Raw genomic sequence first — 144,179 nt, forward strand, 5'->3', positions numbered from 1 at the left:
AGTCTAAGCAGTTCCTGGGTACAGCCCTCCTTTCAGGCCACTGGAAACATCTCAAGGGAGACAATAAGACCAAGAAAATCAGAAGCCTTTCTTTTCCTCTTCTCCGCATGCATTTTGACCCAGTGCCAGTTGCTAAGTGTACACACTTTTGGCACGGCCAATCACTTTGATATGCTTTTCCCGGGTTTCAAAACTGGAAGCTAAAACAAAGAACTTGTGACTTCACAGGGAGCAAAGGTGTCCAGGAATTCATGAGGTAGCTCGTCTTTACATTTTCCACCAAGGGATAGGCCTCCACTGTGGAATGAGATCACCTTGACAACAGCTTCCGAGAGAGCAGATTTGAGGCCTGTGGGCATTTGCTGGGCTGGTCCTCAAGTCTTTACAGCTACTCTTTGCAGGTAAAGCAGAGGACAACTCCTGTTAGCAAAAACTGACACTCCAGGCTTTTGTTTACTTTGGCATCTTTGCCTCAGTTTGGAAAAGTATTACTCGATTCAAACTGGTTTTTCAAAAGCATTTGGGTTTCTGTAAAGATATTTCTCAATGAATGAAGTCAGACAGGAAAAACCAAAATAATCAATGGTTTTCCTTAGAGTTTATTGGAACAAATGGGATGCATCTAAATCAAACCTTTTTACTTACTAGACCCTAACTACCATGGTAATGCAGTTATTCCTTCAAAGATTACATGATCCAGATTCAAATGTTAAGGCATAAATGATATGTGATGAGGAGGAGTTTGAATATTAGCCATGTCCCAAGTATCTTTTGTCACTTCTCTGAAGTAATGTGACATTTCCATCCTTGTCTCCCCATCGGAATAAGACAGACTTCAAGCAGAGTGATGACTTTTGGATCATGTATGTCTCTGGATATTTGCCAAGAATTTGAAATGTAAGAAATAAAACTCTTCTTCCGTTTTTGATGGAATAGGACGGATGCCAAGAAAGTTACAGCATAAGTCACAGGCCACCCTGCTGGTGCACCAGTGACATCATTGTTGGAGCTGAGTTTGAAAACCTCACAGGATCTCAGTGATCACTCTCACTGATTCCTCAGTCAACCTAATTATTTTCTTCCCACTCTCTGCCACTTTGTGAAAAGGGAGGGCATTGCCTAGCTTCATGGAAAGATGTAACAACAGTTCTCCATAGACAGAGGGTGGAAGAAAGGGAAAAGACCATCCCTGATTCTCTGTCCCTGATCTTCTCTTCCCATGCTGCAGGTGAACAAGATCAAATAGAGGTGCCAGCTGGTTCAGGCTGAGATTTCTTGGTTGCACCCTCTGACGTAATGCATCAGAACTCAGGCCTGGCACACACATCTGCACATTCAATACTAATGTTCATTTTCTTAATTGGCCTAGAGCTTCTAGGGACAGGACTGAATCAAATGCCCCAAGAGACCCTTTTGAAATGCAATTTATTAGAATTTATTGGCAATTTACTAAGTTTTCTTACAGTATTATAAATCCCAGTAGTCTTGAGCACAGTAGATCATTCTTTTTTCTGGAAGAAGGGTGCATGGGAATTATGTCTAAAGAGTGGTGAAATTGAGTACAATGTCACATGATGCTAATATGAAGCATAATCAAAAGGTAATAATTGTGTTTCTAGAATTAGGTCTCAAAGAGCACAAAAGGGAAAATCAAAGGCCCAGAGAAAAATCTTCCCAAATTAAGCTGGGCAATGGTGGAGCCCACTTTTAATGCCAGCTCTCAGGAGGCAGAGGCAAGCAAATCTCTGAGTTTGAAGTCAGCCTGGCCTACAAAGTAAGTTCCAGGATAGCCAGGAATACACAAAGAAACCCTGTCTCAGAAAACCAAACCAAACAAACAGCAACAAAAAAGCTTCCCAAATTAAAATTAATGTCTTTTTTTTTACTTTTTTGATTCTGTGGTATTATGGTGTATGAGTGGGTGAATTCGCTCATGCGTGCATATAGAGGCCAAAGGAGGACATCAGATGTCTTCTTTTATCAGTCTCTACTCTATATTTTGAGACAGGGTCTCTCACTGACCCAGAAGCTCAAGTTTTCAGCATGAATTGCTGTCAGTGAGTTACTGCGAAGAACCACCCACCAGTGCTGGACTGATCAACACACACAGCTACGCTTAGCTTTTAAGTAGGTGCTGGGATCTGAACTCAAGTCCTCTTGCTCTTCCAGTAAACATTCTTTTACTATAGCAGTGGATTCAACCCTCCTAATGCTGTGACATTTTAATACAATTCTTCATGTTGCGGTGACCCCCAACCATAAAATTATTTTGTTGCTACTTCCTCACTGGAATTTTGCTACTATTTTGAATTGCAGTGTAAATATCTAATATGCAGCATATCTGATATGTAACTCCAAAACCTCTGCACTAGACCATCTTCCCCATTTTCTCCTAGAATTCAGATAAATCATCACTACCCTTTAATGATAATAAAATAATTTCCTTATACATAGAAAGCATCCATTGAAGAGAGCCCACCATGCCTTTCCTGCAAAGCAAAATGCTATAAAATACTTACAGTACCGACAGCCCTGGGGGGACTATGGAAGCATCCTACATTTCCTCTAGACATCAGGGGACTAAGTGCTTCACCAGCAGTGTACAAATTAGATCCCACACAGAAGACTCAGTTTTGTTGATGGTCAGATGTCTAGTGAAGGGTAGAAGTAGTATGTGCTTTAGCCACTAGAGGTTCCTGTGTCCATCGGGCTTCATTTTCAAGGAGGAAGCTTCAGTTCAATAATAGAAGGAAGAGGATTCTAGAGCACCTTCTCCAACCAGAAAGGTACACGAAGTAACCCAAGCATAAAACTGGCATAAAAGAGCCGAGACCATGAGCCAACATGGCTAGAGTGGGGATTTCATGGGAGAGATAATTCTTTTTTTTTTCCCCTGAACTCTTTTTTTGTAATGTTTTTATTTAAATTAGAAACATGACTACTTCACATGTCAATCCCAGCTCCCTCTCTCACTCTTCCTCCCTTGTGCCTCCACCAGACCCCCAGACCCCCACCCAATCCCCACATCATTCCCCAGGGAGGTGGTACTCCTGAGTTCTGTCATGTCCATACTGAGTTATCCCATCTCTTCAACTGTTACTTTAGCTACCAAATGGTTTTTTCTAATATTTGTTTTCTGATTTCATTTCTGGTTTTACTAACTAAGCTCTCGTCTTAATTACTATTTTTTTTTGAGCTAGAGTATTAAGCAGTAGAGGCTAGCTTTGAACTTGCTATCCTTAACCACCTAGCCTCCTGTCTGTACCGGGAGAGGTAATTCTTAAAGGCCATGTGCATAACTTGTGTAATTCAAAGTCTCCATCAACTTTCCCAATATCTAAAAGATAGCACAATAACTAATCCTTTTTTCTTCTTGGAGTACACTTAACCATGGGAATTTTTGCTCAGTGATAATGAAAACAATTATTAACATTTATCAGGCACTGGAAGCTTTGCTGCACATATTATATCAATATCAAACACAGAGTCTCACAGTCATTTCATGAGTTAAGTGCTATGATTAACTCTAGCAGACCTTAGGGTGAGGAACTTGGGCAAGGTGCTTCAACTCTGTAACCCTTAAGTTTATACAGCTTGGAAGTGGGGGACTATTGCTTAAGCCCAGGAAATCTGGCCCCACAGCTGGACTGCTTAACTGTTCAGCACCATGCCTTCTCAAAATTTTGCATTCTGAATACTTGTGTAATTTGGCCTGACCCATTATACCCATTAATATTGCCTCATAAACTCAATTACTGTGCCAGTGTTTCTCATTCTTTTTTCTTTTGAGAGGAAGAAGGAAAATGTAAGGTTAGAACAGCCCCCTGTTCCATTTCCCAGTGAATGACTTTATTATCATGTCAGCCAAGATCAAAATCCCCGTTTCAAAAAACGTCCCCACCACCCACATTACCTTCATTGCTAATATTTATAACATGTGCTGAAAGGGTTTAGAACTCAGCTTCATTGTTCCAACAAAAATTCAAATTCTTCCAAATTGGCTAAGAGGTCGTGTTCATGAGATCCATTCCTCAGATGTAGGCCTCTCGCCAGTGTGTCTGACAAGAGTCTCAAAATCTGAATGCTATCAGAGCATCTTTTGACTGACTAGGAAGAGCTCCAAGTGTCAAATGGACTCCTGCAATGTGTATCCAAAACATATAATTCCCTCACATCTGTGTGTAAGAATTTAACCAAATGATCTTTACAAAGAGAAATAGCCAACTAAGCCAAGATCTATTCTTATTCCTCTGTGGAAGTTATCAACCTCAACATAATTCAGAGGAGTTCAAACCACGTGCCTTCAGAAATATTTAGCAATAATTCTTTAGCACTAATATTTACCTGTATTAAAATGAAACCCAAATTTTTTGGTTTTGCTTAAAATGATGACTGAATTTTTCCAACTTTTCTATTTTTCAAAGATGTTTCCATGAGGATAAAAAACAAGCCAGAGTCTGAGAGGATTAATCAATGATCAGTCACTGTGATACCATAAGAAGCAGTAATCAATTAGTAGTGTGCTTTTCTGCTCTTATTTCTCTAAGCAGCCCCAAGGATAACATCAAAGAGGGTTCTGTTTCAGGCATAAAGAGCCCTTCATCTTCTCATCAATCCCTCAGTGTCTAGATGTGCAGGAAATATGGATGAACGACCTCTGCCCAGTCCTCCAAAAACATACACAAGAAGCAAGCTTCCTACCAATATCCTCAGTAGATAGTTTCATTTTAACAGCCTTCTGGGTAATATTTACTTACTCCCATGTGTTCTTCCACTGAATGTATTTGTATATGTAAATATATACATATACACACACATATATATCCTCACATTTACAATAAATTACCCTACACATCAAATATTTTCCACTTTAATTTTAGAGGAAGACACACTGTCCTTTTAGAAAAATAGACAGAAAGGAAGTAGACATAGGATGCTATGCATCAAAAATAATCACTAAAATAATAAAGATAAAACCAAGTATACTGTCTGCCTAACCAGTGCATTATAGTTTAAAATGTTTTCTTCCGTATTTATAGTCTTATAAAACATTTCCTATTTGCCTTCAGCTTGTATTGTCTTCTACTTTCATTCATACTTTAACCTGATAAATGTATCATAACCTCATGCTAAGGAATATATGATTGGGCTGCACATCCAGCCAGACCCGAGGATGTGATAAACTACTCAGTCTCATAGTACACAAGTGTTTCAGCATTTACAAATCCTATACAGGGTTTTTACCTTCTATCTTTTGAGTCCTCATCCCAAAAGCCAAAGAAGAATCCAAATAGAATGGCTATAGTCCGTAGTCCAACAGAGTATAAATATATAGGCATGCTTCATGTATTAAAGTAATGACCCACTTTCTACATTCTCCACGGAGCATGATAGCTAGATCATCCACTGCAGTAGGGTCAGTGGCCTCCTAGGCAGTGGAGATGTTACCAGACACGGATTGAGGTACCCACGGGCTCAGCATAGGTACCATAATCAGCAGCAACAGACATGGAGGCCAGGCCATGATCCTCAGTGTCAAGATCAGAAGCAAACATCCATTCAGAGCAGAGACGTCAGAGGGAGAACAGCCAGTGTGGCGTGGGAGTCAGATGGAATGGTTTCTACATCCTTCACTCTAAACAGCTTCTAGGAAAATTATGTCTGAAAAATATGAAGGCACTAGGATTGTCACACAATGGGTGAGGATGTACCCCAAATATTGCATTGAAATTGTAATACTGGTTTAGTTTCATAACACCAGACTGGTAGTAACATGAAAATACAGAGTCCTTTGCTTTAGTTATCTGTTGCTACGTAACAAGCCACCCTACCCTAAATGATTTAAAATAGGCTTTTTCCTATCTTATGGTTCTCTGGCTCTGGACTCAGCTAGGTGGTATTTCTACTCCATGTTTACTTGCCCACCCCAGTGCTGGGATCAAACTAGACCTCTTTGCGGTAGGTTTTCTCATTGGACTATGTGTTCAGCTGACTTCTGCCCCACTTAAGAATGAAACAGTGGTCAGCAGGATGCTCAAGACGGTCCATTTCATGTCTAACTGCTTAGTTCTGCTAACTGAACAAATAAGGTCTGAACACAGTCTCCTTTAGCCCAACTCAAGATTAACCTAAGAATGGGCACAAGAGCAGTCTCCTGAATTCCTGTAATTACAGCAATCACAGGTTCAGTCAAAGGTCATGGAAGAGTAAAACAAAAACAGAAGAATGGAGAAATTATATTTGTGATCAACTTTAACCTGTAGGACCTTTAGACTGTCTTCACGAGGAAAGAAAATGCCAAAAGAGAACTAAATTAGTACAAGTAATTGGGGCAGATGAGAGGGGGCAGGGTGGGATGGTTATTTGGGACAGGATAGAATAAAGCAGGGTAAAATGGATCTGCAAAGGGCTAGCCAGTCAGACGAGTCTAGCTGTGGTTGTACCTCAGACTGCTTTGTCCTAAAACTATACTTTTCAGACTCACTTTAAAGCTCTCTATAGCATATATATGTATAGTAACATCTGTTTCTTTAATTAAACAAGAAATACATTTGTGTGTTGTGTGCATGTCTGAGAGCACATTTGAAAGTGTTTGTGTTTATGCATGTGTGTATGTGTGCATGAATGTGTGTATACATGCACATGTGTATGCATGTTCATGTTTGTATGTACACGTATATGTATGCATGTGTATATGTATCCGTGTGCATCAGCATGCATGCACACACATGTATTGCGTGATGGAACACATGTGGAGGTCAGCTCCTTCTACCATGTGGGTCCTGGGAATTGAACTCAGGTAATCAGGGTTGTCTGAAGTGCTTTTGCTCTCAGAGCCATCTCACAACCCCCTTCTCAATGTCTTTACATTAGGGTGCTAAGTGGAAAACACCAACTTCTGCACAGAAAACCACTATCCTCTTTATCTGTTTCATTTTGCACTTGGCATTTATATTCCCAACCAACTTGGGTAGGAAAATCTGAGAAAGCTCTTAAGGTCATTGACTTCTCCTTGAGGGGTTTTCAAAATCTACATTCCCAAAGTGTAATGACTCTTTTTCTGTCCCACCAGCCAGCTCCCAAATAATGACTTGGAAAGTTCTTATTAATTATGAAAGCTTGGCCTTAGCTTAGGCTTACTTTTAACTAGCTCTCATAATTTAAATTAACCCATTTCTTTAATCTATGTTCTCTCATATACACAGTCTGCTTCTTCTGTGTCTCCTGGCATCTGTCAAGCACCTTGACTCATCATCTCCTACTTCCTCCCTCTACCTGGAAGTCACGCCTATACCTCCTGCTTAGCTATCGGCCATTAAACCAATCTCAGCAAAACTTCCTCACACAGTATAAAAATGTCCCACAACACCATAGGATGACCCAGTTTCTGTGAAAATATGAATCAGTGTCTTTGGTGTGTGCATGTGTGTGTACTATGTGTATGTGTGTGTGCATGCATGTGTGCATGTGTGTGTATGTGTGTGTGTGTGCACGCACACGCATGTATACAAACACAGAGAGAAAGCACTCCAAGCGATTCATATCTTTACCATTTTGATGGGAACCACACTTTTTTTAAAAAAATGGTTATTGTTTAAAAGTTAATGTAGTTTTGTTTTTAAATCTCCAAGACATTCTCAAGTATAAGACTAATACATGTAGGAAGTAATTTTCCTCATAACAGATTGATTCACCCAGGTGCCCAGGTTACCTGTCTAACAGCCATGTGAGTAAATGTCAATATAACCCATTCCAAATGCTATGCCATTGCTGTAATCTCCTTTAAGCAGTGTGGGGATAATTGTGATAGGAAACAGAGGCACAAAGCCAGCTGTTATGTGACTCAGTCTAGGCTAGGTCGCTCACTTCTCTCCAGAGTCTAGGCTGTTTAGAACAGTTGTGCAGGACCAAATTGCCATGCTGTAGGGACCGCATGCAGGCATGAACTGTCCACTAACCGCATCCCTATGCTCAATATGCAGAGTCCTGGCTCATAGTGCTGCCGAATCCAGGCACCCAGGGAGTATATAAAAGCCAGTAGGCGGGCACCAGGCCAGCACTGTGCTTGCCAGCAGAAAAGGAGAGCTCAAGAGAAGCAAATCCCATCTGATAGAATGTCTGGCCTGCTGGGATGAGAGCCAGGTTGAGTGCGGATGTTGAGCTGTCAACAGCAGCATGCTTCCTGGGGGCGAATGTGACCACCATCTTTCAGTGCCTCAGTTTCCCCCAGGCAAAACAATAACTGAATCCTAGGTTACTCATAAGGCTGATGTAAGGATAAGTGAGATATCTTCCCAGAAATGTTTTGAGGAGATTGTCTGAGAACTATATAAATAGGGTGTATCAGAAATGCCTTCCACCCAGGATAACTGGTGGGGTTCAAAGCCCCCTCCCATTCATTTGAAGGGTAAGACACTAAAGGCAGCCTGTTTAAGATACAGACATGCCCCAATTCTAAACACTGGGCTACCTTGGATGCTGACATTTTAAGACAAAACAGTACAAAGCATCATCATCAGCAACTACACAATAATAATTCTTCCTGCTTCTCAGAAGCTGGCCTCACTAAGAAAGCTGTTCCCTGTAACTGTCAGACAGCAGGCAGCGAAGTTTCTTCCTCGGCTGACAGCCATTTCTACAAAGCCATGTGTTTTTTTCAGAGTAGCCTATGGTGACACAGCAACCCAGACATATGGTGTCATTATTCAGCCGACACAAATTTGACACTTAAGGGAATTTATTATATTTTGCTTTGCTCCTGGTGCCTGAGAGACTCTGCCACTGTCTCTTCATAGAGCTTGTCACAGATGTTGATGTATTTTCCTCCTCCACAGCCAGGTTTTACTGCGGAAACTGATACAACTTCACGATAGAATTTCTAGATGAATTATTCACGCATTGCACGCTTTCTGCACACCGGGGCCTGGAGAAATCCACACGATTCCATCAACAGTCTTTCTACTCCTCTTTCACCGAGCATTCTCTCCTGCTTTTAACTGTTTCTTTTATTGCCTTTGTAATCATAATGTTTGGTATAAAGTATTTCATAGTTGATGGCTTTGTTAAAATATGTCCACAATATTTCACATCAATGTACAGAAACACTATGGAGGCAGTGAGGTGAAACTGATCTATTCCAACAGGAATAAACCATATGGGCCCAATTCTCATCAGCTCAACTTTTGCTCACTTAAAAAAAAAGTAAAAACCTGAAGTCGATCCGACTTGCAATGATTTATAGAGCAATTCCTGAGATATCACAATGTTTGTTGTTTTAGACAGAAGAGGTCTTTCTTAATGCTAATACCATGTGTGGAGATGGGTTTTTAATTGAAAAGAATTTTCAACATGATGGAAAAGAGTTGGATGAACTCATCACTAGCTTCGGAGGAAAGATTAATGTAACAAAAACACATCAAGCTGCTTTAATACCTGGAAAAGCTGGAAGGAAACCTTGAATGACATTACGGGCTATGTTATATGGGAGCGAATAACCTTAACGGGACACAGTAAGCCCACTGAAGAATTAAGAACCATAATTACAGTTTTTAAAGCATACTGCCCTGCTGACCTTTAAGATTTAAGACTTTGCCTTGGGGTCATTTCATTTGTTTTGTTTTCTTTCATCATTTTTTAAACTCCCAACTGAAATAATTTTTTGACATCATTCAGTTAAATCCAAGTGTCCGAAAAGGTCAGCTCTTCCCTCCCTGTCTGTCTTATTTATAACTTAATGACATGCTGCAGGACGCGTTTTTAAATCAGAAAGTTTCTTTAGAACTCACTCTCCACTCACACAACACTGACACCCTGACTTGTTCCTGCAACAGATGGCAAAAGAGTTACACAGATGCACAAAGAAAGATGAAATTCTAGCTAATGATTATTATTATTTGAGCGCATCCAGGCTAAGTGCAGTGGACTTCATTTACGAAGCTTTGAGGCCCATCCATGCATAACTACCCCATTTGTTGTCTAGGGTCCCGGTGTCTTCCCAGTCTCAAAGAACATCCGGCCACATGTAGCTACCAGTGCTTGCATGCCCAACTTCTAATTGTTCTTATTCTGCTTTCCCCTTTCTTGAAATGCATTTCCTCTTCAAATCTTGTGGTATTTCTCTGTCCTAGTTCAAGCTCCACCGTGTTTATCGAGATGTTCGTGAAATCTAACCTATCTCACCTTCCAGCCTCAGAAATGCCCATGCAATTCTGCTCTTGATCTCCCTCTGCTTAAGACTCTCTGGTAGTTTTTAGTACATTATGAATAGACTTTTATTTAGAGTTACCTGAGATAGGTAGGTAACAGACAAATAATAGGTTGATGGATAGGTGGTGAGTGGAGAGGTTAGTCTTACACTGACATTTAAAAGTATCAGCTTATTGAATCTCCATAATAGTTCTATTAGCTCTAGTAGTTCTAATAGTTCTAGCATTTCAATAGTTCTAGTAGTTCTAGTAGTTTCTAATAGTTCCATTAGTTCTGGTAGCTCTTATTTTCCCCGTTTCATAAGTAAAGCACAGAGAAGTTAAAATATTTGTTCAAGGTCACCAAGAGAATAATGGAGCCATGATTTTAACCTAACCTTTGCTCAACCAGTGTAACATGTGACCACATCTTAGCATAAGTAGCACCTATGTGATACTTTCTGTTTTAAAGTATTTTAAATGTATTCCTGATTTGGCCAAACCTTTCAGTAAGATGCTGGTTACCCAAAACTGAATTTGATTTTGTCATATTTCAATATAAGAGACCCTCTTTATGCTGACTACTTAGTATGCCTACATGTTTCCACCTTTTGTAATTGCTGTATTTCCTTGCCCAGTCTCCTGTTCCTTATCTTTTACATTCATTTATCAAAGCATATGAATCATAACATTTAGCAATGCAACACATAAATTTCTTGAATACTGTGACACAGCTCCTCAAGAAAAGCTTTTTATCTGCTTCATATCAATCCCCTCCCTCTTTGCCCTCTCAATATATGTGGAAACAGAAGCCAATCCTAATGGAATATTTTTCTCTGAATTTGTCAAATGCAAATGGGCTAGGCATTGTTGATATATTTATTGCCTGTATATTGCATATGCTTATTGTAATTATTGTGGATAGTTTTTTTCTTATATTAGTTATAATCTTTTTGTATTAGACCAAAAAAGGGGGAATTGTGGTGATTTTTCTTTTATGATCTAATAAAGTTTGCCTGAAGATCAGAATGCAGAGCTAGCCACACTAGTTAGTCATAGGGGCCAAGCAGTTGTGGCACATACCTTTAATCCCAGTGCTCAGGAGACAGATGGATCTCTGTGAATTCAAGGTCACCCTAGACTACATGAGAGTGAATCAGACTAAAAGAGAAACAGAGCTCACACCTTTAATGCCAGCAATAAGAAGGTGGAGATAGGAATGACATGGCTGGGTGGAGAGAGGAATATAAGGCAGGAGTACACAGGAAAGCATTGCAATCTAGGTAGTCTGAAGAGCAGTGCCGTCGGAGATGCAATCAGAGGGCATGATCGCCCCTTCAGTCTGAGCACTGGTAGAGGTAAGAACTCTCTAGTGGCTGGTTGCTTTGCTTTTCTGGTCTCCAACTTTCATCCCAATATCTATCTCTGTGTTTTCATTATTTGTGCTACATAATTGTCTATACTTTCTTCCCCAAATCTCCTCAAACTCCTATTTTTTTCTGCAGCTGGTTTTCACAGGTGTAACTGTGAAGCTGTGTCAACAGTGTTCTCACGACAATTAAGAGGTGGCTTGCCTCTCCATGATTATCACCCCCTTCTCACAGAACTGCCTCTCCCCATGTCACAAGACTACAAGATCCTCAGAAGCAGATGCCTCCAAATCTTTCCTTGTGTTATAGTTCAGTCAGTCTGACCTACACTAGAGTCATCTGGGAAGAGGGGATTTCAACAGAATTGCTTCTTAAGATTGGGCTGTAGGCATGTCTATAAAGTATTTTCTTGATTAATGAGTCATATGGAGAGGGCCCTGTGGATAGTGCCACCCCTGATCAGGTTATCCTGCGTGGTATTTGAAAGCAAGCTGAGCAAGCCAGTTAAGTAGTGTTCCTCCATGATCGACACCAGTTTCTGGATGGTAATCTCTATGCCAAATTAGCCCATTCCGATTCAAGTTTCATTTGATCAGAATGTTTTACCACAGCAACAAAAAAAGCAAATTCTTATGGCACCACCACTAGATTTTTTTTCTTTCACCCATCTATTCATTCACTTATTCATTCTGGATAGTCTCTTAATGCTACCTAGGCTGATGTTGTACCACTGGGCTCAAGCCATCTTCCTGCCTCAGTCACCTAAGTAACGCAAACTACGGACTCATGCCAGCAACAGGAATTTTTAATACATTAATATACAGTCTCATTCTGCTTCTTTCTTACTGGTTGAATCTGTTAGTTTTATTTTCAAACATTATTGTAATTCGGCAAATACAGACCTTGCTTCTCCTTTCCTTGCGTTTTTCATCAAACCAAGTACAATACAACACTGTACAATCAATTCTCCACTAAATGCTGTGTAAATGGGTGAGTTATTAAAATTACCTCAGGAAATGAAGACCTGTGGCCTGAATTGCCAAGTGTTAAAAATGTCACCACTCAAAAATATATAGTCAACCACACATTAAAAAGCACTAAGAATAACTCAATATTTCTTGTATGGAACGGTTGCGTTTTCTTCTGAGGACCCATATGTTAAAGTCTCTCTCTGCATTTCCCATGTGAGCACTTAAACCCAGGGCTCACAGTGTACCTGGCTTCAAACCAAACACATTAGTTATTTTGGAACTGTAGAATTAATAGTCATTCTCCCACTTGCAGATCTACCTCAAATAAAATTATATTTCATTTGGATTAAGGGTTATAACTTATAAACTCAAGTTTAGAGAGCTGCACCGACTTACCTCAGAAGCATGCCTCCTACTGCTGTGCGTCCAGAGTTCCGGCGAGATCAAGACCTGCTCATACTCAATGAAGAAACCCTCAACTTGCTACACAGAAACCAGGATTACATGGTGATAATACAACTCTGAGGCCAAAGGCCAAAGCCATAAACAGATTCCAGAAAACATTTCAGTAATTCAAAGGTGAAAGTGAAACTCCAGTACAGAGGCACAATATACAAATATCAAATGTGTCCAACTGTTAAACAATGGAGTGTTGTAAGTTAGTTTTAGAAAAAACCAAGTCTATCTTACTATTTCTACTACTAAGAAATATGCCTATTATTAACCAATATATCCATTTCTATTTTTAATTTTAATGTGTATAAAATATAATATGTATGATGTGTGTTTGTGTGTGTGTGTTTGTGTGTAGGTAAACATGTACATGTGTGCATGTGTAGGTAGAGGCTGGAGGTCAATGTCATGTGTTTTACTTTCTCTCTCTCTCCTCAGCTTACTTTTTTGACACAGATTCTGTCACTGAACCTGGAGCCTACTGATTCTGCTAGGCTGGCTAATCTGTGAGCTTGGGAGATCTGTCTAGCTCTGCCTTCCAGGACTAGAGTCACAGATACATGTTGTCATACTTGGCTTTTAGGGGAGGGCTCTGAATTCACATTCTTCTAGCCTATTATCTTAAGAAAAAAAAAGATAGATAAGAAACCACATTTCTGGTGCATATAGACTATAGTATGAAATACCATTCATCAGTAAAGAAAAATGAAATCATGGAATTTTCACGTAAGTAGATGGAACCAGAAAAGACCACACTGAGTAAGATAACCCAAATCCAGAAAGATGGATGTCTCATATTCTCTTCCATCTCTGGTTCCTAGCTCCAAATCTTCAGATATAAGTGTAGTCCTTGCCCTGAATTAAAAAAAAGTCTCTTTGTAATAGCCAGAGACCATTACAGAAAACCACAACTGACAAAAGGCAAAGTTGTGGAACCCAGTTCCAAATGATGCATTCACAACACAACTTGTGCACCTAAGGCTCAGGGATCACTTCAGAAGAAAGGATAGAAAGATTGTAACAGTCGGAGGACCAGGGAGTTAGCTAGAAGTATCAGAGAAGTTACACACATGACATTTTTCACAAACATAGCTGCCTAAACACAGCCTGAACAATGACAACATTAATAGGCAGGATAGCATGGAGGCAGCTCATGAGACTCTAGCACTGAACAGAGAAGTGCAGGTAACGAAGCAACACTAAGAGAAGAAAAAATAGTCTAACCCATCCCTGCAAAAGAGAGGCCATGGAATTAAAATAAAATGAAGTGGGGTTATGTGGAAGGGTTTAAAAAGTGAAAATTATAATTAAAGAAATAGAAAACATTTTAATTTTAAAAAGAAACCACATTTCAGGGGCTAAGTGATGCTCAACCCAAGCAATATGACATTACAATGAATTGAAAAACCATTGTCTGGGAAACAAGCCTGCTGGCCGGGAAGGAGAGAGAAAAGAAATAGTTTTCAAGCGGTTTTATTTCTTAAAATGGGCACAGAAAGAAAAGTCAGAGAGCACCAGGTCCCTGACATAGCAGCTGTAGATTAGAATCAAATAGGCTAGGACCTGCTTCTCCATCAGGAAGAGCATGACTAGCTCATCTCTGTCCATCATTTCCATCAGAGTGCATCTGAGAGTCTCAACTCCTTTTCAGAGCAGAAGAGGCCATGGAGATAGGACTAAGCATTATGCTAGCTTGTGGCCAGGTTAAAGGCCTGTGTTTGATGTCTATGGCTCCCACTGCAAAAGTTGTCTCATATTTTATTGGAATTTGAGTTGATGGCTTTTAAGTGACTCTACACTAGGGTAAAGTTTGTTTGACAATTTAAATACATGTTTCCATAGTCAAATGAGTAGATTTTCATATAGGAATGACTGTCATTAAAAACAAACAAAATGCTGTGGGACCCAGCCAGTTGCATACTGATTATGGGTAGTTATCCAACCGAGAGAAGGCCCCTGCCCTCCAAGTGCCCCCCAGACCCATAGGCAACACAAACAAACCAGTTTAAAATGAGAGATCAGTGTTTTCAATTAGCTTCCTAAAGTTATAAGCCTAGAAATGCTTATTAGAAATACTGTCCTTGGGCCTAGACAGTGCAGGGAGGCAAGATAACTTCACTTATTGAATTTGGTTACTCTGGGGCTCAAATAGAATGAAGGTGGATGAGGAGGTTTCAGGCATACACTTTAGGGGTTGGGTGGTGAGCTCTGGTTAACTAGTTGTAACTATGAGATGCAATACAAAAACAGCCCAATGCTGCCATGTCTTATATCAAGACACTACAGAGAGTAAAATGAAAATGCCTTTATCTTCCCAGTCTGTAATTTCATCATGCAGCAAACTTCACGCATGTGCCATCCACATCACAAGACAGGCCAGTATTTGCTTACATGCCAGGATCTCTTGTTTTTCCAAAGACAAGCATGAATTGCCTTCTGTTCTAAGAAAACTGCCTTTCCCTCAGTCTTTCCTATTGGCATGATTGCACAAGAAAGAGAACTCTGCACAATTCTTTTAAGGTTCCTCTACTTGCCTGTACATAGACAAAAACAGCATCAGGAACAATGTAATTACCCCAATAGAGCAAGAGAGAAAACTTCATATCCCTTGGTATTGGTTGGAAATTTCATTTAGTCTCACTTTATAACCAAACAGACCTCAGGTTTGAGGTCATGGTCTTCCGCAGCAAACCAAGATTTTACAGCTTTTATAGACTTTTAGGTATGAGGAGAAGTCAAAGGAATGGACTGAAACTTGAAAGTGCACAAAACCAGGGAACCAGACTGACCGTTCAGTAGCAGGGCTGTTGGTCAAAGGATCCTATCCACAAGATCCAGACAAGCACTTCAGGGAATTTCTGCCCATGTTGCTCAGCTTTTCATTATAAATCATCATTAAAGTTAACACTAGTAACCACACAACAGAGTCTATACTAGGCTGTTTTGAGATTTCCTTAGCCAAAACTCTGCACTTTGATCTTAGGCAGACTTTATAGGCAAGGGCAGAAAGTATCCATAATCCTCTCTCAAATATCACAAGAATTATCTCTAGGCAACATACTAAAATTCTTCTACCCTGAAACCTCTTGAGTCAGGGCCCCACAGTTCAAATCCTCCATGCTCCTACTAGTGTGGCCCATTAAGCTGTGCTTAAATCACTCCACTGCTTTCCTAAACCCAAGTACCAAAGTCCAAACTCCTCCAAACAAAAGAGATTGGCCTATAACAGCAACACCCCAATCTTCGATACCAATTTTTGTCTTAGTTAGGGTTTCAATTGCTATGAAGAGACCCCATGACCGCAACAAATTTTATTAAGAAAAAATATTTAATTTGTGTGGCTTACAGTTTCAGAGGCTTAGTCCTTTATCATAGCAAGAAACATAGTGATGTTCAGGCAACCATGCACTAGAGAATGAGCTGAGAATTCTACATATTGATCTTCAGACAACAGGAAGTAAGCTGTGACACTGGGCATAGTTTGAGCATAGGCGAACTCAAAGACACACTTCCTCTAACAAGGCCACACCTACTTCAATAAGGCTATACTTCCTAATAGTTCCACTCCCATTGGGGGCCATTTTCTTTCAAAGCACTACAGCATATAAATATATATATATATATGTATGTATGCATGTATATATATATATAATTTTATATTGTGTCAAGTTGACAATTAGAACCAACCATCCCAGATACTACCAGAGTTGTTTGGACTGATACATTTCCCAAAGTTTTGTGCATAAACAGCTTGGTTCACAATCTATCAATGTTCAAAGCCAGGGCTTTCAGGAAGTGACTGGACTCATAAAGGGTCTGATTTTTTTTAATATGTGTCCATAATTGGATGGACTGTGGTTGGGGATATGGCTAGCGATGTAGCTCTTATGTGGCGAGCATAAGACCCTCAGGTGAATCACCAGAGCCAGAAAAGAAAAAGAACATAGCTGAGTTGACAATTAAGAAGTGGTGGAAACCAAAGCAGGTGAAGACCAGGCTGTGATGATATATTATTTAAGATTTATGAAAGTTTGCCTGGATTCAGAAAGCAAAGTCAGCCACAAACCGTAGAAGCCAGGCACACTCCTTTAATCCCAGGAGCCACAAGCTAGGAGGGGGTGGTACCCATCTTTAATCCTAGGACTCAGGATTAAGAGGTAGATGGATCTCTGTGGGACCAAGGCCATGCAGATCTACACAAGAGTGATGCAGTCCTAAAGAGAAACAGCTCATACAAAAATGATCCCTGTACCCGGGATCACACTCCTTTAATCCCAGCATTAGGGAGGCAGATAAGACAGGAGCAAGGTCTCAGTATCAGGCATTCATTCTCCAGTCACATTGAGGACAGGAAGACATTGAAGTCTCAGGATTCGCCAGCCATGCTGCGATGTTACTGTCTGGGGTTTGGTGGAACGAGGGTCGCCTTTCAGATTGAGGTAGAAATAAGAGCTAGTAACAAGATGCTTTGCTTCTCTGATCTTCAGCTTGAAGCTTGAACCCCAATATCAGTCTCTGAGTCTTTTATTTTTCATGCAACACTGGGCGAAGGAAGTAGGTCCAGTGGTGTGCCCTTGAGGAATTTAACTTGTCCCATGTGAGCCATCAGTCTCTTCCACACTTTCTCTACGTAACATTCTGTGTCACCACAGGTCACAGCAATGAAGTCAGCCAACCAGGAACAGAAACCGTGAGCCAAAATAAACATTTGTGCCTTTAAGCTGTTTTCCTTAAGTATTTTTGTCATAGCAATGGACAAATGACTGAAAAGGGCTTACAGAAAACAAACAGGGGCCATGCACACACAGAGAATCTCTAGTCCTCCTCCTGCCAGGCTTTTGTTAGTGAGCGATTTGTCTGCCTTGCAATGACTCACTCCTTCTCTGGGGGCTTCGTGAGCTTCTTTCAAACAGCTCAGATCTCAGAGGGTATATAACGTGTGTTCACACTGAGGCCCTTGCTATTGTCGAAAGACAGAAATTTATAACTCACAGTTTCTTCATAAAGTACTTTAACATGAAACCCAGTGTTTAGAAATGGATGAGTACTTTGTCTCGTAAAAATACCATTTGCTTTTCCTTCTCACCTCTAAACAGGATACATTTGTCAACATATAACCCTAAATGTGCCTGTTTCTAGTCTCTTCATTCTTTTACCCAAACTAAAATGTTGATTTGACTTGATAGTCAATGTCCAATAAACACATTAATCTATAAATTTTCAGACTACAGATCTTTTTTTTTAATTTTCCATCCCCTATAGACAAAGCTTTCTTTTATCAGTTGATAGAATGTACAGGGTACATGAATTTGCAATAATAAGACAATTGTGGAGAAAAGTTACTCATGCCATTATTTTTTAATTTTCACTTCGAGGATAATTCATGTCCTAAAGCTTTTATTTGTATTACCCTGGAATACACAGAAGGGATGATGTCAGACTCTTCTCTTAGTGAGAGTATATGGTAATACATTCCAAAAAGTCTTGTTAAACTGTTTGCTTCAGAATTAGCCATTCAAAGCATTAACTCTGATAATACACTGGGCTACACACAAAAAACAAGAGAGAACTCCCAGAAGAGTGAAAGATGTCTCTATTAACAGCTATAGTTGGTCTCTGGAAGGGATGACTCACTCGTTTCTCTTGGGTAATTTGTTCTTCATCGTATTCCAGTGAGTTTCCCAGTTGTCTCTAATCTTTCCCCACACCTACTACACCTTTCAGAACAGTCCTTATCTCAAGGGTTATTTTGTGCTTCTTCTGCTAGACAGAAAGCAGCTGAATGATCTCAACAGCTGACAAACTATCTGACCAAAGCAAACGCAGATCAGCATAGAAACCACTCCAGAGAGCAACAGCTCCTTTGAGTAGGTTAAAGATGCTTTCTGTCACCCTCAGTACATTTGGAACAGATTATAAGATATATACATATATATATATATATATATATATTATGCAATACAGATTTCAAATAAACCCTGTAGTCATAAGCATACTCTCCATCACAGCTCTACCAGCATTTTCCAATTTGACTCACTCCCAATGAGTTTTTCCATGAGTCCATGAATTTTGATGAATTCTTTCAACTTGAATTTTGCAGTTTTTCTTCTCACATACACTAATATCCCTGGAATCAGATAGCTAAAATCTTGTTTAACCTCAAGTCATTTTGAAGCAATTATGTCTTTTAAGTCTTCACAAGTCCATTTTGCTGTCAAAAGATAACATTTTGGCAGCAAATGTCAAAATCAATGTCATGTATAAACTTCGTATTTTTATAGATCTGTATATATTAAAGAAAAATGAGAAATTAAGGGACTTTTGGCACCCATAAAAAGATGCTTAATAATGAGATACCCAGACAGAGAAACAAGGAAAAATTAATCTTCAAAAATAATCTTGAATGTGAAGTTAGCAGGGAGTTGAACCCAGATTACAACCATATCTGTGGGGTTCATGTCTGCCTGCTTCATAGAGGTACCTCCTAGTGGCCACTTACGTCCCTCCAGCTAGATTTCTGTGTGGTGTTAGTACCCCCAATTGGACTATGGCTTGACCATGGATCCTAGGATCTGCTGGACACAGAGCATCATTTGTATTAGCAAAATGTCCACCACACCAGGCAATCATGACCCAATTCTGTGATCCCTTCTTTCACTGTATGCTCTGCTCCCCACTGCCCACTGCTCCCAAGACAGTGGTATCAGAACCAAATGTTCATCCTTCATTGCCTGTTTTCTCCTCAAACACTTGCAGGGAGAGATCTTAGGTACCTGTACCCCTAACCACGCCCTTTTGGGTCTGCTCACAGGTAGGTAGAAGGTGGGGGGAATAAGAGCTGAGGGGAAAGACACACACTCTCTCTTAGGATTCCAGTTGGGTCTCGGAGAGCAGTGCAGTGCTGACCTCAGGTTCTCAGCTTCTCACGTAAGTGACTTCTTCCTAAATAAATATCATATGACATCACTACCCTGTGTAGCTTAATATTCCTCAATGTACACTGAATAGGTAGAATGACATCAGAATTAGTCTGCTTGCTTCTTTGCATTTGGGGAACATTATATTATTCGTATGCCTTATAGGGATCTTCAAGTGTGCCTATGAAAAGGATCACTGACCAACACTGAGTCATCTCTAATAAGTCACACATTTTAAGTCAAAACATACCTTCTAAACAAGTGGTTCTCAACCTGTGGTGCATGACCCCTTGGGGGCGGTCTAATAACCTGATTACAAGGGTCCCATGACAGATATCCTGCATATCAGTTATCTACACTAAGATTTGTAACAGTGGCAAAACTTACAGTTATGAAGAAAATAATTTTGTGGTTGTGGGGTCACCACAACATGAGGAACTGTATTAAAGGGTCACAGCATTAGGAAGGTTAAGAACCACTGCTCAACACCAAAACATAGTCTGTCTGTTACTACTTCTTTCTTAAGATGTGAAAATTAAAATTTACTCTCTAGAAAATTCCCTAAGCACAGGCTAACACTTGGTCTCCTTTTTCTTCATTTCCTCAAGGCAAAATAATTATAAACAGGACTGTATGAAATCCTATGTGCCTGGAAAGTTGAGTCTTTTTGCTATCCGCTTGTTCTGAAGCATTCCTTTGAGAAAAGCAAGTTGTTCTCTTGACACAAGCAACACCAGACCTCCCTTTTTATTCCACACACACTACAGCATTACATTGTCACTGAATATGGCTTTGGACCACCATGTAGGCAAGTCATTTAAAGAGTTTTTAGCATATCCTGTGACTGATGAGGAGTCAAACTTCATATATCAAGCAGTATTGAAAATAGAGCTATTTGTAGTTGACATGTATCAAGAGATTTTTCTGTGTTCATACCATTTGACCAAGTAATCTCACTTTGGGGAACCTGTCCTAGAGAAATAACAGAAAAAACTTTAAGCAGACAGTAACCCAACCACCCAACTGTGCCCGAATTAAGGAATGGCTAATAAACTATTCACTTGAAAGAGTAGTTTATAGCCCTTGAAATATAGTTATGAAAACTTTATATCATGAAATATTTTCCTCATGGTGAGAGAAGTGAAAACAAAAATTATGGGTACAAGTTTGTCACTTTTAAATAAAAATAAGGAACTCTGCAGAACAAGAAAAATAATGGAACAAAACATGAGAACTCACAGAGAAAATACTTTGGAGACTGGTCTTAAATGAGTTGTAGACTCAACCAAAAAAGGAAAGAACTAAAAATAACCTAGTTTAGCCCAAGGAACCCTAGCAAGACCTTCAGTTTTTCACACTCTTTTGTGTTAGACAGCACTCAGTGAATATTTGTTTACAATGGAGACACAGGTGTTCCTCATTAGCCCACATGTAGCATACAAAATTGCTGGTATTTTACCATTCTGACCAATAGAAAGAGCAATTTCATATGGTTCAAGTAGAGTCAACAAGACTCTCCTGCTTCATGTCACACAAGATCAGGATGAAAACACTCCCCTCATTACTTCCGGCAGCCACCCCTTTTCCCCTCATGTCCTCTCTCTCTATTCCCAGTGGCCAAATAACCATCCTGAAGAAAATCCTACTGGATGCTTGGCACTTTATTCTAAGATGATGAAATAAAAATGAGGCCCTCCACTGACTTTCCCACTTTGCTGTCATCACATAAGCATCTTATGGGCCTTATGTAAGAATGTTTGAGGCAGATTCCTTCTTTACATATCATTAATGGCACCTTGGGATGGGACCTGAGAAACCCGCTTTCCTATGCCTGCCACCTAGTGAGAAAACCACCAGAAGACTTTTTAATTTATTTTTTCATTGTACATACCAACCCCAGTTCTCCCTCCTTCTTCTTCTCCCATCCCCCACCTCCTTCCCACCTCCATCCACTCCTCAGAGGAGGTAAGGCCTCCCTTGGAGGATCAACAAAGTCTGGCACACCAAGCTGAGGCAGAACCAAGAACCCCCCTATATCAAGGCCAAGCAAGGTATCCTACCACAGGGAATGGGCTCCAAAAAAGCCAGTTCATGTACCTGGGATAGGTCCTAGTGCCACTGCCAGCCCCACTGCCAACAGATGAAGCCACATAACTGTCACCCATATTCAGAGGGTCTAGTTCAGTCCCACACAGATTCCCCAGGTAGAGTCCATGAGCTCCCACAAGTAGATGCAATGATCCATCAGAAGATTTAAAAGATTCAGAAGGATTTTTCAACCAGAAACAACTGAGATTCCCTTTCAACGCCCTGATGCCACAAATCATGGTCTCCCAAAATATCTTCTTTCGTGAATGCAGAGAACACAGAATTAAAACTCCTGCCTTGCAAAAAGAGTGCTTTTGTTTTTTATTTCTATTCTTCATCATGTTCTCTTTCCCTGTCTATAGGCAACTAAGCATCATGGGTAGTGATTCTAATAGTGACTGTTGGCTTAAAATTACTCTGCTATTCTTCTTTTCTTTTATTTCGGCTTCGATGAGCATATACTACTGTGTCTAGTCACCCTTTTTAAGTTGTAAAGATAATTTATGTATTTTAAATATTATCTCTAAATTATCTGTACAACATTCATTTTCAAATAATACCTTTAGATAAGTAATGCCCTTTAACTACAGCTGTAAGTATACGATAGGTAAAATAAATGCACAGCACTGTCCAGTTACTTATGGGATGCCTCAGCCCTTTCAGAATTTCAGAGCTCAGTTAATTTTCAGTGGGTTCTTAAAATTATGGCAACTTGCTAAAGTTAGAGTCATCTGAGAGGAAGGATCTTCAATTGAGGAAATGCTCTGTAAGATCAAACTGTAGACAAGTCTATAGGACATTCTCTTAATTAGTGATTGATGGAAGAGAAACTAGTCCATTGTGCATTGTGCTAACCCTTGGTTGGTAGTCCTGGGGGCTATTGGAAAACAGACTGAGCAAGTCATGGGTGAGCAAGTCAGTGAGCAGCATTCCCTGGTGATCTCTGCATCAGCTCCTGCCTCCAGGTTCCTGCCCTGTTTGAGTTATTGCCCTGACTTCATTAGAAGTTGAACTGTGATGTGGAAGTGTAAGCAAAACAAGCCTTTTCCTTCACAAGTTGTTTTTGGTGATGATGCTTCATCGCACCAATAGAAACCCTAACCAGGACAATGGGGAGCATATCTCATTCATTTTCCTTGTGTGTGTGTGTGTGTGTGTGTGTGTGTGTGTGTGTGTGTGTGTGTGTGTGACCACATGGTACTGGATTGAGGCCAACAGAGGACACTGTATCCCTAGAGCTGGAAAGTGAGCTCAGGTCCTGTAGAAGAACAGCAAAGGGACATGAGCCATCTGACTGGCCCCATCTTTTACTTTTTCAAATGAGATAATTCCTCATGAGGATTACTGAAATAAAGCAAAGGAAATTTTCTTTAGTTTTATGGCACAGTTCTACAACCAAAGGATGAGGAACACAGATGAAACAATTAAGAAATGAGTCCATTTTGCCTCAGGGTAATTGCTCGGCAATAATCTAATGATATATTCTGTTCTGCCTATTGCTTCATTGGCAAAGTGGATTTGTAAATTGCTTCTGTCTAATGACATTTTGCTAGTGAATGTGACTAAAAACAAATTGTAACTGCTCATATGCAAGAAAGGGGAAGAAAAACATAACCCTGTGCTGAACACACCTGCTTTCAGTATCTATTTAAGAAAGCCAATATAAATCTTTGTGCATGAAAATATACTTAATTTTTGTTTTTCTAAGACAGATGTATGCTGTAACATAATTTACCCATCAGAAGAAACAAACTTTTCAATGTTTGTTTCAACTGTTCCCAGCAACTTATTTTATTCTTTTGTGATCCCAATGGCATTGCTCAGATTAAGATAAAAGACAAAAGGAAAATTACACAAATCAAGTTAAAATTATTGTAATTATCTGAAGTCTTGCTATTGTAAAGTCATAGTGTGTTCTAATTCCATATTTCTTAACCTCATAAGTCATTTTGGACCAACCAAGTCATCTAGATCTTACCTGGTGTTGTTTGGGAAGTTAATCAAGTTGAATGAGTCAATTTTTAGAACAGTGATTAGATATCTAAGTTTTTTATTATTTTAAGGTTTTTTATTTGTTTACATGCATGAATGTTTTGACTGCATGTATGTATTCACAACATCCCCATGCCTGGTGCCTACAGGAAGGTGAAAGAGAAAGGTATCAGATTCTCTGGAAGTGAATCTAGAGATTGTTGTGAGCACCCAAGTTCTCTCAAAGAGCAGCAAGTGCTCTTAACTGCTGAACCGTCTCTCCAACCCTAGATATATAGTACTGTCACTCATTCGGTATTATTATGTTTTATCTAGTAAGGTGACATTTTTTCTTTTTTAATTAATGTATTTTATTTTTACATATCAATCCCAGTTCTCCCTCCCTCCCCTCATCCTGCTCCCCACATCTTCCAGTCACCCCATGCACCATCCATTCCTCAGAGAGGGTGTGGCCTCCCATGTGGAGTGAACAGTCTGTCCCATCGCCACTATGAGGCCTAACCAAGGACCTCCCCCCTGTGTCAAGGCTGAGCAGGTATCTCTCCATGGGAAATGGGCTCTAAAAAGCCACTTTGTGTACCAGGGATACATCCTGATCCCACTGCCAGTGTCCTCATAAACTGCCCAATCCACCCACTGCAGGTTCTGCAGATGTTAGTCTGGGGTCCGTGAGCTCTCACTAGCCCAGGTCAGTTGTTTCTGTGGGCTTCCCCATCACAGCTTTCACCCTTTTGTCATATTGTCTCTCCTCCCTCCCTTGGACTGGACTCCAGGAGCTTGACTAGTGCTTGCTTGTAGATCTCTGCATCTGCTTCCATCTGTTACTGAATGAAGGTATGACAATTATGGTAGTCCCCAATCTGATTACAGGGGAAGGCCAGTTCAGTCCCCCTCTCCACTATTGCTTAGGATTTTATCTGGAGTGATTCTTGTGTATGCCTGGGAATTTTCCTAGTGCCAGGTTTCTCAATAATCCAAAATGGTTCTCTCTATCAAGATATTTCTTTCCTTGCTCTCCCTGTCTGTTCTTCCCCCAGCTTAACCTTCCTGTTCCCTCGTGTTCATCTTCCCATTTCCCTTCCCTATTCCTCTCTCCCCTTCCAACTTTACCATCCCTCCCATGCTCCCAATTTACTCAGGAGATCCTGTCTGGTTTCCTTTCCTAGGCATATCTATGTATGTTTCTCTTAGAGTCCTCTTTGTTACCTAGCTTCTCTAGTATTACAGACAATAGTCTAGTTATCCTTTGCTTTATGCCTAGTATCTACTTATGAGTGAGTACATACCATATTAGTCTTTATGAGTCTGGGTTACCTCACTCAGGGTGGCTTTTTCTAGTTCTATCCATTGACTGCAAATTTCAAGATGCCGTTGTTTTTTACAGCTGAGTAACACTCCATTGTGTCAATGTACCACATTTTTAAAATCTATTCTCCAGCTGAGTGATATCTAGGTTATTTCCAAGTTCTGGATATTGCAAATAATACTGCTATGAACATAGCTGAGCAATTGTTATTTTGGTATGAGTGTGCATCCTTTGGGTATATGCTCAAAAGTGGTATTAATAGATCTTGAGGGAGACTGATTACTGATTTTCTGAGAAGCTACTATACTGATTTCCAAAATAGCTGTACAAGCTTGCACTCCCACCAGCAATGGAGGAGTGTTCCCCTTAATCCACATCCTCTCTAGCATAGGCTGTCTTCAGTGTTTTTGAACTTAGTCATTCTGACAGGTGTAAGATGGTATCCTAGAATTGTTTTGATTTGCATTTCTCTGATGTCTAAGGATTTTGAGTAATTCCTTCAATGTCTTTCAGCCATATGAGTTTATTCTTCTGAGAATTATGTTTAGATCTGTATCCCATTTTTTAATTTGATTATTTGGTCTTTTAATGTCCAGTTTCTTGAGTTCTTTGTATATTTGGAGATATGCCCTTTGTCAAATGTGAGGTTGGTGAAGATATTTTCCTTTCTATAGACTGCCATTTTGTTTTGTTGACCATTTCCTTTGCCTTACAAAAGCTATTCAGCTTCAGGAGGTCCCATGTATTAATTGTTGCTCTCAGTGTCTGTGCTACAGGTGTTATAGTTAGGAAGTGGTCTCCTGTGCAAATACATTCAGGCTACTTCACACTTTTATATTGAGGTCTTTAATTCATTTGGACTTGAGTTTTATGCATAGTGATAGATATGGATCTATTTTCATTCTTGTACATGTCAACCTCCAGTTATGCCAGCACCATTTGCTGAAGATGTTTTCTTTTTCACATTGTATAATTTTAGTTTCTTTGTCAAAAATCAGGTGTTCATATGTAAGGGTCTTTGATTTGATTCCATTGGTCCACTTATCTGGTTTTATGCCAATACCAACCTGTTTTCTTACTACAGCTCTATAATAGAGCTTGAAGTCAGGGATGCTGTTGCCTCCTGAAGCTAGTTTATTATACAAGGTTGTTCTGAGTACCCTGGGATTTTTGTTTTACTATATGAAGTTGAGTATTGCACTTTTGAGGTCTGTGAAGAATTGTGCTGCAGTTTTGGTTGGGATTGCATTGAATCTGTATATTGCTTTTGGTAAAATTACCCTTTTTTACTATGTTAATCCTACCTACCCAAGAGGGGTAGGAGATCTTTCCATTTTCTGATATCTTCTTTAATTTTGTTCTTCAAAGACTTAAAGTTTTTTTCATACAGGACTTTCACTTATTTGGTTAAAGTTACCCCAAGATATTTTAAGTTATTTGTGGCTATTGTGAAGGGTAATGTTTCCTTGATTTCTTTTTCAGCCCTTTTATCATCTGTATATAGGGGGCCTACTGATATTTTGAGTTAATCTTGTATCCTGCCACATTAATGAAGGTGTTTATCAGTTGTAGGAGTTCCCTGGTAGAATTTTTTGGGTCACTTATATAAACTATCATATCATCAGCAAATAGCAAAAGTTTGACTTCTTCCTTTCCAACTTGTATCCCCTTGATCTCCTTTTGTTTTCTTATTGCTCTATCTAAAACTTCTACTACTATATTGAATAGATATGGAAAAGAGGACAGCCTTGTCTTGTCCCTGATTTTAGTGGAATAGCTTTGAGCTTCTCTCCATTTAGTTTGATGTTGGCCTGTTGTATATTGCCTTTATTATGTTTAGGTATGTTCCTTTTATCACTGATTTTTTTCTATGATCTTTATCACGAAAGGGTGTTGGATTTTGTTGAATGCTTTTTCAGCATCTAATGAGATGATTATATGGTTTTTTCTTTCAAATTTTATGTGGCAGATTACATTGACAGATTTCCATATGTTGAACCATCCCTGCATTACTGGCATGAAGCCTACTTGGTCATGGTGGATGATATTTCTGATATGTTTTTGATTCACTGTGTCAGTATTTTATTGAGTATTTTTGCATCAATGCTTTTGAGGGAGGTTTGTGTGTAGTTCTCTATTTTTGTTGTATCTTTGTGTGGTTTTTGGTATTTGGGTAACTGTAGCCTCATAAAAAGAGTTTGGCAATGTTCCTTCTGTTTCTATTATGTGGAACAATTTGAGGAGTATTGGTATTAGTTCTTCTTTGAAGTTTTGGTAGAATTCTGTGCTAAAACTATCCAGTCCTGGGCCTCTTTAGTTGGGAGACTTTTGATAACTGTTTCTATTTCATTTGGGGTTATAGGCCTATTTAATTTGTTTATCTGGTCTTGATCTAATTTTGGTATGTAGTAATTATTGTAATTTTAAAAAAGCAGTGTGCAAAAGAAATATGCCTTGCCACGGAGTTTGGGTAAAGGGTTTTTTATTGGGGGAAATGAGTGGGAAAGGGGACAAGAGGGGAGACCAGCCTCTGAGGACAGGAGCAGCAGGTATGGGAGGAGATGAAGGGAGTGAGTGAGAGATGAAGGGAGGGAGGGTGAGAGGCAGGGAGGGAGAGAGGGAGGGAAGGAGGGAGACAGGGAGACAGGCAGAGAAACAGAGATATGGGAGGGAAGATGGGAGGTAGACAGGGCTCTTTTAAAAGGGAACTTAGTGAATATGCAGAGTGAGTACTCCTAGCTGAGGGCATATCCTGTCAGAACACTAAGGACAGGCCAATACAGATGTCTGAATACTAATAGTACTTATCCAGACAACTGTCCATTTCTTTTAAATTTTCAAATTTTTGTGGAGTACAGGTTTTTTATGTATAACATAATGATTCTCTGAATTTCCTCAGTGTCTATTGTTATGTCCCCCTTTCATTTCTGATTTTGTTAATTTGTATATTTCCTCTCTCCTTTTTGGTTAGTTTGTATAAATGTTTGTCTATGTTGTTGATTTTCTCCAGGACCAACTCTTTGTCTCATTGATTCTTTGTATTGTTCTCTTTGTTTCTATTTTTATTGATTTCAGCCTCAATTTGATTATTTCCAGTTGTCTACTCAGCCTGGGTGAGTTTGCTTCTTTTTATTCTAGAGCTTTCAGTTTCTCTTAATTTGCTAGCATGGGATTTCTCTAGCTTCTTCATGTAGGCATGTAGTGCTATAAACCTTCCTCTTATCACTGATTTCATTGTGTCTCGTAAGTTTAGGTGTGATGTACTGTCATTTTCACTGAATTTTAGGAAGACTTTAATTTCTTTCTTTATTTCTTCCTTGACACAGTGGTGATTCAGTTGGACACTGTTCAATTTCCATGAGTTTATGAGCTCTCTGCAACTAGTGTTGTTGCTGAATTTTAAGCCATGGTGATTCAATACAATACAGGGAGTTATTTCAATTTTCTTGTATCTATTGGGGTTTACTTTGTTGCCAAGTATATAGTCAATTTTAGAGAAGGTTCCATGGGGTGCTGAGAAGAAGGTATATTCTTGTGTCTGAGTGGAATGTTCTATAGATGTTTGTTAGGCCCATTTGAGTCATAACATCTGTTAGTTTCTCTATTTCTTTGGTAAGTTTCTGTCTGGGAGACCTGTCAGTGGTGAGAGTAGGGCGTTGAAGTCTCCCAATATTAGTGTGTTGGGCTTGATATGTGATTTAAGCCTTAGTAATATTTCTTTTACAAATGTGGGGCATAGTGTCTGCATAAAGCTCATCCAGGACCTTCTAGCTTTCATTGTTTCCATTGAGAAGTCAGGTGTAATTCTGATAGGTCTGCCTTTATATGTGACCTGGCATTTTTCCTTTGCTTTGCAGCTCTTAATATTCCTTCTTTATTCTGTATGTCTAGAGTTTTGATTACTATGTGACAAGAGGATTTTTTTTTTGGTCCAGACTTTTCAGTGTTCTATAAGCTTCTTGTACTTTCACAGTTATGTCTCTGTTTTTTAGGTTGGGAAAGTTTTCTTCTGTGATTTTGTTGATTATCTTTTCTGTGCCTTTGAACTAGTCTTCTTCTGTTGCTGCTTCTTCTTCTTCTCCTCCTCTTCCTCCACTTCCTCCTCCTCCTTCTTCTATCCCTATTACTCTTAGGTTCAATCTTTTCATGGTGTCCCAGATCTCCTGGATATTATGTGTTAAGAATTTGTCAGATTTAACATTCTCTTCAGTTGTGTCTTCAACACCTGAGATTCTCTCTTCCTTGTATTATGTTGCTTATGCTTGAATCTGTAGTTCTGATAGTTTACCCAGATTTTCCCTTTCCATAATTTGCTCACTTTGTATTGTTTTTATTTCCTCTACTTCAGCTTTCAAGTCTTAAACCATTTCCTTCACATGTTTGATTGGTTTTTCTTGGTATTCTTTAAAGGAATTGTTGATTTCTTCCAGTTTTTTTTCTTTTCCTCCATTTCCTTAAGGGCCTCGATCATCTTCATAAATTTATTTTTAGGTCATTTTCTTCTGCTTCATCTGCACTGGGATGTTCAAACCTTGCTGTTGTAGAACCACTATTGGTGGTGCCATTGTTGTCTGCCCATCTCTTCCTCAAATCAGTACAGGTGGAGCCTGTGTTTCCATGGGTCTCTCTTACTCCAGCTGGTACAGTTGGGGCCTGTAGCTCTGTTGATTGCTCCCTCACATTCAGGCAGGAGAGAGCTTCTGGTGGTTGGTTGCTCCTCCAGGTGCAGGTGAGGCTGAGATTCTGCTGGCCAGTGATGAGGCAGGATATGTCTTATAGAGAATGGAGCTGGATACTGGCTGGAGCATGGCTGCCCTTTCCCAGAGGAACTTCCTAAGACAGCTCAGGAAGCCACTGCTGGTGATGCTTCCAGGTTGCTTGCCACTCCCCCGGATGATGGCGTCTGGGGTTCTCCCAGGTAGTTCCCCTGGGCCAGGTCGCTTGCCGCTAGTAAGAGGAGATTTAGGGAAAAGCTTGAATCAAGAGTTGTTTCTCAAAAAATAGTGTCTGTGTGTTACCAGGATGGACCTCTGGGTCTCCAAATAAATCACACCTGTTTTGTTAGATATTATTGAGTTTGAATCTGTTTCTTGACATGTTTGTGTTTCAATTTCTTAATCACTATAATGAAAACTATAACAAAACCAAACAAATTTTAAGTTGACTTTTGATAAAGTTATAGTAATTATACTTTCATTTTCTGGGTATTATCTATGCATAGGAATTTTAAAACTCCAAAAGATATGATGATAACATCAGAAGTTAGAATAAATTTTGAAAAAGTCACCTTCTGAAATTGACACACAGACAAAAAGACAAAACAATTTATGAGGCAATTTTCACACCTGTGTTCCTTCATGACCAGTGGAAGCTGGTTTACAGAAAAATGGACCTCCACCTAGCAGTGTGAGAAAATTTTAACTTAGAAAATTGATCTGATGGATAGCAAAAGAAAAAAGTAATATATTTATGGTATTATCCAGGGAAATGAAAATCCCAATTTTGAACACTAGTGACAGCAAGAAAAATAAATTTAGGTTACATTAGTGTTCATTGAACATCTGTGCATCATCCATTGTGATAGAATCTTTATATGTTAACCTATTGACTTCCTTAAAACTCTCTATAAAAAGTGTTAACCCAGTTTTACAGAAGAGGATTATAAAAATCTGGGGACTATATAGGGTCACTCACTGGCATCTGCCGTCTTCTAGATCCCAAATTGCAAGTTTCTGTTTTTTTTTAATGAGGATTGGTCAGTAAAAGAAGAAAAGATAAATTACCCTAGATAATCCATCTCCCTATGCTATTAGTTTGTGCTTATAAACAATTTGTCTTTCACTTTTGGGTCAATTACAAATGAAACTGTATATACACACATGTACACATGGACATACATACACACCTTCACACATTCACACACACAAATATTCACTGGCTCACACATATGCGCATCTCTATTTTTCTCCTTTTAGCTTCTATTGTTTTATGTTGTGTACCTATACTCATTATATAGTAAATGTTTTAACTAAATAAGTTATATTTAAAACCTCAATTATAATGTGTGTATGATAGTCCAAAATGAGCAAGTGTTCATCCTACTGCTGTGAAAGCAATGAACACGAACACACAGCCACAGTGTCATAAAGGAGAAAAGGCCGTACTCTCTTCACTCATTCCTAGCTAACAAAGGCAGACTAACGAGAGAATGTCATACAGATGTATTACAATTTTAACTGACAGGAACCTTCACAAATGAAGATCCAGTAGCAAAGCAGAGAATGATATAAACATCTACAGTTTCAGGCTGAGTATGATGGGGCAGGATCTAGGTAACAAATATGGCAGGTCTGTCTGATGAGTCTTCAAAGACAAGGGTCCTCCATGAGGAGGGCATATCCCCTCAGAAGGAGTCTTGTGACAATACTAGAGGAAAGATGCAGAACCATTTCCTGACCTGCTTCCGCAAGAGTGCCTTTTCTGTTTCCCAAATGCCAAGCTTCTGTGCCTTGAGGCAGCATGTTCTGACAAGCAATTGGTTTAATATTCAGATCTCTGAGCTATGTCTACAAGTGACTTTCTGTGCTTTTCTGAGATCACATTGTGTCTCTGTTCAGCTTCCTGTCAGTGTGGCAGCCTCAAAGAAATTATATTCTTCTATGACAAGTCAGGAGGACTCCCATTACTAGGGTTACATCAAACAAGAGAAACTGGATTTTCTTCTTGTGACTTAGCCTCAGAAAGTGCTATCACATGATACTGTAGTACTTTGAGACTGCCAGGTTGGGAGAAGGCCTGCATGACACTTCTACTGTGACCTCAAGAAATTATGGAAACACAAAGCTGTCTGCAGAAGTCAGCAGAGAGCTTGAGACTACTGAGCCTCCTATTTCAAAGTTTATTGATATTCTCTTCAAAGGATGCACTTGTGGCTTATAAATCAATCCTATGCACTTAATTAATATAAGTTAGCTCTTCAAGGTCCACACTAGTGTGTCAACTTTGACAGAGTCTTGTTAGATTATTCTTGGCATGCAACAAGAATTGTACATTTCTTATCTCTGTATCAACACCATTTACAACACTGTATTATTCAGTGTGAAGATTTGAAAGAAAATAGACCCCAAAGGTTGTGGCATTATTGGGTGGTATGGCCTTGTTGGAGAAAGTATGTCACTGTGGAGTTGGACTTTGAGCTCTCCTTTGCTCAAGTTATACCCAGTGATACAGTTCACTTCCTGTTGCCTGCAAGCCAAGATGTAGGACACTCAGCTACTTCTTCAGCACCATGTTTGCCACCATGTCATACCATGAGTGGACTAAACCTCTGAGAATGTAAGCTACCCCAAACAAAATTTTTCCTTTGTAAGAGTTACCATGATCATGGTGCCTCTTCATGCCAACAGAAACTCACTGATTCTACCTCCAAGTATTTATGTGACAAATGAAATAATTGAAAAAAGAGTTGCTCAACAGAAAGGAAATGTTTGAAATATACTATATAATATTGTTTAACAAAATCTAGTGCTACTAGGTTCAAGTTAGCCAAGATTGAATACTGAATAAAACAGAAGTGCCTGCCATGTTCACCCAGTTAGAAATATGTACGGTTTGATGGTTATTGCTGCAATGATAAACTATTCTTCAATCTTGTGGTTTAAAATAGCAAGTCATTTTATATGCTTAAAGACTGTGAGGAAATTTGTGCATAGCAAAACCATCTCGTCACTTCTCAATAATACCTGGGGCCTCTGCTGGAAAGACATCACAGCTGGAGACTCAAATCACTTGAAGCTCCTTCACTCATGCCTGGGTTTAGGCTGAATGACTAGGGACTGAACTCCAGGATGCTACAAGTGGCCTTGCTTTTGTTGCCTTTTCAGAGAGCATATGACATGAGTAGACTTGGCTTCCTCTAAGCTCTGCAGCCTCAGGGTACTTAATTCAGTGACTCAGGAATACTGTTGACACCAGTGTCCTTCAAATAAGAGAAACATCTCCTCTTTTAATGATGGGTTTAGAAGATATCACTCAATGCACTCTAGGAGTGCAAGTATTATAAGCCTAAATAGCCAAATGCAAGGAGAGAGAAACTTAACTCTCTTCTCCGGACTTGGGAAATAGCCAGCAAACATTTAGAAGACATCTTGAAACATAAACTAAACTCTATTACATTTTTACGCAGATTGGAAAAGAAAATTATCATTACAGACAACTAAAGAATGTTGAGAATGGGAGAAATATTCTTCCCCAGGGAAGAGCACACCAACTGGTTATCCAGTACCAAATGGTCAACCCTGAAAATATACACATACAAGAAACATTATACAGACTGAGCAGATTATATTTAAGATTACATATTTATGCACATACATACATATATAAACTATTTATGAAAAAAGAGGCCATGAGTTCAAAAAAGGAAGAGGAATAAATGGGAGGCTTTGGAGGGTAGAAAGGGAAGGAAGAAATGATATAATTTTATAATAATCTCAAAAAAACGTTTTAAAAAGAAAAAATCTGCCAATTTCATCTTAAAATTATCTTCTCTGGAATACATTTTAGGATATACACCACTAAACAGCAATATAAAAATAACTTTATAAATACCTAACCCAAGAGAACTTGCTATGGCCGAGCATTACGCATTGTCTGATTGAGTTTCTTCTCAGTTCTGAACACAAGTATACCAGAAATAAAATACTGTAGTCTTTTGCCCAGGTTTTCATAGCTGTGATGTTTCAGAATTGTAATAAATTACTAATGGAAGTAGAATGGTCTTCCTACTAATAACGGTATTCAGTAATGTCTCATATAGCCATACTTATGATATTTGTTAGTCATGGAAGTTTTTAAAATATTGACTATGTTTCTATTTATCATGTGTGCTGGGAGTTGAGAGGGAGCCACCACATATGTGTGAAGGTCAAAGGATAACTTGGGTCACATCAGGTTTGGTGACAAGCACATTTACAAACTAAGACACCTCACCAGACTCCAGCCACAGAATCTCAGGTCAAATTCAATTTTACTCCAATTGATGAAATCTTTATTTGTGGAAGAAAGAGTGAGAGCCGTTATAGAATGTTTTAATTCTGAAAACGATCAATTACTGGGTAAACAGAATGCATGGAAACCTTTGAACATCAACCGGCAGATTCTATACATGAAATCTAACTAAACTAACATTTAATATACATCTAGCATGTGTAGTAGTTCATCCCCATTTTAGAACTTACAACTTAGCTTGTGAGGGCCAGATATTCAGGAGGATCCATATAAAGACCCTTCACTCCTTTTTTTTTAAAGACAGCATCTCACTATATACCTTTCTATGTGTCCTGGCACTCACAGAGATCCACATCCCAAGAGCTAGGATTATGAAAGAATTATAGATGTTCAAAGAGAGTGACGAGTGCTTTGCCAGCACATCCAGAGGAGTGAGTTCCACCAGAATGTCACATTTGGCCTCTACAATTTCTTTTTACTGTTTTATGAAATTGATTATATTCAGTTTTTGTGTTTTGGTAAATAAAAGTTGAAGACATATCTACTCTAAAAATGACGTGATAATTTTAGAATACCTTTGTTCTCTAGTTAACATATTTTGTAAACAGTTTTCTATGAATAAGTAAGACTGAAGTACCATTTAGATCCCAGAGAAGGCCTGAGACACAGAATGAGGTTTTTTTAAAAATATACCTTCTATATTGTAATATACTTCTGAGAAAACCAGGAGAAAAATCTGAGAGTTTTATTATCTTAGTAAAACCCTTTCTGAATGCAATTGACAATCTGAAAATTCCCCTCACATCTACTCTCTTCAAAATATTTTCAAGGATCCGTCTACATAAAAATGCCTAAATTGTTTGTTCCTTTTACTTTTATCTAACACTTCACAATTATAAGGAATAGCAAACATGCCAAAGTAACAGAATATTTCGCATTATGAGCAAGACTTTTACATTTCCCAGCTCTTGGAACCCAAGGCCAACTCTCTCATCACGGCTCCTGGACCGGTAAGTGCCCATCATTCCTGCCACAGGAAAGCTGTCTGAGATCCTGGAGACCAACGGGAAGAGAAAAGACCTGGAGGGAAGGGTTACACAAGAGGCCTTGTCTGTACAGCCAGAAGAATATTGGCTAATGGAAACCAGCAGGGCCATGTTTGCCTAGAAACAGGCTGGCTCTTCAAAGCTATCATAAATCCTTCACATTTTTCTCTCCTTCCTCCCCCACATACACATCTTCAGAGCATGCCCTAAGACTGCATACTGAAAGAGCTCAACTCCACTCCATGACTACTTAGATGCATAGTATTAAACACATTAAAAGCCCGGTTTCTTAGTCTTCTTCATATTGGTATTATGTGTGCAGGGTATGAAGTGCTGCTTCAATGAAATACACAGCATGAAGTGATTAATTCAAGTCAACTAACATATCCATTGCCCTATTTTTTTAATCATGGTTTCACGATGAGATATTTGAAATTTGTTCTTGGATACCTATGTATACAACACATTATTGTGAGCTTTGTCACTCGGATGTGCAATGGATTTCAAAATGTTCTGCCCCTATCTAAGCAAAAGTTCTGGACTTTTCACCAGCAACTGCTTGTCTCTTGTCTGCCCCTCTCCTCCAAAAGCCACAAGTCTATTTACTCTCTGATCTATGTACTTAGCTGTTTCAAATTTACGTATGAATTAGATAATGCATGTGCACCCTAATAACACACTATCCAAAGAAGAAACAAAGTCAGGGGCATCACACTCTCCTAGATGTGAATCTTAAAAAACTGCAGAGCTGGTTCTGTCCATCCCCGAAACCCAAAGCTGTCTGAGGAAGCTCTCCATACAAGAACTGCCCAGGTGGGAGCCTCTAAGTGGTGTGTAGGAGAAACCTTTCATTTTGCTTAGTTGGTTGGTGGTTTTGGTTTTGTTGAGGAGCAATCTCACTATTCATGTGGCTCCAGCTGGCTTTAGACTTGGCTTGTAGCAATCCTCTGCTCCAAATTCCTGAGTACTGGAATCACAAGCATGGACCAGTCAACCTAACAAGATCTTATGGAATAATTACAATGTCAATCATTCAAGAAATAAGAAAATAAAGCAAATACAATAAAAGTAGAGAATGTTGATGGATGATCATAGCTATAGCCCTTTGTGAATATCTTAAAATAATAACATACTCAGTTTTACCCGTCAATTCTACTGGCACTATAGCTGAGAAGTAGTTATTGATTTTTTTTTTAGTTTTAGCAAAATGAAACAGGTGATATTTAATCACTCTGACATATGATAATGATTTAGTAACCTTAAGCCTTGAATATAAAATGAATCATTTTAAGCTAATAGTTAAGTTAGTTTAAAAGAATTAAACAGTCCCATTAAAAAACAATGCTTGCTCTTAAATATTTTGTTGTTGTTGTTCTTGCAAGATCCAACAATCATAGTTTTGAGTGGCTCTTCTACGGTAATTTTTTTGGGCATTTTCATTTTAGCGGTAAGAAATCACAGAGTACCTCTAAATTTCATTGATTGACATAGCATAGAGGAAGCAGCTTTATAATAATTAAATTAGTACTGCCAGGGGAGAGACAGTTCACACTTACAATAATAAATATCTTTTTATTTTTATAGCCTCAATTACTGGTGAAGCAGGTTGACTGAAATATTGCTTGGATGATTGTTTATTTGGTACATAGAAAAAGGTAATTTTTTGCGTATGCACAAACCCTTCTAATACACTTGGCTATCCAGGTTTCTTCCTCATGCCAAAAATACATTATCCCCATATTTCTGTACCACAGGACACATCATGAATACTTTCGTCTGACATTGGTCACACTAGCAGTGTCTTTCCTGCTGCCTCTCCCTTGAAATGAAAACTCCTGAAAAAAAGAAAGAAGCCCAATTTATCATTGTGTCTCTTGCCTAATATTTGACACATAAACAGTGTTCTATAATTTTGGGTGAAAGGTTTCAATGAAAACTGAACAATAAGCAGACTAGTTCCAGGCATTTTGAGAACTTGTTTGATGGTTCAGGCAAGGAGCCTAACTGCTTGTATCCCCTTGACAGTACAGCAGAAGATTGTTCCTCCTCTGTGGGGGAAAGGTCACCTTCTTCAAAACAGAATGCAGCTTGGGGAGGGATGACAAAGAGCAATCAGGAAGGAAGGGGACACTGCCCAGACAGTCATAACAGCCCAGTCCTGGCAGAAGATGTCACAGCCAAAATAACTAAAGGAGTCAGAAAACAATGTTTAATGCTTTTTAGTCCAAATGATAACCATTAGAAGAGATGATATAATGGAATTATCATAGTGTGCTGATTCTGAATTGTGTGTATGTATTCATGTATGTGTACATGTGATGGGTGTTTAAATTGTGAGGGTGCACCTGTTTGGAGGTGTGGAGAACAGTCGTCAATCTTGGTGTCATCCTTAGGTATCTTTTGTCTTGTTTTCTTTGAAGACAAGGCCTCTCACCAACATGGAATTCACCAATTTGGCTAGACTGGTTGGCCAGAAAACCCAGTGATCTGCAGACCTGGGATTACACATGCAAGCTACCATGTCTTTAAAAAAATGTGGACAAACTCCGATCTTCATGCTTGTTCAACAAGGACATCACTGTCATATGCTCTGCCACCAACGGCTCATTTTGTTTTTTTTTTTTTCCATTCAAGAATTTCTCCATTCCAGAAAGGTCTTCCTCTTGAAACATGGCTGGCAAGTTAAGAAGCCGGACACTGTGAGAACTACATCCTGTGGCACAGAAGTTTTCTTCCTGCGGTGACTTGAGCTGTCTAGGATCGGAGCCTTGGCTTCCCTAGCATAATGTTTTCAGCCAGTTCACCAAGCTCAACCTGCATCTCAATTTTGAAATCTGAAAAACTGTTCCCTTCTCAACTCGCTGGGCACAATTGACAAGAATTTTTAAATGTAACAGTCATTTTCACCACTCTGATGATTCAACTAGTGTCAATAACAAGAACTCTAGTCCAGACTTGATTGAATTTATTTACTGAATGCCAGAACATGGCTAGCATTCAATAAATAAATATGCCCTCCAAACTGATCACCGATGCTAAATTCCTAAGCACATTCAATAAAAATAGTAGCCTGCCTGGCCATCAAAACAGCAGCAAGTAGAAGCAATGGCAGTATTTTATACGGCTCTGCCAGTTAAGAACCAGGTGTTGGAAGCTTTAACTGTTACTATATATACGGCTCAGGACAGACTTTATATATGCTTCCCTGAAGGTAAAGTACTCAGCCCCAAGCCCACTTTATAGCCCTTTCTGCTTTCACCTTAATGGATAACATCCGTCCACAAATTTGTAACATCAGCGAATTCAAAGAATGGCTGGTGAGAATTCCACTCCTATTTGAAGGTTAAGACATTTTCAACTTCGTTTCAGAGTGTGCTTAATCTAAAAGTTAATCATCCTCAACCTTAAAGATTTAACAAAAACAGAAGACTAGCTCTGAGACCAACCGGTGTTCCCCTGAAGACTCTGGGGAAAGGAAAGGGGTTGATCTCTTTATTGAATCCAGCACAGGCAGGCTGGATTCTTCCTGCCGGATGGTACAAGCCTGTGCTAGCACATGGGGAGGAAAGGTCTCCTGGTGGCAGCAGGGGGTTGGGGGGTGGAATAAAGCAGATAATCCAGAACTTTTGATTTTCTTAGTTGGTAGAGATCAATCCTTTCGGGAAACACTGGAACTAGATTTCTTTTGTATTTCATCCAATGCCCTCCTTGCTCCTTTGTGCCCTGATGGTGAAATGTTTCCAAGGGTTGCACTGAAATTCTCCAGACCTCAAGTCTTTCAGCAGACTGAATCCTCCCTTGTCTGCCTCTATCTCTAAATACTTATTGACAGTACCTGGAGGAAAACACAAAAGAAAAAGGGAGAGACGGGTGAATAAGTGAAGAGGAGGAAAGGAAGAAAGGGGAGGGGAAAAGGTACTTCTCACTTGGATTATATATTTAAAAAATCATGTTCTCACTTTTAGAAAGCTGGTGCAAAGGACAAGCACTGTGTAAGCTCATCAGAAGCCCCAGGTGGGAGGGAGCTGTCAATCACAGATCTGAATGACAGCCGTATCTGTCCCTAAACCTTCTGCACATAATCTCAAGTGTGCATGTTTTAGTTGGAAAACATGATCTGAACTGTAAGAAGATATTTCCCAAAAGGAAATTTTAGAGTTAACTTTTCCCAGTCTAAATGTTCTTCATAAAAGTTAATTTACTTCTTTGCCAATATCTCCAGCATATTGCTCTGTTCCCATTCTAGTGTCTAGCAAACACTTCCCCATCCTTGCTGATTGCAGCTAATATTTTTACACCATCATAGATTATTCATTATTCAACCATTGTGCACACCTACCTACTACATGCCAGGAGCTGAGAAGTCAGTCTACACATGTGTCAGTGCTGCCCTCATTGGCATCATTTCCTGTTAAGCTATGATTGGGCTTTCATCACTATTTATCACCAGCATTATTCCACATAGCTTTTTTTTATGTCTCTGGAGACCCTACAGATTCTCCATTGAGCAGCTATTTCAAAACTTACTGAGTCTTGCCGAAAGCTCTCCTCTTCACACAATAATAGTGCAGCGAGCCTAAGCCTGCATTATCCCGCGCTGTCTTCTTAGAAGTTGTTTCCAACATGTGCTCATATTTGGGCATCAGCCTTTTCCAGCGCTTTTCCTTTCTTGGAAATCTTATAGAGGACATCTTCCACCGTGTCCCAGAACACTGTGGCTTCTACCTGTCTATACTTGCTCTTTTTGGTAGCAGCCCTCGCTCTTCTCTCTCCACCCCACTCTCTGCAACCTCTCTAATGTCTAACCTTTCCTTTTGGAATACAGAAAGTGAGCCAAGAAGACTAGGTTTGCTAAGTGTAAGTTGTCCATTCATATCACAAAAAAGTACCAGAGGTGAAAAGCTGATCATGAACTCTATTTTAAAAACAGAGTGTTTACAAAAGCTGCATGTGAAAATTTCAAACCTGAAATCCTATTTATTCCATACATCCTATAGCACGGCCATCCATCTGTCCAACCCAAGGCAAACTGTGCTGTATGTGCTAGCTAGTTTTATGTCAACTTGACAAGAGCTAGAGTCATCTGAGAAGAGATGGCTCCATCCCTGGGCTGGTGGTCCTGGGCTCTATAAGAAAGCAGACTCAGCAAGTCATGGAAAGCAAGTCAGTAAACCATACTCCTTCATGGTCTCTGCATCAGTTCCTGCCTCCAGGTTCCTGCCCCGACTTCCTAGAAAGATGTACTACAAATTATAAGATGAAATAAAGCCTTTTCTCCACAAGTTGCTTTTGGTCATGGAGTTTTATCACAGCAATGGAAATCTTATGCATAGCACCAGAGAAAGACTTTAAAAATAAAATTAAAGCCAACTGCGATGATGGGGGTGGATATGGGAGGATCAGGAGTTCAAGTTCTGCCTCACATGAAAATTTAAGAATAATAAGTAAGCATAAAATAAAGGGGAAAAAAGAAAATCAAGTGGTTCTATTAATGATATGACAAAAACCATGAGCAAAAGACATGAAGCCGACTCAGTTCCAAGTAACACCGCTACCAAGTCAAGACAGAAACCTGAAGATCTGGAACGGCCCCTTGCTAACCCCACCTTGGCACGCCAGTTTCCCTGGAAAGTATCACCTGAGCCTGTTCTTTTGGCAATAGAAGGCAACCTAGGGGCTTCAGTGATATCAACTCAATCAGCAAACTAAATCAACAACACTCAGAACTGAAACTGCCTTTTGCATTACTAAACCTCTGTCCCTACCTTTCACCCCACAGAGCTCTCAAACCCCCCATCCCAGCCTGCCTCTTTTGGCCAAAACCTTCTCAAGAATGACCCCTTTAACTAATCCCAGCTACACCCACTAAATTCCAACAACGGACAGAAAAGTTCCACAAGTGTCATAGGTTCTCTGAACTTGCCAGAAATTCTAAGTGTTACTGTTAGAGATACATCTAGATAGTCACTTAAAATGTGCGCATATATGAATGATACCCTCCACACAATATTTATTGCTTTTGCATATTGTACTGGAACCAGAAAAGACATACCTACTTCCTAATATTAATTCTTCTTGCTTATTATCCCTGCTCTCCGGCCTCTGCCTCACAAGAAATGTCAAAATACTTCACAAAAAATGATCAAAAGCATATGCATAAAACTGACAGTTTGCTTGAACACTTGTGAGTAAAGTTATTCTGATGCTGTGCAAGCCAAAGAATACATCTACAAAATGTAGCTATTAAAAAAGTGCACAACTCTTACAGAATTACCCTCTGAAAACACCCATTCAAACTGGAATTTCATATTTAGTATATCCAAGCTTGCATTAACTTTTGCATCTCGTCAAGCCAATGGTTGTATGGCCAGAAAACAGAGCAAGCAACCAATGAATGCAAGCAAATTTAATTGTACCTCAACTTCCTTTAAATTCCCCATTTCATTGTTAATGCCATTAAGAAATTTATGAAGACTGTTGGAATTGACCTCAATAAATCACTGGAGGTCTAACTAATTGAAATATGTGACTGGGGTATCATATCTGTAATGTATTTGACTCAAGAAGAGTAGCTGTGTTTTGTATCAAACAGGATTTGGCAGTGCACACAGGCTTTACAAATCTCTGGTGTCAGGCCTGTGCAAAACCACCATTTCTTTGGAGCAGAATTGAAGAACATGGGCAATAAGAAAGAGTAGGGCCAGATGTTCCGCTTAAACCAGGTGTGGCAATTGACCGCCTTCAGGCTGAGGACTTTTCCAGAATACAGGAAGCAGCACCTGTAGAAGATTACACACAGCTCTAAATGCTCCAGAAAGCCGATGGCCTTTGGTCTAATCTCCAAATTGCAGTGGCTTAAACAGATCTCAGGTGGGACTGGCCAAACCTACAGACTCCATCTGCTGCTGCCTGGACAGAATGAAAAGGTCCACCAAAGCCCAAGGTGCAGTTTGAAATCTTTAAATGAGAACTATCAGTCACCTATATAATGAAATCAAAGTCAAGAGCACTAAGTTCATTGAAAATTGCCAATTTAACCTAGTCAAATTACTATGATAACCAAAAATATTTTTAATGTACTTCCTATAACAATTCAATATCAAAATCAAGAATTGGATTGCTAAACTAAACATAGCTGATTCTGTGATGTTGTCCGTGATAGGTCATAGGGGCGTCACAGACTTTGGCTGTAAACTGGTTTGGTGTGTGTAAATGACTTTTGGCTGCCTTATTAAAGGGAAATTCTTCCAGTAAAAATACACAGGACCCCTTTTTATATAGTAAACAGATGTCAGTCTTTCATTGTAAAGTACTTTTGATTCAGTAGATGTCAAATATGACTTTAGCAGACAGTTCCTGTCTACAAAGAATAGTTCACATTTGTAAGATGAAATAGTGACTCAAAAGTTGTGAGGGTTTTGGGGGGGGTTCTTTGCTTTAACTTAAACAGCTAATGAGGCACCATTAAAATAAATAGCTTTGAAAGTCTAGCCTTAGCACTTTAATTTAAAAATCATTTCGATGCCTTCAAATTTCTCTGATGAATGATTTTGTAATGATAAAAACTCTGAAGTTAACAGTGTTTATCCAACTCAGACACCCATCCAGAAAGTCTGTTGTGCTTTCTCAGTTGGTTGAGTTCTCACCATAGCTCCAGGCTGGAAGTGCTGAGTGATGGAAACCACAGTCACACAGAGAACCAAATCAGGGAAGTTTCTTCAAGGAACGTTGGTTTTCTGTGGCCAAAAGAACATGCGAGATCCACAAAGGAATGTGTTCCTCTGTGTCCTGAAGTCTTACCTTTAGATGATATTTGATAGGAAGAAACCCTGCTAATAGAAAATCAGAAGCTGTCTCCAGGAACTCTGTGACTCAGGAGCTAGGATTATAATACCAGGTACGTCCAATGACTCAAAATCATCTTTGTAGCATATTTCCCCTAAAAGCAATGCACTGTAAAGCCCTCATGTCCTTCTGGATACTTTATTTATTTATCTATTTATTTATTTATTTATTTATTTATTTATTTAAGATGTCATGCATCTGAGGCTGGCCTAGAAGGCTGCTCTTGAACTCCTAATCCCCTTGCTCCCACCTACCAAGTGTTGAGACTTGTAATCTTGTATGTACCATCACACTTGGATTATGCCATGCCAAGGATTGAAACCCAGGCTGCCTTATGATAGGCAAGCATTCTACCAATTGAGCTCCATCGCCAGCCCTCTCCCAACCTTTAAATGCCTCGCCTTTTTTTTTAATATACCAGCCTTTGGTCAGTGCAGAAGTCATATGGGATTGCATTTTCCCCATTGTTTTAAGTGACTGACTCCCATATCAGAGTAAGCAGCAGAGTGCCAGCCAGAGGAAAGACCTTCATTAGCTGGCAAATGATGGGTCCAGTCTCAACCATCTAAACCATGGTGAAGTTGGAATTAAGCCATTCTATGTCATAGAAACTGAAAGTAGAATATGTTGCATCAACTTTTTCCTAGGGAGACATGAAAAAAATCTGCTCCCCCTACCAAAGACAGACTGAATGATTCCACCAAAGTCCAACTTGGTGAGCCAGTGAGTTTACTGGGTTTACTTACAGTGCATGGGTGATCCCAAAATGCCACAGTGCCAAACTTCACCCCTTTCCTGCAGTTGCATAGATGGAGTGCTCCCTTTTCGGTCACCTGCACACTACGTGTCCTCTAGCACTCCACAAGACTACAGGGCCACCACGTGCAGCTTGGACACAATTACATACAGCTGAGAAGGAGGTGTAAGGAGGAGTGGCTAGAATGTCAGGTGAAGGTCTGTAATCCTCCCAGCTGGTCTTCTATATGGAATGTTAACGGACCCAATCTTGAGTTGTTCAAACAGCCACAATTGCTCTGATGAAGATGATAATGACTGTTATGCTCGGGGAGGGGGCAGCTTTCTCCAATGGATGTTTTTAAAGGTTTGAAATTTCTTACATTTGAAGAGTATAATCTCTTTTAACTGAACCCTATTTAGGGAGTAAGAGAATCGTATATTGCAGGGGCTCCCTCAAAAGGCCCGTATCTTCATACCCAATACCTCAAAGTTTAACTTAATTTAGAAAAAGGGTTTTGAGGTATGCAGTTGAATTAAAGACTGCAGGATGAGATCATCCTGGAATAGAGGGGTATGGAACAGAAATCCAATGAGAAGTGTCCTTACGAAAAATACAGGGGAGAACTCAGAGACAGATCATATGAAGATAAAGGCAATATTTGGAAGGATACAGCCAGGACCATGGAGTACCTGGAGTCAGCAAACGCTGCAAGAGGTAAGAAATAATTCTCCCTAAGAGCCTCTGGGAAAGGGCGGTGCTGCCATCACCTTGCTTTCAACCTTCTGACTCCAGACCTGTAACAATGTATTTTCATTGCTTTAAAGCAACCTGTCCACAGTTTGTTGTGATCTGTTATATTAGCCCAGAAAATTAATGCACTGTTATGATCATGTCCACATTTTAAACCATGAACTAAATTAAATACTTTGTAAGTTAATTCAGCCAGGAAGATATTTAGGCTTCCTTTGGGGAAAGTTCTAGATGGACCCCAAGATTTTATATATATATGAATGAAGTTACAGAATGAGCCTTAGTGCAGTTCTCAGCAAAGCTTTGCTGCCAGGAAAAAGATTGTGTGGAGGCTTACAACGGTGATCCATCTCCAGCCCTAGAAACCAATGTGCAACTGGTTCTGACTAATGACAGGCGAATTACTTGGTACTTTACTACACACAGGCATCATGCTCCTACAAATTATAAAAACCATCTAAGTCCTATCTCTTTAATTAAGAGATGACTGAATTTAGATAGTACATTCAAATCTTTCACAGATGCAGACCTTGTTATGACCTTGTGGTGGTTTGAATGAGAATGTCCCCAGCAGGCTCATACATACGAATGCTTGGTCACCAGGGAGTAGACTGTTTGAAAGGATTACAATGATTAGGAGGTATAGCCTTGTTGGAGTAGCTGTGGCCTTGTTGGATGAAGTGTGCTACTGGTATGGTGGTTTGAATGATGGCCCCCCAAGGGCTCATATATTTGAATGCCCAGTCACCAACGGCACTGAGACGATTCAAAGGTCTGACCTTGTTGGAGAAAGTGCATCCCTGGTGGTGGGCTTTGTGGTTTCAAACATGCATGCCAAACCCAGTGTCTCACCCGTCTCAGCCTACAGATCAGGACATAGTGCTTAGCTATGTCTCTAGCACCACCATGTTTGGCTGACATCATGTTCCCTGCCATGATGATAAGGGACTAAACTTCTGAAATTGTAAGCAAGCCCCCAATCAAATGCTTTCTTTTGTAAGAGCTGCCTTGGTCATCATTTCTTTTTGAAGCAGTACAACAGTGCCTAAGACATTGGAGGTGGCACTTGAGGTTTCACAAAGTCATGCCAGGCCCAGGGTTGTTTTCTCTCTCTCAGCCTGGAGATCAGGGTGTAATTCTAAACTACTGCTCCTGTGCCATGTGTGCTGCCATGATGAAAATGTACCAAACCTCTGAAACTGTAAGCAAATCCCCAATTAAATGCTTTAAGATTTGTCTTGATCATGGTGTCTCCTCACAGCAATAGAACAGTGACCAAGATAGAAGTTGGTACCAGACAGTAGTTTTTGGAGAAATAAGAAATATGGAATATGGAAGACATTGAGATTTCATAATAGAAAAGAAGTTGGATACTTTAAGTAAGGGTGTAATCAGCCATACTAGTAGAAGCATGGAGCATAGTGGTGCTAAAAAAAAGAATATAAATTATGACAGTCCAGCTCAAGAAGTTTCAGGTGGGAAGAATAGTAATAAGGGGCCAGGAAATCACTCTAGTGCTATTTGGCAAAGAATGCAGCTGTTTTTTGCCCCTGACATAAAAATATGCCTGAATTGAAGTGTTTTGTATTAATAACATTGGCGGAGGAGATTTCAAGACAGCCTAGTATGGAATCTATGGTGTGGTTATTAGCCACTGAGGTGTCAGAGGTCTGCCTTCATAAGAGAATCCATTGTACAAAGCTCTGATGGTGAAGCCTGGATTACCTTGGAGACCCCAAGATGTTGGCGATGCCAGAGTCACGAGCCACCTCCCTAGGAAAACTACATGCAAGGTATGAACCCAAACCAAGACAGAGGAGTGGGTTACAGTCAACAAAGCTGGAAGGAGCTGGAGATCTGAAGAGCACTTTGGCATCAGACATGGAGACAAGAGTTTGGAGTTTTCCCAACTGATTTTCAGTTTTGCTTTGATCCAGTATTTCCTCACTATACTCCCTTTCCTCCCTTTTGGAATGTATATTCTGTATCACTGTATATAGGAAGTATCTGATCTGCTTTTTTATTTTGGTCTTACAGTGGTCACAGTTGAGAGATTGCCTTGAGTCTCAGAAGAGCTTTGTGTTTTTAAGCAGTGTCGAGAGTGAAAGACTATGGGGACTTTTGAAGTTGCACTAAATGCAAATTGTATCATGATATGTCTACAAGCCTATGGGGGCCAGAGAGTGGAATGTGGTGATTTCAATTAGAATGACACCCATAGAGTGGAACTCTTTGAAAAGAACACAATGATTAGGAGGTGTGACCTTGTTGGAATAGGGGTGCCCTTTTTGGAGAAACTGTGTCACAAGGGTGGGCCTTGAGGTTTCAAAAGCCCATACCAGGACCAACATTGCTCTTTCTCAGTCTGAGGAGATCAGGATGTAGCTCTCAGCTACTGCTCTGGCACCATGCAGGCCACCATGCTTCCCACTGTCGCGCAAGTTCTAATAGGTCTTGATAATAAAACCTGGAGTCAGATACAGGGAGAAATGTAGAGAGATCAGAGAGACAAAGGAGCAAATCCACAACCACTTTACCTACTCAACTTCCAGCCGAAAAGAGACTAAGCCCCTGTCTCCTCCCACCTTATCACTTCCTGTCTGTCTGTTTGTACAGACCTCTAGGCTCTATCATTAACTAGTGGCTACCTCTGCCCTCTGATCTTCAGGCAAGCTTTATTTGTTAGAGTATAAATAAGATATTATCACATCCTACCATTATGTAAATGGACTAAACTTCTGAAGCTATAAGCGAGCCCCATTCACATACTTTCTTTTGTAAGTATTGCCTTGATCATGGATGGAGTCTCTTCACCATGATAGAACAGAGATTAAGACAGGAATCTTGACCTGGACCATCAGAATGCACAAGAGACTCTGACATCATTGAAGCAGTGATTTTTAATTGACAATTCACATTGTTTTACCAACAAATTGCAAAGTGTAGACTTTTAGAGAATAAAAAAATATCCGATATAGTTTAAAACATTCATGCAGTCAAGGTAATCCAGACATTCGGCCACCAATTAGATTGGACTGTCCTTTTTGAAGGCTCTCTTATGATCCACTCCTGCCTAGCAGCAATCTCTCTAGCTCTTTTATAGACTAGAACAAGTATGGAACAAAGTAGTAGGAGATCTGAAACTCTCCTTCAGTCTCCTAGCAATCCCTAAGATCTTCTGTGTTATAGGGTGTGTGATCTGAATAAAAATGGCCCCCGTAGGTCCACAGAGAGTGGCACTATCAGGGGATGCAGCCTTTGTTGGCATAGGAGTGGCCTTGTTGGAGGAAGTGCATCACTGGGGGATGGGCTTTGAGGTCTCAAAAAGTTCAAGCCTGCCTAGTGACTCAAAATTTACTTCTGCTGCCTGTGGATCAAGATGTAGAGTTCTTATCTCCCTCTCCAGCACTATGTCTGCCTGCATGCTGCCATGCTTCCTGACATGACAATAATTGGCTAAGCCTCAGCAAATGTAAGCTAGTTCCAATTTATAAGAGTTGCCATGATTATGATGTCTCTCCACAGCAGTAGAAACCCTAACTAAGACACAGGGTTACCTGAGAACCCCGTATCACATTACCTCTTCGTCTAGCCTCTTTCAAATATGTTCAGCTCACAAGTGGAGACAGGATGCATGTCACCTGGGTTTTAAAGGACCCTGATATAAGCCTCACAAAATATCTTGGTGTCCCTTTGTGGGGATTACCTCCTTTACAGTCCAAAGACAGAACTTTATTCATCCTGCCTCCTCCATTCTTTTATATGTTCTTTCTATACAGATGGATGTCACCTCTACCTTGTTTCCTGACCTGGATCAGCAGGTCATTCTTCAGTGACAGAGTCCTAAGGGGGATGACCAGCAGACGAGAAGATAAGATAGGACAGTTGGAATCAGACAATATTGCATAAGCTATATCTTATGCCAAGCAAGTTCATGATGAAGTACAGTTCATATAGTATTTGGGAACTGGGGGTTCAGGGTTAGTAGAAAACTAACATACAAAGTCAACAGGAAGCTAATCAAGCAGTGTTGCACAAAGGAAAGAAATAATATCTCAAGAGCATCACACTAATTGGTACTAATAATGTTAACCCTTTAGGATTGGATGAATGAGATTCTCAGCATCCAAAGCCACATATGCCCCAAGGTTCCGTCCCCAGGCCATAACTGGTTCTGTCAAGCCTATTCCTGGTTTTAGAGATGTTTTCCATACATCTCTATATATCAGGGCCTCAGGGAAAACCTTGGGTCAACCTAACTTCCACAGTTATATTTTTCTGATTATTCGCAGTTCCAAAGGAGACTATGGAGTTGAGTAGAAGAAATCTATTTTTTTTGTCATTTCATGGGCTGGGGAGTCCATCATCAAGGTACTAGCATCTGGAGACAGCCACTCTGCTTCATCATTCTTAGTGGAAGGGCAAAAACAGAGTGAAGAGTGGGAGCAAGTCAAACTACACATTTTATATTTCATCAACCAACTTTATAAAAACCCACGGTGTTATTGATTCGTTCATTCATAAAGCTAGAGTTCTGATGGCCTAGTTATCTCTTTCAAAAAGTTCATCCCCTTTATTGCATGTACTGTAATTTCAGAAAAAAATGAATAACAATGATGAAAACCACAGCATATACAGTATTTGACCTTGTTGTCAAATGAGGAACAGATAGGTATGTGAAGTGCTTAGGTTTTCGTACATACAAGGGCAAGGGAGGAAATAAAACCAAACAAAAAACAATAGATAACAGCAGAGAAAAACCAGATGGGAAAGAGTCATTTAATACTACTGTAGAATATTGACACACTATATATTGTGGAGTACGTGGGGGCTCTGAGATAGGATATAACTGCGCCTATTGATGATCACTTACACAGATGTTTTGAAAACCCATCTTCTCCCATCTTCTTCCTTAGGGTGCTTCTGTCCTTCCTCAACAGCAAAGACCAGATATTTCTACCAGATTCTTCAAGCTGAGCACACAATTCTTATCAGCAGGGTCAGTCATATGCTACCCCATAGCCTTCTGGTTCCACAAAGGCAAAGCTGTCCACCTACTCAATTTCTGAGGCTCCTTCATGAGAGAGACATACTCTGATAAAAGAGTCATACCATCTTCAGACAAGACATATAACGCATAGCAGCTCCAAGTTGGCACCAGTTAGTAGAGCTTGCATAGAATCTAAGCACTACATGCCTAACGAACACTCTATAGAGTTTGTTGTAGTGTTGTCTTCTACCTGCTTTATGGCAATATTCTGGAAGATGACTTTCAAGACCTGGCTTCCTCTGGAGCATTTCTCAGGAAAGATTGAAGAACAAATCCTCAGAAGCAAGCATACTGTAGATAGAACTGGGGTATTCTGGTATTGGTTTATCACCGTTGCCCATGATGAAATGATTTTGTGACCATAGACTGTTATTATCCCCAAAAGGTTAGGGAAATCCTGCTGAGGATGAGTAGCAATTTCTATAATTGCAACCAGGATTTGTGATTCTATGTTTGACCACCAATGTACTTTCCATCCTTGGTAAAAGAATTCTCTGCATTCCTCCTTGGCAAAGTCATCAGAATTTTTGGTTCAAACTGCATTGATCATATTTACTTCTTCCTGATCAATTTATTTCTTGATTTCTCTTTATTTCTAAAATCGTCCATACCTGAAGGAATCTTTGTTCTTCCCAATCTTGTTTCTCTTACTCTTTCCCTTCATTTTTCCTCCTCCCTTGTGTCACCATCACTAATTTCTTTCTTCCCCCAATACAGGGTATATTAGTTACTTTCTATTGCTTTGATCAAACACCATGGCAAGGTCCACTTGTACTTGGGCCTATGGTTTCAGGGGATCAGAGCCTATCGCCATCATGACTAAGTGGCGTGGCAGCAGGCAGGCATGATGGTTGAAGCAGGAAGCTCAAAGCAGGCATCTTGAATTGCAAACATGTAACAGAGAGAGAAAGCGGGAAATAGTGGAGGCCTTTCCATCTTAGAGCCTACTCCCGGTGACATACTTCATCCATCAAGACTGGACCACATAAACCTCCCCAAACAGCACCACCAACTGGAGAACAAATGTTCAAACATCTGAGGCCATTGGGGCATTTCTTATTCAAACCACCACACAGGGTGATGGCATAGACTGTGAACTACAAGTGAGTCTTCACACTTTGACCTGCCCGTCTCTCAGCATGAACACAGAGGGTCACTTCAGTCCTTCAGCCTATTCGCTAGAAAAACTCCAGCAGAAGAGTCCCAGGCAATCTGTTCATCATCACCAGCATGGTGCCTAGGGGACCCAACAATTTCCCTGTCACTTGGGGTCAGAATAAACACCAACATTAAATTCTGCAATCCAGATGCTGTCTACACCTGCCTGAATAATCTCCACACATGCTTTAACATCAGATTTGGTAGTAATTCCCAAGAGCTCTAGAAAGCCACCTTTGGTCACAACAAGGCCTGTGTGTACTAAAGTCGGAGTACATTTCTGAGGGTTAGAGATCATGTCCATCTTCACCTCGTCACTGCCGTCCAGTCTGCCCAGCTTCCATTGTAAGTCCTGTTGAACACATGAGAGGCATGAAAAAAATAAACTCTCAAGGTTTCCCACACTGAGGTATTGATAAGAAATGTCCACTCAGCAATTTCCTCATCTTCACAATGCAGGTCCTCAATCGTTCCTAAGGAGAAAACCGCAAGTGCCAGAGAGGAGACTGAGCCCGAACTGTGTCTGACCCACACTCAGCACCAGGACTGCCGAGTCCCCAAGTCCCACTAAAGACTCAACCTCTCTAGCCTAGATCTAATAATGCATGTACATAATTGTAACCCCTGAACACAGGAAGTGGAGGCAGGTGTATCAAAGCAGGACCACAATTTTACAGAACAAACAAACAAACAAACCTGCTCACTGCATTTTCACTTCCTCACTTTTTAAACGACCAGCAGGAGTTCCATGGAAAGGGCTCAGACTTCTATGTTCCCTCCCGCCCTCTTGTTGTAGAACCCAGTACCATGTTACAGTTCTCTATCCGTCTGTTTAAGCAGAGAGTGTTATTAGAGACAAGCAGTTAGAATAAACCTAGCTTGCATTGAGGAGAGATGGAGTTCCAGTATCAGGAACATAGTAATACTGGGTAATGACCATCTTTTTCTCTCACTGAGTTTTCTAGCATTCTGAATGTTAGCTAACAGAGGTCTAACCAGGTACATTGGTTGCTGTTCACTTGTGGAAAAAGCAATTCTGTGGAGGAATGGCTTGCTTGATCTCACAGTTGAGGCTGCACCCCATGAGGCTCAGAAAAGCATGGTGGCAGTTGGTCACACTAAGACTGTGGTAAGGATGCAGAGAGAGATGAAGGTTCATCTGGGCATGCTTGCTTGCTTTCTGGGCATGGTTGCTTGGTTTCCCTCTTTTATTCAGTCTTGACTCCAGCCCAGAGAACAACAGCCACTTTCATGGGGGAATCTTTCCACTTCAGTTGAACCCAGCTGGAAAGTTCTCCAGAATATTCCAGAAACTTTAGTCCTAAGTGGCTCTAGCATCAACTATCACACCAGCTAAGCCTTACTTTTATCTCTTTGAATTTAGGAAAAATACCTTAAAGGGGAAATAGTGAGAAATAAATACAAAAAATACCTACCGAGTACTCAGCTCAAAGTCTGGCACTTGGAAGAGCCAGGAGGATACTTACGGGATATTATCTAAAGACCTGAGAAGACCTCTGTCTGGTATCACAGTAAGCCTGAGATCACAGATACACGTACAGTGTTTGAGACTATGGTCCATCTAGCCGACACTGGCACGAGTTAACAAGAGCTCAGAGTCACACTTGTAAAACAGAACAGAAGCAGTGCCTTTCCCTGGAATACAACACACACACACACACACACACACACACACACACACACACACACACACACACTCCCGCACAGCCCCAATCTTTCCTGAGAACCTATCCCAGCTAGGCATGGCTGAATAACTTTTTTTCTCTACCACATTTCTGCTGCATTACTTCCCTCCATTTGTCTCCAATACCATCATGCATTTCTATTCATTCCTTTATCTTTGTTTCTTTCTCAGATGTGACTTTAACTTGGCTTGGATATTCCATGTGTCATTGCTAGTTAAGAGTGGTTTTATTTTCTTTAGATAATAAAAACAAAAAGAGTGTATGGCAGTGTAACACCTTCTTCCAAACAGAAGCCACAAGCCACATCTCCTATGAAGTTCTGACCAAAAGCCTTCAAAATACATATTTTTAAAAAATATATATACTGCTACCTAGGTTTGAGACTCATATTTTTTGTGTTTAGTGAACAACTGAGTAGCTGAATATGTGATCTAGTTGTTACCAACTTTCTCACCTAGTGGGGGAAGTCCTTCTGTGAATATGTTTGTCTTATTTGTTGATAAATAAAGCACTATTGGCCAATAAGGAAGCAAGATAGGTGGACTAGGAGTCGAGGAGGATTCTGGGAAATGCAGTAAAGAGTGGAGAGTCACCATTTGATCCCAGAAAGAGAGAACGCATCAGGATGGCGTCCTCGGGAAGATAAGTCATTATAGAAATATATATATTAGTAGTAATGGGTTAATACTTAAGACAGAACTAGCCAATAAGAAGCCCTGGACATTGGCCTGTGACAGCATTGCAAATAATAGAGTTTCTGTGTGTTATTTGGGGTTGATGCGGCTCTGGGACCAGGCTAAGAATGCTCGTCACACTCACCTATGTGGCAAGTTACATATTTTTAAAGCCCTTGATGAAACAAGCTGACCACATGGATTTTATATTTCTGTTTCTCAGCTTTGAGTTTCAACCAAGGATAGCTCATAAGTAGAGCAACTGCAAAGCATTGCAAAGAGTGTGCTTCAATATCTAATACCAGAAGAAAAAATATGCACAGAGATTCAGTTAAAGGCAAAAGAAAAAATGTAAGTCACAAAATCTCTCTTAGAGTGGACACCAAGTTCACCTCTTCCCTGGTGACATTACTCTTTCCATCTAAGCAGTTAAACTCCAACACAGCACCGTGTGATATACTCAGTTCTGGTTTCATTTGAACTCTCAAAAGCATAATCGGGATGGGAGAATGGAGTGAATGAGAGTTTCCCTGCTCCGCGCTGACTGTTTCATCTTTTTATGATTAGACTAATAATAAACTTGGAAAGTGTTTGAACTTATCAGAGCAAATCAAGGCTGAAGCTGGCTGGTGTCTAGCTGCAGCTGTGTGTTTATATGCACTGTCAGACGCCCATGTTTGCAGGGGAAATGGCGGTGCAAAAATCATGTTCCTGCTCTGGGGAATGAGAGTCACATAAACTGTCTCCTATAAATATAATATTTTTGCTCCTCTAAGTGGATCAGACGAGAGAGAAGGAGAAAGGGCCTCTCCATGGCAAGGAGCTTTGATCATTTTGATCAAACACAGACCACCTATCGGCCCTCCAAGTGCCACCATGCCTCACGAGAGTTTTCAATACTGTGTCATAATAGCTACCAGTCATTGTCGTTGAGATAAAAAAGGGGTTGTAATTAAACATATGATTGGGCCCAGACATTTTAATCATGCCATCTATCTATGCTGTAGAACGGGCCTGCTGTTTTTCCAGCAGCCCTCTGGAACCGCCCTGGGACGACAATTTGCATGCTAACTGAATTCGTGGTCTGAGTGGATTCACCAGGACATCTGTTGCTGATTGTTTTGCTCCTCTGCCTTTCAGACTCAAATATGAAAATACAGAAAGTAAAAGGCAAATTATGGAGCCCCAGGCAAAAGTGCAGACTGATTGGGTTTTCTTTCTCTCCCCATCTCCCTGGAGGAGCATATTATAGAAACTAAAAGCACCCCCACTTCGCAGTCCCTTTGGCCTTACAATAAAATCGGGGCCCACGAGATGACACCGATTCCCAGATGCTTCCTGTTTTAATCCTATTCTCATTGGCCTTGAAGGACACCTCCAGTCCCACCCCAGAAACTTCCAGACACAGGAAAGGAAGAAAGGGGAAGACCTGCTCTGACTGATGATGCTGACTTGGGAAGACACCAGACCCTAAAGATCCCCAGTTCACATGGAAGTTGAGGGAGCCGCCTAACAAATGTTCCTCCCAACCCCAGGAAAGCTCAGGGGAGTGAGAACCTTGAAACACTAAGGACAAGTGTCGGAGAAGCATCATTACAGATGCAGCTTCCTCAAATAGGTTATGCATGAACTGTCTGGAGGTGGGATTGCCTGTCCACAATGGATTAGGCTCCCTCTTCCTTATCACAGACTGTAACTTGTACGGGGTACCATCAAGACTATTTTCACCTACATTATTTCTTGCGATCCTCTGTCCTAAAAGTTCTGGAATTTTCTTACCTTCACCTTAGAAATGCATCCGTAGCCCAGAAAGATGAACAACTCGTAGCAGTTGCTCAGCCAGCAGCCACAGGCCAGGTCTTCACTCTCCAGTGCCTGATGCTCCTGGCTGTCACAGGGCTGTCCACCCTGTCTCCAACTCACGTGGGATGCATCATCCCTTTCTTTCTTCTATCACACACAAAGTATGTAACATTGAGGAAGCCGGATCCGTTTTGCCTTGTTTATCTTAGCAGAATAACAGAAAAATATTTACTTCAGTTTTTAAAATGGTCCTAGTTGAGTCATTCAAAATTTACTTGAGGCGAGTATGATGAAAAACCACATTTTAAGTTCTTCCCTAAACCTCCATAAATTCAGGACACCAGAACAATGTAGCTTTCTGCCACTGTATATTTTGTCATCCTACATAATGGGTGTGATATGACCCAAGCACTATGGAATCTATAATCACGGACATGTAGAAAGAATTGACTGCTATGAAATAAATAAGATGCTACAGGGAGGTGGCTATTTTATTCTGGAAGGGCTCTCTAGGCAAAATTCTCTGTGTTCTGCAAAAGCTGGCGGGAACTGAGCATTCCAGTTGAGAAATTCATCATTATAGGCCCTGTAACCAAGACTTGGGAATCCTGCATCCACTCATCACCAGTTACCACCAATGTATGAATCCCTCCATCAAAGCAGGATTTGCAGAGATGTCCCATGTGTCTGAGCATCCCTTTTACCACAAAATCATGGAACAGTTGATGTGGAGCAGAGATCCCTTGTCAGGTTTAGAGCTCACAACGAGGACTGGCTGGCTTTCCCTATCACTTTCACCCTGACGTCCTTGATTCCCAGACAACTGAATCGAACATGTTCTTGCTGTAAAGCCAGCTGCTGTTCTAGATTTCCTTGAAGCCCCGAAAAGTAACTCAGCTAGTATGCAAAGTCAGATTCTCTGATATCTAGGTAGAATTGTCTCCTTGACCACCACAGTCACCAGTCATCTGCCTACCACCACAACATCTCTCTAGGCACTTCATCTGCAAAAGACCTGAACTCCTGGAATCTCCTCATAAATTCCAACTCTCTAGTGTGTATTAGCTATTCTCAGCCATTAACTCTTGCCTAAGAGTAGTCTTTGTGATCACTGTTTGGCCAGAAGGGCTGAAAATTCTTTTGTCAACAACATAGCCATCTCATACTCTTGAGTATCCTAAACAGCCCATTTCAAGTCAAGTCATATAACCAACAACCCAAAGTCACCAAATACTCCAGAAAGTTAAAAATAGCATTTCTTTTGTGAGAGATGACTGGATAAAATCCTATAGATAAAGACTCAATCCTTCTGTACATGAGTAACAATGCCATCTTGATGGCTACAAGAGAAAACACACCACAGAGGTGATGGCAGAAGCTTGCTCCCATGGCAGGCTCTCCCAGAGGAGAGATATTGAGCGCTGGCACTCATAGAGGTAGTTTCCCTTGCCATGTTGACTTTCTCCCTAGTCAAAAATACATCATACATTTTGATGTTTGTTTTCAATTAGGAACAGAGGAATGTGTCATGTCTATTTGGAGTTTCCTAGATTTTCCATATCTAGACATAGGTGAGAGCTATGTCTACAGTTGATTAAGTCATAGCCATGACACTTGCCTTCACAACTAAGTAGCTCTGTCTTTTCATTTCACAAATAAACTGATAATTTAGAGTAAAATTTCTTTTAAAAAACCATGTCATAGTAATTCCAAATCAGAGCTCCCCACAACCCAGACACAACCCTTCCCGCCCTTGGTGACCATTCACAACCTGTTGCCCGAGGAACCTGCTACTGTCAAAACTCTGCCAAACGCAGCTTCTAGTCTAACTTGGATCAAGCTTTACCACTCTCTGTGAGACCCAAGGTGGGACCTGGAGCAGACTTAGAAACTGTCCTTTTACAGGCAGAGAACAACACAGGGCACGATTGTCCCATAAGACCATATTTATCTCTGCCAACATCTTCCAAGGAATTCCACAAAGGTCTGCGTCCCTGTGATGTCAAGGCTTCTGTCTTTGCCTACTCATCTTGTTTATCTGTTGTAATCATCATTGGGTTTGAAAAGTCAAACACTGCTAGCCCAATTTCGAATATGCACCTTTCCTATGTTCACCCTCCTGCAAGACCCTGGTCCTTTCTGCATTGTTAGATTCACATACATTCATGATATACTTCCTTCTCCTCATCTGTGAGCCACACCTGTGGACCAGTCATATTTCAACACCTATTCCTCACAAGGAGCATGCTCACTAAGTGTCTGTATGACTTCATAATGCCAGTATTTGCTTATAAGTTTCATTTCTGAGGAAGTACCTCATGAAAATACCAGAGACCCCATGAGCTAGCCAGCACATCAAGGCTAGGGGTCCTCAAATGCAAACTGCATACTTTATATATAAAGTGGATAATCTTGTACCCCTTCCTTAACTATAACTCTTCATTTTAGACAGCAAAGAGATATGTGTTCATTCATTTGACCAGTATTTATCCAGTGCTTAATATCCAGGCATTCGGCATTGGGGATACAACTAAGAATTACTGTCCAAAGCCCAACATAGAAAATGACCAACAGCCTTTATGGCCACACCCTGACTGAACAGTAGCTCATGGTAAGATAGGCCTTATGTCTCATTCTGCTTTGTTTCTATTGCCATGATGAATCGATGACCAAACCAACTTGGGTTGGGTGGGAGGTGATTCAGATTTCTTGAGCTGCCCATAGGATGCAAATAGAGACGGGGCCTATGAAGAGGCACTTTCTGGAATCCAGTCCTTCTCAAGCTGCCCTTTCTAGCTTAAATTTGAGTAAATAAAAGGTTACCCTGCAGGTTTTAACTAGACTTCTATGTCCTTATCACAAAAGCTATTTCATCCATTTGTCACTTCCAGAGGAGCCCTCGTCTTGTTCAGTGAGCCACTTACTACAAGGCTCCTATGGCCTAAGACGTGTGTCTCCACAGAGATTGGTGGTAAGAGCCGCTGAGCACTTCTGAAAACTACCAATGCCTCTCTACTCCACCCAGTTGAATTCCATCAGAAAGCTCTAGCAATTACTGTTTTTCTCTACAGTATGACACTGTTTGCTCCAAATTATTTAGCAGTGATAAATAATTTCATTTCTAGGTTCCACTCTAAGGGAATAAAGGTTTTTATTTTGTCTCTCTAGAGATGATAAACAATTGTCTAAAGAGAATTTCTAATTCGATGAGTAACAGCCTGTAATGTTGAAGGTTGAAGTAATTCTTTTCTCCTCAAGATAAAAGTAACAAAACATAAGGGAGAAATTCATTCACTTTAGCCTTTAGCAAGTCCTTACTGTTTCATTTGGATGTTCTTTTAAGAGTTTATAATCCATGCTGGCCCTGAAATCACAGCAATCCTCCAAGTGTTGGGATTACAGGTATGTGTCCCTTCACCTAGCTTCAGAATTCAGTGCTCTGATGGAAACTGCAATGTCCATTAGCAGCTACCAGTATAAGCCATGTTTGCTTGTTGCTGTCTAGCAAATGACATGGGGAAATTTTTTAAACCATTTTTTTGGTAAGTTACAGAACTGCTTACTAAAAGGGAAGAAGTTTGGAATTTGAAACTGGCCACCCTGTCACTAAATTAATTTGACAGCTTCTATGGTCTGAATTTGTAAATGACACAAACCAGCTACTACAAGAGGAAGAGTGCCTGATTCTTGTTACTTTGTGGTTTCTGTGTTTCAGTGACAAAGACCCATTTCAAACAGTGACTGCTACTCCAGTATGGCACATTAAGGGAATTTTTTTTTCTGCCATGAAGAACAGATCAAAAGGATGCCCTGTAGCCATGGCTGTCCTTTATTTCTGCTGCTATAGTTATTAATCTGTTGGGTAGAGTACCAGCATTGTACTTTTTTCTAGGCTCATGATTCTATTACTATTTTTTTTAATCTTTGCTGTCTAAAACATCAGCAGTAAAGCTAGACAGAATCAGCCACTTTGGTCATGATAAAATCTTTGACTTAAGAGTGACATAGAGGGCTCAGGTGTGGTGAGTTCAAAAACACACTCAGCTGCATCATGTGTGCATGAGCTAGAACAAACCACTAACGACTTCCCCGTAGACCGTGGGTACCTAATGAGATCAAAGAAAGATGGCTGTCAGAGAAGGTAAGACTTTAAAGTGAACAACAGCAAAATCCTTTTCTCACTCTGCTGCCCACCAGTCCCACGATCCATCCTCTCAGAATCCGACTGGTACACTGACATTCTTCATTTTCATATATACTCACTACCCTTTAGGAGTTTTTCATGAAAAATAACAAAAATGAATATCATAAAATGTAAAGAAAAAGCTTAACCAACAGCTGTGTTCATAATAGTAGTAACCATGACCACTATTGTGCCTGGTGGTAGCCATCTCACACCCCGCATAAATGATGCTGTCTAGGCATGGATTACCCTATTGCTCCAAATGGCTGTGTAGGACTCTGCTGGGGTGCTTGGATTATTTGTTGTTGTTGTCTGGTTCAATGGGTTATGTTGGAGGGGGGGCTGACATTGTTTGTTTGTTTGTTTTTTGAGATGAGGCCTTATGCATCCGGGCTGACCTTAAACTTCTGATCTTCCTGCCTCAGCCCCTGAGTGCTGGGCTTCCAGGTGTGAACAGTCAGCCTCAGAGGCAACACCCCTTCCACGTGTCAGTGTCTGGTCTTCTCTTGTCTCTGACATGAGCACAAACTGCCATGAAGCCCATGGGTCTGCACTTAGCCAAACCCTTAGGCAATTCTTTTACTGAAAATGTAGAAACCACAGAACCAAAAATGAACCCAAAGTCCTTCACATTACCTCCAGTCCCTTCTGGAACACTTGGGTCTGGCTGCTGACTCTGCCTCTTGGGAGCTAAACACTGGTGCGCCTCTTATGCTCCATGAAAAGTTTTCAGGTTCTACTTAAACAGAAAGATAGGAGTGGTCAGCGTGAAAGAATACCCACGCAGGGCATCCCTGTGCCGCTTGGGACAGCCCAACTCACAACCACTCCAGGAAGAGCATCCTCCAAAGAGAGTGCTGGTGCCCAAGGTTCATGCATGTGCCCTAATTGAGACATGCTTCAAGGAAAAATTGGATAATTAGAAAGCATGTATTCCATAAACTTTGAGGAGTTACAAAGAACTAGGAAACATACAGGGTGCTAAAAGGCTGTGGACAGCACTGTTCCTTGTTGCTAACTGTGAGAAATGGACTCTTTGGAAGTCTGGGTAACATTCAGTGCCTGTGAGGTGAAATTGCATCACAGATTTGGCAACCATCATTTACTCTTTCTGGTCTGTCCTTCTTTCCATATTCCTCTCTGCTCCTGGGAGCCATTCTTTTACCATCATTTTAACTCCCTTCAAAATATCCTGTTAGAGACAGATGGATCAATGAGAAGGAATCGAAGACCCCATAGTAGCCCACACACCTGGGAACACCTAATTTTTGACAAAGAAGCTAAAAATATAAAATGGACAAAGAAAACATATTCAACAAATGGTTCTGGTATAACTGGCTGTCAACATGTAAAAGAATGCAGATAGATCCATATCTATCACCATGGACTCAAGTCCAAAAGGATCAAAGACCTCAATATAAACCCATCCACACTGAACCTCATAGAAGAGAAAGTAGGAAATACATTTGAATTCATAGGCACAGGGAACAACTTCTAATAAAACACCAGTAGCACAGACATTAAGAGCAACAGTTAATAAATGGGACCTCCTGAAACTAAGAAGCTTCTGTAAAGCAAAGGACATGGTCAACAAGACAAAGCAGCTCCCTACAGGATGGGAAAAGATCTTTATCAATCTCACATCTGTCAGAGGGCTGATCTCCAAAATATACAGAGAACTCAAGAAAGTACACACCAAACTACCGAATAATCCAATTTTAAAAATGGAGCACAGGCCTAAAAAGAGAATTCTCAACAGTATGGTTTCAAATAACAGAAAGATACTTAAGGAAATGCTCAGCATCCTTAGTCATCAGGGAAATACAAATCAAAACCACTCTGAGATTCCATCTTATACCAATCAGATCAAAATAGCTAAGATCCAAAATGCCAAGGGCAGCTTATGCTGAAGAGGATGTGGAGAAAAGGGAATATTCTTCCACTGCTGGTGGGGGTACAAACTTGTACAGCCACTGTGGAAATCATTACGGTGATTTCTCAGAAAATTAGGGATCAACCTACCTCAAGACCCTGCAATACCACTGTTAGGCATATACCCAAAGGAGGCACATTCACACCACAAGGACATTTGCTCAACTGTGTTCATAGCAACATTATTTGTAATAGCCAGATCTTAGAAACAACCTAAATGCCCCTCAACTGAAGAATGGATAAAGAAATATGGTATATTTACACAATTGAGCACTACTCAGTGGGAAGAAACAATGACATCCCAAAATGTGCAGGCAAATAGACAGAACTAGAAAAACCATCCTGAGTCAGGTAGCCCAAACCAGAAACACAAATACAGTATGTACTGACTCATAAGTAGATACCAGATATAAAGTAAAAGATACCCAGCCTACAATCCACAACCCCAGAGAAGCTAGGATCCTCTTCCAGAAACAAATGAAAGCAGATGCAGAAATCCCCAACTAACCAATGGACCAAGCTCCTGGTGTACAATCAAAGTGAGGGAGGAGTGATAATATGAACAAAGGAGTCAAAACCAAGATAGGGAAACCTTCAGAATCAGCTGACCCGACTAGTGAGAGACTCTGGTCTGACAAATGGGGAACCTGCATAAGACCAAACTAGACTCCCTTAATATAGGTGACAATGGTGTGACTGGGACAATATATGAGGCCACTGGCAGTGGGACCAAGATCTAAAGCTAATGAACAAACTGACTTAGTGGAGCCCATTCTATATGGAGAGATACCTTGCTCAGCCTAGACATATGGGTGTCGGGGTGGAGAGGTTCCTTGGTCCTGCCCGAAAGAGATGATGGGACAGACTTAGTAGACTTCCTAGGGGAGCCCTTACCCTCTCTGAGGAGCAGACAGGAAGTGGGGAGGGTGGGAGAGTGTGGGGAGCAGGAGAAGAGGAGGGAGGGGGAACTGGGATTGGAATGTAAAAAAATAAATGAATAAATTTTTTAAATATCCTGTTAGAATTGATGCAAAAATACTCAACAAAATATTGTCAAATCGAATTCAAGAACACATCGGAAAAATCATCCGCCATGATCAAGTAGGCTTCATCCCAGGGATGCAGGGATGGTTCAATGTAATCTACCATATAAATAAACTGTGTAAAGAGAAGCCTTTTTCTTTGAGAGAAGCCTTGCCGCCAGCCTGGTTCTAGAGCCGCATCAGTCCCAAATAAACACACAGGAGGCTATATTAATTATGAAGCTGTTGGCCTTGCTTGTTTCTTACTGGCTAGATCTGACTTAAGTAATTACCCCATAATTGTTAATCTAAGTATTTCTCTTACCCGAGAATAGTTCCGGGCTTCCTACCCCATGGCGTTACATCTTGACTCCCTTGTGTTTCTCCTTCCCAGAGTTCTCTTGGATTCCTAGTCCCACCTATCTAGATTCCTATTGGCTAGCAGTGCTTTATTGACAAATGCACAGGACTTCCCCCCAACAAAACTGAAAAGGAAAAACCACATGTTCATGTCACTAGATGCTGAATAAGCCTTTGACAAAATCCAACACCCCTTAAGGATAAAAGTCTTGGTGAAATCAGGAATAACAGGAACATGCCTAAACATAATAAAAAACAATATACAGCAAACCAACGGCCAACATCAAACTAAATGGAAAGAAACTCAACGTGATTCCCCTAAAACAGGAACAAGGCAAGGCTGTCCACTTTCTCCATAGCTTTTCAATATTGTACTCGAAGGTCTAGCTAGAGCAATAAGACAACAAAAGGAGATCAAGGGGATACAAATTGGAAGGGGAGAAGTTAAACATTCACTATTTGCAGACAATATGATAGTTTACATACGTGTACTGAAAAACTCTACCAGGGAACTCCTACAGCTGATAAACACCTTCAGCAAAGTGACAGGATACAAGATTAACTCAAAAAATTCAGTAGCCTTACTGTATATAAACAATTAATGGGCTGAGAAAGAAATCAAAGAAACATCACCCTTTACAATAGCCACAACAACATAAAATATCTTGGGGTAAAGAAGGGCCTCAGTTTCCTGGGGAATGGTGTGGGGATTTGGTGGGAGGCTGGGGGATTGGAGGAACAAGGGAGGAGGGGTGGGAGAGGGAGCTGGGATTGACATGTAAAGCATGCGTGTTTCTAATTAAAAAAAAACATATACTGAGTAAAAAAAGAAAAAAATAAAAATAATAATAAATGACCCCTCAAAAAATATCTTGGAATAACACTAACCAAACAAGTAAAAGACCTGTGTAGCAAGAACTTTGAGTCTTTAAAGAAAGAAATTAAAGAAGATACCAGAAAACGGAAAGATCTCCCATGCTCTTAGATAGGTATGATCCACATAGTAAAAATGACAATCTTGCCAAAAGTAATCTACAGATTCAATGCAATCCCCATCAAAATCCCAACATGATTCTTCACAGACCTGGAAAGAACAATAATCAACTTTATATGGAAAAACAAAAAACTCAGCATAGTGAAAACAATCCTGTACAATAAAGGAACTTCTGGAGGTATCACTATCCCTGACATCAAGCTCTATTTATAGAGCTAAATCCAGAAAACAGCTTGGTATTGGCACAAAAACAGACAGTTAGACCAATGGAATCAAATTGAAAACACTAATATTATCCCATACACCTACGAACACCTGATTTTTTACAAAGACGCTAAAAGTTATACAATGGAAAAAAGAAAGCATCTTCAACACATGGTGGTGGCATAATTGGATGCTGGCATGTAGAAGACTGCAGATAGATCCATGTCTATCGCCTTGCACAAAACTTAAGTCCAAATGGATCAAAGGCCTCATCATAAATCCAGCCACACTGAACCTCTTAAAAGAGAAAGTGGGAGGTACCTTTGAATGAATTGGTATAGGTGACTGCTTTCTGAACATAACACCAGTAGCACAGACACTGAGATTGACAATTAATAAATAGGACATCTTGAAACTGAGAAGCTTCTTTAAGGCAAAGGACACAGTCAACAAGAGAAAAAGGCAGCCTACAGAATGGGAAATGATATTCACCAACCACTCATCTGACAGAGAGCTGATTTCCAAAATATACAAAGAAACATCAAATAATTCAATTAAAAAAGTAGAGTACAGAACTAAATAGAGAGTTCTCAATAGAGGAATCTAAAATGGCTGAAAGACACTTAAGAAAGTGCTCAACATCCTTAGCCATCAGGGAAATGCAAAACAAAACAACTCTGAGATACCATCTTACTCCTGTCAGAATGGCTAAAATCAAAAACACCAATGACAAAAAGAAATAGGAATGAACAGGAAAAAAAAACCACCAATGACAGTCTATGCTATAGAGGATGTAGAGAAAGACGAACATTTCTCCATTGCTGGTGGGAGTGCCAACTTGTATGACCACTCTGGAAAGCAGTATGGCAGTTTCTCAGGAGACATTTCTGCTCCTCCCTTTGTCTATTGGACTGTGGAGACAACGGATCTGCTCAAAACTCTCACTCAGGGAGAAGAAAAGCATGGGAGGCAAATGCCAGTCATGCAAGGAGATTTCATGTATTTCTGACAACTTCCTAGAGCACCTTCCAGGAAAGACTGGAACGCAGACAATGACTCTGGTCAGGACCACACGTTGACCAGGATTGCTTAGCCGTGAATACCCTTCAACTCTTAATTACGTTTCCTGTTGCTAAGATGAAATTGTCCTTGCAAAAACATCTTACAGGAAAGGGGGTTTGTTTTGGCTTACAGTTCAGGGATATACCACCATGGAGAAGTCACAGCAGCCAGTGTGTGAAACTAGACTCATGGAATTCAGTCAGGAAGCAATAAAAAATGAGTGTTTGTGCTCTGCTCATGTTCTCCTCTTTATAGGGTCTAGGATCCCAGCCCAAGGAATGATGCTACCTACAGGAGGGAGTCTTCCAATCTTGCATAACCTAATCAAGACAATCTCCCACAGATAGGCTCAGAGGTGTATCTCCAAGGCAATTGTAAATCTTATCAAGTTGACCATTGAGATTAACATAATTTCTAGGGGTGGACAGCCAAAGCCAGGATTTTAAGATTGGCAGGGCCCTGACCTTAACAACTGGAAAAACACTGTGATGGCAAGGTCACACATTAAGGTCAAGTGGAAGGTCTCTTCCTTTTCTTCTTGTTTTAAGTCTCCTAGCATCCTCTGCAAACCAGAAGTCAGCTCAGAAAACAAAGACCTAATTTGCATAAGCCCTTCCTCAGAGTGGACAAGGGCTGAGAAGCAATGTCAAACCAGAGACCGGAAGGAAATGGAGGTGTAGATTAAAGAGCAATGCTTACTGGGAGCCAAAGGGAACATGAGAGTGCTCACCCATGAGGGACAAGGGACAGCTAAGCCTGTCTAAGAATCTGAAGACTGACACCTCTCCTGTCTCCTGAAGCACGAAATTATCTTCATTCGTGAAGGTGAGAGGTTTAAACAGAATGGTTGGAGGGAATCTGAAAGTGACTTGATCAACACAGAGAGAGAACAGGCACACAGTTACAGGCCTGAAAGTTAAAGAGCATTTGCTGGGCACAGCAGCAAAACACAAAATCTCCTTAGGAATTTTTTGCGGCAGCGGTACTTGAAAGTCTGGGATTGGAGCATAGCAGGCTGAGGGTCGAAGGCAGTGGCTCCCAACCTTCTTCTTGTTGTGGTGACCCCAACCACAAAATTATTTTTGTTTCTACTTCATAACTGTAACTTTGCTACTGTTATGAATCGTAATGTAAATATCTGATCTGAGACCCCTATGGAAGGGTTGTTCAATCCCCAAGGGGTCATGACCCACAGGTGGAGAAACAATAGTCTAAGGCATCTATCTGTCCACCTCCTGTGGGAGGCTTGGATAAGGACACTGTAAATACAGAGCACATAGTGGATTGGGAAATGGGCAGGGGAGGGTTGAGAAGTGAGCAGCTAACCAAGACATCCAAACACAAAGATACACTCACACAGAGAGGGAGACCCACCACAGGGCTACAGCTCTATCTGTTCAAAAACAGCGCCTCCAGTGTTGGCAGAAGTGGTTTTAGGAGACGCATTAAGCTCTAAAGGGGATTCAACACCACATGGAACTACAGCCTGCTCAGAACTTCAGGACTCATGTGAGCCTGTTGAAGAGTTCCGGAGTCTTGTTGCAGGAAACACAAGTCTCACCCCCAATTTCCTTCACTTACTAAAACCAAGAAGCCTGGTTTCCAAAGCCTGGCCCTGAGTTGTTCTTTCAGATCACACTTTGTAATACACTATCAGATACTGTCTGTAAACAGTCTGTAATTTCCCATTTCATGGAAGAAGTTCATTTCCTTCTCATCCTTTGTTGTCTTAATAAAGCTGAACTATAACCCCCATGATATTTTATAAAACTATCCAGATCAGATGGGTTCAAACTAATAGCTGTGGACCAGAATCTGGTGACAGATGCTACCCCAGACACACTGCTGCCCACATCACCTGCTGCCTTCTTGGGCCCTGGCCACTCTGGAGGGTGCCCACACGCAGCAGCTCTGTCTTTCCAGAGACAGTAAACTTTTCTTTAAGTTTTTCAAAATTGCTTGATTTTCAGGAAACCAAAATTGGCAGCAGCAACAGAAACGAACAAAAACAAAACAAAAAGCAGGAAAAAAAGCCCTTGAGAAAGATTACTAATCAGCTTGTTATATCTCCTGCCTAAAGAAATTTTGGCAGAGATCAGTATGAACTTATAGAAGGTGGGAAGGCCTGTTGTTACGGTGTGAAATTAGACAAACACCAAAGGCCATTTTAAAATTACCAAAAGTAATTTTACTTCAGCTGAATAATCCAGGAAGAAAGGCCCATCTCTACCTGCTCTGAAAATAAACCCAGAAAGTGACTCCAAGTTTCTTTCTTAATTCCCAAGATGACATCACTCCCTGCTCTAAAAACCCTTCCTGGTTTTTCAGTCACTGGATTTTTCTCAGAGATGCAAATATACTCTGTTTCTGTGGATCGTAGGCAAGCCTAATTTCATTCCAAAGGTATAAATGCTTTTGTGTGTGTACGGCTGCATAAAAATAAATGCATTTCAGCTGTACATTTAACATTTCAGCTGACCTATCGGTACATGCCCAACAGTGGTATTGCAGGGTCTTGACGTAGGTTGATCCCTAATTTTCTTAGAAATCACTAGATTGATTTCCACAGTGGCTGTACAAGTTTGCACCCCCACCAGCAGTGGAGAAATGTTCCCTTTCTCCACATCCTCTCCAGCATAAGATGTCATTGGTGTTTTTTATCTTAGCCATTCTGATCTGATCGGTGTAAGATGAAATCATGGAATCTCAGAATGGTTTTGATTTGCATTTCCCTGATGACTAAGGATGTTGAGCATTTCCTTAAGTGTTTTTTCTGCCATTTGAGATTGTACTGTTGAGAATTCTCTATTTAGACCTGTGCCCCATTTTTTAATTGGATTAGTTGGTAGTTTGATGTCTACTTTCTTGAGTTCTTGGTATGTTTTGGAGATCAGCCCTCTGTCAGATGTGGGGTTGGTGAAGATCTTTTCCCATTCACTTTCCATCCCTGAGCATCTGCCCTCTGCCCTTGAAACTGGCCCCCAAACAAATTTTAAGAGAAAAAGGGGGGATCTCACCATGGAAGCTGTAGTGTGGCATGGTGAGGCACAGTAAACTCTCTTGTTCATACAGCTTTACTTGGGAGTGTTCATCACAGCCATTGGTCTGGCTCCAGGCCTCTGGTTCCTGCTACACTATCGATGCTGGGATCTCACTGGAAATCCTCCTGGTTATCCTGCTGTTGTCCTGTGTTGTGGGGATCCCACAGCTTTGGGTCTGCAGGACAGGTCGCTTCATGTGCTCCAGCAGATCACAGATGGGGGATGTTGGGGTGGGCCAACTCATAACCCTGCTTCTGGACCTGGGTGGTTACAAGGGTTGGTACCCCAGTCTGTTCTCCCTTGTCCTCAGCAGAGGGTGAGCTCTCTTGCATTGACCTGGTGAGTTCACTCCTAGCAGCGATGAGCAGGGGACATGTCCAGCCGGCTTGCCTTCGTGTCCTCAGGGTCAGATTGCCCACACCTACACCTTCGGGTTCAGCCCTACTGTGTTGTCCAGGCATGGCATGTGGGCCACTCTCCCAAGAGCCCCAGCAGATGAGGGGCAGGGCCAGCTCTCCTGCTCTTATGACCTCAGGGCCAGCCCCCCCCCACCTGCCTGAGGCATTGATAGGCTTAGAGGGCAGGGGACACCTTTCTCCTGCCCATGCTCCGACGTGACAGGTGGGTGCTGGGGACACAACGTGGGATCGGCTCTATTGTGCTGCCCAGGAGGCGCGCAGGGCCTGCTCTCCTGAGTGGTGCAGCTGGAGGCAGGCAGGGGCAGCACTCCCACCCTTCTGACCTCAGGGGCAGCTCTCTCACTGGACTCAAGCATTGATGCTGGAGGGCATCTCTCCCCCAGTCACATCACCGCCAAATGGAAGATGAGGGGCGGGGCCTGGTTTCCCAGGCTCACTTTCCAGGGTTAGCTTACCTGTACCTTTGTCAACAAGGTCAGCTCTGTTGTGCACAGGGCTCTCTGTACGGAGTATTGCAGCTGGCAAAGGGGTCAGCTCTCTATCGCTAAGAAAGAAAATTTAATGGGTTTTAGGGTAGTGTTGTTGTTTACAAGATCACTTACATTTTAAGGTTGCAGAGTCACAGCCATTGGATACAAGGCTGACCACAAAGCAGACACAGAGGCTCAATTGGTAACAAAACAGACAATAAACAACCAAAGAACAGGAGCCGGGTGTGGAGGGCTGCAATGCGCATCTGTAACAGTTACCCCTGTCCACCCGGGGCGTCTTTTCTGCACTCAGCCCAGGAGCTGCCAGTTGCTGGGCTGGGACACCAGCACCTCCGAGCCTGCGGTGCCGATGTCCTTCAACCCCGAGAAAAACGAACTTGCTCAATTGAGCAAAATGCTTTCGATTTTGTTGCTTATTAACTGGTGGGTATTTTCGTTTGTTTGTTTGTTTGTTTAACATGCATGGTAGAATTTCACATTTTTCCCAGGTGTTCTAGTGAGGAACAATGTTCTGAAAGAACAGGCCTTAAAAAAAGGGAGTTTATTGAGAGCCTGTGCACATCCCCTACCTTGTACCCAGGGTTCAGCACCAAAGGGCGTCATAGCAGATGGGCTGTTACTAATGGGTTTACTCTATACTCACTGTCTGAAAAGAGGCTATGTAGGTGAAATGTTTTTTAAATGTCCAGAGCACAGCAAGCTGCTAGTTTTCTATACCTCACCTGTTACCCATACTCCTCTGCTGTTAATCAGCTTCCGCTTGTCCCGTACATACCAACTCTCCCCACCAGGTTTCAGTTCTTGAACGCTTAGAGTCACAGAGAGAAAAGGTCATCACTGTGAGCCAGCCTCACACACAGGACACTGCGAGCCAGCCTCATACACAGGATGCCTCTTGCCCTGGACCAGTCAAGAAAGCAAGCATGGATATTTTTTCCACCCTCGGGTATATGGGATTTTCAGCATTTTATGATAGGATCCACAGAAGTGCCCGAAGCACCATTTCATTACAATGCTATTAATTCCTAACATCACTATTTTCTTCAAATTGTTTTCCTGTTGATTGTTTAACACATGTCCACTTGCTCACAAACTTTGAAACTGGATAAGCAATGACCAATGACTCTCTAATCCAGCAGTTCTCAGTTTGTGGGTCATGACCTCTCTAGGGGTGGAATGAACCTTTCACAAAGATCACATATCAGATATCCTTTATATTAGATATTTATATTGCAATTCATAACAGTAGCAAAAAAGCTCTAACATTTCAGTTTCTAACCTAGCTGTGCACTATGCTTCCATATTAACAGGATCATAAAATTAACATTGTTTAATAGTTTCCATTACTATAACCTTTCTTCCATATTTGGTCATGCTGTCTAGTGCTGCTTTCAACTAAGAGGCTTGTTTTTAAAGCACTGAAATTCTTACAAGATTCATTCTTGGTATTGCTTCCAATTCTCCAACACTTTGAAAATAATGAATGGGAAGAGGGGAGAAGGGGAGAGGGGAAAGGTGACATTCCTTGATGACAGAGCTGTCCTCAGAAGTTCCAGTCATTGATCAGGCAACTTACAGGACTAGTTCAGTCTTGTTTGCACTAGCGAGAATGAGATGTGCTCCAAAGCTCACGTAGGAGCAGCAGATCCACCTGCCCGCCCACTCAGAGCCCTGTGAACCCCCTCATTTTGTTATGCCTGAGGTGAGTGGTCCCCAGCAGCTCTAACAAACCGGGGAAGACTCCCCATGAAGTGTCTCTGAGACCAGACAAACATCCCAAGAGAAATATTGAAGAAACCTTGTCCTTTAACTGGAGGACAGTTGGCATGAGAATAAAGAGAGCAGTTAGTTCCCTGTGAAGAGAATAAGGGAGCTCTACTCAGCTGTTAAGGAAAATGAAGACATATCATCTGGGGGAGGGGAATGGGTGGACCTGGAGATCATCCTGTTAAACAAAGAAGCCAGACTCAAAAAGACAAATATCGCAGTCTTCATTCATGAGCTGAATCAAATTGTTTTCAAACTAAATGAAGGTAAAAGAAGACGGTAAGTGAAAAGGCAGGAAATAGTAGTGGTCAGGGCAAGAGAAGTGGGTGTGAGGGTGACTACTGTCAAGGTACATAGTGTCCATGTGCAGAAATATCTTAATTAAATACATTACACTAACAAAATTTCCTAAAAAGTAAAGGAATTTGTGATGAATTTTGTAAGGCATCCCTCCAAAGTTCCTTGACCCAAGCTTGAAATAAACTAGCTCAAGTTCCTGAAGACAGAGGGATGTAAGAAATTTTGAAAAGTTGGTTACTCTCTGGGAATTCTAATGACTTTAGTAATAATAATAGAAATAAGGAAGCCCTAAATACATTTCAGTACATCTACTTACTGTATATACCATTTAACATTGTATTATATAATAATATTGTACATAGTATACTGAGTTAGATACACTTGTTGTGTGTAATAAAGACTTAGACTGACCTTTGTCCTTGGTTCCTGGGTGATAACCTCTAATTCGGAACTTTGTCAACTAGTAGGGGTTTTTGCCCCTTCTTAAGTTGGGCTCTCAGACATACCTGAGGTTTTCTCAATGTGATGGTTCAGAAGTGGGCCTGCCCATGCCACAAAGACCAGCTGCATCTATGTGACAGAACCCTAATAGACACTCTGACACAGCTCAGTAAGTTCTTGAGTGGTAGTGCACCTGGTGAGTCAGGAGGGTGATGAACACAGGAGACGCTGAAATGTCATTATGTAGGCCCTGTCCTTGTTGGCTGTTTGTCCACTTGACATGAGCTGGAGTCACCTGAGAAGACAGATGGTAAACTCAGACTCAACTGAGAAAATTCCTCCATCAGATTCCCTATAGACAAGCTTGTGGGGCATTTTTTTATTATGATTGATTTAGGATGGCCCACCCACTGTGGGTGGCACCACCCCTGAACAGGAGGTCCTAGATGCTATAGAAAGAAGACTGAGCAAGCCATGGGGGCAAGTCGGGAAATCACGTTCCTCCATGCTTCAGTTCCTGCCTCTGGTTTCTTGCCTTGCTTGAGTTCCTGCCTTGGCTTCTCTCCATGATGAACTCTGATCAGATGGGAAAGCCAAATGAACCCTTTTCTTGCCAAATTGCTTTTAGTCATGGTGTCTGTATTACAGCAAGAGAAACCAAACAAAAAGAGACACCCCGCCACCTGACAAGACCACATCTGTGTACATCACTAGACCAAGTGAAATCTATATTCACTAAAATCGTAATAAGTATAGGACTCTTCTGAGTTCTTTGAGTCCTTAAAGAAATAATAAAACATGACAGGATGGTGTAAGCCCCAATTGTAAGCTATAGCCAGATTTTTAGAAGTCCAGCTTGCCTAAAAATCACCAAATTTAAGCCTAATCTCTGAAGTTCCCACAATCTAACCTAACCTCTGATCTTTGGTCTATCATTGTTTCCACTGATATCTCAATTTTCAGATCTATTTGCTGCCTCAAACATAGGCAGCTCTAAAGGAGAGAAGGGCTCAGAAATATAGAGTTCTGTGTCTTTAACTGATAGACCCTGAACTCATTCTGTGTGGCCAGAGAACTGCACTTATTCTTTCAAAACAAGAGTTCCCTTGACCTGCATTAAAAGACACTCCCAGCAAGCCAAGGAACTAGAATCTGCTAGGACAGCATATCAACCATGCCGAAATATTCTTATGGTCCCATATTAAATATAATTTTATTTGGGAAAAATCAAAAGGTTTTCTATAGTTATATTTTTTGAAATTTATCATTGAATGAGTCATTTATAATTGATTAGTTCTATATCTTCTGAGCCAGCATGTGACTGCCTGACAAAGGTATTCACTTTTTTTTTTAGAAACTGAAAAAAAAATCTAACCTACACATTTGGTTTCAAATGAAGCTACCATGGTTCTAAATTTAGCAATTAATAACATTGACAAGATGTTCCACCTTCTAGATTTTTCATTGAGTTCATCAATAGTTTCAGTTTTGGAGTTTTGTTTTCTCATTTTAGTGTTATTTTTTTGTCAGCTATCAACTGTTGTGCAGGCCCTGTGTCTTTAGTGAGGCCCACATTGTACTGCCCGTGACTAAGGGCTTGGCTAGCTCTACCTGCCATCCTGATGGGGTGGTTAAGACTGAGGACAAGAAGTCAACACTAGCATACTTATTATTACCTTACACCTTGGTTCTCAATACCTGCTCTTCATTTCTCCACTTCCTCTTCAAACAAAGAACTGTTCATAGAGTCCACCATCTTTCCTCATCTTTGTTTTCGTGACTGTTTTCAAGAACAACTTGGAGGTTAATCAGGCTAAGAGAGAAGGGCATGGCTTCAAAGGAAGAAAAATTATGTTTCTCAGGATAGTGAAGAACAGAGATGGCCAGGTACCATGGCATATGACAAATGCCCCATGGGCCTTGACCCACAAGGCAGCAGAAATGCTTGCCCTGGAGGCAGCAGATCACTGGGGACATTAGAACAGTAGTAAACTGAAAATTTGCAACCCAGTCCTTTCTCTAGGCAGATCCATATCCACCATTCAGATTCACACACACACACACACACACACACACACACACACACACACACACACACGGGAAAACATCCCCACCAAAGACCATGCTTGAATTCAGTCCCCAGTATAACCATGACAAGAGGTGACAGGAACTTTAAGAGTATTAGGTTGTTGCCAGGAATTAGTGTCCTTTTCATGGGACTGAATGTGTCAATGCAGGATCAGGTTGTTATAGTGTAACCCCTCCCGTTTTGTCTCCTCCACATGTTCCCATTTGCTCTACTTTTCTGCTGTTGTGACCCTCACTAGATGGAGCCATCCTGGGACGTCTGGCTTCCAGAACCGTGAGCCAAATAAATTTATTTTATTGGTTATCCTTTCCCATTTATTCTGTTAGAGTGCCAGAAAAATCAACTATTATACCAGGCGAGGAGGAGAACTATTCCAGAATGGGGGAGGGGGTTCCTAATTTATTGAGTCCAGAGCAAATAATCAGCCAAGTTCAAGCCACTGAATTTCTCACTATGGGTCAGAACTCTCTTTCTCTGCGATCTAGATTTCACAGACTGTGTGTGTGTGTGTGTGTGTGTGTGTGTGTAGAGAGAGAGAGAGAGAGAGAGAGAGAGAGAGAGAGAGAGAGAGAGAGAGAGAGAGTTGTTCTGCCTGATTCATCAGGTTATAATAGTCTCAACTTCATGTTTAAGAATTTAACCCAAGGCGGTTGGTGGCACATGCCTTTAATTCCAGCGCTTGGGAGGCAAAAGCATACAGATCTCTGTGAGGCCAGTCTGGTCTACAGAGAGAGTTCCAGGACAGCCTCCAAAACAATACAGAGAAACTGTCTTGAAAAGCAAGAAAACAAAAAAAAAAAAAAAAAGAATTTAACCCAAAAATTGACCGTGACTCTCAAATGGAAGGGCATTAGAGGCCAAATAGGTGATCACCAGCATCCTTATGTGACACAATCATAATTATGACAACAAAGTGAAAACAGTTTTCAGAATATGTTCTTTTCTAAATAAAACGTGTACAAGTTTAGTGCCACGGTTGCCTATAAAGGTTCCATTTAAACTTTACTCCTAATGACTTCAGGTCATCTAGTCCTTTCTGGCTGTGAGCCTAGCCTTTAATGGCTGAGCCATCTCTCCAGCCCAGAAAAGCCTAGTCTATTTTAAACACGGCCACAGAAAGATAGGAAAGGGGGAAAGGTGAATTGGGACCATGGTTTTCCACAGGTTCAGTGGACTTGCACAGGCAATGGCTACCTGGTCCTGTTCCCAGTGCTTGGTCCTCTAGGGAGAAGGGCTCTCAGCTCCCCTTTTAATGTGTCTGCAGCACTTGGCTGGTCTGAACCTAACCCATATGGTTCCAGCCTGAGTCTTCTAATGAGTTCGTCCTGAAGAGAGAAAATCATTTTGATCCACACTTGGTAAACTTTCCTCTTTAATCAGCATGGCTGCTTTTATTGCACAGCTTGACTTTTTCGGGTCTGTCACTCTTGCTATCACACTGTAAAAAAATCTAAAAACCTTTCAAGTGGATATAAACGACTAGCTTTATTTTCTAAGCACTGACTTTATGCTTTTGCACTTAGCTAATTTCTGTTTTAGAAGCCTAATTTTACGAGTTTATCTTACACATTTTCACCACTTAACTCTTCTTACCGGGCACTGAAATTCTGGCATGCCAAAGGAAAATGAACGCAAGAAACCAATGCTCGACACCAAAAGCAAGTGCCATGGTGAAACTACTCATAAAGCCTGTGTTTCCATGTTTCCAGTCTTGAGCCCTGGTTATTCAAACATGAGGAGTGCAATGAGACTCACCCTCCCACAGTGGTGCTGTGCAGAGTCCAGATTCTTTGTTAAGGCAGGAAGAGGGGAGGTTTAGGAATACAGAAGTAGGAACCCCTGAAGTGCCCCCCTAGCTACCAGCACAGATGACTTAAAAAGAAAGTCTCGCTGCTTTTCTACATAGGGGTATTGCAGGCTGCAGCCTAATAGTCACCAATAAGTTCCAAAGGATGTGCCCTTTCATGATTTACAGGTGTCCTGGTTAGGTAAATTTTTTTGTTTTCATTTTTCTTTCTTGGCCAACTTGATACACCTGGGGACCAAGACTCGCCTCCATCAGACTGGCCTGTAGACACACGAAGCATTTTCTCAGCTGTCAATTGACGCAGAAGGGCTCAGCCCAAATACCTCTGAACAGGTAGGCCTGGGCTATAAAAGGAAGATGGCTGAACATGAGCCTGGCGGCAAGTCAGTAAGATGCATTCATTCCTCCATGGTTTCAGCTTCAAACTCCAGCCCCGAGTTCCTGCCCAGGCTTCCAGTGACTATAGACTGTGCTGTAGAAGTGTAAGCTAAATGGAACCTCCGAGAATGTAAGGATACACGTACAGGCAGCTTTACCCTTTCATGTTGAATGTCCCAGTTGAGTCCTCTCTGCCTATTGCGTTAGAGTAGACATTACTGACTCTATACTGGCCTCCTTTGGCACTTCTGTCTCCACTTTCTGAGTGGAGTTTTTTTCTGAACTGTGTTTCCATAGTAACCCCCCATCCCTTGAGCTATGGCAAAGTAAAAGGGAATAACCATTATCTGTCTCCAACCTCAGATGCGGCTCTGTATGTGCAGAAGCAACTAACCATGGAACAAAAGAAAAAGTGCACAGTAATAAATAATACTTACAGAGAGCTATGCAATATAACAATTACTTGTATGACATTTATTTGTATTAGCTATTGTAGGCAATTTAAGACTATATGAGGTGTAGGAGAGTGTTTGTGCATGTTACATGCAAAGACTATACTTCATTGACCACCAGCGGTCCTGGCCTGTGCATCCCCAGGGAAAGCTCTTCAAATGGGTTTCCTTTGATCCCCTAAGGTCCTGCGTTGAATTGTGAGCAGACGCATGTTGGATTTTGGTGGTCAAGCTTAGGTTATGTGTTATATACACAAGCCTAAGGATACCCCAAATGATGGAGTCAAAATAAACGTCACCCTATAGGAAGACCTGGGTGCTCTCTGTGAAATGGGAATGGATGCTGCCCAGAAAAGATAATTTTCATCTGTTTTGTGTCCTAATCAACTATTTCCAGGAAATAACAAAAATCACATAAATTTAGTTTTTTTAATTATATGAAGAAGGAAAAGACAAACAACGTAATAGGAAGCAGACAAAGTTTACAAACAGGCAGTTTAGAGCAGAACAAAATGTACAAACACAGGAAAGGACACTCGGTCTTAGGCACAATAAACTTGAAACAAGAAAGTGCAGAGCCAAATGCCATTTCTTAATTTTGAAAGTTCTTGTAATTATAGGATCCCCCGGGACATGGGAAAGAGCCTTTGGAAGTGTGAACTGGCATAGAAGGGGCTATGATGTAACCACCACAACCTGGAGGTGTGACCCAACCAGCCCACAGCCAGGGGCAAGCATGACCTAGCCAGCCCATGGCCAGGGGCAAGCATGACCTAGCCAGCCCACGGCCAGGGGCAGTCTCATGAGGACTCTGAAAAAAACTCCCTACATGTGTAAGGGCTGCTCAGCGCAGAACAGTTAAGCTATAAAGAAACCAAATGAACAGCGACACCAATAACAGGACAAAGAAATAAGAATTAACCTATATTATGGAATACCAGCAGGACGACACTAAGAGAAATCCAGGGGATCCCTTTGGAGAAAGAACTCTCAGACAGGGAAGCAGATGAGCATAAAGGATGGAGCATGCACTTAGGATGATACCTAATGTGTGAAAAATTACATGCCTCTGCGTGGCAATGTGGAGAGTTTTCTAGAAATAATAATAAAAGGTTAATAGTAATTATTTTGTTTAAGAGAAACAAAAAGTGGCAGGCAGGTGGCATGTCCCTGCAATCTAAGCACTAAGATGGTAGAAGCCGGGGGATTGCTAAAAGCTCGGCGCCAGCCTGGTCCACAGAGTGAGCCCCAGCTCAGCCAGGGCTGAAAGAGTTCTTTCTCGTTTCTTATATTATAGACTTATCTCTATTATCTGACATTTATAAACATGGAAAAATATTGGCTTTATTTTAAATTTCAAGAGGAACCGTTGGGTTGGGAAGGTTACAAATCACCTTTTGTTTTCTTCCTTTTATTTTTCTGATGTATCAAAAAGGTAGCATTTCACATCTTTGGATACATACTCTAGAAAAAGAAGACATTGCTTGAGTGGACTTTGTTCTCATTGCAACTTGTACAACATACTGGAGCATATAAACTATAATGAGGCACAATTTTGGGAATTTACTAGGTAATAGTCAGTATATAAAACATTTCCTATACATTGCTGTGGAATAATCCTCTTGTTCACTGTACAGATTTGTCACTCAAATTGGTTTACCAAAAAAGTCAACAGGGCAGTACCAGGTGGGAATTATAGGCAGGATGACCAAACTAAGGATGCTGTGGTGAAGAAGGATGGAGACTTGGGAGTGACTACCTAGATGCAGAGGAAACAGGTCATGTAGAAAATTAGGTAACAAGCCATGAGCCATGAGCCAGAGGGTAGATAAGAAGTGTGGGTTAATTTAAAGTGTAAGAGTTAGCTAGTAACAAGCCTGAGCTATCGGTCAAGTATTTACAATTAATATCAAGTTTCTGGGTGGCCATTTGGGAGCGCTGCTGGGACAGGAAAACTCTGCCAACAATAGATGGTTCTGAATGTCATTCATTGTCTTCAAAACCACAATGTGACATGAGTGCCTTTAATATCCCTGTGTCACAAATGAGATGTGGGAGACTCTGAAGGGACTTAACCTCAGCTTCTGCCTTGAAAAATATACCAACACTCTGGAATTTACATGTAACCATTCTCATCCTCAATGTAGCATAGTTCTAAGGTATACTTTATAGTAAAGGGTAAATATGGATATATAAAGCATGTCTCCATAGGGCTAAATTACAGAAGAATATGCATGAATTGCCAAGTGAATACATTAGCTCTTAAGTTAAACGAGACACCAGAGCCAAGGGGGCAGCACTGTGGTCTGCACTGTTCATTTTGTCAGTGGAGTTGTTCCTTGGTTTGTTTTCTGCTGTGTCCAAATACCTAACAAGAAGCAATGAAGGGGAAAATTGGTTCCTGTTGCCTTACCATGGGTGCTTTCCCACCTCCAGGTTCCAGCCTTGAGTCCTGCCCCAACTTGCCTCCACCATGGACTAGAGCCTGTGAGGAGAAATAATACCTTCTCCTACCTCAGTGGCTTCTTGTCTCAGTGCTGTGTCCCAGCAATAGAAACTGTAAGAGAATACGATCCCTCGTGCTGGGGAAGGCACAGCAGCAGAGAGAAGAACAGAGTGGCTGATCACATTGCACTTACAGTCAAGGATATGGCCAGGCCATAAAGCCCAGACCCTGAAATAGCACCCCTTAAAAGTTCCACAGCCTTCCAAAATAGTGCCGCCATTTGAGGATGAAGAGTTCAAACACGTGAGCCTACGGGAACATTTTACAGTCACACTGCCGCACTTGGCCTGCAAGCACAGGTGGATTTTTTTTTTTTTTGGTTTTTTGAGACAGGGTTTCCAGGTGGATTTATTTACAAGGTGTTTCTCCCAAAGTATTTATTTGGTGATTCACTGGAAATGAAAGATTTATTAGTATAAAGTAGTTGGGGCTCACCAAGTCAAAGGGAACTTCACAGGAAAGCCTCAGTGTCACAAGCACACTGTTTCAGAAACACATGAACACTTTATTTGGTGTCACAACTCACTAACTAACAGCAAATTCACAAGGTATGGTGATTTTAGTGGCAGTGGTTGTCAGATGTTCCCACTTTCCTCAATAATTCTGGCCAAGATGAACACAGCTTCTTTTGTCCCAGGCATAAGTGGATGACACATTACATACCACACAGAAAATCTATCTATTCATATACCTGCCTACCTATCTATCTACTAACCATCTATCTCTACTTATCATCCATCCACCTATCATCTACCTACTTACATATTAATCTACCTACCCATATACTACCTATCTACATATCAACCATCCACCTACCATTGTTATCTGTATTCCTATCTATCTATCTATCTATCTATCTATCTATCTATCTGTCTGTCTGTCTATCTATCTATCTATCATCAGCCTACCTATCTATTAACTATCATCACTCTCTCTACTTGTCATCCACCCACCTACCATATCTATCTATCTATCTATCTATCTATCTATCTATCTATCTATCTATATTTACTGACCTACCTACCTTCCTATGTAGGTTGTGGAATGACTGTAAAGGATTAAGAGACCACATTAGAGTTCAGGATGGTTTAGAGGCCTGAGAGGCAGGAAGCTGATAGAGATTCAAATGGCATCTCTGTGAGACACAAGATAATGAAGTATGGAAAGACAGATGTTGCTGTTGCTGCTGCTGTAGGCCAGGCTACTTTGGCCACAGGTGTGAGAGCAAAGCTGCAGACTTGAGTCAGGCTGTGGAGGGGAAAGGATGGGATGACTTGAGATGAAGGAGTTGACCTCAGGTCCAATACACAAATGGGAGGAGAAGAAGATGACAGTTAAACAGTCTGCATCCACAACAGGTAGAGAGCTGACCTGAAGGCCCTGAAGTATTTATTGTGCACCTCTTTACAGAGTCCTGGTGAGAGTCACAGCCTTTCCTTGACCTGGTGCATCCAGTAACTTTTTATGTCTGGCTTATGTGACATGATTCTAATCAGCACATGTACCCTTATGGTCTCAAATTATCCAATAGGAATAAGCAATATCTCAGCATGTGCTGCATGGTGGCAATGGATACATGGTGTCATTCACAGATTCACCCAGGTTCAGAGTATCCTCCATTTTCAGCACTGAGTCAACTGTTTAAGCAATATGGAGTAACTTGGGACAGGCCTTATCTCAACACCAGGACTGTCAGTAACGGAAAGCAAATTTTCCTAAGGCTCACTGATACTAGATATCTAAGATCAAGACCCTTTAACATCAACAAAATAACAGATTTCCTGGAAATACTACAAAGGAAGAAAGTGAGTTCAGCAGAAAGCCATTTTGAAACTCTGTTTTGGGTTATGATAACAACACTAACTAAAAATCAGCTTCTCCAGGGAAATGGGACATCCCGGTGAGGGTGGGCAGTGTTACATTCCACATGGTTGCTCTTGGTAAGGTGCACACAAGAGACTTCAGCAGACCTCTTAACTTTAACCCCACTCTCCTAGAGACCCAAGAATTGAAAATTGTCTATTCTCTTTGCTGGAAACACATGGCCACGCTAAATGCTCATGCTAGCTGGGACCATGCTGCGTGGCTCTGCTGCCTGCTCTGCTATCTCTAAGGTCAAGTTTCACCAAAGCAAAGTGTTAATGTCACTCTAAAAGTATGAAAATGCCAGTGAATTCTCTCCAAGATGTTGGAGGTACACAGAAGGAAATTGGCTCACTCCAGTTCTTTCAAACATCTATCACTTCCCCCAAAGTTGCCTGCACTTCCCCTGAAGAAGGACAGCAAGTGGCTTCTTGTCTGGGCTCTCTCCTCATACTTTCTCATCTATCTCCACAGGCTCTTCCTACTCCTCTGTGACACTGGACATCAAAAGCCAACAGAGCCTCGGGTTAAAACAGGAAAGCCAAAGACAGGAGAATGGGATCAATATTCACACCACTGAGATCTGCCCAGTTCCCAGAAGCCCAAAGGGCTTGATGTTGAGCTTAGTTCACCCCAGTATCTCATCACGATGGAGTCAGCCACGGGGCTGCAACTTACATCTCCTCATCTTAGTCACTGTTCTATTGTTGTGGTACCATGGTCAAGGCAACTTACAAAAAAAGCAGCATTTAACTGGGGGCTTGCTTACAGATCAGATCATCATGGTGTGGAGCATTAGCAGCAGGCAGGGGCAGGCAGACGTGGCGCTGGAGCAGTAGCTGAGAGCTTACATCCAGATTGACAGACAGGAGGCAGAAAGGGAATAAGACCTGGCCTGGTATAGGCTTTTGAACCTCAAAGCCAAGTGGCACACCTCCTCCAACAAGGCCACACCTCCTAATCCTTCCCAAACAGTTCCACCAACTTTGGACCAGGCATTGAAATACATGAGTGGGGAGGGGGTGGGGGAGCTTTGGCATTCAAACAACCACATTGAGTTTCCTAGAGTGAAAATAATAGTATAATACAATGGTTCTCAATTGTATTCCAAATGCTGCTACTCTTAAATATATTTCTTCATGTTGTGGTGACCCCCAGCCATAAAATTATTTTTGTTGCTACTTCATAACTGTAATTTTGCTATTGTTATGGTAAGTAAACACCTGTGTTTTCTGATGGTCTTAAATGACCCCTGTAAAAGGGTTGTTCAGCCCCCAAAGGGGTCACAACTTACAGGTTGAAAACCACTGGGATAACAGGTAGAAAGTAACAGTATAAACAACATTGTCTGGTATGATAAAGTGTTAAGCACTGAGCCTCACTTCATAAGTTCTTCCTCTAGTTACTAGCTTCTATTGCCTGCTCTTCCCCCTTAGAACCTAATGTAGTTAAAAACAGGAAAACACGGCAATGATGTCATATGCACAAATGCTGTTCATACTGTGACTAAAGGCTAACATTGTTTCAGTATCTGATGTGCCCAAGCCCCATGTATGTCTAGAATTCAGCTCATGCCACATGCAGTCACTGTATTAACTTGACAGTTCAACTGGACCATGTCTTGCTGAACACGTACAGTCCGCATGGTTAAATGTCACAACAGTAGCATATTGCTTAAAGTATTTCTAAGCATTTGTCCTCAGAGTCTTTCCTGGTTCATTAACCATACAGTTCTCAGACCACATCAAGTAGCAGTGGCTAGTATATCCCCCAGAGTCTACCACACTAAGTTCCTTTTCCAGCTGTAGTATCTCGAGAGGCGATGAGCAAGCTCATGTATGTGTATATGTGAGTGTGCACGTGTGCTTAAGTGTGCACACACACACACACACACACCATTTCCTCAAGCTACTAGATATGTGCACACCTACCAAAACTTTACCTCCATCTGAGCCTCTAGAAAAAGGAATCTGTGCTGTAAGTCTGGGAACTTGGCAGAAGAGGGAGAGAGGATGAGAAAGGATTTGACGGTTAATAGAATTGACATCAACAATGAGGTTTCAGAGTTGAACCATGGGGTAGGTGGACAATACAGCATCGACCCTTCATACCACCACGGGTGGATACTCCTTCTATACAAGGCACACCCAATTCCAACTGTGCAGATGCAGAGTAGAATAACTTCTTCCAGAATGTGAGGTGTATGCTCTCCTTTGTTGAACATATCTTTTTCTCAAATCTGCCTGACTTTAGTTCATGTTTTGTCTCTTTACTCTATAATGAAGTACTATTCTCCAAACCTAGGCAACTGTTTTCCACACATGACCTGAACCCACTCACATGTATGGACCTGTGCTGACATGAAAGTGTTTGAGATACATAATTTTAGCTAGAGGGGTTCTATCTACTGACTTACTGAAGTAGCTAATGAACTCAAGACCTTATAAGCTGAGACCTGGAGTCCCATAGGGGGAACTCCAGGGTGCTGTAGGGACCCCTGCCTGATGTCAGGGCCTGGCTGTCATGCACTGCTCTCAGAGACATCGTGTACCAGCAGATGGCATTTATAGCTCTGGGTCCATGTAAACTTGCCAGGAACCAGGCTTGCAGGGAGCACTCATTTGGGACTCATTTGGGGGGAGCCTTTTAAGTATGTGCCCTGGCAAGGAGAGCTGCCTGTGTCAGCTGGCTTTTTAATGATACACTTTTCTCTTCCAAAGCTTTTCTCTCTCATCCTCCATGAATGTAATGTCCTCAAACAAATGACAAGCTTCAGGTACACAGAACTGCTTTTCTGTTTCCAGCGCATTTGCAATGTAAATACAAGGAGCTAAGAGACTCTGGTATAAAATGCTAAGGAGTATTTGTTCTGCTGAGCAGGGACCCAGCTCTCCCAGCCAGGAACAGCTCAGGAAGGCCTGGCCTGCATCTCTCTTCTCTGCTCACCCTTTGGCAGACGCTGCCATTGACCTCCCACCTTGGGGGAAATTAAAAAGCACTTGGTCACAACTAGATATTTAAACAGCTTCATCTCTCTAGCTTATGTCAGAGAAGTCTTAGGACAGAATGAGACTGTGGGATTAAATAGTGCTTTCCTTCTGGCTCTCATAGGGTCAGAAGAACTGGACTGTGGCGAGCAGGATCTGTCCAGGCTCCAGGGCAGCTCTCCTTAGCTAAAAAGGGTCTGGGGGAGAAGGAGATGCTAACAATAACCTCAGTCTGGCTGGACTCTGGGGCATGCAAAGAAGGAGGAAATTGGAAAGGAGGGAAGGAAGAAATACTATCTCCAAGAACCACAAGCCCTTGAGTGCACCCCCTGAAAATGCTCCAAAACCTGGGCGACATCTCTTTTGTGCATCTCCTGGACCCCGTCTGCTCTCCTTACCTAGGCCTCCCATGGGTAGCCACACTCACGTTCCCTGCAAAGCTCAGGCTTTGTCACTATGCCACCTTGACCTCTTCTCCCTCACTTCTTTTCCAGATGATGTCATGTCCTCTTCAGAGCCCAGTGGAGAGGTTCTTCTTTAGGAAGCTCTTCTCAATGTCCCTGCCTACTTTCTAGTCGCCCCCAGGAGGCTCTCAGAAGACACTGGACCCCTTTTCTCTCTTTTTCCAGTTTTTTTTTTAACAGTTTTAGATCTGATGGTCTCTCTTACCCTCCTAAATTTGTAATCTGTGGAGAGCAGGAGCTGGAAATCATTTGGCTTACTGTTATATCTTGGACGGTAACTGGTGTACTACAGGCAGTTGGTAAGTACAGAATAAACAGAACAAACAAGGGAACAGAAGAATGAGTGAAATCAAACTCAACCCAGCCTGCCTTGCCTGTCTCAAAGTGTTTTTACTCGGTTATTCTGCTGGGATAAGAAGGGCTGGGATAGACCCAGCAAGCCAGAGGGGTGTGAGACCACAGAGCCTTGCTCACACCATATGAGCATCATCTGATAATGAGGACAATGTATACCCCTGTCAGAATCTGATATGATGACCCATAGAAGAACCTACCATAGCCTATAAAAAGTATTTGAGTAACAGTAAGTGAAATTAATGTCTTAATGCTTTTGTGTCTAATACCTCAACACATGTTATAGACCCCTAGTTGAGCGTCTTGGTTTCTCTCTCTACTGAATCTGTGCTTATGAGTTTGTCTGTCTGCCTGGTACTCTCCCTAGTTACTAGACATTGATTGTGATCTTGTTATTACTCACATTCCACTCTCTCAAAGTCCCCCCAATGTGTGTGTGCATACACACACACACACACACACACACACACACACTGTGCCATGGTAATCCTTATGAACTTCAGATCCTTGCGCTGTCAATGATTTAACAGAAGCCCACAAGAAGCATGCTAAATCTCCATTTTACTTCAAGGTACTTTTAGGTGTTTTTAACTTTTATCTACAGATACCTATAATTTTCTCCAGACACCCAGTTTTTAAAACTAAAAATAAAGGCAAAGAATGCATCAATTTGAAAACTGGAGTTCACTTGGCGGTGGTGCAGAAACTTGCAGCCTAAAGCTTCTGCATGCATGAAAAATCCATTAGAAAGAGGGCCCAGAAGGCCTTCAACTGTCAGGTAAAAAGCATATCTGAGGTTTTTCCTGGTTTGTTTGTTTGTTTGTTTTGTTTTTCAAATTGATAAACACACAGGGAAGAAATTCTTTCTGACCTAAACCCAAAGGACATGTACCTGCCTGTGTCTGCCTCTGGAGCTTTCTAGCAGCAAACTTGACAATTCCTGGGACAGATTGTCAGCTTCAGCTTCAGGCTCCTGATGTGAGAGCAAGTGATCACAGGCAGCCTCACTTTAAAGCCAGGGGCCCTTTGTATGCACTGCTCCAAGAGGCCATAGACATATGTATCTTTGGAAAACCCTCATGTGTTTTCAACTTCCTGAAGAATTCTTGTAAAATATAACCGAACCACATGACCCTTTGTCCTGGGCTTTTATTCCACTAATGGACAAATTGGGAGGAGGCTGAGAACAAATGTGCTATTAATTACCCAGATGCCTTTTTAATAGAACCTTGGATTAGTCCTTAGCCACTAAACATTGTCCAGAAATTTCTTAATAATGTTGGTGTGCAAAGCATTCCTTCCAGGAGAATAAAGATCTCATTGCCTGGCAGGCTGAGGGATGTCAGGTTAGCACAGGAGACGGTAGACAAAGAGTGGGTATTGTATAGACTGGAGAGAATGACAGGCCATATCTGAGCTGCCCGTTCTTCCAGCAATGGCAGATTTTCTAATTCACTGCAGATTCTCACAAAACTGGGTGGTCAGCTTTGGAGAAAGGCAACAGTGGAGCTATTGATTCTGGGTGGAAGCAACCTAATTCTGAATTAACCTGAATTGATTCAGTACAACAGAGTCTTGGTATCGGATTAAAATTAGGATTAATATGTCAAATGTTAGGTCAGGATGTTAAACCCCAGTGCTTAATGACCTACATGAAGAAAGTCAAAGCTGACGAAGGCAGGGCTTTTAGCTAGAAGGTAATTTGTTCTTTTAGACTCTAGAAAAACTAACTCGAAATTCACTGGTGATATAGTTAGTATGTGTGTGGGTGTGAAGGGTATGTGTGTGTGAGCGTGTATGAATGGATGCTTCCGTAAATGTGTATGTTTGTGTGTGTGTATAAGTATTTGCATGTGTATATGAGAGAAGGAGAGAGAGAGAGAGACCGACTTTCATCTGATATAGTTATAGCTGAGAGACAGTCTGGATCATTATCTGTTCTTACTTTTGTAAAATTGTCTTGCCAGAGGCCAAATCTGTTGCTTCAAGTTTTCCAAGCAGTCAGCAATTAACTCTCCCCACACCCTTCCACAGACACAAGCCCCTTCGCAAACGCATTCTCCTGCTCACTCATGCAGAATGTCAGCTACCATTCTCAATATGTTCTCCCAACAAGTGGAATAATGCATTCACATTTAGAGAAATAGAAGAGAATAAATAATTTTGACAAGGAAATTTTAAAACCCCTTCGTCTTCTAATCATATTAAGAAACACCCACACAGCTGTATCTGAAGGGAGAATTCAAGACTTCGTTTCAAATAGTTCAAATAGAACCAAGGAAAAGAGCACATGAGTGAGCTGTTTAAAAAATAGTATTTAGAAACAATAAAAAGAAAGTGACATTTTATTGAAATACGCCTTTTCCTTTGTGTTTTGAAGTCACTTTGATATTTTCCTCCCTCTGTACAGCTCATCTTAAAGGAATGAAGAAATAAAGGGTTGATGTGGCCTTTTGTAGTCCCTTAACACATTCAAAGGAACTTTGCTTTACTTAAAGCAATGTGGTGTTTAGTGCCCAAATCCTGACAGTTAATAAAATCCACTTCCCAATCCTCCTGTTTGATTTTTCTCTGTTCTCCTTGTCTCACTACCCTAATGTGCCATGGATAATAGAATGTTTAATCTCTGTAAGAGTGCTGCAGTCTGTAAGTTTCTGGATGCCTTCACCTAGGCAGAGGGGGTCTGCAGGTCTTTAGACATCCATAATCATAAACAACTTCCGACTTATGGTGTCAGTTTGAGGCTTAACCTTCCCAAGGCCCTTTGCCAAATCCTACAAACTGCATAGTCTCTCCCTCCGTATTCTGTTTTAGTCCAAACTTGTTATCTGATGAACCATGTGCCTGGGTTTTTAGCACCTGTACACTGGCCCCTGGTGGCAAAGATTGGAAAGCTGCAGAGGCTCCTGAGCATCTCAATGTCCCTTGTTCTATTTGGACACTTCTCTTCGGGAACCAGCCTATCCTGAAACCCACCAGTCCTGTGTTTCATTCCCAGAGGCCTATGAGTCAATGAATGAAAGTTAAGTAATGACTGTGAGTCCACACATGAAATGTCAATGGAATGATAGCGAGGGCTGATGATACCTAATTGAACAGGGGAGAAACGCTCGTACAGGAAACACTTCCACGCAAATCCCATCACCAGGAGGGAGAGACTGTTCAGCACACCCTCACAGATGCCTGGAACCTGGGATGCTTCCTAGAGTCCTGTAATAAAAAGAACAGAGGCTTTACCACCAGGTTCATCTCAACATAGACTTCTTTGCCAATTGCTTGAGCAGAGCTTCCCAACCCCCACCCCAAGTTCTCAGTTTGCCCCTTTGCAAAAGTTGGATAATGCCACTCTATTCTGAAAGACTGTTGTGGGAAATATACATGAGAAATACCTGGAATCTAAGTATTCAATATGTGTGCACCATTATTTCCAGAAGAAAGGTGGGGAGATGCTTGTGTATGCTGTGTTTGTATTTTTATTTTGAAGATAGTATGTTAGAAAATGTGTCGATTATAAATGACATGGGGCAAAATGACAGAATATGGCAAGTCAAGATTGATCCAAAAAGATCTGGGGTCAAAAGCAGCATAGCCTAGGGCCTGCTGCATGTTTGCAAACTTTCTTCTTGAAGTTAGAGATCTCTCAACCAGAAGGGACTGAGAACACGAATGGACCCTGTCTGCTTTTCAACTCTGGTAGTCCCCGAGCTGATTGGCTGTGGTCTGTAACTTCCAAAAGGGTAATGGCGAATACCAAATTTGAGTTCTGAATACATGCAGACGGCAGGCCACATTGATGAGTGAATAAGTGTTGAAATTGTTCGTTTTTGCAGACATCTTCCAAAGCTGTACTTCAGCTAACAATTGCGCAAGCTTCTTTGTACAGTCATGAAAGCTAGAGTGGGGTTAGGTAGTGTCTAGACACCTTTGATCAAAAAAACAGCCATTAGGGGCTGCTGAATTCTCTAATACAATTTTCTCTCCTTTTGTCCAATTGTTTCTCTTTGCAACCTTGGCTTTTAGGATTCAGTTACAGCACTTGCCCTGCTTAGTCAGCAGACATGCGCCATTTGGGGGATGCCATGATCGCCCTTTTCAAAATTAAATTTCGAAGCCAAAAGTGTCAAGTTTCATTTCTATTTACTATAATTCTATGAGAGCAAATCAGCACCCGCCAGTAGCATATGTTCTCCAGTTTAAACATGCACTGACTGGTGACCAAGTCTCACTAATTACTTTACCAAGCACCAGTCACAGCAAACCATTATCAAGTAAATAAAACCCTTAGCATAACACGGAAGATAACTTTAAGACCCATAATAAACCTATGGTTAGTTAGAGAGAGTCGATAGGTACAAATTAATAGCAATAAATTATTACGACGTAAATTATGAAAGCATCATTTTCCAATCATTGAGTGTTTAAGAACCCAACACCATATGTGCTCTCTCTCTCTCTCTCTCTCTCTCTCTCTCTCTCTCTCTCTCTCTCTCTCTCTCTCTCTCTCTCTCTCTCCCTCCCTCCTTCCCTCTGCATTGTTCATCTTACCTAAAGCGTTCTCTGGGAACCAGAATATAATAATACCCATTTAAAGTTCAAATCCAGCATGCCTGAAAGTGGAGACCCAGAAGGGAATTCTACAGAGGGATTTCTGTGTCCAGACTTGGATGCCAAAAAGGTAGGCATAAGGAGGTGGCCCTGCCTGACGTTAACCAAACCGCCTTGCAAATCCCCGTCCTTGGAAACTGGAGGTCAGTGAACGTTCTTTCTTCAAACTTGCCCTCACTTGTTACAGCTCACTGGCAGCTTCTTCGCAGAGATGTGGCACACACAGGCAAAGATATCATGCACCACTCTAGCTGCTCCAAGAGGTAAAGCAATGCAGGAGGGGAACAGAACCCTGCAGGGACAGGAGACACTACACACCAGACCTATGTTCTCATTAACTCTTCCTTGCTAATCTTACCTAAACATCTCTATACTATTAATGATTTAAAGGACATGTTTTTCACTTAAAGCTCCTGGATTCTATGCATGTGGTAAAATAATTTGTTTTACAGAACAGTCAGATCGTGTTTCTCTGAAGCTGCTACTCTTTACACTGCCAATAAGGGCATCCTATGCTTGCAAAGATGATGTACTTGGTACTCAACGCTTACCTTAAGGGCTCCTGCCTCAGGTGAAAAACTAGCTTGTGCCAGGTGTTGTGATACAAAATTGTCCTGGAATCTCAGCCAGTAGGAGGCTTAGGCAGGAGGATCATGGGTTCAAGACTAGCCTCAATTATATAGTGAGCTCCTGCTTAAAAAACCAACAAACAAAAGAAATAGCCTTGGGTCCAGCTCTGTAAGAAGAAATCTAACTATTTGGAGGTAAATGGTTCTGTCAGTCTCAGGGAGGCACGAGATTAGCTGTTGAAAACGTAGCAGATAAACTGGAACCCTGCACTCATAACAGATCCATTGTAGAATCATGAGCGATTACAAGTTTGTACAATCGTGAACTATTTCTGTCTGTTCCACTCAGAAAACACTCAGTAGGCTAAGCCTAAATAAAGTCTTTGAAGTATTTCCATTAGCTACCTAATAATTTGGTAAAATGATGCCTTCACTAAAACAACTTTTACACATCTGCATAGAAATACAAATAAATCTAAATACAGTATTCACCATGGTGACAAAAAAAATCACCAAGTTTTAAGAATTAGGCTTAACTTCATTTAAAATGTCACTTCTGGACCCCTGATTTGGGGGTTTTTGAGAGACTTTATCTAGAACACAAAGTCCAAACCTCCAGACTCCTATCCAGGACTTTCACAGTCGGCCACTGCTTAGAAGGCCTTTCCCCAGGCCAAGTCTGTTAATCACATGGGAAAGCGTGGGAAAAGCTGATTTGGAGAAGAAAGACATCAACTCTCATTGTTCCTTTGGGAAAAAATCTCTTTCCATGTTTGGCAACAATGTTTGAATTTGGCCTTACTTTGCGTTTAGCCAAATATTGACCCTCTTTAAAAACTGGCTTCAAAAAATGTTTTGTCCCAGGTTTCTCTTCATTTTCAAGGCAAACTGTGTTCCAAGGTAACGAAAGCCATGTGCTCTCTCTCACTTTGTTCCCCTGCTCTCTCGATGTTTTGTTTTGGAAGATCACCTGGCAAGAGGCTTATGCATCCATTTCCAAATCACGTCCTTTATTTTTGAACTAGAATTTGACCAACAACTGTAAAATCATTAGTATGGATGGTCAAGTGTTTATTATAATCTTTGGTCCATTGAATCCTAAAGAAACACTTCAATAAATGATTGAATAGGTGAATGAATGAATGAATGAATGAATGGGTGAGTGAATGAATGAATGAATGGGTGAGTGAGTGAATGAATGAATGAGTGAGTCAGCCACCTCAATAATGCCCTTGCAGGCCATTAACTCCGGATATATGACGCTTGAAATCTTTTCCTGTTCAAGGAAAGCTGCTTCCTCATTGCTTCTGTTAATTATGTGGCTTACAAAATATAAATTTGGTCAATATTTTAAGCTGCATTATAGGTTCTAGCATGTTCTATGCATACCATTTTCAAATATAAGTTTCTCTAGATTTTCAAATAATGTACGTGTTTCCTGAAAACCCAGGAAAAATCAGTATAATGAAACTTACCGCTCCAAAGGGAACTTTTATAAAAAGAATGTGATCTAACAGTAGATGCAATGGACTAAGAGATAACTTTGTGTCAGACAATGGCATCTGTGTACCCACCACCCATTGCCTAGCTGAATTCTAGAGGAAAGCCCATGAAGTTGTTCACCGTTTTATCCCAATCACAGATAAGAATGGTCACCTAAGTCATCCCAGGTTACGTGGTCAACAGGCAAGCCATGGTTCAAACCTCCATACCATGTGTGTCCAGAGATGGATCCCAGTGCTCCTGTGTGACACTGCAGGAGGAGTGCCTCTAAAATCACAGAGCAGTTGTGACTACACCCCTGTAGGACTTGCCTCTTGCCTATGAGCTGTTTAGAAATTTCCAAAGCAGGTAAGTAAGTGATTAACATCAAACGTCCCATAAAACACCATGCCAGAAAGAAACCTCAGACTGAATCCAGAGACCCCAGCACATCCCAGATGTGTTCCCGAGGAACCACAAAAGTGAGGTGTAGGGCTGAACTCTAACCACCCCTTAGCTAACTCTCAGGCAGTATGTTCCTAAGACATGAGAAAGTATCACGTGTCTCTGTCACCCAAGGATGAGCCCACTGCAACAAGCATGTGTTATAGACACCTTCTTAGCTTACACAGAGACAAGATACAGTCATAACTGAAGATATAACTGTAAAACAAAGAGCATCATCCAGACCAAAAGTAGAAAGAGAAAGAGAAAGAGAGAGAGAGAGAGAGAGAGAGACAGAGAGAGACAGAGAGAGAGACAGAGAGAGAGAGAGAAAGGAAGGAAGGAAAGAAAGAAAGAAAGAAAGAAAGAAAGAAAGAAAGAAAGAAAGAAAGAAAGAAGAAAGGAAAGAAGGAAGAAATCAGTAGCAATTCCTCTCCTGTATTCAGAGGTCAAGATTTGAGAGCATGACCCAGCTTCTTCATCTAAGTGGAAGTTGGAGGCTGTGGGCAAGGACGCCATTCTTTCTTGGCACACATAGATACTGCTCTCACCACCCACCACTGGTACATTTTCACTTCTCCTGGTTGAAAGGGAGCAGACACCTGAAAACTGAGAGCTAAAAGAAGCCAAACTGTGCAGCAATGAGTATGTTGAACAAGAGGTAGCAGAAAGTAGCAACGTTCAGCAAGGGGGTGCTTGATACTATCATGATTTAATTCACAAGAATTTGGGAGCTAGGAATCTGGCTCAGTTGGTAAAGTGCTTGCCCCGCGATTATGAGGACCTGGGTTGCATCCTAGCCTGCAAGTGAAAAGGTTGTTAAGGAGGTGATTGTCTCTAATCCCAGACTGTAATCTGTTTGCCGGCAGAGGCACAGATCTCTCTGGGGTACATGGACAAGATTACAAAGTTCTCTTCCATCCCCAAAGTCATGGTATAGCAAGCTTGAAGGTCTGAGGCCTTCAGTTTTCAAAGAGCCTTAAGTGACGCCTAGTGGGTTCTTCAGCCATGAGTCCCCACCCTCAAACCAACTTGGTCAAAGTTTCTAATCAGATTTCAGGTTCTTTCATACATCCCTTCCAGTCTTCGGACATGCTCTGCAGCTGGCTTTGGGGGTGAGGAGTGGGGACTAGAACCTGCTACAGATTTTGCTGACACACTAAGCCTTTTAGAGCTAAACTCAGATCACTTCTCAGTGGAAAATTACTTTCGCACACATCTCCTCTCTAGATAAACTTAGTAACTCAGGTTCAAGCAAGGTTCCACATTCTGAGGACTATGCTGGCCAGGTCACTATCATTAGACTAGTGGTCTTTAAAACAGCAAGAAGCATCTAGTTTGGACCTGCAGGTCCTGTGGAGCCTAACCATAGTTCAGCAAGGCTTGATTTGTATGCATCTCCTCTCTTCCTAACCCTGGCCTCAGAGACACTGACAAACTATCTGGGATTTCTAACCATCAGACAAAACTATCACTTGATATAGAGTTTATTATACCTTACTATTGAAAGCATGCTACTTTCCTCTACAAGGCTCTATTTATGTTTTGACAAATATAAAAATCATCACTCTCACCATGTGCTAGACACTGTGCTACATAATAGCGTGAACTACATCCACAAGCTAAATTAAAATCCAGGAGAGTAACTGAATCTGGCACTCTATTACAAGAGGAGATGGCACTGAGGAGCCAGCCAGCCACGTGTGTAACAGAAGAGGGAGCTGCTGGAACAGCGGGTGCACACGGGGCTAACAATTCATCGTGGCATTAGACCCCAGTGACATCTAAGCCTTTCGTCCCTAGAGCCACCGGCACAAGTGAAATAATAACCACAGAAGGTGGCCCGAAGAGCCAAGCTGGGAGCAGCAAACACTAAGGAGCCCATCCAGTTAAGAATTAGCCTGGAACTTCAGGAAGGCCTGGGTGTAGCAGGTGAAGACTGATGGACGCTGGCTTCTGCGTCCTTCCCTACTATGACATCCCACAGCCAGATTGTTATACATTATGTTGTTTTTGCATTCAAGAAAAACTATCTTCATAATAGGGACCACCTTTAGAGGCTTTTTTACCTTAAATCAAAGTTGTTAAAAGTTGCTGGCACTGAAGCAGGTCACCAGACCCCACAAAATTATTGAAAGTATGCCATCAGTCCCCCACTGAAAAGACAGAATTGGGATTCTCTCACTTACAAGAACTGGAACTCACTGCAAATGTTTGAGTCATTACTCAGGTTAAACAAGGAAATAAGTAAAAAAATTGTGTGTGTGTGTGTGTGTGTGTGTGTGTGTGTGTGTATACTTGTACAGCCTGGAGAGAAATACCTGTACATCTATGAGGTCTTGGCTCTCATTACAAAGAAAACATCACTCCTTGTGTCCTAAACAAACTGTGGCCCATTAACTCAACACCGAAGTTCACTTTGGCCCCAAAAGTGCTGGCACCCAAACAACTTTTACAGTCACGGCACCAAAAATACTTGTGCAATACATTTCTACATCCGTCCTTGTTTTCTGGCAGACATACTTCAGTAATTGCCTGTCTGCAGGTACAAGATGCTTACAGGAAATGATTAATCTTTCGTGAGATTACTGCACTGCTTCTTAACTCAGTGCTATAAAAGCTTGAAGGGACAGGCGCCCACATGTCCATGCACACTTGCTTAGGAGACTTTAAGGAGGGTGAGTCTAACCACACAACAGGGCCCATGATGAAATCTCTTTTGCAAATGAAAGCATCAGAACAGGAGAAAACCACACGCCCTAGGGTAGGGGAAGCCCACCCCTAAACCTAAAACCCAACTCTTTTTTTTTTCTTTGCCTAGTAAGAGGCCAGATGGAATCCCCAGACATTATGAGCCACTACAGCTGGAAGCTGAATGGTTGATCAGAACCCCAGTTGCGCATCGAGACACTGGAGATGAGAACGGCTGTTTGCCTTCTGAAGCAGGTGTGGTTGGACTAAATGGCGAGAAGATGCCCAGCTGGAAGCACACGTCCACCAGCTGCCCGGGGCTGTCTGCTTCGATAAATACCACCTGTTCCCACCCAGATGGCGGGAAAGCGCTCCCATCCCGGGGAGCTTCTGCTTGTGTCTATTGTGTGGAGGCTTTTGTGTTTTTCCACATCCAGAATCCAGCATGTGTGTCGGGGGTACCAAAGGGAGCCACTGTGCTTAATCTGACTGTGGACAGTGACACTGGCCTCTGGGACATGAGACTCAGGTATTTTCTGGGGGCTGGTACCGCATGCGTAGAGAAGAATGGGCAGCACATGGGAGCAGAGGGCACTGACCCTGAAAGAGACCATTTCACAATCGCAGTGCCCTATGGGATGTGGCCACCCAGAGAGACGGTGTGTGGCCCTGCCCTCTGCGTCCTACGCCGCAGTTCACTGTCCCCAACATGCAGACACAGAAGCGGGTAAGCACATGTACACATGTACACATATGTCCTTCCTACACCTGCCATGTATGTGCCAGCATCTCCAGACCCTCTCACAAACTCAATCCAATTCTCTGTCTCCTGGAGTCTTCCCTGAAAATTTCAGACCCAAAGGTTTTTGGATTTTTTCCCCTTTTCTTTTGTTTTAACTGCTGTTACACTGGAAATCTCCAAGTTGCTTTTGCTTTCCACTCTTGTATAAAAAACGAATATCATTTCCTAGAGGGTGGAGGGCAGACAGCCGAGGGCTGGACCCAACCTTCTGTAACCCAACCCATCACCCAGCACAGAGGCAAGTACACAGCAGCTCAGCCGTGTGCTCCAAGCAGGAATGGATAATGAGAGGACAGTGGATGGACATGACACTAGCACTACCCAAAAACGCCATGGAAGGACTCACAATGGCTGTGCTTTAAGATATCTAGAAGTCAAATCACTGGAGCCCCTGGACATGGAGCCGGAAGGGTGGAGACTGAATCCTGATTCTCTTACCTATTAACTTCATGGTATTGATCAGTTAAACCAAACCCATCTCCTTATCTAGAAGATGGAGCCTTGAGGAGACTGTCAGAAGAAAGCTCGGCTGGGGCTGGTTGTAACCGCATGTTTGTGCACATGACAAAGCCTGTGTATTGTTTCTTTAGTAAACTAACACCTCCCTCAATAGCAAACTCATTAGAACAAAAGGACATATTTTTCTAGACTGGTATTTTTTTAAGGCTTCATAAACTTGGCTATCAGAAACATCAGGAGACCTGTGAAACTACAAATTGCTGGATCTCAATTTCAAAGATCCTGATGGGTAGGCTTGGATAGGCCCCGGGTCTAAGAATTAACCAGACTATGGACATAATGAATGATAATAATTTTTGCTGACATCTGCCCGGAAGCTGACTGGTAAGTAGTTATTGGGATTGTGGAATTTTAAACATATATCTTAAATCATAATAAACATATTAATACTGGCACATGCTGTCAATTTAAAAATGTGTTTTATTTCATAAATTTTTCTGTAATTGAAGTGTATATAATCACATACATATGCAGGATGTTAATGGGAGGTGTGTGTGTGTCTGTGTGTGTGTGTGTGAATTTCCTGGAGGTATGTGCTGCAATTATCCAGTATTCCGGACCTCTCAAATATCAATTTATCTCTGTAATCTGATCATTTGTGGCAGCTAGGGTATGTCCTGTTTCTATTCCTTCACAGAGTTTACCCATGTTTGTGAAATGATCACACCAACTAAGAAATAAGACAGTATATGGAAAGAGATGGGCATAGTAAGGCAAAGATAAAACCCTAAACATAAGGAAAGCACTTTTAAAAGAAACAGCCATGGCTACTGCTCTACTTTAAAATTTGCTTAGTCAAGTTGCAAGACAGGAACTTGTAAGAATGCCTGCCGTCCAGGCAGTGTTGTTCTGGGTTAGGCAGGGGTCAAGGCAATCGACTGAGGTTTAGACTAAACAGGAAGAAAACCAGCTCAGTTAACAGGACAGTCACAGGAATGACCACCTCATCTAGAAAAAACAAACCCAGAAGAATTCAGTTGCCGATACTTGGCTCCTCCGTGCAGAGAAAAGCTGTGCCTTCCAACCCTTTGGGAGATGTAACTTCATGTACTGCCACTGCGCTCTCACACAGAGCTCCTGACAATCAACTCAGTCAGTCTTTTGAAAGAGCAGCCGAGACACGGATGTAGCAGAGGAAAGCTGTCCCCTTTCCTGGGCCCCTCCGGGGTAAGGAAAGCCCGACTCCTTCACAGGAGCAGAATTGTTTCAACTTAATTGAATGAAGTGAACTTGGAAAAATACCTGACATTGCCAGCTTGACCTCTGCTAAGCCTTTTGAACTTCAATCGCTGTCTTCCAACACAAAGCCTTCTGTTCAGCTCGCTGTGACTTCCCCTGATTACACAGGTAGCTTATCCGAAGGATTCCATCCATGGTTTAAGTTATCATTCCAGCCCAACTGTGACATGAGCGCTACACACAAGCATTATTTCCGTGTGGGTTTTATAGCTAAGCCTGAAGAGGCATTTACAGTGAGTCCATTGAATCGAGAGCATCTCCTTTGGTCTCTAATCTGCAAAGAGTCAAGAATTTGTCTTACAGAAATTAAATGGATCTAATTTATGAGATTGATAATGGAATAGCTCGAAGTTGACATTGCTTTAAAATCATACTGTTGGATTTGGGGTTTTGTTTTGCTTTGTTTTGTTTTATTTTGTTTCTGGTCCAGGTCTCAGATTTCAAAATATAATTTATGATATGGAGCAATAGAAAAGATTGTTCTCAATAACAAAACATAGATGGTTAAAAAACAATCTAAATGGTTCAAACAAGCAGACATACTCATTTCTCATCTAGTTCCCTTGCAAAAGTAGTAAAAATTGAACTTCTTGTTTGAATAAATTAGCTACCCTGGCAAACAAAAGGACATGAAATCTGAGTTTTAAAATACGAACAATAGTTAAACTATGCTTAGATCAAAGCAACTATCTTAACATTAGATTATATGTACCTTTTATAATACCCAGAAAAATGTAATTCATCCAATTCTTTATTGCAGCATTATATATAGTTTGCCCTCATTTCTGAAGGAAAATGTTGTTGGTGATTAAAATGTTAGCTACCAGCTTGTGGCAGCAAATGTTCTAAAAAGTTAGGGATACAGCAAAGTACTACAAGTTTTATGGAAAATGATGCAGTTGGTGGACTCTGCTGAGACATACGTGCCTACATTGGAAGAATGGTCCCTAAAGAACAAAAGCAGAGGTAAGAGGTTGGGGCTTTGAAGCAAAGAAGGTTTCACAGTAGCAAAACACAGACATTAAAAAGCTAGGAATTTCTACATGAGATGAGCTAGAAAAATGTCAAGAGTATTTTGACTGTATAAAGCTCAAAGTATCTTCAACAACATTCTAACTTAGGGTGTCAAATACACATATGTATATAATGCATTAACTGAGGAAGCAAGAAGAAGAAGAAACACCAAACAGCTAATTAATAGCTATTAATTATAAAACAGGAAATTACATGAGTGAAAACAGCCAATGGGGCAGGGGAGCCCTGAAGAGATGACCCTGCGGATAAAATGGGTGCCATACAATTATGGACCAGAGTTCAGATCCCCAAAACACATATAAATGTCAAGTAAAAATAAGCAGCCTGTGCCGGGCGGTGGTGGCACACACCTTTAATCCCAGCACCCGGGAGGCAGAAGCAGGTGGATCTCTGTGAGTTCGAGGCCGGGCTGGACCGACAGCCTCCGAAACAATACAGAGACACCCTGTCTCGTAAAAAAAAAAAAAAAAAAAAAAAAAAAAAGGCAGCCTGCTTGCAATCCCAGCACTTAGAGGCAGAGACAGGGCAGGGCCAGAGCAAGCTGAATAGCCAGACTAAATATATAGTAGAGCAGCAGAGCTCTGGTTCAACTAAGAGACAAGTGAAGTGGAGAGAGAAAAGGAGAGAGGACTGTTGCTGTCAGCCATCGGCGCTCTCTCTCTCTCTCTCTCTCTCTCTCTCTCTCTCTCTCTCTCTCTTCTCTCTCTCTCTCTCTCACACACACACACACTACAAAGAGAGAGAGAGAACTGGTAATAGTCACATCCACTCTTCTAGAACATTACACAGTGCTGTGCTAACCACTAAGTAACTTGACTGTAATTCTGAAGTCACTGGCACGCTTGCTGTCTGTACAGGACTCATGAACCTCATTAAAATGAGTGGCAAAGTCTCTTCTATATTTTATATTTTATGTCTTGTTTTGGCTGAATGAAGTTGGCATTCAAATTTTTTAGCAACTTAAGCTTTAAACAGATCTCAAACTTCTTGATATTTATTTAAACTTGAGAAAGTGATTTTCTCTTTATCCAAATTCTAATGTAGCAAAATCTACTCCTCAGAGTTGATAGCAATACACCCCTCTCCAAACTTGGAACTAACGTACTTGGGTAGCTCCAGATGAGGACCAGAGTGATACCCTATGTTTACAACCCTGACTTCTTCAGTAGGAAGTTGCTGAGGCCCTGGCAGTAAAGTCACTTGGCTCAAGGACGAGGGCATTCTGAGCCACAGCCACAATGTTTGTTCCTGCTGTGCTGGCCTCTGAATCTGAGCAGCAAGGACAACCATTAGATAAGACACAACTAAAAATTCAGTGCTGATGAGAGAGTGGATTAATACTCCTTTCCTCACCCCCTGAGTTACTCCAGGAACGTTTTAATATGTTGGTTGCCACTTTCTGAATTTTCACTAATTTGTCTCTTTCTCAACATGTGGTAGCCCAAACTAAAAGCAGTTGAAATATGTTCAGGCAAGAGTCCTGCCAAATGGCTTGCAGTAAGTTCGTGTTTTGCTTTCTGGATGAGAGTATGGTGATTCCATAATAGCCTGATGACAATGCAGGAGGAATTGATGGAATTTTGCTTTTTACCAAAAGCATGCAGTTTTATTGACATTAATAGCTTTCAAAATATGCTAAGGCAACATGACAGAGAGCAACTACGTTGTCTTTAATGCCCACTAGGCCCATAGACTCCCCCTCCAAGTTCTCCTCCAGGCAGCTTTCCTCCTCTCTCTTGGTTCAGAAACTGGGCTCATCCACCTCAACTATGCATCACTACACTTCGCTAGAGGATCAAAAGCAGAAGTTGGACTTGACTTGTATGGTACATGCTGATCCACAGCATCCCATTCGCATCCCCGGCTAACGTACTCGAGTTTCTACATTTTGAAAGTGAATCTTAAGAACAGAAAATCTCTGGATTCAAATGAACGACATTAATCAACCTACTAAGAGTTCATCTTTGAGTTGGGATTGAATTCTGAAATTAGAATGAAAAGCAAATCAACTCTGATCTAAATCACCACTGAAGAACCCAAGAAGGTGCCAGAAAGGAGCAGAATTCTGGAGGTGCCCCCTTAAGATTTCCATGCCCAGTTTCTCAATCAAACACTAACCTAAATATGCTGTGAAGGGATTTTGCAGATACTACTTGAAGACAATTGACTTCAAGAGGAAGTTTATCTAGGTGAACCTGACGTAACCCAGAATGTCCTTGGAGACAGAACCTTCACTCAGCAGCAAAAGAGAACAGAAAAGTGCCAAGCACCAGGAAGAGCCGGTGAGAGGTGCTGCATTGAAGATGGAAGGAGCCATGAACAAACGCCCACCACAAGTGTAGCAGCTGAGAGCAGCCCTGGCCAACAGCCAGCAAGGAAAGGACCTCCATCCCATAACCTGCAGGGTACCAAACTCCACAACAGCCTGAACGTTCCTGAAGGACGGTCCCCAGCTGAGAGACCAGCCTAAGCAGCACTGCCCAATTCTGTCTGGCAAAGACACCAGGAAAGAATTCATTCCAGCCAGTCCAGATTTCTGAAAGGAAGAATTCTCCAATGGGTGCTGTGTAAACCATTGTTTGTCTAAAAGGAGTGGACATAGAACCACATTAGGTCAGTATTGCCATGCCTTGTACAGGAACAGAAAATGATTCAGTTCAATTTCACTGTTGTTAGATTATAATTCCTCTATTATACTAGTCATGTTTCTTTTTTATTTTCCAAGAAAAAAATGTTATTGCATTGTTTTAGAAAAGAGCTTGCTTCACATGTCAATCCCAGCTCCCTCTCCCTCCCCTCCTCCCTCATCCTCCACCATCCCCCCCCAGCCTCCCACCCCATTCCCACCTTCCTCCCCACAGGGGATATCCAGAGTCTGTCATTTCGCTCAGGGCAGGGTCCAGGCACTTCCCTAAGAGTCCAGGCTGAGAGAGCATCCCTCTTGGTGTTAGGGACACACAAAGTCCGTTTGTATGCCAGGGATAAACACTGATCCACCGCCCAGGGCCCCACAGGTTGCCCAGGCCTCCCCACCAACTCTCACACTCAGGGGGTCTGGATCAGTCCCATGCTGGCCTCCCAGCTGTCGGTCTGGGGTCCAAGAGCTCCCCCTTGTTCAGGTCAGCCGTCCCTCCTGGTTTCTCCAGCCCATTCTTTGCCCATTTGCTCATCACTCCACTCTCTGTCACTGGGTCCCAGACACTAGTCATGTTTCTGATGATCAAAAGCCACACTCAGCTCCTAGCTCCTAGCTCCTGCAAGTGACACTAAGACTCTCTCTAGAGTTTTCTAATAATCACGAAAAGTAATCTGGGAAGTCCATAAGAGAGAGTTTCCCTGAACTTTGGCCCAAGTGGCTATTGTTTTGATGAAAGAGAAACACTGTCACTGTGATTACCCTACTGGCCAGGTGGGAAGGCCCACTGGTGTCATCAGCACTATCATTTGGGCTCAACCTGGTGAGAGGCTCACATCAAGGGAAGCAAATGGGTATCCAGACCGATCAAGGGGAAGAAATCCCTGCCTCCCGTTTCCTGCTCACTCTCAGATGCGTAGTTCATTTATGAAACACATGATAGACGCTATAATTTCATTCCTGCCCTGCCTCTCTCTGCTCCTGTAGCTGATTGTCTTCCTTGAACAGTGTGGTTCCTTATGCCCTTCCTGGTTCCTCTCTGGAGAAGACGAACCACCATACGTCTAAGCAACTTGGAAAGGTCAAGTCAGGGGATGCTCTGGTCATCTAAGACCCCAGCATGGAAGAACAGCCCTGGCTGATCGTGTGGGGTGCAGAGCAAAGGGAAGAAGCAGTCATGGTTACCAATGAGAGAACAAACGCGAGGCATGGGATTCCTGGACACTGATAAAATGCTCATGTCATTTTTGTCAATTGCATACATTGCATAAACTTAAATCATATTTTAGGTCTAAGCAAAATTTTAATCACTTGTCCATATTTTGCCCCCATGTACTCTGAAGATTTTTATTGTTGTTGTTGTTGCTGCAGATTTTTTTTTTCATCTCATGGGATATGCTTAGAATACCAATGTCAAATGTCCTAACAAAATCCTGGAAGTCAGATTTCTGTTTGAGCCTAGCAAAAAAGGAAAACCCTTCACAGATAAAAGCTCAGGCCATTCTGGGGAGATGGGGAAGAACTACATAGCACACCCTGGGAAGATGAGGAAGGAGTTACTGTGCACAAAGGGCCCTTCCTACATCTGTAAATAAGGCCAAGGAGGCAGTGAACAAGGATTCCCTCTGGGGACTGAGATGCAGCTGTAAACTCAAAGAGGTGTGAAGTTCAGTTCTTACAGAGGCAAATAGGGCAGAACAAATGGGAACCAGACCATTTCTCTTACAGAGGAGAAGGAACTGCATGGGTTTGCCTTGCCTGTGAAACAGACTTCAGAAGGTTAAATGGCCGTTTGCTCTCCTGCTAGGATAGGCACAACATTTATCTCTGGGAAAGAACACAACATAGCACCATCTTTGAAACCGAGGAACCCTCATCAGACACCAAATCAACGTCTTAACTTTACAGCCTTCAAAACTGCGAGAAAGAAATTCATGTTATACAGAGGCAACACAGTCTTGGGTGTTTGGCTAAGACAGCCCGAAGAGATGAAGACAAGCAGTGATAAGAACGGAAGAGCTACCCACTGCACCATACTTCTTGTTTTGTTCCCTGGCAACCAAAGAGCTTCTCCACTCAGAGACTGTTGGTCAGTGTGACCTCTCTCCTCCATTGCATCCTGTGTGTGACCTCAGCATCCCCAGGAACTGTGTTCTGCTCCTAGACTGGGCAACTACTCTGTGCTGTCCTTTGTCCTCAGGGGCCTGTCAATAACCCCACCTCAGGACCTTACAACTCTTTGTAATAAAGTGTGTGTGTGTGTGTGTGTGTGTGAGAGAGAGAGAGAGAGAGAGAGAGAGAGAGAGAGGAACAGAGACAGAGAGACAGAGAAACAGAGAGAGACAAAGACAGAGACAGAGAGATAAGAGACAGACAGGAAACAGAGACAGAACCATATATAACAATATCCACACACTGTCAAATCCCTCATATAATGTGGAATAGTATTCAATACAATCCACTCACACTTCTCATACAGTTTAAATCATATTTAGATTGTTTGTAATTGTATATTATTGTGTTATATTTGTTATTATAAAGATTGAAGTATGTGAATCACACACTAAACTAGGCTGTCTACTAATGTGTGATCCACATAACTCAGTCTTTAAATTTTCAGATAGTCATTTGAATGTACTTTGTCACTATGACTAATAATGGTTAATATTGGCTAAATAGTTATTCTCCATGTGCTACTCTGGGCCCACCTCGAAGTCAGTTTTTAAGAAGTATGTATTTACCAATCTCTGTGCTGAAGAACAAGACCATCCTTGGCTGTTTCAATAGGTGTTTCATGAAAGAATTATTCATATGCTAACTCTGTTTAGAAAAACTAGATAGTAAACAGAGGATTTTAATATGGAATTTAGGAGAACTTTTAATATGTGAATGTAATAAATCCACAAAAATGGTCTAATTTGCATATGTAATATTTCCTGTGTGACAATCACCAACACCTTTAAGACATCAATGTTCCACAGAATAGCACTGGAGAAATACTTCTTACAAGCCTCAATCATATAACAATGACTTGTGATGCATAAGACACTGTTCTGTAGATCCATCTCTGAGATTGGTGCTCCAAGCATCTCTTCAACCATTTCTGAGATTCCTGTGGTTAGTTTACACACACCTTTCTGTCATAGCCATTCATTTCTTCTTATTTCCCGACCACTCTAGTTCTTTGCCCTTGCCAACTGCAAGTGTTCCATGATTCCCCTAAGTTTCCTGTTTCTTCTTCACTCTGCATTTCCTTTCTCGGTACCACCTCTCTCTGTAGTCTGCCCCACTAGCCCCTTCCCTTAACTCTTAATTTGCTTTATCAGCACTTTCTGAATCTACTGATGGATCTGATGGATGGATATTTTCTGTGGTTCACCACTGAGTATAAGGTTTGTTGTATACAGCCTGACCTCAGTTGAGAAACATTCCTTCCATTTATAATATCTTCAGGGCTTTTATTAAGAAGGTGTTGAGGGGCGAGGAGAGATGGCTCAGTGGTTAAGAGTACTGGCTGTTCTTTCAGAGGACCTAGGTTCAATTCCCAGCACCCACATGGTGGCTCATGGCTGTCTGTAACACCAGGTACAGGGAACCTAATGCACTCTCCTCGTATCCTCAGGCACTGCATGTATATGGTACACAGACATACCTGCAGGAAAAACACCCATATTTGTACAATGAAAATGTTTTTAAAAAGGAAAAGATGAGCCGGGCATTGGTGGTGCACACCTTTAATCCCAGCACTCAGGAGGCAGAGGCAGGTGGATCTCTGTGAGTTCGAGGCCAGCCTGGTCTACAGAGTGAGTTCCAGGACAGCCTCCAAAGCAATACAAAGAAGCCCTGTCTCGAAAAAAAAAAAAGATATCGAAGTTTTCAAAAGTATTTCTGTGGCTATTGAGATAATCATGTGACTTCTATCTTTAAGCCTACTTATGTCATATTACATTTATCAGTTTTCACACATTGAGCAAAACTTGCATCCCTGGGATGAAACTAAGTATACAAGTTTAACATGTGACTTACAAGAATTTTATTGAGAAATTTTTGGCCATATTCATCAGAGAAATTGTCTATCTTTTTGTTGTTTTGAATGTTTCCTTCTCTAATTTGGGTATTAGGGTAATTATTACTTAATAGAATAAATTTGGTAATATTCTTTCTCTTTCCATTTTGCAAACCAAAATATTAGCTCTCCCTTAAAAGTTTGGTAAAATTCAGCAGTGAAATTATCTGGCCCTGAACTTTTCTTTGTTGGGAGACATTTTTATTACTGCTTCAATACCATTAATTGCTATGGATCTGCTAAAGTTGTTTATATCTTCTTGATATAATTAAGATGGGCCATACGTTTCTAGAAACTTGTCAATTTCTTCTAAAATTTCAAGTTTCTAAGAATGCATGTGCTCAAAGTTTGAATCCCTAATGCCCCTGGAACGCATTAAAATCCATTGCAACATGCATCCCCACGCTTCGATTTTCTCAAATTTGCTTTATCTTGGCTATTTTGTAGATGGGTCTGTCAATCTTACCTACAATTTAAAGGGACCAGCTTTTTGTTTGATTGTTTCTATACGTATTCTTTTAGTCTCTGTTTCATTAGTTTCTGCCCTTACACTCATAGTTCTTGCCTCTTTCTACTTTGTACTAGGCCAGTTCCTATTTCTTTAAGACCTTGAGTTGCCTCACCCCGAACACTTGGGGAAGGGTCTAGGCCCTGCCCTATATGAAATGACAGACTATGCACACCCCCATGGAGGGCCTCACCCTCCCTGGGGAAATGAGGGGATAACGGGGGGGGGGAGGGGAGGAGGGCTCGGGAGGGAGGGAGGGAATGGGAGAGGGACCTGGAACTGACTTGTGAAGCAACCTTGTTTCTTATCTAAATTTAAACTGGAAAATAAAATTAAAAAAAAAAGACCTTGAGTTGCGTCATCAGTTTGTTTGTTTTATTTTCCTGTTTGGTTTTTGGTTATGTAAACACTCGCAGATGTAAACTTTTCTATTAGAACTGTCTTAGCTATATCCAAAAGGTTCAGATAAGTTGATAGTTCATCTTCACATTATTCTAGGAAATGCTTTATTTCCTCCCTAATTTCTTCTATGACCCATTGATCATTGAAGAGGCCATCTTTCAGTGTCCAATTATTTGCATTATTTCTGTAGATTCTCTTGAAATTGATTCTTAATTTATGCTTCTGTAACCTGATATCATACAAGAAATAATTTTGAAAGGGAAAAAATTAAAAAATTAAATATGACAGTGTCAGCATGGGACTTGCTAGCTTTTTTTTAAAAAATTGGAAAAATAAAAAAATAATTTTGGTTCTTTTGTATTTATTAAGACTTCCTTTGTCTGGTTGGGTTTTTGTCAACTTGATACAAGCTAAAATTATCTGGGGAAATTTTCAGTTAAGAAAATACCTCCATCAGATTGCCTGTAGGCAGAACTGTAGGGCAATTTTTGGTTGATGATTGATGTTAGAGGTCTCAGTTGACTACAGATGATGCCCCTCCTGGGCTGGTGGTACTGGGTTCTACAAGAAAGCAGGCTAAGGAAGCCATGGGGAGCAAGCCAGTTAGCTGTTCCTCTCCATGGCCTCTTTACCAGCTCCTATCTCCAGGTTCCTGCCATGTTTGCGTTCCTGTCCTCACTTCTTTCAATGACCAACTATTACCTGGACACATTAAAAAAAAACTAACCATTTCCTCTCCAAGTTTCTTTTGATCCTGGTCTTTGAAATAGCAATTGAAAAGTAACAAATAGACTTGTCATGAATTGCCTTAGTTTGTGCTTAACTTGAAATGACCTTATCTATCTTAAAAGATAGATTTGGTGGATATACCAATCTCTGCTACTAATTATTAACCCTTAGGACTCTCATGTTTTCGTGGTTTTCAGAGTTTCTGGTGAGAGATCTGTTATTATTTGTGTATATTTGCCATTGTGGATGACTAGGTCTCTTTCCTTACAGCATTTAATATTGTTTCACTAATTTGTATTTTTGATATGTTAACTACAATATATTATGGTAAGAGTTTTCTTTGGTTATGCCTATTTGGGAATCTATTTTTTAGATTTATTTATGAGTATGCATTAGTATTTATGAACATATGTATAAATATATGCAAACAAAATACTGTGTGTGTGTGTGTGTGTGTGTGTGTGTGTGTGTGTGTGTGTGTGTGTGTGCTTGGTTCATGTAGAGGTCAGTGAAGGGTATCAGATTCTGATCCCCTGGATCTGGAGTTATAGATGATTGTAAGCAATTACAAGTGTACTGAGAATTGAACCCAGATCTTCTGTAAGAGCAACAAGCCCATTTAACTCATGAGCCATCTCTCCTGTCCCCTTCTTGTATTTGGGTAGCTTTTTTTTCTATATTTGGGGGGCTTGAAGTGTGCTGTGATTTCATTTAACTGAACCTTGGTGCCTTTAGTCATTATCACAGCCCTTTCTTCTAGCCCAAGAATTGTTGGGTTTGGTCTACTCATTGCAGAGTTCTTTCGTGTTGTGATCATACTTGCTAATTCATTTTTCCTTATGATGCTTGAGTGTATTACTTCCTAAGTCTTGTTCTCCATCCCTGATATTTTTTTCTCTCCACTTGGTCAAGTCTATTGGTGATGCTTTCTATTGTGTTTTTTGTATGATTGACTAACTTTTTTATTTTCAGCGTTTTCTTTTTCCAAAAATCTAAATTTCCTTCTTGAATTGTTACTGACTTTTTCATCCTGATTTTTTATCTCCGATTTTGCATTTTTCTCTGGAAGGCCTAGATTGAATTCATTTGTTTGTTTGTATCTCCTCTGCAATCATTCATCATGTTTATTTTAAGCTTTCAATCTTCATACACCATTTCATCTATTTTAGATAAAGCTACTTGGGTAAACAAAAGACACAGGGAAAGGGAAAGTCAGAAGAGAAGCATGATTAAATAAATGAAAAGAGAAATCAAGAGGAATGTTATGGAGGGAAAAGGAAGGGGCAAGGAATTAGAAAAGAAAAAAAGCTCCCCAATAATGAGAAAGTCCAAAACCAAAATCAGATGAATGTAGGAATGACAATTTAAAAAAAACAAAAAGAGTTTCCCATTCTGTTTTCATGGAACATGTTTTTCAGTATAATAATGTGATAAAGGTTATCGGTGCAGCAATCAGAGAGCACTATATTAATGATGGCTGATGAGGGCTGAAAACCTAAGGCTAAATTTTTATACTCCTGGCTTAGTAGAGCCTATGTTCAAGTTTGGTTCTCATAAACCTGCCATGGTGAATTAGTGCAGCGATGAGGTGGTCCAGTACAGGGAAGCACTCTGAGGTGACCAGGCACTGTGCACACTACAGAAATGCACTGCTTCGTCTGTAGGTGTTCAGTTCTGTTCCACCCTTGTCCTAGTCTTTGAGTAAACCTTTGTGAATTCAGCTCATCTGAAAATATGCTTGGCATAGCATCGGTGAAGAAAACTTTTCTAAACTCTGCAATACAAACCAGTATGTATGAAAGGGAGGAGCATCACCAGCGGCTCTGAAAGGAGGTGGCTTCCACGGGTGTGGAAAGTGCTGAGTCTACCCATAACCCACGGTGCTATGGAGGGAGATGAGCCGGGGAATGGTTTAGGGATTGCCACTTGTCTACTGTGGGATAAGGAAGCCAGAAGAGCAGTAAAGCCAGAGATTCACATGGCAAATGTCCATTTTAGAAAGCAAATCTGTTGCATTCTGAACACAATGAACAGAGTGACAGGAAAACAGGCTACTCTGTTACAGTGGTCCTGCGGGTGAGGTGAAGCTGAGAAAATGGAAGTCTGAACTATGGTAATTATTATACATGAAGAGAAAACACGGAGGCCAGTTCATGAAACTCTGGCAGACTCAGTGGTGTGCTGGAACCAGGTTCTCAAGAGTCAGTCTTACAGACTCAGGACGTTTGTGAACCAGTTTTCACACCACTGGCAGTTTAGAACCAACAGAGAAAAATCAGTCACAGAAACTAGCAAATAGACCGAATTGTTTGTGTTTTAGAGAACCAGCCTACAAGCATACCAAAGAGAGACTTGACAGGACAGGAGGCCCGCAGGAAACAGCAGGTTCTGTGGGGATGGCGCCCTTTTACAACTGTGGAAAAGAAAGGACTGTGAATTCCCAATTAAATATAAATATTCCCGGGAGCCAGAAGCAGAAATACATGGAAGAGACTATAAACCACATGAAAGCCACCCGCTAAACAAAAAGTAAATGTGTCCCCAACTCAGTTTCCCCTCTACCAGATGCTGAAAGTGCCCACAACCGGTCCAGTAGAGTGTCACGTGATGGGAAGTGTGTCAGAGGAGGAGCAGAAAGAAATGGCAGTCCTAAGCCCAGTGGCTAAATGGCTAACATTTGTACAGTTCACAGGAATGGATAACCATGTGAGCCCTGAGCAATGCAGCTCTCAGACCCGGGGAGGGTTCTACACCACCGGGTGGGGAATCTGCAGCTGCGTCTGCTACGTAGCAGAATCGTTACTGGTGTGGGAGGGGCATTTTAGTGACGCTCAGGTTCAGAAACTGCAGGGGTATGGCTTAATCTCAGTTAATTTCTTAATATGTCCTATCCAAACTAAAGATGCCTGGAAGAATATCATACTGTGATGGCAGAGTATGGTTGAGAGACCACGGACTTCACTCTGGCTCCGGGGAGAAGCAAGCACCCCTCCTACCTCAGTGTTCACAGCTAAACCTACCCCCTGTTGGCCCTGACCTGACACTCCAGAACCATCTTCAAAATACACCAACGCGGGATCTAAAAGCTGTCTGGTCCCTGCTGCAAGACTGCTGGACGTTGTCATCGTGAAGGAAGGTGAAAAGTGTCTGGCCCAGGCCAGAATAATCCATTCCAGACACATGTGTAATGGGGGAAACAGGTGCAAACAATTGAACCAGCTGTCAGCAAGCTGTGGGGATCACTTTTGATATCTTAATCGTCAGGCGATCAGCGCGCCATGTTGGCAGCCTTGCTGCCGAAGCTCACTGCACACCTGCAAGCCTTTTCCGTCCTCTTCTGATGTTCGAATGAGTCCTCACAAAGACTGACATCGGGAGAGATGCAAATTGAGCATGATTGCTGTCGCTTCCGTTTTCCTGCCACTGGACCTGAGGGTTGACAAATGCCAATAACTGCTCATTTTTCACTACTGGCTGTCAGGTGCCACACAAGGCAAGAGCTGACAGATCCCTCTGCCCCATGGACATCCTGGCGGTGGTTTGAGGGACCACATATGATGTCTCTGTTGCATGAGGAAATTCTCTACCAAGCAGCTTGTGTAGGAAATTGGTTGGTTTGTTGTTGTTGTTGTTGTTTTAAATGTGTTAAATCTCAGCCCCTTCATCTACATAATACTGCCCTCCTAATCTCTGGGAAAAGACACAGTGAATGAATGTCTTCATTCTCCTTTCCCTGTCAGGAAAATGTCAGCACCGTAATTACCGTAACATGTAATTATCCCTAAGATAGGGACTGGGAATCAATGGCCTTATCTGCAGCGATCCACCATCTGGGATATTTGAGTTGATAACCCTGTGGAGGTCAACAGGCTGTATATACTACACATACAAAAGAACAAATGAATCTGAATGGTCCCTCAAAAATCTCCCATGGCCTCTGCCCCCAAGACTAGGTTCTGTGGAACCACAGGCATGGAGATCAGTGGCTGGAACTTGTGCCCAGGACAAACATCCTGCAGAGGAATCTATGGGAGATGTGAATTCCCCAACTCTGCCCTTGTTTGCATGGCATCCCTACCCATGCTTCTTTGTTGTGTTTTGTTCTTATGTCTTATTGAAAATATTTTTTCGTGCAATATATTCTAGACATGGTTTGTCTTCCCTCATCAGTTCACAGATTCTCCCCACCTCCATGCCCACCCAACTTCCTGCCCACTTTCTCTCTGAATTTAGAATATGGTCAAAAAGAAGAAAAAAGAAATGGAGGGAAGAAAGGAAGATATGTATACACACACACACACACACACACACACACACATGCAGGCACACACACACACACCAAAAAAATAAAATAAAATAAAGCACAAAAATGCCTACACAAAGCAAAATGAGACCAATAAATTCCCAAAAATACCATTGAATTAATTTAGTTTTGGCCATCTATCATTAGGCATGGGGCCTGCCCATGGTGTGATTTGTATTCCCAGTGAGATTCCCCTGGAGATAATTAGTTTTACTTTTGCAAGTGGTTGTCAACTAGATGCTGCTTCTTGGTTAAGGATGGGAGCTCATGTTCACTGTCCCCTCTCAGGGCTGAGGTCCCATCTGGCTTGGACATGTGCAGTCCCTGTGCATTCTGCCAGTCTCTATGAATGCATCTGTGCATCAGCCCTGGTGGGTCTGGAAGACCTGTTTCCTTGGTGCCATTCATCATCTCTGACTCTTACAGTCTTTCTGCCTTTTCTTCTTCATAGGTCCCTGAGTTCTGAAGGAAGGAGTTTGAGGACAACATCCAACCTAGGACTAGATGTTTCCAGGGACTCTCGCTCTCTGCCCATTGTCCAGCTGTCCACCCGCTGCTTCTTCATGGCACTTTTCTCTACTGAGTCTCCTTTCTCTCCTCCTCCCAAAACCAGCACTTACAAAGCCATACATTTATGTTCTCCATATAACTGCATATATTCCATAAATATTACTCAACATGTACCCTGACTTCAATTATCCTAGTCCTAAACTTATACAAATGGACCTAATCCTTGGGGATTTGGAGGAAAGCAATTACGTGTTGTTTGTACAGATATGAAGGTTCTCTTAAACTGTCAGACAAAACGTTAAATGAGCAAAAATGCCATAATCACTTCAGAAAATCTGCCTGATGTCTACTTTACACCTTGTGAAAATACATTAAATAGCCTATTTCACTTTTTTCCATGTCAGTTCTAAAAATACAAACACGCAAACTCAACTGAAAGCACCTATGATGAAAATTTAAATAACAAAACAATGGTAAACCTTATTGTGAAAGAAAAAAATAAGTTTGGTATTGATTTAATCAAAGACAGAAAGGGGAGGCATGTGAATGCAGGGAGCAGGACCATCCCTCAGTCTGACGCAGGAAGCAAGACCATCATTTCTCAATCTGATTCAGGGAGCAGGACCGTCCCTCAGTCTCATGCAGAGAGCAAGACCATCCCTCAGTCTCATTCAAGGAGTAGGACCATCCCTCAGTCTGATGAAGGGAACAGGACCACCCTTCAGTCTGATGATGAGGCAACCTCAGCTTCCTTCATCAAGATGTCATTAGAGTTTGCTGCACAAACAACAAATGACAAAGTGAAGGTATTCATGACAACATCCAAGAAACAAGAAAGGGGTTCCAGCTTTCTCAGCCTCTGTAGGTCAGAACTCTCAGGAGCTTGCACAGACAGTGGTATTCCACAAGCTTCAGTTTTCCAGGATGGCAGTTGCTTGCCATTAGCCTGGCTGGCTGGCAAAGGGACTTCTTAACAGTCAGTGTATTTTGTTTCTGTTGCTCCTCTTACCTCCTTCAATTTCTGAACTTCATCATTGGGTTCACCATGACATTTTAGATAATAAATCCACTGCAATTACTGCATTTACTAAATATGTGACGTTTCTCTTGATGTTTGGATACATGGTATGAGGAGCTGTCATGGAGTGGAATGCTTTGCTGACTCACAGTAGCATACAATCTGGCTGGCCATGAGGGTCTCAACAAGGTGACATGGTTTATCAGGGTATCCAATATCATGGTCACATGGTTTGGCTCTTTTATGTCTATCCATCAGTGTTATTTAAACAATGATTCTTCTTTAACATTTCTGCTTATGTGCTTTTATTAAAAGAGAGAAAGAAAAACTTTGTAAGATAATGTTTGCCATGGATACCTAAGCAGCTTGTTTTCCATGTCTGTGCAAGTACCTGTGGCAGATGCGCAAGAGTGTCCGTGCGTATGTGAGGGTGAGGGCTCACTTTCAGGTTCACTCCTCAAGCGCCATCCCGCTTGCCATTTTAGACAAGGTCTCTCACTGGCCGGGAGCTCACCAACAGGTATCCACCTGCCTCCGGCTCCCCAGTGCTGGGATCACAAATGTACACACCACAGCCAGTATCTCACATGGGTACTAGGGGTGGCACCCAGGTCATCATGCTTGTGCAGCAAGCCCCTCATCAACTGAGCTGTCACTCTAGCCTCCTAAATGGCTTTTTAACTGTGAACTCTCTACTCATGAGTTATAGAGGGAGGACGGAATCAGAATATACAGAAATTCAGTGCGGAAAATCTATGGACCCACGCATGATCTCTTACTTGCTGGTGAGAAAAGAATCGTGTCCAAAGCTCTCTAGTATCCATAATACCAGGCATGTAGACTTCTGTGTTCCACAAAAAGGGTTTATTAAGTTGATCTCATATATTCGCCTACAGACACATTCATTTTGACAGCTTCATACCTATATATAATATATTGTGGTTATATCCACCTCTGCCATTCACCTCTAGCATCCTTCTGCCTTTCCTTCTGAACCCCTTGTTCTTCCTATCCAGTCCCCCAGGGACTACAACATTTCAGAAAAAGATACCGCCTCCTCCTCCAGCAACTATTAGTGCTCGTTAGTTCCTCAAAAAGGAAAGGGCTTCATCGCTTCTCCTCTGTCCATGATAGAAAGCTGGAGGACCCAATCTTGTACAGATGGCGTAGCTGCGGTATGTTCGTGGTTGCAGGGACCACACCACATCTGGACAGCAGTATTCCATGGCACTTGTTTCCATCATCAGGTTCTTGAATTCTTCCACTGTTTGTTCTGTGACATTTGTTGGGTCTTGTTATGGTGTGATATGGATGGAGTTTGTGGATGAATGCCCATCGGTCACTTATTCTGCCCTTTGACCAAGTGTGAGTCTCCACGCCTGCTAACTGGAACTTCTCAGCCCCAATCCGAGAGCTGCATGATTTTTAAAATTCTTTTATTTTGTGTGTGTATTAGTGCTTGCATGAGTATTGCATCATATGTGTACAAGAGTCTTCAGTGGTTAGAAGTGGGTGTCAGGTCCCCTGGAACTGAAATCCCAGTTGGGCAGTTGTAAGCTACCATTTATAGGTCCTGAGAACGGAACCCTGGTTCTCTGCAAGAGCAGTAAACATGCTTAACCTGAACTGTCTTGCTAGCCCCTAAATGTAAATATTTAGGTGGCAAATTTACAACATACTGTTTTCAGAAAACAATGGCCATGTGTCCCCTCCTTCAGCCATGCCCTTGACCCATCTATAGTGCTAGATGTATTACCTCCCATGGAGCAGGGCTCAAATACCATCATAAAGAAGTTAGTTATCCCCACAGTAGGCATGCCGCCATTCCAGTAGAGAGTGTATCTTGCCTGGGAGGTTGGTATTAGAGCACACATAGTGTATGAAACTGGTGATGAGTTTTCTCCCCAGCAGCAGCCTTAGGGACTATGAATACTAGCCAGCAGGGAGGATATTTCCTGCTCATTTCCATATTGATTTCTCTGTGTCCTATAACCAAAATGCATGGTGTCTTCAACAATAGACAGACACACTGCAATACAAGTATAAAGGACATTTAAGGATATCTAGAAAACCTGATTGAAATGTGGACTTTCGTTAATTTTAAAATATGTAAGACTATTATGCCACACACCTGTAATTCCTGAGCTCAGGAGGCAGAGACAGAAGGCTTGATGCAAGTTCAAGTCTAGCCTGGTCTACAAAGTAAGTTCCAGGTCCGGCAGAGTTAAATACAGAAATCCTACCTTGAATAAATAATCTTTTCATGTAAACTATTAATTGAATGTGAAAAAGTAGTTACTGGGCTACAAGCTTTGGTTTCTTTTTTTTTTTCACTAACTTTCTTTTTTTGTTTAAATTAGAAGCAAGCTAGTTTTACATGTCAATCCCAGTTCTCTTTTCCTCCCCTCCTCTCCCGCCCTCAACCAACTCCCCCCCCCATCCCATCCCCTTTTTGTTCCCCAGGGAGGGTGAGGCCTCCCATGGGGGAATCTTCAAAGTCTGTCATTTCATTTGGAGCAGGACCTAGCCTTCCCTCCCCTGCCCCCCTGCCCCCAACTTCTCCCCTTCCTCCCATGTCTAGACTGAGAGAATATCCATCTATGTGGAATGGGCTCCCAAAGGAATAAATACTGATCCACTACCAGAGGCCCCATAGACATACCCACATTCAGAGGGTCTGGATCAGTATTGCTGATTTCCCAGCTATCAGTCTGGGGTCCATGAACTCCCCATTGTTCAGACCAGCTGCTTCTGTGGGTTTCTTAAGCCTTGTCTTGACCCCTTTGCTCATCACTCCTCCCTCTCTGCAACTGGATTCCAGGAGTTCAGTTCAGTGTTTAGTTTTGGGTGTCTGTTTCTACTTCCATCAGCTACTGGATGAAGGCCCTAACATTTAAGATTACATTTCTAACGTTAGCATTTTTAAGGTTTTAATTTGAAAGATTAAACACATTTTAATAGACAACCATATGGCGTGAATAATTAGGCCATTCCTATTCAGTTTGTGGCCCTGAGGATAAAAAGAACTGTAGTTTGTAAGGATAACAAGAATCACCATTGCTGACCCACAGCAGAGGGTCAATAAGTAACAACTCAGAGAAGTGGACTGAGAATGGTCACTCCACTTTCTTGGATGACTTTCAATGCCTTTCCCTTCTTGTTTTTTGTTTGTTTGTTGTTGTTTTGTCTTGTTTTGCTTGCTTCATTTCAAAATAATGGATACAGTTACTTAGAAACATGGGCAAATGCCTAGAAAAACAGCACAACCACGTCCTACTAATTGGGGACAGGTGAATGTGACACTTCTCCGTAAATGTCTGCCTCTAATGAATTTTTCCTAGACTGTTTCATTTAAAAGCCAGTGATCTCATTTAATTTTGTTATTTCTAGTGTCTTACTAAACAAACAAAACCTGAAGATATCATATTTCATATCCACACTCCAAGAAAATTCTTTTAGTTATTCAAGTTCAATAACCCTCACTGTATGTAAAAATACATTAAGCTTTGTTATGTTTTATTTATTTAGTGTGTGTGTGTGTGTGTGTGTATACACATACGATGGTGTATTTGTGAAGGTGAGAGGACAACCGGTTTGAGCTGGTTCTCTCTTTCCACCATGCGAACCCTAGGAATTGAACTCAGGCTGTCTTGGCAGCAAGCACCTTTACCCACTGAGTCATCTTCTGACCAAAGGTTTTTAAAGTCATTTTATTCATGGGTGATCAAAGGATTTTTCAATCTTTACTTCTTTAGCATTTTTATTTATTGAACAAAAAGTTCTAACCAAAGTAATATAGGTGCACATTAATTTACTGTGGCTATATATTCCAATGATAAGTTTCACATTTTTTTACTTTCTTTTTATTTACTCTGTGTGTCTTCACATCTTGCAACTTAATCCCATTCCTGTCCCTTTGAATCCACCCTTTGCCCCCAAAACCACCCCCCAAAATAAAACAAAATTCAAGGAAAAAAATTTAAAATCTGGTCATGGAAGCAGCAGTGTGACACAATGAGTCATACAAGAAACCTCCTTGTCATATATCTTTACTTGCAAGTATTCCTTGCAAGAAGTCACTGGTCTGGTTCCAGGCCTGTATGCATTCTTTCCTGCCAGCTACCTGGGTCCCACTGCTGTCTCTGCCCCCAAATAACACATGAGACACCATATTAATTATGAAGCTGTTGGCCGTTTGCTATGGTTTCTTAATGGCTAGTTCTGACTTAATTATTAACCCATGATTACTAATATATATTTTTGTAAGGACTTACCTTTCTCAGGACTCCAGACTTGAGCCCTCTACTTCTGGGATCACATGGCTGCACCCTACTCTAGACTACATTTCCCAGAATCCTCCTCGACTCCTAGTCCTACCTATCTTGCTTCCCTATTGGCCAACAGTGCTTCATTTATCAACCAATAAGACAACACATACCAGAAAGCCTTCCCCATCAGAGGCCTGTGGTTCCTAGTACACTATCCATGCTGGGCCATCACTGGGACTATCTTGCATATCCTGTTATTGCCCTGTCTGTGGGTCATGCCTCTCCACGTGCTGCTGCAGATCATGAGGTAGATGTTGGGACAGGCCAACTCTTCTTCTATGCCTAGGCAACTGCAGGGTTAGTCAGCCTGTCAGTGTTCCCCTGCCCTCACCACCACGGTGAGCTCTCCAGCACTGCCCCAGCTAGTTCACCCCTTGCAGCAATGAATAACGGGCAGGGCCAGTTCTCCTGACTTCACACCTTCACCATCCCGGCCAGCTCCACTGTGTTACCCAGGCAAGGTGCAAGGTCCACTCTCCTGAGTGCTGCAGCTGGCTAGTGACAGGGACAACCCTCCCACTCCTGTGACCCCAGGGCCAGCTCTTCTACCTGTCCCAGACATCAATGGGCAGGGAAGGGAGAAGGACATCTCTCCTCTGCCTATGCCACCACATGTCAGATGAATATGAGGACAACCCCCTCAACATCGGGGCTGGGTCACCCACACCTCGGACAACAGGACCAGCTCTGTAGTGATGCCTAGGCGAGGAGCAGGGCCCATTTCCCTGAGTGCCACAGCTGGTAAGCAGGAGGGTCAGCTCTCTAGTCTGTTGCAAAGGGTACAGGTTGAGAGACGAGTGCTGAGGAAAATTCTCCCACACTCACAGTCTCGGGGCTGGCTCACCCAAACCTCTGGCATCAGGGCTTCCTCTATTGTACTGTCCCGTGAGGTGCAGGGCGCGCTCCCTGGAATATTGCAGCTAGTGAGGGACAGGGACAGCGCTCCTGCTCTTATGACCATAGGGCCAGACCTCCCACCTACTCACTTCAAGACAAGTGAGTAATGGGGACAGCTCTCCCTTGTTTGCGACTTCCGGGCTGGCTCAGTCATACCTCCACTAACAGGACTGGCTCTACTGTGTTGCCCAGGCAAGGTGCAGGTCTGCTCCCCCACTCTTGTGACTTCTGGGCCGGCTCTCCAACCTACCTTGGGTGTTGATGGGCCTGAGGGCATTCTCATGATCCAGTAAGCCTAACACTTCTCAACAGTTTTAAATTAAATTTTATCGATAATATAATATCCAACATTCACAAAGCTATTCCACTCTAAGGGTCTCAACCATATATAATATGAAAAAGCAGGATGCAAAAGAAAATACATAATTTTTAAAATATTGTCATTTCTTAAAATTATGAATGTATGGGTATTCTATGCTGTATAAAGTATGAAGTCTGCTGCTGCCAACTGGCATTTTATAAGTATGTCCAAATCCTCCAGAAGGAAATAGAGTCCACAGTATAAATCAGCATTTCCTAAACTATGCTCATGACCCCTGATCACTCCAAAAATGTGTATCTTAAGTATATAGTTACGTAAATATTCACACAAACCAAGCATTCTTTGCAAATAAATTATGAGGGAATTAATCTTAAAGTAATTCTTTGGCATACATATAATGTTGCCATTTATTTTACAAAAAAGCAAATTTGCATACTAATGAGATGGGTGTGTGTCTTAGTTAGTGCTCTGTTGCTGTGAAGAGACACCGTGACCACAGCAGCTCTTAACAAAGAAATCATTTGGTTGGGGCTGGCTCACAGTTTCAGAGGTTTAGTCCATTTTCATCCTGGTGGGGCGCATGGCAATACACAGGGAGACATGGCACTGAAGAATTAGGTAATAATTCTACATATGGATCTGCACGCAACAGGAAAAGAGACATCGATACTGGCTTGGGCTTTTAAAACCCTAAAGCTCACCCCTAGTAACATACTTCCTCCAACAAGTACACCCTACTCCAACAAGGTCATACCACTTAATCCCTCTCAATTAGTGCCACGCCCTGATGACAAAGCATTCGAATATATTAGCCTCTGGGTGGCATTCTCATTGAAACTACCAGGGTGTGCATGATTTTTATATAAAGATTAGATCTTGCCTAGATATTTGATATTATAGAACATGAGAATCTTCAATGCTGTCCAGATTTGACTGATGTTGCAACAGGCCCCCAGACCTTAGCAAAACTGGCTCCATTCAGTAATACCATTCAGGCAGTCTTCCCTGGTGAATATTCCACAACAATATATTAATTTTAAAATCATCAGTAAGGAGAACATCTCCTTATATCAATATTTAGTAGAGATATGCTTAGGACCATATTGGAATTCCACCCTCAAGCAAAAATTCATTGGATGGGTGTGTATGACTTTTGTTTGTTTATTTAGTTGGTTGATTTGGGGGTTTTTTGTTTATTTTGATTTGTTTTTGTTTTGTTTTTCAACTTCAAATAACTGTCTCAACTGGTAATCTTTAAAAGCAAACATTCTAACTCAATACAATGTAGGTTTACCCTAATTTGATACATACATGATGAGGAATGACGGTAGGGAAATATTAAAACTCTGATTTCCATAATTAAATCACTGTTTCTATCTGTGGAGAAAACTTTGTATGTTTAGTAAAAGCACTGCACATTATAACATCCCACAGCTTTGAATCTAAGCCAAGATGTTTCAGACAGTGTTCATCATTGTGCATGGTGGCAGTTACAGAACAAATTGTACATGGCGTGTGCTCTGAACCACGGCTCAGTGAAGCCGCATGATGTCAGAAACACCTGTGATTCACTGCACATCTGATTTTTAATTGATTTGAGATTGTTGCCTGTTTATTGCAACCTTTTACTGTTGCAATAAAATAAAGAAAAACAAACAAAACTTCGCAACCTCTACATTCAATTATCTAGCCTTATACAGGGTAGATAGAGACTTGTGTTCAAGAGGCTGGGGTATAAATATGAACACAGTTTATAAATCACTGAGCACTGAGAAGCATTTGAATACCTTTGATAGCTCAAGACCAAAAAAATAAAAAAGGTTACTTGGAATGCTCTTTTTAATTAATTAATTAATTAATTTTTCTTTAATTTAGGTTACAAACAATCTTGTTTCAATGTCAATCCCAGCTCCCTCTCCCTCCCCTCCTCCCCCGCCCTCCCCACCAGGGCCCCAAGGAGGGTGAGGCCCTCCGTGGTGGATCTCCAGTAACTGTCATTTCATTCACAGCAGGGCCTAGGCCCTCCCCCAAGAGTCCTGGCTGAGAGAGCCTCCCATATTGTGGCATGGGCACTCAAAGTCTATTTGTACGCCAGGGATAAATGCTACCCAAGGCCCCATAGATTACCTAGGTAGGCCTCCTCCCTGACACCCACATTCGGGGGGTCTAGGTCAGTCCCGTGCTTTCCACACTTTTCTCCTGATTCTTTCTGATCCTGGAGCTCACTCAGTGTTCCTCAGGTTCTGCTATGAACACACAGAGGACAGCCAGTTCCTTGCCGTCATGGAGCTCACAGCCTAGAGAGGAAGACAGCTAATCACCAATAAATCATACGCATAATTGAATTCCCCATGACATATGATCACAGCGGAGCAGAAATGAGATATGGGAAGTCCCATGTCCTGCACTGCTTAGTCCTGGGAACCTGACAGGACAGTGAGAGAATGAAGAGAAGACCACTACAAAGACACACATACAAAAAAGCTGGGGTCGGGTAGACTGTGTGAGTCATGATACAGCAGTCAAACAAAAACCTTACACGCAGCATGCTTGTCAGGTACAGCGCAGTTCCAGAAGGGGTAGCTAGCCTCAGAAGGAGATCTCTGTAGGCCAGGAGTCTCTGGCTGTACACATCTCAGGGAAGGAAGCTGCAGTTGCTAGTTCTTGTACACACTAGTCAATCATCCAGTCCTTCATAAGCACTGATAATTGCACACACTGTCAACATTTCTTCTCAGACCAGGAGAAGGTTTTGTCATCCCTCTGAGTCTCACCTCAGAGTGAAGACTGCCATTTCCTTGGGTCTGAGGCACTGGGTTCCTGACCTGGCTTTGCCTCTGTCACACAGTTACACACTCACTTCATCTACTCTTTACACACTCACTCAAGGCTTCCTCTACTAGGTAGGGCACCCATCTTTCCCATTTGCCTAAACACTACCGCAGTATACCCGAGAACACGTAAACTGGATGCCCACCAAGACCTGATGGTCAACATTATTGTTCCTTCCTTTGCTCTTATACTGTTTCACCCATTCAGTGCATAGCGCTTTGCCTTTTGTGGGTAAAACCATTTCCTGCCACTAAAAGAGCACCACAAACATTTGCCTTAATATATGAATGACCCATAATAGGGAGAGAAAGGATCACTTGTTAAGAACCAAGACCGAGTGCTTTTGGGTGTTTGCTGTCTTACTCTCCTCTTCTCCCAAAAGACTTCTATGACATTTACTGTCTTTCTTCTCACCATATGAAAAAGCCAAGGTTCAGAGTAATTAGATAACTGACAAAATAAAGCACATTCTAAATAGCAGAGCTGTGATGCTGACCTCTGACTCGGATCTTTGTCTCTGTGCCACCAGAGCTCCTGATGAAAAGGTGCATCGATCTATTTAGATGGCATCCTTGGCACCTCCTGATTCATCATACCCCGTGAGCACATATGTTTGTGCATTCTGTGAGAATGATCGGTCACCCCCTCCCCCATATCTAGACTGTGAGAGTATCCCTCCATAGTGGAAGGGGCTCCCAAAGTCCATTTGTGCAATAGTGACCTCCACTGCCAGAGGTCCCATAAACTGCCCTGGCCTCCCAACTGACTCCCATGTTCAGGGAGCCTGGTTAGGTCCTATGCTGATCCCCAGCTATCAGACTAAGGTCCATGCGCTCCCACTTGCTCAGGTCAGCTGTTTCTGTAGGTTTCTCCATCATGGTCTTGGCTCAGCCGTTAAAGGCTATGCTCAGAACCAAATTCTTACATTTCTCATCATAGTAATACAGATGCATTCTCTTTGTGAATGCTCAAGCTACTTGCCTTTTCCAGAGATGCAGGGAAACCTTACCATATAAAGCAGTTATCTATAAGATTATATGCCACATTAATGGTGTCTGGTATTCTTCAGTGTGTTCAGTATTTGCCAGCCTCCGTTTTCATTGTCTAGTCGTTATTTTATTTAAGTCAACCAATATATTTTGTTTATCCTCTCACTTCTCTGAATATAGATTGTCAGCACATGGAAAGTACTATTTAGTGATGCCTAGTGCATATAAACACCACTTGCAATTCTCTGCCTGCTCAACCTGCCAGGGAAGCAGGTAGACTGCTATACATCTTCACCTCTCCTTCTGCTCCCAATCCAATCTTAAGCCCAGCTCTGCAGTAGACTGTCTGCTGTGGCCTCTCTTCCCTTTCTGCCCCCATTCTCGGGGGACTACACAGATCCTGGTTGAACATCCTGCCTTCCTCTCTTTTGTGGACCCTCCTCAGGCCTACTACCAGCCCACCCCCATTCCTTAGTGTCAGCTTCTAAGTCCTAGGAACACATCTTACCCTGAATACCCAGTGATCACATCTACCAGGATCACAGAAGAATTCCCAACCAGGCAACACAATCATCATACCCTCCTAAGAAACAGAAAGGGCAACATAAACAAAGGAATAAAACACCCATCCAACAACACCCAAACCCAGATGCCTAGACACCAGCTAAAAAACATAATAAATAACAGCCAGGAGACTATGTCTCCAGTAGAGCCCAGCAACCCTTCCACAGTAGGTCCTCGTAACATAGCTGAAACACAAGACAAAGGCTTTAAAATAGTCTTTATGAATATGATGGAGGTTCTTAAAGAGGAAATGAATAAATCCCTTGAAGCATCTATAAAAACAGAGACAAAAGTGGAAGGAAATGAATAAAACAGTTCAAGACCTGAAAGTGGAAATTGAATCAATAAAGAAAACCCAAACAGAGGAAAATCCAAAAATAAAAAGGAAGGGACTTGAATAGGAACCTCAGATGTAAACCTCACTAACAGAATACAGAATCTCAGACACCAAAGATATGATAGGAAAAATGGACACCTCAGGCAAAGAAAAAGTTAAATACAAAATTTTAAAAAAAAATTCCTGGCACAAAACACCCAGAAAATTTGGGATACTACAAAAAGACCAAATCTAAGAATAGTATGAATAGAGGAAGAAGAAACCCAGATCAAAGACAGAGAAATATTTTCAACTAAAGCATAGAAGAAAGCTCCTCTAACCTACAAAAGGACGTGGCTATCAAGAAACAACAAAAGGTTAAAAAGTCATGAACAACTCACTACTGAATGAAAAATGGGCCAAGACAGAAGTGAAGAAATCAAATTAATTAAGACTTTCTAGAACTGAATGAAAGTGAATATACAATGTACCAAACTTATGGTGCACAATGAAGGTAGTTCTAAGAGGCAAGACCATAGTACTAAGTGTGTATGTAAAAAAAATTGAAGAGATCTCCTACTAGTAACAATAGCACACACCTGAAAACTCTAGAAAGAAAAGAAAAAAAGCATACCCAAATGGAGGAGATGACAAGAAATAATCAAATACACTTACTCACACATCTTAAGAGGAAAATCTTCAGCTTCATATGGAAACACAAGAAAACCTAGGCTAGCTAAAATAATTTGAATAAGGATGTATTACCGTTCCTGACCTCAAATTATACTACAGAGCTATCATAAAACAGTACTAAAAGCAGCATGACATTGGCATAAAGCCAGATGTGTTGAGCAACTGAATCAACTTGAAGACCCAGGCATAAATCCTCACAGGTTTCAATGCCTTATATTTTACAAAGAAGCCAGAAATACACAGTGGTTAAAAAAAAAGGTAGCATCTTCAGCATATGGTGCTGGCCAAACAGGAGAACTTCATGTAGAGAAACCCAAAAGATCCATCCATATTTATCACCCTGAACAAAACTCAATTCTAAATGGATCAAGAACGTCAGCATAAGGCCAAATACACTGAATCTGATAAAGTAGAGATCAGGAAACAGCCTCGAATTTCTTGGAACAGGAAAAGACTTTTTGGACAGAACACTATTCACTGTTAGTGCAGGCATGAGAAGCTTCTGCATGGCAAAGGACAACATTTGGATAATGGGCCAGCTTATAGAATAGAAAAAGATTTTTTACCAACTACACATCCAATAGAGGGCTAATATGAAAAACAGATAAAGAACTCAAAAAACTAGATATCCAGAAAACAAATAACCCAGTTAAAAATGAGGTACACATCTAAACAGAGAATTTCCAATAGAGGAAACTCAAATGGCTGAGAAACACTTAAAGAAATGTTCAACATCAGGAAAATGCAAATCAAAACTACTTTGAGCTCCATCACTCACCTCTCAGAATGGCTAAGATCAATAAATAACACAAGTGAGAGTTCATGCTAGGGAGAATGTGGAGCAAGGAGAACATGCCCCCATCACTGGTGAGAGTTCAAACATGTACAGCCACCATAGAAATCAATGTAGCAGTTTCTTAGGAAGATATGAATCGATCTACCTAAAGATCCAGCTATACTGCACCTCACCTGGGCAACACAATAGAGTTGGCCCTGTTGACAGGGGCACAGATGAGGCAGCCCTGAGAATGTGAGATCGGGAGAGCTTACCTCCGCCCCCCTCATCTGCCATGGGGTGGCATGGTGAAGGAGAGATGCTTCCAACTCCTCACCACCTTCAGTGGGTGGAAGAGCTGGTCTCAGGGACATGAGATTGGGAGAACTGGCCCTGCCACACACCAGCTGCAGCACTCGGGAGCTGGATGATTTTTTTCTACTTCCATTGCCACACCTCGCCTGGGCAACACAGCAGAACTAGCCCTGGTGGCGTGGGTGAGCCCCAGCACCCCCACTCAGGGCATGAGAAAAGAATTGGCCCTGCCTCTTGCTGCTGCCTGCATTGGGTGAGCTGGATGGGGCAGTGTTGGAGAGCTTGCCCTGGACATGAGGACGAGGGCAAACTGGAGAGCTGACCAAGCCAGCTACCAACCAGACCCAGAACCAGGGCTCCGAGTTGACTCACCTCAACATGCACCCATCTGTGAACTATGGAAGCACATGAAGGGACTGGTCCTGCCAATCCGAAGCTGCAGGATCTCTACAATACAGGGCAACAACAAGATATTCGAGAGGAGTCCCAGGGAGGGTCCAGTATCAATAGTATAGCAGAAGACAAAGGCATTGAGCCAGACCAATGACTCATTGCCATGAAAGCTTACAAGTAAAGGTGTATGCACTACAGGGCATACTGTGTGGCTCACTGGGCTACACTACAGCTTCCACGAGATTCCTACAAAAAAAAAAAAGATTTGGTGGGGGGGAGTGTTGCAAGGGCAGAGGGCAGAAAAGGGACAAGGAGATGAATGAGATCAAGATGCATGATGTGAAATACACAAAGAATCAATAAAAAGTTAAAAACAAATGAAATCATTAAATTCACAGGTAAATAAATGGAAGTAGGAAAAAATCATCCTGCATGATGCATCCCAGATAAAGAAATACAAATATAGTATGTATTCACTTACGCATGAATATTGGCTGTTAAGTGTGCAATCCGTAGAATCACTGAGGATAGGTACAGAGTAAGAGACTGGGATGTGAGTGGGAACACAGATGGATCTCCTTAGCAAAAGGAAATAGAATAGATAGTTATGGGGGTGGGGGTGGGGGCTAGAACAGGAAGGTCAGGTTGGGAGGGGGATGTAGAGGGGGATGAAGGTGGGACTATAGGGAGAGACAGCTAAAATTAAGGCCATTTGAGAGTTAGTCTGGGAAACTAATACAGTAGAAGCTTCCTAAAATATATACATATATGAAGTTCATCTGAATGAAATTGCCAAATAATGGTAGAGGCAGAGCCTCAAATGGGTAGCTCTTGTCACCAAAGGAAGCTTCCCTGCACTGTGAATCAGTTACATCTAATTGAGTTGCTGGCCATAGGAATCCCCAAATAACCCAGGTCACTGCCAATAAAATAAGGGGCTCTCCACAAACTGCCAGCAAGGCCCCATTGCTGGAGACAACACCACGCAACTCATGGAGAAGTTAGTTGGTGCCTACCTAGAGCCTTCACCCCTATGTTCTATTCTTTGGTACAACAAGGTACTCTGCATACTGACAAAGGAGAAACATAAACCCCAACCCAGCCACAACCCTTTGATTTACAACACTACCCTGACTGCACAATACGCTAGTGCAATGGCTATACAAACGCTGGACAAGAGAACAGCCACCTTTAACTAAAGGCTGCCCCATGACACTGTTTGGGTGGCCAAGAACCTGAGACTAGACAGCCCAGGGACCAAAGGTAAAGTTTAAAAAAAAAACAACCATAGCATTAAAAAGACTACTAATGACATTCTGCTATACTCATAGATGCCTTCCTCAGCCACCATCAGAGAAGCTTCCTCCTGCAGCAGACAGGAACAAATACAGAGACCCACAGCCAGACATTAAGCAGACAGAGAGAAAGCTTGGAACACGCAGTCCTAAGTAGGATGTCTCCATCAAATCCCTGCCCTCAGAGCTCAGGGAGCACTGTGGAGGGGAAGGGGGGAAGTCTATGAGCCAGAGGGGATGGAGGACAGCAAGAAAGCAAGTTGCTCTAAATCAACACGATTGACACACGTGCGTGAACCCATAGGCATGGAGGCAGCAAGCACAGGACCTGCACCCCGTGGAGTCCTAGAGGTCAAAGGAGAAGCACACGCGTGGCCCCATCTCTAAGCCAGAAGCTATCTCCAATTGATAGCTACTTGCAAACGAAAACTTAGTTTCCTCCAAGGAAGTCTCACTGGGGAAACAAAGTACTCTTAATGGTAGGCTGCATGAAATACCACAACATACCCATTAAATGGCTACAATTCAAAACTTTGGTAAAAATGACAAGAATGTGGAGAAAGGCCAAAGATGACTCAAGGGGTAAATGAGCTTGCTACAGAAGCCTAATAACTCACCCTCAGAACCCACAGAAGACGAGAGCCAACTAGAAAAAGGTGTTCTTTATCTCCACATACCCAGGAAACATGTGCACACACATTTACACATACCCTCACACACACACACACGTCCACATGCCCAGGGCACATGCACACTCACATTCACACATACACCACAAACACACAAACACACACGCACACACCACACCAATTTTTAAATGTCATTAAAAACATAAAGGTGTAATCATTCGTGAAGGTGGAAAGTTGCCTAGGGTGAGGGCAATGCTGCCTATTGACTTGTGTATGCTTTTTGAGGGGGTTTCATGAAAGCCAGCTGGGGCCTGTGAGGCTAGCTTTGTTGTTTTTCCCAGAGCCAGTCCTTCCTTTATCTGACCTGCTTAGCTGCCTCATCCTAGAGTCAAGCTCTCCTTTACCATCTTGTGTGTTCCTGACTATGGTGGTATGTTATTTTAACTAGGTAAAGATGTGTTACACTTGTTTATGCTGCAGAATATTACTTTAACGGTGTAAAGATGTTACATTTGTTTATGCTGTATTTGTTTAATTATATAAAGGTGTGTTGCATCTGTTTCACCTTGCCTACCTAAAGCACCTGATTGGCTTAATAAAAACTGAATGACCATTAGCTTGAAGAAGAAAGGATAGGCAGGGATGGCAGACAGAGAGAATAAGTAGGAGAAATGTAGGCTTGGGAGAGAAAGGAGAAGAAGACAGAGAGAGAGAGAGACAACTGGGGAAAAAAGCCAGGCAGCCATAGCCAGACTGACAGACACAAGAAGCTGTGAATGTAAGATATACAGAAAGAAAAGTAAAAGTCCCAAGGCAAAAGCAGATGAAGAGAAACAGGTTAACTTAAGTTAAAAGAACTAGCCAGAAAAGAGCTAATCTAAGGCCGAGCATTCATAACTAATATGGACTCTCCATGTCATGATTTGGGAGGTGATTGGTAGCCTCCCAAAAAGCCTGGAACACCTGACTTCACCATTTTAGCCACTGAGTTCATTGACCATAACACATTCATCGAATATCCATTCTCCATCATTTGTTGGAAAGCTTTATAGGCCAGATTTTAAAAGGCCTTTGGCATTACATTTTTCAAACGTCATAAATTGTATAAATTCTAATCACAAAAGAGGAAAGGAAGCTGGAAAGGGAGAAACACTGCCCAATAGTCACTCCTGGTAGGAGTAACCTTCAGCAAGCCACTCCCTTAAGTAGGTCCATTGAAGAAATTACAGCCACTGTAGCAGAAACCTGATCATAGGGTATCCATGTAAGAGATTCCAACAGAAGCCTCGGGGATTCAAGCTCAGACTTCTCAAGAAGAAATTGTTTTTAATTTTATTCAACCAGAATTCTCATCTATAAAGTCCTCACAATTCATCAGGAACTGAGTCAGTTGTGGATTTCTTTCTTTCAAGGAGTTTCTGTATGAGATTGCCCAGGCATATTCAAAGATTAGATTCTAGATTCTGATCGAGGTGGGCAAAGGATGTTTTCCTATTCACCATTCTTTTGCTAAAAATAAACCTTCTGATTAGTAATGTGTTTTACATTTTTTTGACATTTCTTGAATTCAAGAATTATGAGACTTTAAAAATATTTCTAAATTACGTATATGTGGGTGGGTGGGCTTACACATATCATTGCAGTGCCTGTTGGGGCCAGAAGATGATGTCGGAGCTGCAGCTGGAGTTTCATGCAGTAGTAAGCTGCCCCATGTGGGTGCTGGGATCCAAACTTGGGTCTTCTAGAAGACTAGTACTCTCTTAACTGCTGACCTGTCACTCTAGGCTCCAGACTTCTTCATTGCTGCACAAGTTCAAGTATCATAAACATTTCTGATATTGCATTTTTTGTTCCTGAGATTTTATGTTTTGTTCCAAAGAAGGAATTTGATACAAATCCATAAATGTAACGTTTCAGTGTAAAGTTTAATTGTGTTAATCACATTGTAACTATTTCTGTGTTAAGTATGTGGGGTATTTGTGTGCACTGTGTGTGTCTTCCTAAGTTTTTTCTTCTTGGGTATACATAGCTTGCTGATAAAGAGGACTGTTTCCACTCCCTACCTCCAGGAAAAGGTGTTAAATTAACTATAAATTGGAACTTTTTTAAAGTGTTGAGTAAGGTTATAAGTAAGCTAAAAGAAGTATCAAGAACTCATGCAGAAAGTTTGTCAGAAATATAATGAAAATTCACTGACTATCCCCATGTCAATAATTAAATGAAGTATACCAACCTCACATCCTAATGGGAAACTATGGTTATAAAGTTCTTTCTGTTATGATTACTATGACACCATGAGTCTGTTAGCAGATGTTGAACATCCTTGAACATTTGGAAAGTCATTAGGTTAAAGATAACTAACAAACTGGCTTATGATGGAAATTTTTTGATTATCAGTTTGACAGGATCTAGACTCACTTAGGTGACAAGTATCTGGACATGTCTATGAGGGATTGTCTAGATGGCCCTGAAGTAGGAAGACACACTTTAACTGTGGTGGCTCCACTCTACGGGCTGGGGTCCTAGACTGAATAAAATGGAGAAAGTGAACACTTGCATTCCTCATCATTTTCTGCTTCCTGCCCGTGGATACAATGTGACAGCTGCCTCATGCTTCCTGCCACTGGATACAATGTGACAGGCTGCTTCAAGCTCCTGCCGCCACCATGCCTTCCCCACCATGATGGACTGTTTCCTCAAGTTGGGGCCAAAATAAATCCTTTTCCCTTACGTTGCTGTTGTTGGGTATTTATTTTACCACAGACACAGGGAAAGTAATCAATACAGATACAGAGTTTAAGTTTAAAACATAGAATGAGTTCTAAGGTGATGTAGGCAGCTTCCCAGTGCTGTTTCCTTGAGAAGATTCTCTCTCTAGCAAAGCTGTAACTTTCCCTCTCCACATTCTTGAAGTAGGTGACCAAAGCATGGGCATGTGACCCAAAGCACGCAAACAAGCATTAATAAAATTCACTTTTATATTCTGCTTAAAACTATTAGAAGATTTAACTTCCCACCTAGAATGCTGGGAAAACAGGACATAGCCGGGAATTCCTGATGCCAACACTTGATGCCTGCTAGGCAAGCAATATACAGGTTGAACTACATCTTCAGCCCCCATTGTTATCTTTATTTCCTGAAGCCAGTTTTCAACTGAAAGACTATCCTCTCTGAGATGTCTAAGTAATTAGTCTGAGAAACACTCATGACTTACACATGTAAATATTTGAGAGAGTCGAAACAGTCCCAGAGATTTTGTTCAAATGGCGAAGAGTCTTCTCTTTGCAATATGCAGAGCCTCTAGCAAGTTCCACGATTCTGTGGTAGTGTTCCAGGTTTTAAAACTGGAACATGTATTTGCACTTATTATAGGCATGTGAGAATTTTAAAGCCTTTCTAACTCATAAAGAGCTCTATAGACAGTAAATTTCTTCACATATTAATAGAAATATTGACATGCTCCATTGTGAACATTCATAGATTACTGACGGAAGTTAACAGTCATAAATATTAATAAAAGGGCTGTAGAGATGTCTCGGCTATTAAAGGCTAGGCTCACAACTGAAAATATAAATATTAATAGATCAATTAAAACATAGGAGCAGTGATTTGCCTCTCCCCGCCTCCTAGCTCAGCACCTGTCACTTAGCAATGAGGACCCTGTGAACAAATATTAATGAATGTATGAATGAATAAGGAGATGAATAATGGAAAAGAAGCCAAAAGTGATTTCCAAGCATCAACTTGGGATTTTTCCAGTATAGCAGAATTTCTTCATTGATGTTTTATTGAGTGCACATAAAGGGTAGATTACATCTTGCACTCGTTGTAGTGTATTAGTTGAAATCTGGGGAATACACTGGTGCCCTAGAAATTGTTCCCACTTGTAACTGAAGAAAATACTTCATGTTCAGAGGACAACTGCCAAGCTTCTGGTTTCTGGTACAGAAACTGGCCTCTCATCATCTTCCCTTTCTTTTATTACTAAAACTTCAGGAAAGGAAGTGCATGCAGAATTACACAGGCCAAGTCCCACTGAAACATTTTTGTTAAGAATGAACTTCTGATTTATTTTGGTTTTTCAACAGGCTTGGAAAATATGGAGTGTGTACACAGTCTCCCTGGATACTGAACTTTCCTAGATTATTCTACAGTCATTCATTATGAATCACCGCAAAGAGCTGATGGTGTTGATAACACTATCCACTTTTCCAGAATGAGTGGACTGAGAACCAGCATACGTGGCTGACCCTCACATGGCAAAGGACGAGGCCTGGAACACAAAGCACTTGGCTTCCAAGTCAGAAACCACACGTGGGCGGCCAGCTTTCCAAACCACAAAGATGAGATGCAATGCACACTTTCCAGTACCATGGCTTTCGGGGAGCTCTCTGTCTCCAGCCATTCCTGTACTGATGTCATTGGATTCCTTCCTACAAGTAATGGATGCGATCAGACTCTCAAACACTGGCATGTTAGTCTCTAAGGCTAACACAAAATTGTGTTCAGACCTGAACTGGCTGTCTGGTTTCTATTTTCTCTGTAGTGCCTGGCCCATTCATGACCTTTGATCAATGCCACCTACTAATAAAACTATCACAACTCTGTGATCTCATTGTGCTGTCTGGACGACCTCTGTATCTTACAAGACATCAGACTTTTCGACTCAGTTGCCAATACCAGCACCATGAAATTGTGTACAGGTCCTGAACCGGCTGCACACTTGCTCTTTTCTCTGTACTAGCTGGCACACTTGTGGAATTGAACCATTGGAAATTATCACAGCCATTTGAAAACAGATGTAGTCTTGCCATTGCTTCCATATTGCTGTATCTTGCCAAACCTCGTACTGGTTAATTCTTGTGACAACCTTGTAAATGAGATTGACACAGTATTTAAAGAAACTATAGTTACTAACTAGGCCTCCATCAGAATTTTAGAACTGACAGAAATTAAAAATGAAGACCTCACGTGATATAGCAGTTTCTGCCCTCCTATGTGCTAGGCGACACACTAGAAACTGGAAATGAAACACAACCGATATGAAACCGGGGGCACAGCAAGATCCCAGACTTGTCAGCAGAGAGAAATTTTCTCTACCTTGGAGCCAGGCTCCTGCTTCCAGAGCAGACCAGGACACATCAGGAATGGTTGTTGGCTTCTCTGGTGTCAAACTGACTCCAGGCCGCCCCACTGCCGTGCACCCTCCCCGTGCCTCTCTGTTAAAGTGATCACCCCTGACAGGCACTATGAAAGCTTATTCTGTGCTTATGGCTATATTCAATGGGCAAGGAAAGGTGCCCAGTTTTCTTTAGGCTAGCAAGATACAATGTAGAAACTGCAAACTCTAGATCTCTTGCCACAAAAGTGGCACACATTGATACTTCCAGCACTCAGGGGGCCGAGGCAGGGGAACAGCAAGTTAAAGGCTAGCCTGTGCTATACAGCAAGTTCAAGGAGTGAGCCTGTCTTAAAAATATAGACGTATTTGTCAGCCTAGTGACACTCAGTTTTACCTCGGGTTCTCTAAATATGCAATGGAAAAGAAATGCTGGCAGTTGGAAAGCTGAGGCAGGAGAATGGCAAGTTAAGGTGAACCTAGGCCACACGGCAAAGTCAAGGAAAGTTTCTGTCTCAAAACAAACAAAAACCTGATAGATTTGTTAACCAAGTAACACTCATTTACCTCTCTCTGCATCTAATTTCTGTGAGCATACAAATGAAACATCAATAAGTTGAGGCAAGAGGGTTGTGAATTTGCGACCACTCTGGTCTTGAAAACCACATATTGACATTGTCAGGGAGATATATGGAATTTCTGACTGGCAGGCATGACATGGCCCTTGTACTCTTGACCCCACAATAGCTGTGATGAACACAAGATTGAACCCATCACCAGCTACTCACAGAAAGGGGAGGGGCTAACAGTTGATGTACAGTGGGGAGACATTGTCTTCAGTGCTGTAGCCCTAGTTAGTGTGCCCATATTCCTGAAAATAAGCCCTGTAAGACTCACTGGGTCACACATAAAAAAATACATCACAGTAGAAGGGAGGATAGATTATAAGAGGGGAAACAGAGGTATAGGAAGGGGATGCTACAAGGAAACCCATTGTTTTAGTCACTTTTCTGTTGCTATGATAAAATACTATGACAGAAAACAATCTACAGGAGAAAAGGGTTTACTTTAACTGATAGTTCCAAAGGGACAGAGTGAATGAAGGCAGGAAAGGTGTGTAGTGGAGTTTGAGGCCATCCTTCCACCGACAGAAAGAAGATCACCTTTCATCCACAAACAGGAAGCAGAGAGGGTAGCAGGAAGTGAGGTGAGGCTATAAAGCCTCAAATCCCACCCCCAATTTTGTATTTCCTCCAGCAAGGCTGTACCTCCCAAAAGAACCGTAGCCTCTTTAAATGTGCCACCATTTAGGGACCACATGTTCACATGCATGCATCAGTGAGGGATAGTTTTCATTCAAATCACTGCCCCGTTATTATATATGATTAATATATACTATAAGATGTGTTTGTTTACATACCAACCTTATAGACCTTCTATGAATTCAAAGCTTATTTATGTATTTTCTTCTTCCCTTTCTGGTGCTGAGAATTGAACACAGGGCCTTTCACAAATTAGGCAACAAACTATGTTCCTAGCTCTATATTCCTGTTTTTCTTTTTCAACATCTCCTTATTGATTACCAACAAAAATACAGTCTAACCTCCAGTTTATAAACACAGTGTCCACAGCAATCTGGACACTTCTTGGTAATAAAACATACTTTCTTGAGCTGCCTTATAGCTCTCAGTATGTTTATGAGCTCAGAGCAAAGTTGGAAAAATCTATCTACAAGGACTTTATCCATGTCATCATAGCTCTTCTGAAGAATTCTTTTTTTTTAACTTCTTTATTGACTCTTTAGGGGTTTCACATCATACACCCCGATCTGTTCACCTCCCAGTCTCCCATATTCCCACCTCATCGCTGTTGCATCACCTCCCCCAAAGCAAAACAAAGCAAAGTAAGCAAGCAAAACAAAACCACATCAGAAACAGAACAATCTCTGCTTCTCCTCTCCCGACTTTCTGTCGCCTCTTCATCAGTCCTGGTTGCACTGGAGGCTTCAGTGTGTCATATAGTATACCCTTTGTCCCATCAGCTTGACTGACAACTGTCCGTTGCAATAAATCATTGGTCTGCTCCAAGGCCTCTGGTTTTTGCTACACCATCCTCATTGGATGGTCACCGGAGCTCTTCTGGGGTATCCTGTGTCTTGGAGATCCTGTATTTAGGGATGCAGCTAGGTCATTGAATGGCAACATAGGCTACTCAGATATGGATATATCCTGGTCCTCAGACACCAACCCGGACTCAAGTGGCTGGTTTGACCCCGGGCTTCTTCATAGCACTTGGTGATAACCTGGTCATTACAGGACCACGGACCCAGACATGGCTCTTGGTGGCAACCTGGGCCCGGATGATATCCTGGCCCTGGGTGGTAGTGCAGGCCACAGATATCTGTATGACCCCTGCTGCGGTGTAGCCTCCCTCCCCCACAACTTCACCTAAGCCACAGACTGACTCAGATCACAGGCCTTGCAAAGAATTCTTAATACAAGTCAAGTGAGTAATGGTTATCACTCTTATTATTCTATTAAACAACAGACTCGGTTTTAGAAGGGAATTACTCTATAATATGGAATACAAAATTTCTTTTCATTATTTCTTTTGACTGAGACAAAGAAAGGCTCCCCCCAGCCTTTCAATTAATCTGATAGATTATGCTCCCAAACCCAGAAGAAATGCCTCTAACTAGGGAATGACCTCACTGTGGACTTGCCTGACCCCAGCTTTACATTGAAACATCCGCGGTGGAGTCCTTTTCCTAGATTGTGCTCTGGCTGTCGTCACCACTCTTCTTGATCCAACTTCCAGAAAGATGCAGCAGATGAGTGCGCTAGTGGAAGGACATGGACTCCAAAGACTGACCATGAGTGATATATTATTTACGATCTAATAAAGATTGCCTGAAGGATCAGAATGCAAAGCCAGACACACTAGTTAGCTATAGAAGCTGGTCAGTGGTGGTACACACCTTTAACCCCAGGACTCAGAAGACGGAGGTAGACGGATCTCCGTTAGTTCAAGGCCAACTGAGCTACGCTAAATAGATCCGGTCCAAGAAGAAACAGCTCGCACAAAGGAGATCTCAGCACTTGGCATCCGGCGCCTTTAATCCCAGGACTTGAGAAGTATCAAAGGAAGAAACAAAGGGTCTCATGAGGGAATTAGTCTCCAGCCACAGTGAGGACAGGATAGCCCTTTCCATCTGAGGTAGAGGGAAGAGCTAGTGGCTTGGCTGCTTTGCTTTTCTGACCTTCAGCTTGAAGCTTGAACCCCAATATCAGTCTCTGAGTTTTTCCTAACCGTGTTACAGGACTGGAATCAAACTGAAACACATTGACTAAAGGGGTAGAGATAATGGGCTTTCCAAAGCACAGGAGTATGAAGTGGCTTTTCCTTCCACTGTAGGTTTTTACATTTTATTTACTGATTTTGAGAAAGGGTGTTGTGTAACCCAGGCTGTCATTTAGCTATGTGGCTGAAGATACCCTTAAACTCCCAATTCTCCTACCTCCACATCCCAGAACTGACATTACAGATGTCTGGCACCATCCTAAGCTTTGACTAAACGCAAGGAATACTCCAGCCTTTGTATGCACGATGTGAGTTCTTCTAGTCCTCCCTGCCCTGACCACCCCTTCAAACGCCCCCACATGGATGAAAATGTTTGAGAAATATGCAACTGATCACCCAGACTTAACATCTCACAATACTCTGACTACAGCTAGTCACTTACTCAGTTTTCTATCTGTTAGTGCTGAGACAGCAAGATTCACAGCCTTGCACTGGCCTTATACTACCAAGGAGGGATTATTTCTTAACACGGAAGTAGATTTTAAAAGAGCAAGCTTTAGGGGGAGGACCTAGGTCCTACCTCAACTTGATGTGCCATGCTATGTCCAAGCCCATGGGAGACCTGTCCCTTTCTGAATGGAGACAGAGGAGGGGTGACTGGATGGGGAGGAGGGTAAATGGGATTCTGGGCGAGGGAACCAAAAGACGGAGGGGAAACTGTGGTCTGTATGTAAAATAAGGGGGAAATGTTAACTTTAAAAAGCAAGCTTTATTAAGATACAGAAGTTCCTAATAGTACAGAATTTGAATGCTGACCCACTTTGCAAAACCTTGACATTCCTCCTCCCTTCCTTTGATTTGTTCTATTCTGTTGTCTTGTTTTGTTTTCAAAAGGAAAAGGGGGAAAGTCTCCCACCAAAGGGCCTTTGATCAATATAAACGAAAGATCCCTGCTGCTGTCAGTCACGAAGACAAATCCGTCCTTGGGGAGAAGACTCCTTTAAGTAAACTCTGCCAGACAGAAGCACTGCCCCCCCTTGCTGGGTCATCAGTTTCAAAACCTAAAGCAATATGAGGAGAGAGACTTCATGATATACAGCAACTGCCTTGCTTTACCAAAAGATACTAGATGTAAATACAAGATGTCAGGACACCTCGGTTTCTAATCAGGATTTTGTACAGATCTTAATTTGCCAGGACAGAGCTCAGTTGGACAGTTGCATTTCTGTAGTTTATGATAAAGTTTGGGTGTGGGTGAAGCTTTAAGGTCTGAAAAGGTGGCTTGGGAGATCTTCGGCCCTTGGTAATGTGGATCCAGAGACTCCGAGGTTAATCCAAATTCTCTGGGGATTATCTCCCAGACAGCAAGTGGTTCCATAAACAAGGCCACTGCCTTCCCAGGCAGAGAAGCAACAGGCTTCCCTGTCACTGAAATTTCAAGGAGATGAAGCCTGAAATGCCAGTAGGAGGAAGACCTGGGTTTATAGGCAGACCTGTCACTGGGACTCAAATTATGAGGCCAGACTTTCAGTAGCCACCAAGTTATAGGTCAAGAGCTCCTAGGTCAATTTTCACTTCTTTCAGAAAACCTGTGATGAAATTTCAAAGGCTCTGGGGTGACATCTCATTAACTTAGGTTAGCTGGAAAGAAAGGGTAGGCAGAGCAAAATGTGAAATTTCATTATCTTTGTCTTGTGCATTCTGCCTTTTATGATTCGATGCTACTAGGGTCAAACACAGATAATCAATTATTCTGGTCATTCAGAGGGAGAGACGAAATGGAGACAACAACAGAGTCTGAGCCACTGTGAGTACTAGTGACATGATATTCACGCTCTGAGGAACTCAAGCTCTTTTCTTGTACTTTTAACTTTCAAATCATTTAAATTTTTCTGAATTTTACATGTTACAAGATGCAAGGGAGGGAAAGTACAGTTTTAAAACTCATAAACTCAAACACTTTGCTACTGAGTCATAGTGTTCAATAAAATGTTTGTCTGCAAATTTTGTTCCATTACTACATTAAAACAAAGGCAGGTCCAGCAAGTAAAGGTCCTTGTTGCCAAGCCTGCCGACCTGAGTTCAATCCCTGGAACCCACTTGGCAGAGGGAGAGACCCAACTCCCCCAAGTTGTCCTCTGACCTCCACACATACTCTTTGGCACATACACATGCACACATGCTAAATAAGTAAGTAAACAGAAATAAATAAATGAATGTTTAGAAAAATAGAAACGAAGCTGTGCCTGGGATCTGGCTGAGTCAGTGCAGAGCCTGACCTGTGAATGCTGGGATATGAGTTTGCGTCGTCAGCACCCACACAAATGCCAGGCATAGCAGTGGGCATCTGCAACCTCAGTGCTAGGAAATGGGGCATGCCAAGACGCCTGAAGCTCACTGGCCTGGCAGCCTAGCTGAATTAATGAGCTCTAGGTCCACTGTCTGAAGAAATAAGGTGGAAAGACATTGAGGAACACACTCAACACAGACTTCCGGCCTCTACACACACCATACATACAAATATTCGAAGTCAAGATATGAGTATGAAAACTGTATGGTCTACATACCCAAGGGAGCTATACAAATAGCTCTTGGGCAGAGGAGAAATTGAATACTTTAGGGGAGCTAGAGAGACAGCGCAGCGGATAAGAGAGCGATCTGTGCCAGTAGGAGGAAGTGAGTTCGAATGGCCAGAATCTTTGTGAACGCCACATTCAGTAACCCACACCTGTAATCCTAGCGCTTCTAGGGGGGCGGGGCATCTGTAATCCCAGCATTTCTGTGACGAGATAGGAAGCAGGGACAGAAGAACCCTCCAGAAGCTCAGCTAGCCTGGCAAACACAGCAGAAAAGGATAAAAGAGGCACCCTGTCTCAAACGAGATGGAAGGTCCTCTGACCTCCACAGGCATGGCTTAGCATGCACCCACACAAACATGCGCAGACACACACCTACAAACACATCACACATGTATAAAGCTTAAAAGTAGATGAGGGGAGGGGGGAGTGAATTTGGTTGAAATATATTGAATGTATGTATGAAATTCTCACTGAATAAGCAAAACGTTTTATTGAAAATAAATAAAAAGTATTAGAACATATTTGTATTGTGAGCATGAAAAATACCTATGTGCAAAAAAAAGATCATCATACTGCTACAACCTAACCATCTTTGTTCCCCTGTCAGTCTAGTTATGTAATTCTATCTTCAACACATTATAACATTCACATATAATTCATTATAGCAGTACATATATAACTTTATAGCATTCTATAAAGTTGAAGATTTGATTGCTTGCTATATTTCATTGAACCAAAGAAAGGGACAATCTGTTACTTTTCAAATCCCTTGACTTCACTCCATTATATTCTTCTATCGCTGCCTGGCAGTCACCTCATGGATCTCTTCTAATTCCCACTGGCCCTATAAAATCAATTTATACTGAAAGCCATTCTCCCCGATATGAATATCTGACAACCTCGTATTTTCTTTGCTTGAATCGTTTCAATCATTTTACACTTAAAGCTTATCAGAAAGGTACAAGGAGGGCCTTGCAGCCAAGAGCCACATTCGAATTAAAGTTTAGCCTCCTCTCCTCATATAGGGGTACATGCAGTGACAGACTCAGGGTGAATTCAGACACCTTCACCACCCAGATTTAAATTAGTGCCTCTTAGGAATGAAGACTATGCCTAGCCTTAGCGTAGTGTAAACAAACACTCTGTGTAAATTCTGTATTTCTTGCAAATCAGAGACCTCTAGTGAATTGTAGTTCATTTATGGAGAGTGACGCTGTGACAATGCTAGTTAGAGACCATTCGAGGACTCCTTTTGTCCCTCTCCTTCTCATTTATCCTTATCTCTCCTCCCTCTATCCGAGGTCACACCCTAAGCTTCTTACACCTTAGAAACCTCATCAGCACTCGGGAGGCAGACGCAGGCAGATCTCTGTGAGTTTGAGACCAGCCTGGACTACCAAGCGAGTTCCAGGACAGCCTCCAAAGCCACAGAGAAACCCTGTCTCGAAAAATCAAAAAAAAAAAAAAAAAAGAAATCTCATCAGCTTGGGATAGCATAATTACTTAAGTCCATCAACAAGACCTGCTTCCTCTGGCTCCTGCCTAACTCAGTGACCTCATCTTCTTACCTCACTCCTTGCCTCTGAACCCAAATGAGCCATGCATCCTCCTGTCTCAAGACCCTTGCACACTATGCGTCTCTCCGAAATTCTCCTTGTGTTGTTCCCTGGCTCCTTGGCATGGGTATCTCCTGTTTGTCCTTCCACTCTCAACTCGTTACCATGACCCTCTGAAGCCCCCCTTAGCCTGAGGCCTTTCTTCTCCCAGAATCCTCTCTCAATACCATGCCATCACTTCAGCCATAATTATTCATGTGTTTACATAATTCTTAACTTAATATCTGTCTTGTCTCCATATGTTAATTATAAGAACAGTAATAGCTTTTGATCTGGGGGAGTGGAACGATGTGCGTATGTGATCATACACTTCCTCTCTGCCTGTAGACTTGGTTGAAATTTATTAGATGAATAATATATGTAATATAAACATAAGGAATGACTGTTTTTTTATTATGTAGTGTGTTTTATAAAACACCCGAATAGATGTTAATTATAATCTATGTTTTAAAGAACAATCATATTCAAAGCTGATTCTTTACAGGCCCAATCTATCTAAAACAAGCACCAAATAATTATCCAAAACTTAAGTATTCTACCAAAAATATCAGGACAAAGTCATGTCTTTTACTAGGGACAAGTAAAAGCCCTAACCTTGAGTTAAAGGCATTTAAAAAAAGTGCCAGTGATTTAAGTGGCAACATGGGTTTTTAAGCTATAGGCACAATAGACTGAGTCAGAACACTCAGCTGACATGGTTATCCGTATTTGTTAAGACTCTCAGTAGGTGACAGGTGATAGAAAAGGGTGTGGCATAGGCAGATCCTCACTTCCCAGCCATCCAGAAACCTTCCAGAGAGCCATGACAGAGACCTGTTTCAGTCCCCACAGCCTCTTCGACAGCCTTGTGTGTTTATATGAACAGAGACTGAAGGAAAAGGGCTTAGTAAATCAAAATCAGTAGAATAGATATGTATGTTGTATGTATCTATATACACACATGAGACTATAAAGTGCAGCGTCCTTCATATAATGGAAAGAAGCACATAAACCATAGAAGAGGTTTTAGGAACCTTCCTTCGTATGTGAAAAGGACATTGCTCATTGGCAGTTGAAAAGTTAGGTGAGCTTTGCATATATTAGCTTACCTTAACTCAATACCTTGTGCAATTGGTATTAACTGCACCCATTTCAAAGGTGACTGAGGAACCTGCCCAGGTATTCACAGTAGAGAGGCTAGGATTTGAGTCTAGCCATCAGCATCCAGATTCCACACTCTTTACAACACTAGACGAAGCTAGGCATCATGCTGCTTATCTGTAATCCCAGTACTAAGGGAGCAGAGGTAGAAGCATCAGGAGTTTAACGCAAGCCTGGGCTGCATGAACTTGGGTGTGTGTGTGTGTGTGTGTGTGTGTGTGTGTGTGTGTGTGTGTGTGTGTGTGTGTGTGTGCCTGTGTGTGTGCCTGTGTGTGTGTGTCTGTGTCTGTGTGTGTGTCTGTGTGTGTGTGTGTGTACAAGACTAACTCTCATAGTTTTGTGGTGTTTTGAATATATCCAAATACATCATGCCTTTACTGAGCTTCCTAATTTTAGTTTGTTTCCTGATCTACTCAGCGTCATGTCTGGAGCTGTTTTTCTTGACATTGGGGCGGGTAGAGTGTGGAGGTCAGCACAAGGCACTGTTAGTTATTGTTCTCATGGCTATGACAAAAGCAGCTTAAGAAAAGAGGAGCTTGTTTTGTCTACAAAGCTCAGGGTCTGGGCTGTCATAGTGGGGAAGGCATGTTTCTGGAGTGTGAGGCAGCTGATGCTATCGCCCCTGCATCCAGGAAGCCCAGAGAAGAACACAGGTACTCCACTTGGTCTCCTTTCTCCTCACTCAGGCTGGGACCTTGGGGTTTCCATAGTGATTCCAAAGCCAAGGAAACTGACAATCAAGATGAGCTATTGCAAAATTTCAAAGGCCAAAATCAACCTCTCTCATCTAACTGTTTTGCTAACTATCTCATTTAAATCATACCAAAGCTCTATGTGAGGAAACACAGCTCTCTCTACTTCTAGTTGAAAACACAGGAGGTTCAGAGTCTTTGACCACTTACAAGATCTCATAGCCACAACTTCATTGCACCCATCTGGAGAGTTTATTGTCATCAACCAAAGAAATACTTGGTTTCCTGATATTTGGAGGTCAGGAGTTAACAGGGCGAGGCTCTAGCCAACCCTCTTGTGGGTCATAGTTTGTAGCCTCTCTCTGTATCTTCATGGGAGTAAGCTCTCTGGCCTCCAATAAAGACATCAATCTCTCTTACATGTGTAATTTATGAATGGGGTGGGGGTGCAGGGAGTAAAAACAGAGCTGGGAGATGACTCAACAAGTACTTGTTATGCAAACCTGATAACCTGAGTTGGAGTCCCAGGACTGGTGTGAAAACTGGACTTGGTGGGACACATCTGTAAACCCAGTCTTCCTATGGTGAAGGGAAGGCAGAGACACAAGGATAAGTCAGAAGATCAGAAGCTAATTTGCCTGGAGTTCCTAGTAGTTGTAGAAGATGTAAGAGAGACCCTTCCTCAACATGATGGAAGGCAACAACTGAATCCAAATGATACCTTCTGACCTCCATGTACATATGGTGACATGTACACACACACACACACACACACAGGCACACATGTACACACACACTCTCATGTGCACACACACATACTCACATGCACTCACACATGCACACACATGCACACACATACACGCACACCACAATTTTTTTAATTTAACAAAACAGAGCTACAGGAGAGTGTGTAGGATGGCTAGATTACATACTGTCAGACATGGATTATGCAAGAAGAGGAGAGAGAAAATTTAACCAATATTTTACACAGGGAAGGAGCTGTGCCTTAATCATTGGGTAGCACATACAAGGCAGCATAGACTGGATGTATTAAACAGAAAAATTCATTTCTGCTGGTGCCACGACTGGAAGCTGAGCTCAGGAGCCAGCACAGTCAGCCTCTGGGGAGGCCTCTTCCAGGCCACAGCCTCCAGGTTCTCCTGCTATGTTTACAAAGTAGAAAAAGACAGGTAGTTCTATGGCCTTTAGTAGACACTAATCTCATTCATTTTGTTTCTACTCTTGTGATCTTATTACCTCCCAAAGGCCTCACCTTCAAATAACACAACAGTGGTATAGCAATTGAACTTATGATCTTGGGGTGAGACAAACATGAAAACCTTAGATGTTTGTTAGGGCATCTTTGGAAGACATAATAAAAACTCATCTGATGAACACTTGTGCAAAATAAGGGGATACTAAACACCACAATGATTAAAAGTAACAGCCACTAGCATCATAGATTTTATTAGACATTGTTCTAATAATGTTGTATTCCTCAGCTTATTTAATCCTTAAAGTCATCCTGAAAGATAAATACTAATATGATTCACAGGGCAAAACTAAAGAAATAACTATAGTGAATAAGCAACTTCACCAAAGGCGTAAACCAACTTCACCAGTGACTTGGGACAGAATGAATGTTATGTTCATTTTTGAAATATTTATAATGGGAGGGTTCACATACTTGCTAAAGTGAAATTGATGTGTGATTTCATACAACAAATTATATGTGTATATAAACATCAGAAGCTAGGACACACATGTAAGAGACAACAGACAGTATTTGTCTTTCTGAGTCCGTGTTATCTCACTTAATGTGATACTTTACAGCTCCATCCGTTCTCCTACAAGTTTTATGTCAGTTTTCTTGACAGCTAAATAAAATACCACTAGCTATTCATCCAGGCTGGTACTGTTTCCCTGCTGTTGTAAAGAACACAGCAACATAGACCCACAGGAATACCTGTGGTAAGACATCAATTCCTTTGCATATATGCCCAGGCCTGGTACTGCTGGCTTATATGGTAGTTCTACTTTTAATTTGTTGGGAACCTTCCTCACTGATTTCCATACCTGTTGTACCAGTTGACACTCCTATGAGCAATGAATAAGGGGAGCCAGTACGTCTTGCAGAAGAAAACACAGGCCCAGGCAAGAAAAATACAAAATGATCCTGGAATATCTTTTGCCTTACCAACCAGTAAGAAAATGCTAAAGACATGGTAAAGACACATTAAAAGGATGTAGAAGCCACCTTCAAGGAACACCTATGCCAAAATCTTATAAATTTTGAGTGACAGTAATAGATGACTAAACACTGAATATAATCAATGAGCCTACATAGGTCTAAATGCAGTAAGTCTTGACTTAATCACAAAAGAGAGGCGACATTGTCATAGAAAATTCTGGCAGACATGATGCTATAAGGAGATGAAAGATTATGCCACCAGGAAGAAGAGAATCAACATCACATGCCATGCACACCAGTGTAAGGAAAATATGTGATTCTGGCTGTGGAATTATTTCAAAACTACATTACCTGATTAAGTATACCTTTCAAAAACTTGAGAAACTCATGCTGAAGACTTTGCTACAAAGTGACTGACCTGGGATACTAAAATTTGTCAGGGTCCTTAGGCTGAAGAGAAAGCTCACTAGGAAAGTGCCATGAATGAACCTGTGTTTAATCCTTAGTGTCCATATGAAAAGGCTGTTTATGGGGGGGCACACCTCTCTGCACTGCAGAGGTGGAGAAAGGATGGCCTCTGGAACTTGCTGGCTTGCCCAGGTCCCAGAGAGAGAGAGAGAGCTTTAAAAAACAGTAAGATGGACAGTGATTGAGGACCAACACCCATGCTGACCTCTGACCTCCACACAGTTGTACATACATGTGCACATAGAGTCCTCTCCCACATACAGAAAAAATAATTGTCAGAGACCTGAAACCCAAAGAAGGATTGAGGAGCAGACGGAAAGGAATTAGAAATATAAAGGTTGCAGTCAACGCCCTGGACCCAGAGCTGAACAGGGCATCCGTGGAGCAATGGGAAAAACTGGAGTGCACATCCAGTAAGGACTACACAGGGCATTTTACCCTGCCTTGAAGTTTTTGCCTATGTTCAAAATTGGTGTCAAATAAATTACTTTTTAAATCCCAAGTAGGTTATGAAAATTGTTGAGTATGATACTATTGTGATTTGTAGATTACACAGAAAGAGCGTAGAAATCAAATGAATGACCACTTTGGCTTTTTGAAGAACAGCCCCACTCTGTAACTCTGCCTAACCGGGAACTCACACTGTAGACCAGGCTGGCCTGGAACTCACAGAGATCCCCCTGCCTCAGCCACCGGCATGCTGGGGTTAAAGATGTGCGCCTCCACACCTGCACCTTTATTGATGCAGATACTCAACCGACCAGAAGTATTTGCTTTAATGATGGCCTCATTGGAAGCTGAATCACTCCTCTCTTTTTCAGAGACAGAAGCTAAGGTTAGGACAATGGTTCTCAACCTGTGGGTCTCAACCCTTTGGAGCTCAAACGACCTTTTCATGTGATCACATGTCAGATATTTGCATCGTGAGTCATAACAGGAGGAAAACAGCTGTGAAGTAGCAACAAAATGATTTTGTCGTTGGGGGTCACTGT

This window comes from Mesocricetus auratus, unplaced genomic scaffold (genome assembly GCF_017639785.1).
Source record: "Mesocricetus auratus isolate SY011 unplaced genomic scaffold, BCM_Maur_2.0 Super-Scaffold_6730, whole genome shotgun sequence".
In the NCBI taxonomy this organism is placed as follows: Eukaryota; Metazoa; Chordata; class Mammalia; order Rodentia; family Cricetidae; genus Mesocricetus; species Mesocricetus auratus.